At 56.3% G+C, this 135,525-nt stretch overlaps 8 protein-coding genes and 1 long non-coding RNA gene across 27 annotated transcripts in view; 5 read left to right on the top strand and 4 right to left on the bottom strand.

Moving 5' to 3' along the window:
* Window positions 1-16,670, top strand: part of RELB (RELB proto-oncogene, NF-kB subunit) — a 31,813-nt gene extending 15,143 nt beyond the window's left edge. For 3 of the 6 annotated variants that reach the window (XM_036439426.2, XM_036439425.2, XM_036439424.2), the window contains 8 exons: window positions 4,866-5,023; window positions 6,506-6,597; window positions 6,747-6,878; window positions 10,025-10,129; window positions 12,390-12,605; window positions 14,138-14,206; window positions 14,341-14,418; window positions 15,904-16,670. In XM_036439426.2, the coding sequence (XP_036295319.1) occupies window positions 4,866-5,023; window positions 6,506-6,597; window positions 6,747-6,878; window positions 10,025-10,129; window positions 12,390-12,605; window positions 14,138-14,206; window positions 14,341-14,418; window positions 15,904-16,289 (1,236 nt within the window). In that variant the 3' untranslated portion in view covers window positions 16,290-16,670. Of the gene's footprint in view, window positions 1-4,865; window positions 5,024-6,505; window positions 6,598-6,746; window positions 6,879-10,024; window positions 10,130-12,389; window positions 12,606-14,137; window positions 14,207-14,340; window positions 14,419-15,316; window positions 15,388-15,491; window positions 15,761-15,903 lie in introns of those variants that run through there. The other 3 variants (XM_036439427.2, XM_036439430.2, XM_036439429.2) reach the window with 3 other exon arrangements.
* A 665-nt stretch (window positions 16,671-17,335) lies between these two features.
* LOC118719698 (CLK4 associating serine/arginine rich protein) lies at window positions 17,336-40,563 on the top strand. Of its 6 annotated transcripts, none has more exons than XM_045582247.1 (21): window positions 17,336-17,416; window positions 18,354-18,481; window positions 25,147-25,244; window positions 25,755-25,856; window positions 26,084-26,163; window positions 27,737-27,821; window positions 29,002-29,150; window positions 29,945-30,041; window positions 31,472-31,550; window positions 31,633-31,706; window positions 32,802-32,843; window positions 34,099-34,314; window positions 34,438-34,719; window positions 36,511-36,786; window positions 37,095-37,134; window positions 37,469-37,529; window positions 37,716-37,774; window positions 37,848-37,894; window positions 39,309-39,411; window positions 40,162-40,186; window positions 40,420-40,563. In XM_045582247.1, exons 2-21 carry the CDS (start codon window positions 18,383-18,385, stop codon window positions 40,533-40,535), a joined length of 2,130 nt encoding a protein of 709 aa, XP_045438203.1. In that variant the 5' UTR covers window positions 17,336-17,416; window positions 18,354-18,382; the 3' UTR covers window positions 40,536-40,563. The 6 variants fall into 6 exon arrangements, with proteins under 6 accessions (XP_045438203.1, XP_036295312.1, XP_045438202.1 ...); XM_036439419.2 differs by having other exon boundaries at window positions 17,352-17,416; window positions 39,329-39,411; XM_045582246.1 differs by having other exon boundaries at window positions 17,356-17,416; window positions 18,321-18,481.
* Window positions 40,564-40,992: 429 nt separating this feature from the next.
* ZNF296 (zinc finger protein 296) lies at window positions 40,993-44,405 on the bottom strand. Its single transcript, XM_036439431.2, has 3 exons — window positions 44,020-44,405; window positions 43,639-43,788; window positions 40,993-42,065 (listed from the first exon to the last, which is right to left on the bottom strand). The coding sequence occupies exons 1-3, from the start codon at window positions 44,318-44,320 to the stop codon at window positions 41,095-41,097; spliced, it is 1,422 nt and encodes a 473-aa protein (XP_036295324.1). The 5' UTR covers window positions 44,321-44,405; the 3' UTR covers window positions 40,993-41,094.
* Window positions 44,406-46,903: 2,498 nt separating this feature from the next.
* On the top strand, window positions 46,904-62,494 carry GEMIN7 (gem nuclear organelle associated protein 7). 2 transcript variants are annotated; one of them, XM_036439436.2, is made up of 3 exons: window positions 46,904-47,033; window positions 49,960-50,067; window positions 61,672-62,494. In XM_036439436.2, exon 3 carries the CDS (start codon window positions 61,680-61,682, stop codon window positions 62,073-62,075), a length of 396 nt encoding a protein of 131 aa, XP_036295329.1. In that variant the 5' UTR covers window positions 46,904-47,033; window positions 49,960-50,067; window positions 61,672-61,679; the 3' UTR covers window positions 62,076-62,494. The 2 variants fall into 2 exon arrangements, with proteins under 2 accessions (XP_036295329.1, XP_036295331.1); XM_036439438.2 differs by having other exon boundaries at window positions 61,669-62,494.
* Window positions 62,495-64,135: 1,641 nt separating this feature from the next.
* PPP1R37 (protein phosphatase 1 regulatory subunit 37) lies at window positions 64,136-102,390 on the top strand. Of its 5 annotated transcripts, none has more exons than XM_036439410.2 (13): window positions 64,137-64,743; window positions 95,256-95,353; window positions 96,674-96,719; window positions 96,938-97,089; window positions 97,847-97,966; window positions 98,310-98,460; window positions 98,564-98,719; window positions 99,627-99,739; window positions 100,072-100,243; window positions 100,332-100,498; window positions 100,626-101,355; window positions 101,603-101,693; window positions 101,767-102,390. In XM_036439410.2, exons 1-12 carry the CDS (start codon window positions 64,539-64,541, stop codon window positions 101,683-101,685), a joined length of 2,193 nt encoding a protein of 730 aa, XP_036295303.1. In that variant the 5' UTR covers window positions 64,137-64,538; the 3' UTR covers window positions 101,686-101,693; window positions 101,767-102,390. The 5 variants fall into 5 exon arrangements, with proteins under 5 accessions (XP_045438201.1, XP_036295303.1, XP_036295305.1 ...); XM_036439412.2 differs by having other exon boundaries at window positions 64,139-64,743; window positions 96,938-97,038; XM_036439411.2 differs by having other exon boundaries at window positions 64,139-64,743; window positions 100,102-100,243.
* LOC118719704 lies at window positions 97,359-97,848 on the bottom strand. Its single transcript, XR_004988245.2, has 2 exons — window positions 97,533-97,848; window positions 97,359-97,468 (listed from the first exon to the last, which is right to left on the bottom strand). It is a non-coding gene; the product is annotated as an uncharacterized LOC118719704 (long non-coding RNA).
* Window positions 102,391-106,242: 3,852 nt separating the features above from the next.
* Window positions 106,243-114,053, bottom strand: NKPD1 (NTPase KAP family P-loop domain containing 1). 2 transcript variants are annotated; one of them, XM_036439408.2, is made up of 4 exons: window positions 113,921-114,053; window positions 112,814-113,221; window positions 109,981-110,112; window positions 106,243-108,335 (listed from the first exon to the last, which is right to left on the bottom strand). In XM_036439408.2, the coding sequence occupies exons 1-4, from the start codon at window positions 114,018-114,020 to the stop codon at window positions 106,513-106,515; spliced, it is 2,463 nt and encodes an 820-aa protein (XP_036295301.1). In that variant the 5' UTR covers window positions 114,021-114,053; the 3' UTR covers window positions 106,243-106,512. The 2 variants fall into 2 exon arrangements, with proteins under 2 accessions (XP_036295301.1, XP_036295302.1); XM_036439409.2 differs by lacking the exon at window positions 112,814-113,221.
* A 2,998-nt stretch (window positions 114,054-117,051) lies between these two features.
* TRAPPC6A (trafficking protein particle complex subunit 6A) lies at window positions 117,052-130,190 on the bottom strand. The gene is made up of 6 exons (XM_036439434.2): window positions 130,060-130,190; window positions 118,856-118,923; window positions 118,628-118,745; window positions 117,969-118,052; window positions 117,702-117,795; window positions 117,052-117,303 (listed from the first exon to the last, which is right to left on the bottom strand). Exons 1-6 carry the CDS (start codon window positions 130,147-130,149, stop codon window positions 117,272-117,274), a joined length of 486 nt encoding a protein of 161 aa, XP_036295327.1. The 5' UTR covers window positions 130,150-130,190; the 3' UTR covers window positions 117,052-117,271.
* A 262-nt stretch (window positions 130,191-130,452) lies between these two features.
* On the top strand, window positions 130,453-133,353 carry BLOC1S3 (biogenesis of lysosomal organelles complex 1 subunit 3). 3 transcript variants are annotated; one of them, XM_036439432.2, is made up of 3 exons: window positions 130,453-130,585; window positions 131,008-132,867; window positions 133,091-133,353. In XM_036439432.2, the coding sequence occupies exon 2, from the start codon at window positions 131,017-131,019 to the stop codon at window positions 131,629-131,631; it is 615 nt and encodes a 204-aa protein (XP_036295325.1). In that variant the 5' UTR covers window positions 130,453-130,585; window positions 131,008-131,016; the 3' UTR covers window positions 131,632-132,867; window positions 133,091-133,353. The 3 variants fall into 3 exon arrangements, with proteins under 3 accessions (XP_036295325.1, XP_036295326.1, XP_045438200.1); XM_036439433.2 differs by having other exon boundaries at window positions 130,547-130,625; XM_045582244.1 differs by lacking the exon at window positions 130,453-130,585 and having other exon boundaries at window positions 130,644-132,887; window positions 133,101-133,353.
* The last annotated feature ends 2,172 nt before the right edge of the window (window positions 133,354-135,525 follow it).

The following is a 135,525-nucleotide window of genomic DNA, read 5'->3' as shown; positions in this document are numbered from 1 at the left end:
GAGAGAGGAAAGGGGAAACATTGATGTGAGAGAGAAATATCGATCAGTTGCCTCCTGCATGTACCCAGGCCATAGTATGTGCCCTAACTGAGAACTGAACCTGCCACCTTTTGGTGTACAGGATGGTGCTCCCACCAACTGAGCCACCTGACCAGGCAACTGACCTCTCCTTATAAGGAGACCAGGGAAATTGGGTCAGGGCCTACCCCAACGGCTCTTTAACTGACCTCTTTAAACACTGTCTCCAAATACAGTCACTCTGAGGGAGTGGGGGTGGGGATTAAATATGAATCCAGGGGGACACAATTCAGCCCCTCACAGGTGGGGACTGCCAGCTCTCTCCTTTGTGAAGGTGCAGCTCTCCCTTCGTAATGATCCGTTATCTGCGGGATGCTGCTTGTGGGCTGTGTTTCCCCTGCCTTTTATCTCTCAGTCTTTCCAGGCAATGATGCTGGTTTTGATTCCAGAGAGTTAGAACAGTAAATGCCCAACAATAGGGGATGACCTGTTTCTGACTCTGGATTTAGGTTTGTGTTTTTTTTAATCCCCATTTTTCAGAAGAGGAAACGAGGCTCAGAGACGGTCAGTTACTTGCTCGGGAGCACACAGCACTTTTTCTCTAGTAATTACTGGCAGGTCCTAAGTGCTCCTGTGTGCCAGGTTCTGAATGATACCCACCTTACAGCTAAGGACAGTAAGGATAGAGCGTCCAGCGTGCAGCCGGCCAGTGGTAGAGCCTGTTTGGTACCAGGTCTGACTCTCTCAATCTTGTGTGGCATCTCAAAGATGAACAGCTTTCAGCCTTGCCATCTTCCTGAATCCTGAGACCAACTCTGACCTCTTCAGAATCTCCTAACGTTGTAGCAGGAAGCTTGTTAAATGAATGGTTTTAATCCTATCTGCCTTGATGAAATGGATTAATAATATTACTTACCTCTACTCATAATCCCGCTCAGAATCCACAATGCCCTAACCTTAGAAAGAAGGAGAAATAAGAGGAAACTAGTGGAGCATAGGTCAGCACATTTTGTTTCAGTATGTAAATTCTCGGGCACAGTCCCGGGGAAGCAGAATAAAGTTGCTTTTGACCTCATTAATGCAGTGGCCACGAATGCAGCCTGAACCAGCCTGGCAGACTTGGTGACTTAAAACAATTCAGTGTATTTCAAAATTAAGGGGAAAATGCAGTACTAGGTTCTGGGCTCTGATGATTTTTTAAAAAGATATATTTTTATTGATTTCAGAGAGAAAGGGAGAGGGAGAGAGAAATAGAAACATCGGTGATGAGAGAATCATTGATCAGCTGCCTCCTACATGCCCCCTATTGGGAATAGAGCCTGCAACCTGGGAATATATGCCCTTGGCCAGCTCCAAACCTGAGACCCTTCAGTCCACAGGCTGATGCTCTATCCACTGAGCCACACCGGTGAGGACTGGGCTCTGGTGATTTTAAACAGATATGAAATGGTGGTGGGAGGATCAGAAGTCTTGTAGGACTTGCGTGGTGGGCTGTGAAGCATCTCTGGCCCTGTCTACTGAGGGTGCCCATCAGGGTCAACCAAAATCACCCCAGGTCTCGAATGTCCGCTAGAGGGCAGTATTATCCCACTGAACCATACCGGTTTATTGTATTAGAAAAAAAAATTTTTTTTTTCTTGGTTTCAGCGAAGAAGGGAAAGGGAGAAGATAGAAACATCAATGATAGCCCTAGATGGTGTGGCTCAGTGGATAGAGTCAGCCTTCAGACTGAAGGGTCCCGGTTTCAATTCCAGTCAGGGCACACGCCTGGGTTGTGGGCTCGATCCCCAGGAGGAGGCGCTCAAGAGGCAGCCGATCAATGATTCTCTCACCATTGGTGTTTCCATCTCTCCCTCCCTCTCCCTTTCTCTCTGAAATCAATAAAAACATATTTTTTAAAAATTTAAAAGAAATAAACATCAATGATGAGAAAAAAATCACTAATCGGCTGCCTCTTGCACACCCCCCCTCTCCTCCCCCCACTGAGGATCAAGCCCTGACCTCCTGGTTCATAGGTCCACCCTCAACCACTGAGCAAGCCAGCGCGGCAGGCTTACTGTATTGTACAGGCACGGGCTTTGGTAGTTCAGACCAGGGTCCAGCTAGTCACCTAACAAAGCTTCGTCGGTCTGGCCCAGGGTTTAAAGGGTTTGTTTTTTTGTTTTTATTAATATATGTTTTTTAAAAATATATTTTATTGGTTTTTTTTCAGAGAGAGAAAGGGAGAGGGATAGACAGAAACATCGATGAGAGAGAATCATTGATCAGCTGCCTCCTGCAGACCCCCTACTGGGGATGTGCCTGCAACCAAGGTACATGCTCTTGACCCGAATCGAACCCGGGATCCTTCAGTCCCCAGGCCAACACTCTATCCACTGAGCCAAACTGGTTTCGGCTATATGGTGTTTTTTTTTAACGTGTTTTTTTAAGGAGAGGGAAAGAGAGAGAGAAAAATCAATGAGAAACATCAACTGGTTGCCTCTGCACGCCCCCAAGTGGGGATGGAGCATGCAGCTGGGTATGTGCCCTGACCAGGAATCAAATGGTTGAGGTCTTGGTGCGCAGGAGGGAGTTCAACCAACTGAGCCACACCGTCAGGACTAAAGGAGTAGCTTTTTAGCCTTTGGCTGCTGAGCAGAAATTCGGCCCATTTGCCAAAACTTCCTTTTTTAAAGAGAATCTGGCTCAGCCGGCATGGCTCAGTGGTTGAGCATCGACCCATGAACTTGGAGGTCACTGTTCCATTCCCCGTCAGGGCACAGGCCCAGGATGTGGACTCCATCCCCAGTGTGGATCGAGCTGCCTCCTGCACACCCCCTGCTGGGAATGGAGCCCATGACCCGGGCATGTACCCAGGCTGGAAATCAAACCATGACTTTCTGGTAGGTAGGTCAATGCTCAACTACTGAGCCACATCAGCTGGGCTAGTCTCTCCTTTTGAAAAAAATTGAGTTATATTTTAAGTTGTATATCTTACAATGTTAATTTAATAATTAAAATTTAAATGTAATTTCAAATATCTAATTAACAATTAGCTTAGTCAAATTAACCTGGAATATGAAGTTAATATTAAATGTAATATAATAAGCTTATAGATTATCATATTTTATCTTCACATATTTGTTAAGATCAACTCTGAAGTATATAGCTTGATAAATTTTTATTTATTTATCTTTATTGTTGAGGGTATAATGGATGTCCCCATTTTTCCTCCATTGCCCCTTCCATCAGTTCCCGTCCCACCCCAGGCATTCACCACGCTATTGTTTCTATCCATAGCTATGCATGGATGCATATAAATTACTTGGTTAATTTCTCCCTGCCCTTCCCCTTTCCCTTGAGATCCAGCAGTCTGTGCCATGATTCCATGCCTCTGAACCCAGTCTGTTTATTAGTTACTTATGTACACACTATGGAGCTACTCAAAATACACCTTTATTTTCCCATCTTTTTATTGTTGTTAATCCTCACCCAAGGATATTTTTCCCATTAATTTTTTTTATTTTTATTTTTTAAAATATATTTCATTGATTTTTTTTTTTTTTTACAGAGAGGAAGAGATAGAGATAGAGAGTTAGAAACATCGACGAGAATCATTGATCAGCTGCCTCTTGCACACCCCCTACCGGGGATGTGCCTGCAACCAAGGTACATGCCCTTGACCGGAATCGAACCTGGGACCTTTCAGTCTGCAGGCCGACGCTCTATCCACTGAGCCAAACCAGTTTCGGCTCCATTAATCTTTTAGAGACAGTGGAATGGAGAAAGGGAGGGAGAGAGACGTGGACTGGTTGCCTCCCGCCCATGCCCTGAAATGGAACCTGCAACCCAGGTACCTGTTCTTGACCAAGAATCAGTGCGTGGGCCAACACTCTAACCACTGAGCAACACCAGCTAGGGCAGCACCCATCTTTGTATCATCTTGCATGGCCCTGATATCTTTGATCCGGTGACCGGCCGTTGGGTTTGTCTGGTGCCTCCTCACACTTAGACTCAGGTGAGGCACTTCTGGGGGGGCTGCCACAGCCGTGAGGTGTGTGCTTCCCGGCCATCGGGCATGCCTGAGTCCTTTGGGCCCAGTCTCGGTGATGCTGACCTTGGTCACCTGGTTAAGGTGGTGGACACTGTGAAGGTGCCTTCCTGTCCTTATTACAAGGAAGTTGTCCGCGGGCAGTCCTGAGAGACCTGGCAGGCATCCAATTAAAAAAAAAAAGTATTTTATTGATTTTTTTACAGAGAGGAAGGGAGAAAGATAGAGAGTTAGAAACATCGATGAGAGAGAAACATCAATCGGCTGCCTCCTGCACACCCCCCACTGGGGATGTGCCTGCAACCAAGGTACATGCCCTTGACCGGAATCGAATCTGGGACCTTTCAGTCCATAGGCTGATGCTCTGTCCACGAGCCAAACCCGTCAGGGCACATCCAATTTGTAAAAGTCTGAGTGGCCAAAGGAAGCACACCTGAGGGACATGTCCCAAGGCCCTCCAAGCACCAGCTGGACGCCTCAGGTTGAGGAGCTCAGAGGGGTCTTAGGCAAACGCCCGTCCATCCAGGCGTCTTCAAACTACGGCCCGCGGGCCACATGCGGCCCGCAGAGGAGTCTGATCCGGCCCGCCAGGTTTTTTGGGCAGTGAGCGCAGCCGAGGTGTTACAGTAGGAATTAGTAGTTCATATAGTCCGGCCCTCCAGCTCTCTGAGGGACCGTGATCTGGCCCCCACTTTAAAAAGTTTGAGGACCCCTGAGTAGGCGGAGGGGGTGGGGGCCTACCCAGGGAGTCCCCAGGGCGTTTGGACAGATGCTGCTATCTACGCTGGGACCCCCAAAGAGCCCTGTCTTCCTGCAGCTCCGGGACTGTGGCGGGCTGCGGGAGGTGGAGGTGACCGCCTGCCTGGTGTGGAAGGACTGGCCTCACCGAGTGCACCCCCACAGCCTCGTGGGCAAAGACTGCACCGACGGCGTCTGCAGGGTGCGGCTCCGGCCTCACGTCAGCCCCCGGCACAGGTACCCGACCCTGACCCCAGCCCCTTCGCCCTTGGCCGTGGAGATCCCGAGGGGCTCGAGTCACCCAGGGAGACCTCGGGGCCAGGCCCCGCTCAGCCAGGCTCTCCCGATTGCATCTCCCAGCCGAGGGGCCCGAGGCCCGGCCAGTGGAGGGGTCTCCTGCGGCCTGGCACCCTGCCCCACCCGTCCCCGTCGTTCTGTCTATCTCCGTATCACAGAGGAGGAAACTGAGGCTCTGAGAGGCTGCAGGGCTCCAGAGAGCCAATGGCAGAGCTGGGATCTGACCCAGGACCTGGCTCACCTGCAGGCCCGTCCTTTCACTCTATAATTTATATGTTTTTAATAAATAAAAATTTAAAAGGTTCAGAAAGGGTGTGCAGTGAAAAATGAAGCTCCTTCCTTCTTTGGTCTTCCAGACACTAGTGTCCCTTCCTGGAGGCAATTAAACATGTGCTCTGCATAGGTGTATCTTTTCTCTCCTTATAAATAAGAGCAGACACTCGAACCTCATTTTGGTGTTCCAGTACATAGTGGAGATCAAGCCTTTCAGAACATTTAGAGCTGCCCTATCCTTTTTACTGGCTGTATAATATTCCAACGTGTGGCTGGCTGCACACCGTGACTTGATACCAATATGTATCATTGATATCAGATAGGAAGGGAGAGGGAGGAAGATAGAAACATCAGTGATGAGAGAGAATCATTGATCGGCTGCCTCCTGCATGCCCCCCAGCTGGGGATGGAGCCCACAATCCAGGCGTGTGCCCTGACCGGGAATCGGAACTGTGACCTCTTGGTTCCTAGGCTGATGCTCAACCACTGAGCCACACTGGCCTAGCAAGTCCTCTATTAACGGACACCTACAATGGTTTCAGCCCCTTGTGCTTCTGCGATAGACTGGGTTGCGGTGAATTGCTTGATGTATAGATCATTTCTTCTCTGGGGTAAATTCCTAGAAATGAGATTGCCAGCTCCACGTGGATACATGTATACTCTCAGTGGTCTGTACATTTAGGAGGAGCAGGGATTTTGTCTCTCTTGCTCCCTGCTCTATCCCCGGCACACGGTAGGTGCTCAGAAAATATAATATCTGAGGAATGAGTGAATACGGCCAGATGGTCCTCCAGGGTGTAATCGCTGGAGCCCTTTCCAGCCCCACAGCAGGGGAGAGCGTGGCGGCTTCTCCCCCGCCTTACCGGCAGAGGGCGCTAGCACACGCTTTGGTCGTTGCTGTTTGGATGAGTTCGTAAAAATGGGCATGGCGCTGGTGTTTCATTTGAGTTTTCTTATCAGTGAGGTTGGCCAGTGGTGACGCCCCTGGAGGGTTTGAACCCCAGACCGTTTCAAAGCTGGGACCGCTGGGCCCAGGTGCCTCAGCCTCTGAGACTGTGCGCCCCAAGGCAGGGAGCCTCTGCTGGAGTCCTCCTGGGGGTTAGAGCTACCCCGGACCTCCCTTCCCACCTGCCTCCTCCCTCCCCCCAGCTTTAACAACCTGGGCATCCAGTGTGTGAGGAAGAAGGAGATCGAGGCTGCCATCGAGCGGAAAATCCAGCTGGGCATCGACCCGTATAATGGTGAGCCCAGCCCCCCAGCCCTCCAGCCCTCTGCCCACGCCCCTCCCCTTGGCTTCTCTGGCCCCACCGTCTCCTCCGTCCTTCCCTCTCCCCCATCCCCCACCAGGCTGTCGACCCCCACCCTCAGCTTTCCCACGTCTCTCTCACAGCTGGGTCCCTGAAGAACCATCAGGAGGTGGACATGAACGTGGTGAGGATCTGCTTCCAGGCCTCTTACAGGGACCAGCAGGGGCAGATGCGCCAGATGGAGCCCGTGCTCTCTGAGCCCGTCTATGACAAGAGTGAGTGGAGGGTGCTGTGGCCGTAGGACTGCCTTTGGCTGCAGGTACCAAAAAGCCCCACAAAGGCACATGCCCCAAATAGTCCTGGGGACAGAGCCTGCAACCGAGGTACGTGCCCTTGACTGGAATCCAACCTAAGACCCTTCAGTCCTCAGGCTGACACGCTAACCACTGAGCAAAAGTGGCTAGGATGGGAGTTCTTTTTAAAAAAATATATATATTATTGATTAAAAAATATTTTATTGAGAGGAAGAGAGAGGGATAGAGTTAGAAACATCAATGAGAGAGAAACATCGATCAGCTGCCTCTTGCACACCCCCTACTGAGGATGTGCCCACAGCCAAGGTACATGCCTTTGACCAGAATCGAACCCAGGACCTTTCAGTCTCCAGGGCGACACTCTATCCACTGAGCCAAACCGGTTTTGGCTATTTTATTGATATTTTACAGAGAGGAAGAGAGAAGGATAGAGAGTTAGAAACATCGATGAGAGAGAAACATTGATCAGCTGCCTCCTGCACACTCCTCACTGGGGATGTGCCCGCAACCAAGGTACATGCCCCTGACCGGAACAGAACCTGGGACCTTTCAGTCCGTAGGCTAAGCCAAACCTGTTTCTGCTCATATATATATATATATATACACATATATATATGTATATATTTTTATATATATGTATATATATATGTATATATATATATATATTATTGATTTCAGAGAGGAAGGGAGAGAGGAATAGAAACATCAATGATGAGAGAGAATTATTGATTGGCTGCTTCCTGCACACCCCCCACTGGGGATTGAGCCCGCAACCCAGGCATGTGTCCCTGACCGGAATTGAACCCGGGAGCCTCAGTCCACAGGCCAATGCTCTATCCACTGAGCCAAACCAGCTAGGGCTAGGGTGGGCGTTCTTTATGTGTGTATGTCTCAGTTATGAAGTCCGGTCTGTGGGTTCAGCTGCTTAGCAGCATCGGGGAGCTGGTCAGCAGCTCTGTGATTCTCTTTGCTTTTCCCTCGTGGTCGTGAGCTGGCTGCTCCAGCTCCAGCCATCACGTCTGCATGCGAGGCGTGGTGGGCATTGTCCCCCTGTATGGCGAGCAAGCTGTCCACTGACAGTTCAGGGTCAGCGTTTCCTGTGTGGCCTAGGGAAGCGGGACCGCCTAGTGTTGCAGGATGTACAGCCTGTGCAACTGTCCTAGGCCATCCTAGGGAAGAGGCAGCATGAGGAAAAATATTTCTGTCTTTGACAGAGAAAATAACATATTTCCCAGAAACCCCTGCCTCCCTGGTTGACTTCTTTTAAAAAAAATATATTTTTTATTGCTTCTTTACAGAGAGGAAGAGAGAGGGATAGAGAGTTAAAAGCATCGATGAGAGAGAATCATCGATCAGCTGCCTCTTGCACACCCCCTACTGGGGATGTGCCCGCAACCAAGGTACATGCCCTCGACTGGAATCGAACCCGGGACCTTTTAGTCCGCAGGCCGATGCTCTATCCACCAGCCAAACCGGTTTCAGCTGACTTCTTTTTTTAAAAAGAAATTTTTTATTGATTTTTAGAAAGAGAAGTGAGAGGGATAGAGAGATAGAAACATCGGTGAAAGAGAAACATCATCATAGGCTGCCTCCTGCACTCCCCCTACCTGGGGATCCAGCCTGCATCCTGGGCAAGTGCCTTGACTGGGAATCATGGATCAGTGCTCAGCCACTCAGTCACATCAGCCGGGTTTCCCCTCCCCTTTTTTAATTGACTTCATTGAGATGACCTTGGCCAATAAAAATCACACAGACCTCAGGGATACAGTTTATAACACATCATCTGTATATTGTATTGTGTGTTCACCACCCGTTAGACGTCTGCTTATGTCCCATTGGCCAGGCGTGGTCCCTTGGTTGCAAGGGAGTCTGGGAAAGAAAGCATTTAGGTTTTCATCCTATATAGAGGGGTACAGGCATGGAAGAGGGGGTTGGGAATGGCTGCTAGGTTTTAGCCAGCTTACAGTGACTGCCATAGCCCTAACTGGTGTGGCTCAGTGGATAGAGCGTCAGCCTGTGGACTCAAGGGTTCCAGGTTCGATTCCGGTCAAGGGCATGTACCTTGGTTGTGTGCATATCTCCAGTAGACACAGCTGGTTGATGTATCTCTCTCATCAATGTTTCTAACTCTCTATCCCTCTCCTTTCCTCTCTGTAAAAAGTCAATAAAATATATATATATGTTTAGAATGGGGAAGGCTATTACTTCAATCAGGGCTTTTATGGATGCTAGTGATAGAACCTCAACTCAAATGGGCCAAAAGAGGAAAAAAAAAAAGAATTTGTTTCATTAACTAAAAAAAAACAACCTAGAGATAGTACAGTGTCAGGTCTGGCTGCTTCCAGGTCCTCAGAGATGTCAATAGGGGTCTGTGTCCTGTCTAGCCATGCTCCCTCCGTGTTAGAGTCATTCCTGGCAAAGCCGTCCCACCTGCGGGCAAGATAATTGTGTGCAGCCTTAGGCTTACCTCCTACCAGGTTGGCACCTCTCCCCCTCTCCCAATAGTCTTGCTCAAAGTCTCAGGGCTGTCTCTCATTGGCCTGAGATTGGTCACGTGTCCAACCTCTGACCAATCATCTGTGGCCAGGAGGAGGTGATGTTCTGATTGGCCAGGTCTGGGACGCCTGCTCACTGCTGAGCTAGGGAGTGGACTCAGCCTTACCCAACCCCCATGCCTGAGATGTGGGGTGGTTCCTCCAAAGAAAATGGGGTGGGGGTGGGGGACAGTTAGCAGAAGAAGGACCAGCACTGGTAGAAGTAAAATAACAGGTGCCCACTATAGGTCTCAGGACATTAACCCTCATCTAAGAATTGGCTCTGATGCCTGACCCTGCCAACTCTCCCTAAATTCTGAGGGTCTCTCCTTCAGCCAGACACCCACCCGACCTCAGCGTGGAGGACTTGTGATTATCCATCAGCCCCCTGTCGTCTGAGCGGCTTCTTTTCCCACCCCGACCCTGGGTTACAGGAGGGCCAGGTGCCCTGGAGACAGAGGATCCAGCCCAGGGTGGGCACCCCGGGGTACCTGGTAAGGATTTGGTGACTGAATCCCTGTTTTGTTTTGTTTTGTTTTCTCTCATGTACCTCTCCCTCGTGCTCCTTCCCAGAGTCCACAAACACGTCCGAGCTGCGCATCTGCCGGATCAACAAGGAGAGCGGGCAGTGCACGGGGGGCGAGGAGCTGTACCTGCTGTGTGACAAGGTGCAGAAAGGTGAGCGGCCGGGCGCCAGCAGGCCGGGGGCTGGCGGCTTGGGGGGTAGCCCGGCAGGAGCTGGAGCACCGGCTGTGCGGCGGAAGGATCCAGAACTCTGGTTTTGGAGTCAGACACAGCCGATTGGTTCATTCACAGAGTCCGTCACTCCTTCACTACAGAGAAGGAGGGCCTGCAGGCCGCGCCACACGAGCTCACTGTGTGTGTGTGGGGGGGGCTGATAGAAAAACCGTGGAGTTGCACAAATCAATGCTTTCTAGTGGTTGTGATAAGGGCTTTATAGTGGTTGTGATAAGGGCTTTATAGTGGTTGTGATAAGGGCTCTGGCTGGAGAAAACGGAGGACCACAGGGGATGGGAGGAGCATCTCGCATGTCACTCATGTCTGTTCACATGTCCCTCCTTAGTAGGTTTCTTCAGAAACCCTCCACTCTGTCTGTCTCTCTGTCGCTGCTTCTCCCTGTCTCTCTGTGTCCCTCTGCCTGTTTCCCTTTTTCTCCCTTTCTCTCTCTGATTCTCTGTCTCATCTCCTGCTGTTCCTGTCCCCCTTCCTTTGTTTCTCTCACACATACACATCCTGTCCCTTCTCTGTTCCTGGGCACCGCTGACTCACACACTCCTTTAAAAAAAAAAAAAAAAAAAAAAAAAGCCGTGGCTGGTTTGGCTCAGTGGATAGAGCATTGGCTTGTGGCCTGAAGGGTGCTGGGTTCGATTCCGGTCAAGGGCACATGCCCGGGGTTGTGGGGTGGATCCCCAGTAGGGGGTGTGCTGGAAGCAGCCCATCAATGATTCTTTTCTTTTTTTTTAATATATTTTATTGATTTTTTACAGAGAGGAAAGGAGAGGGATAGAGAGTTAGAAACATTGATGAGAGAGAGAGACATCGACCAGCTGCCTCTTGCACACTCCCCACCGGGGATGTGCCCGCAGCCAATGTACATGCCTTTCAGTCCGCAGACCGATTCTCTATCCACGGTTTTGGCTTTTTAAAAAAATATATATTTTATTGATTTTTTTTTTTAACAGAGAGGCAGGGAGAGGGATAGAAAGTTAGAAATATCGATGGTTAGAGCATCATCCCAATATGCCAAGGTGGTGGGTTCAATCCCCAGTCAGAGCCCATACAAGAATCAAGCAGTGAATGCCTGAGTGAGCAGGACAACAAATTGCTGTCTCTCTCTCTCTCCCTCTCCCTCTCTCTCTCTCTCTCTCTCTCTCTCTCTCTCTCTCTCTCCCTTCATTTCTCTCTAAAATCAATAAACAAAGATTAAAGTAAAATAAAATAAATTTTAGTCGAGGCTGGTTTGGCTCAGTGGTAGAGCGTCGGTCTGCGGACTGAAAGGTCCCAGGTTCGATTCCGGTCAGGGGCATGTACGTTGGTTGCGGGCACATCCCTGGTGGGGGGTGTGCAGGAGGCAGTTGGTCGATGTTTCTCTCTCATCATTGTTTCTAGCTCTCTATCCCTCTCTCTTCCTCTCCGTAAAAAAAATCAATAAAATATATTTTAAAAAAATAAATAAAATAAAATAAATTTTAAGTGGGTTGTGGAAGAATGAACATAGCAGACCTGAGACCGTTATCCTTTGAAAGACCTGCTGACAAGGTCGGCCCTCGTGTGTTTGGGAGTGCCCTCCCATCCCTGGGGGTAAGGGGGGCTCCCTGTGCCTGCACCGTGGTTTGTGGGGAGCATGGGCTTCGGGGTGTGCCAGGCACAGTACCCGCCTCATGGCATTTGGGGAGGCGGAGGGGACCAGCCCCAGGGAAAACCCTGGGCTCTGAGCGGCTAAGGAGCGTCCCTGATGGACAGCATCTCGTGTGTTCTCACTGTTCCGGGGGATTGCCACGTGGGTGCGACTCCGCCGGGAGAGGACTCCTGGAGCTTGTGCCGGTTGCCTCTGGACTCGCTCCGGGGCCCCCCTCTCCCTTCCCCAGGGCGCCTGGTAGCTCTTTGCTGTGACCCATCACAGCCGTGAGTCCCCTTCGTGAATCACTGAGCCTGACGGTGGTCTTGGGGACCCCTGACCTAGTGGGAATGTTGATTCTAGCTGCCGTTCGGGTTGCTAAAAGGATTAAATGAGATGCTATGTCATAATGGGTAGGGACTGTCCGTGTGTCACACTGTAGGTGCTGAACAGAAGGTGAGGGACCACAATGGCTCGTTTGGCTCTTAGGCATATTAATGTCGATTTGGGGGAGCCGGAGGGGGTTGGGGGCCCCGGGGGCCAGTGTCCTTGCTCAGCTGTTGTCCGGACTCTCCGCAGAGGATATATCCGTGGTGTTCAGCAGCGCCTCCTGGGAAGGCCGGGCTGACTTCTCCCAGGCCGACGTGCACCGCCAGATTGCCATCGTGTTCAAGACTCCGCCCTACGAGGACCTGGAGATCGTGGAGCCTGTGACCGTCAATGTCTTCCTGCAGCGGCTCACCGACGGGGTCTGCAGCGAGCCCCTGGCCTTCACCTACCTGCCCCGGGACCACGGTAACCACAGCAACTCAGGACGACCCCCCGACCCCGGAGACCAGGCCTTTGGCCTTGCTTGGGCAGCTCAGAGGGAAAGGGGAAGAGGCAGAAGTAGAATGCAGGCTCAGAGCTGGACAGACTGGGGTTTGAATCCCGGTTCTGCCACTTACTGGCTGTGTGACCTTGGCCTCTCAGCATCTCACTCTTCTTCTGTGCAAAATGGAGATAATAATAGTATCCACCTCATGGCATTTGGGGGAGGATTTTTAAAAAGTATTTTTTTTTTATTGATTTCAGAGAGGAAGGGAGAGATAGAAACATCAATGATGAGAGATTAATAAGCTGCCTCCTGCACGCCCCCCACTGGGGATTGAGCCCACAACCCAGGCATGTGCCCTTGACCGTACTCGAACCTGGGACCCTTCAGTTCACAGGCAAATGCTCTACCCACTGAGCCAAACCGGCCAGGGCTTGGGGGAGGATTTAATCATTGCTCTCCTCATCTCGCTGCTCCTGTCTGGCCCTGTGCTGAGGACATAGTGGTGACCAAATAGCCCCAGTCCTACCCTCATAATTCTCAGACTTACGGAGGGCAGACCCAGTCACATACAGTGACAACCAGAGTGGGCAGGACTGGGAAGGAATTGCTCAGAGGACTCAGATTGCCCAGAAGGGGTACCTGACCCAGACTTAGGGGTCAAGGAGGGCTTCCTGGAGGAGGGGGCAGCTGAGCTGAAGATGGGAGGATGAATAAGTAGTTCTCCAGGAAAGCAGTGGGAGTTGAGGAAGAGGGTTATTCTGTTTTCTTAATCCTCACCCAAGGATAGTTTTTCTATTTTTTTTTTTTTTAGAGAGAGAGAGAGTGGAACGGAGGGAAGGAGATAGGAGAGAGAGAGAGAGAGATGAGAGACACATCAGTTGGTTGCTTATCACATGTGCCAGGGATCAGGCAGGGGATAGAAATTCCAATCTAGGTACGTGCCCTTGACCAGGAATCAAACCCGAGACCCTTGGGTGCGTGGACTGACCCTCTAACCACTGAGCGACACTGGCCAGGGTGAGAAAGAGTGTTATAAGCAGCTAGAACAGCAAGTGCAAAGGCCCTGAGGCAGGACAGTGCCTGGGGTGTTCCAGGACCAGCAAAGACCGGCGTGGTTAGAAGTGGGTTTGTGTTTTACCCTGATTGAGATGTGGACGTCTATTTGCATGGGTTGGTCAAGAACTAGAACAGCTCAGCAACGTCCTAAATGGTCTCTAAAAAATGAATTCTTTTTTTTTTAAAATATATTTTATTGATTTTGTACAGAGAGGAAGGGAGAGAGATAGAGAGTTAGAAACATTGATGAGAGAGAGTCATCAATCAGCTGCTTCTTGCACACCCCCTACTGGGGATATGCCCACAACCAAGGTACATGCCCTTGACCGGAATCGAACCTGGGACCCTTCAGTCCCCAAGCCGACGCTCTATCCATTGAGCCAAACCAGTCCCGGCTAAAAAATGAATTCTTAATTGTTCTTATTGATGGATTACTCTGATATCTCCTGAACAGACAGCTACGGCGTGGACAAGAAGCGGAAACGGGGGATGCCCGACGTCCTTGGAGAGCTGAACAGCTCTGGTGTGTCCCCTTTGTCCCTTCCCACACCCCTCTCCAGCTCCCCGGGAGGGGGTGACTGGCCCCATGTCCTGCCTGCCCCGGGCTGGGGGGCAGGGGCTGTTGGGTCCAGGGGTCCTCACCTCGCCTTCCCGCAGACCCCCATGGCATCGAGAGCAAGCGACGGAGGAAAAAGCCAGTCTTCCTGGACCAGTTCCTGCCCAGCCATGGCTCAGGTGGGTCCCAGTTCCGTGCCAGGTGCCCATCCCTTCCCCCTCCGGGTGGGCTGAGGCTGAGCTGCAGTCTTGGCTTCTTCTGGTCCCCCCAAAGCTCCCACAAGGCCAGTGACACCTCACTCAGCCAGCAACATAGTGGGAAGAACAGCCATTCTGGACGCAGTCCGGAGGCTCTGATCCCCACTGGACCATCTGCTTGCTGTGTGACCTTCGCCAAGTTGCTCCCCCTCTCACAGCCTCAGGGGCGTGCCTGGAAAGTCTCACCACACACCTATCTCATTGGCCTTTTACACTTTAATGTATGTATTTTACAGGCACTCTGACAGGTGCATAAGTGCTTTGTGTGTCTTTTCTCACTTGATCTGCGCCATCGCCCTGCAAGGTGGCTGCTCTCATTCTCCCCAGCCCCCGTTTTGCTGAAGCTCAGAGAGGAAAAGTCTTTGGTCCAAGGTCACACAGTTAACCAGTGGTGGAGCAGGGCATCTGAGCACCAGTATAGCTTAGTGACCACGGGTGTAAACAGGCAGCAGGGAGTAGGAGGTGGGTGACTGGGGATGGCTGTCAGAGCCAGCCCATCTCAAGTTCAGAGCCCGTCTGGTCTGACCACCCTCTGGCTTCTCCCCCTGCCTTCACCTCAACTCCCATGCCAGTCTCCAGTCCCCATGAACTGTAGTCCCATCTGGCTGCCATCAGAGACCTCCCACCTGCTGACCACTAGCTCTGTCCCTGACACCCCGCTCGCTGCCCCAGGGCACCCAGCTCCAGGCCAGCCACCCACCACTCAATCAGCCCAGCCTGGACATTGCAAGACCATTTGTCCCTCCCCCCACAGCCACTGGTAACCAATGCCCAGCCTCTTCACCCTATTTGTTAAGATCATGTTTAATGGTATTCACAGCCAAACTCAACACAGCAGAGGTTTCGATAGGACAGAATGTGTCTGTCCTTTCACATAAACACCGTCCAAAGGTAGGTGGTCCAGGGGTGGTTTGATGGCCACATGGTCACCATAGTCCCAAGCTTCTGGCTTTTTCAACTCAGTCTCCATGTCATGGTCCAAATGTCTGCTGCAGCTCCAGCCATCATGCCCACATTCCAGCCAGCAGAATGCAGGCAGGGCCCATATCGAGCTGCAAGGGATGCTGGGAAATAAAATCTCAGCAGCCCTGTGTTTCTGTCTGAGATAAGCATAATCAGACTTCGCTGGGGAAGTGTGTCTTGTCTCAAAAACAGAGGCTCTCCTATAACGACGCTTGTCATTTTACCTTCCAGTTTGGGGACTTGCGGCTTTCTCATGGGGTGAATATTTCACTTTTTTGATTGTCTTTGTGTCTGGGGGGAGGGAGGGGCTGTTGAGCCTTGGGATTAGAAGAGGCCACACTGATCACACATTTTGCCGGGACTGGCCATTGGAGCTACAGCCTGGCCAGAAGTGGACTCTAAAGCCACCACCACGCTTCCTTCTCTCTCTTCTCATCCCTGCAGGCCCGTTCCTCCCACCGTCAGCCCTGCTGCCTGATTCCGACTTCTTCCCCAGCGCTGTGTCCCTCCCTGGCCTGGAGCCGCCTGGTGGGCCGGACCTCCTGGACGACGGTTTTCCCTATGAAACTACGAGCCCTGCGCTCTTCACCATGCTGGACATGCTGCCCCCTGCTCCGCCACTGGCCAGCGCTGTCTCGGGCAATGGGGTTGCAGGGGCCACCGTGGGGGAGCCATCGGGCCCTGAGCCAATGACACTGGACTCATACCAGGCTCCGGTCCCTGGGGATGGGGGCACTGCCAGCCTTGTGGGCAGCAACATGTTCCCCAACCAGTACCGCGAGGTGGGCTTTGGGGGTGGCCTCCTGTCCCCTGGGCCTGAGGCCACGTAACCACCTCAGTGCCAGAGGAGAGGCACTGGGTGGGGAGGGAGGTGGACGGGGCCATGGGAACCCCGCCAGGATGGGAAGTACCCCCTTTGGGCCACCCTTGGTTAGGTCTCCCCACCTCATCCTGCTGAATCGGACGTTGTCAGCATTGGTGAGAAGCTCTGCAGCACGGGGTTTCCCCTGAGCCCACTTTACAGATGAGAAAACTGAGTCCAGAGAGGAAAGGGACTTTGTTCCCATGCACTTAGTCCCCACAGTTGGGGACACCTTCTCCTGGATGATTCTGACGAGTGTACATACGGAGGTATTCCAGCCCGCCTTCCCCATGAAGATAGGGGACAGACAGGCTGTTGTCTTTCCAATAAAGATGAGTTTTGAGCCTTAGGGGTCTTGTCTCTTTTTTTGTTATTAGTTCCTCCTCAATCTGTTTCTTAGGATGCTTATCTGCGCGTTCAGTTTTTATTCTTTTTTGTTTTATGTATTTACTTTTTTCTTTTTTATTATATTTCCAGGATATATTTTTTTCTCATTTTTTTAAATTAAGGTATTATATGTGTACATACCTTACCAATCCCCACCCCCACCCCACTCCCATACACACCCTCCTTCCCCAGAGTTTTCCGTCCATTGGCTATGCTTATACGCATGCATACAAGTCCTTGGGTTGATCTCTTATCTCCCCCATATCTCCCTATCCTCCCCGCTGAAATTTGACTGTTTGTTTCTTTACTGTCTGTATTTACTTTTTATTGTTGACACCGCTACAGATGTCCTCAATTTCCCCGCTTTTACCCGCCTCCACCCAGCCCTCCCCCTCCCCCCTCATCTCTAACCCATCTTCCTTTCCCCTTTCCCACTCCCCCCACCTTTTCCCCGTCCCACACCCTCCCGCTCCCGCTCCCGCCTTCCCCACACGGTTGGGACCTCACGGACCACGGATTGGCCACCGCAGGGTCCCAGCCTGCAGCCTCCGCCCCGCCTCCCCAGGCCCCGCCCCCTCAAGGACCCGCCCCTGCCGTAGCGGAAGCGCGCTCTGCCAAGTCCCGCCTCCTTCCCTATGCGCGGCCTTCCACTTCCGCTTCCGGTGCGGGCCGCGCGCGAGCGCAGCTGAGGCAGGCGGCGACGAGCCGGTGAGTGCAGGCCCCCGTCCCGGCGTCTGAGCGACGTCAGCCCAGCTTCCCCCTCGCCTCCGCCCCTCCCCGGGCTTCTGTGAACTTCTGCTCGGCCCCGGCCCCGAGGGCCTCGCACCCCGCACCCTCTCCGGCCTGCGGGGCCTCAGGCCGCGCCGCCGCTTCTGCCGTGGGCCGGAACTCCCCGCGGCCGACCCCGCCGCGGGCCACAGGTCCCGCCCCCTTGTCAAAATAAGAAAAAAGCAGTCCGAGCCCTCAGGGACTAGATGGATAGATGGGGTCTTCGAGCCCTTTCCTAAGCGTCGGGTTCCGCCCCTGTCCGGGAGCCTTGCCCCTAAACTGAACCCACGCCTGCTCCGCCTCACTCAGCCTCTGCTCCCCCTTCCCCTTCATAGCCCCTCAGCCCTCAGCCCTGCTGTGAGGAAAGATAGCACTCCCCCATGTTCCTCCTCCTCCAAGCCTCGGCATCCCTCCGTGCCCTTCACCTGCCCTCGACCTCCACCTCCTTCCTAAAGTCCTTTTCTTCCACCTGCCTTCATTTTCATCCCCTCCAACTCCTCCCATCACGGCTGGCTTCTGGTGGGAGCCATTTCAGCTCTTCCCTTTCCCTTGAGCTCCAGTCCCAGCTGCTTGGTGTCTGTCTCCAGAGCTTGCTTCACACACTCGCTCTTTCCGTTCCAAAACCGTTCATCCTTGACTCCAGCCCCGAGGTGGACGCTCACTCCAGAATCCCCTGGGGGTTTTCCAGAACGTCCATGCTACCGGATCAGAGTTGTCAGGGATACGCCTGAGCATCCGGTACACGGTTCTGCAGCCTCGCTCGCTCTCCCGGAAGCTGGCATCTAGGATGAGCTCTGTCACCAACTTGTAGGTGACTTTGATTCTGCCCACATGTTTTCTGCAGCCCATCTGACTCCCTCGTCCCATCACCCCCCAGGTGAAGGCCTCAGGCCTGGCCTCTCCACCATGTGGCACGAGGCGCGCAAGCATGAGCGGAAGCTTCGAGGCATGATGGTGGATTACAAGAAGAGGGCGGAGCGGCGGAGGGAGTACTATGAAAAGATTGTGAGTAACTGACCTTTAATCTGGGGTGGGAACTCCCTGAGAGGGTGGGGTCCTGGTCATCCTGGTAAAATTTGGGCTCAGTTTTCTCAGAACATTCAGCCATTTCTTGGGCATCATCAATGCGAAAACCCTGTGGCATTCTGTTTGTTAGCGCATTCTGTGGTGTTTGGTGTGGCCTCAGAGCGCAGAGCTAGTGTTAGCAGGAAGAAGGAAGGTCTTTAGCCCGCGGAGCAGTCCAGATAGGAGACTGGCCACCTCCGGAATGTTGTTTGTCTTGCTTACTGCTGTACTCGCAGTGTCCAGGGCTCCGCCATTCTTGAGGTTGGCTTGGCATTCAGTATTCATTAAGTGAACTCTGACCACTTCCCTCTCCTGTTTGATGCCGTAATGCTTCACCTTTAGAGAGAAAACCAAACTCCATTCCATGACCTAAAAGGTCCTTCTGGTCTGTCCTCTACCGGTCTCTCAGCTTCAGATAGCTCCAAAGTCCTTTATTGCATCTCTGCTACCACACATTGTGCCTGTATTGCCTCCCCTCATCTATCTAATTCCTACTTGTCATTGAGACCCCAGTTTTAAAAGGCACTTATGTCCTAGGGTTCGTGTTCCAATTATATGATATTTATATGGACACTTCTAGTGCGACTGTGTTACCGCCCCAGCCCCCTCCCTAGTCTCCTGGCCTTTAGTCCTGCTCCATCCAGCCCACCCTCTTCAGAGGACTCAGAGAGGTCTTTCTAAAGCTCAGAGCTGATTCCGTCCCTCATTTGCTCAAAACTCCTTTGTTTTTTAAATATTTTATTGATTTTGTACAGAGAAAAAGGAAGAGAGATAGAGCTAGAAACATCGATGAGAGTCATCGATCAGCTGCCTCCTGCACACCCCCCACTGGGGATATGCCCGCAACCAAGGTACATGCCCTTGACCGGAATCGAACCCGGGTCCCTTCAGTCCCCAAGCCGACGCTCTATCCATTGAGCCAAACCAGTTTCGGCTCAAAACTCCTTTGTGGCTTCCTAGTGCCCTTGAGAGAAAATCTAGGCTTCTCATCACAGCGTTCAAGGCCCTGCTGGTCTGGCTTTTGCCTCCTTTCAGACTCACACCACCTGTTCTGCCTCAATCCTTTGCTCAAGCCATCTGGCCTCCTCACTACCTAGGTGACCATCTCTAATACAAAAGATACAAGAATATAAATTGCCCTAGCTGGTTTGGCTCAGTGAATAGATCGTCAGCCTGCAGATTGAAGGTTTGATTCCGGTCAAGGGCATGTATATTGGTTGCGGGCACATCCCCGGTGGGGGTTGTGCAGGAGGCAGCTGGTCAGTGTTTCTCTCATCGATGTTTCTAGCTCTCTATCCCTCTCCTTTCCTCTCTGTAAAAAATCAATACAATATATTAAAACGTGTGTGTGTGTGTGTGTGTGTGTGTATATATATATATATATATATATATATATATATATATATATATATTATTGATTTAGAGAGGAAAAGAGAAGAGAACAGATAGCCTGGTTGCCTCTTCTATATGTGAAGTGATGTAACATGTAGAGTCAGGTTTGGCTGTGAATAATAGAGACCTAAAACATCAGTGGCTTAAACAAAACAAAAAAATTATTTCCTTTTCCACATAGATGCACATTGGTACCCAGTTCTGTCTAGCTCTACATGACTTCTCTTCCCAGTATTGTGTCAGGGTCCAAGAGGGCTGCTCAAGCTCTGGCCATCATGTCTTCATTCCACCCTCTAGGGAGGGAGGAAGGAGGGAAAAGGGACCAAAATGCTCATGTCAGTGTTAAGAAAGTTTCTAGGTGTTTGCACATGACACTTCAACTTATGTGGCACTGGCCAGAAAGTAGTCCTGTGGTCAGGGAGGCTAAGACATATAAACGTTATTCTGGGCGGCCTTGCGCCAGGCATATCAGGAGTCCTATTCCTGCTGGAGAAGGGGGATGGGTCGTATGCCACTTCATGTACGTCACGAATGGTGGGGATGAGAGCAGTTCCCACACAGGGCCGCTGGAGTATTTGGTTAGATTGAGCACAGAGAGCCCTGAGCGTGGGCGTGCTCAGGGCAGCGTGCTCAGTCAGCGTTACCTCTTGTTGTTCCTGAACTTGTTATTACCAGGTAGAGCTGGAATTTGCATCCGGGTCGATGGTGTAGACCACATGTGTCAATCACAAGGCCCGCGGGCCAAATCCGTCCCGCCAGGCCTTGCAATGTGGCCCGCACCGCTCTGTCATCACTGCACTTCGCTGCGTTTCCATCACAATGACAGTTTATGACTGTTCAGTAAACCATTCGGCCGCGATTTAGGCTGGATTTTAGATTTTGGCCCCTTCTCTGATTGAGTTCGACACCCCTAGTGTAGAGTGTAGACGAAGGAGGGCTGGAGTTGGGTCACTCTGAAGGCCTGGGGCTCCAGGCTCCTTGTTAGCAGGGAGCTCCCTCAGCTTTATTTTCCCCTTGGGACAGTGGTGATGATCAGCCCCTCTCATAGGGTTAACTGGGAAAAGCATCAAGAACAAGAACAGTGACTGGTGCAGGCCTGTACAAGCTGTCATTGTCCCCATACATGAACGTGACCAGCATTCCAATCCAAACCACCAAGCTGTGGACAGTGGCAGCGGCTGGGCAGTTGCTGATGGCTGCTTTGAGGCGGGGATGGGCTGCTTGCACAGTCTTTTATATCATTCTTGGGCTGAGAGAGGTGGTTGTGGGCGAGTTTTGAAGAAGCTGAGGTATATTGTGGCAGGCCAGAGATGTGTCCAGATGAGGTGACTTCCCTGCCTCTGATTTGTCCTTGATGCATGAATCCTTTCTCTCCCTAGCAGACATTGGTTCTGTTATTGCTCCTGTCCTTGTCAACTCTCTTCTTTAATCAGTGCTTTGCATAAAGGAACAATTCCTTGAAGATATGATAGTTGGGGAAAACCAAATCTCAGCTCAAGTGTCTCCAGAAAGCCCCTGACTGAGTGAGGCACCCCCTTGGACTCCCCACTCCAGGTCATCACTGTTGCCCGGATCTATCCCCCACACTAGAATTGTGAGCTGTGACAGCAGCATAGGGTCTACACATAGTTGCCTGCTTAACAGCTTCATGAATGAATGAAAAACTTTATGGAATGAACTCTTCTGATCCTGGCAGCAAAATAATTGAGGGTTAATAATGGATTTTACGTAGGTATAGATATAGATATAGATATAGAGATATAGATATAGATATAGATATAGATATAGATATAGATATAGATATAGATATAGAGCAAGTGGGGGAGAGAGAGACCTCAGTATGAGAGCAACATCCATTAGTTGCCTCCATGCCCTAGCTGGTTTGGCTCAGTGAATAGAGTGTCATCCTGCAGACTGAAGGGTCCCGGGTTCTATTCCAGTCAAGGGCACATGCTCGAGTTGTGGGCTTGATCCCCAATAAGGGGCATGCAGGAGGCAGCCGATCATGATTCTTTCTTATCATTGATATTTCTCTCTCCCCCTCTCTGAAATCAGCAAAAATATTAAAAAAAAAAAAAAAAAATCAGTTACCTCCTGTATGTGCTCCAACCGGGAATCAAATCCACAACCTGGGTATGGTCCTGACTGAATCAGCCGCGCATCCTTTTGGTGTGTGGATGATGCTTCAATCCAGCCACCCAGCCAGGGCAGATGTTAGGTTTTGAAGAGATATTTGTATATCATGTTCATTGCAGTATTATTCACCATAGTCAAGATATGGAAATAACCTCAATGTCCATCTGCTGATGAATGGATAAAGAAAATGTATATAAGCACAATGAATATTATTCAGCCTTAAAAAGGAAGGAAGTCCTGTCACATGCTACAACATAGAGAAACCATGTGGACATATGCCTAGTGAAATCAGCCAGTCACAAAAAGACACATACTGCAAGATTCCACATACATGAGGTACCTAAAGTAGTCAAACCCTTAGAGAGAATAGAGTGCCAGGGCCTGGAGGGGACGGAAAGGAGAGAGACTCAGTGTCAGTTTTGCAGGATGAAAAGGTTGCGGAGGTCTATTGCACAACGAGGTGTGTATACTTAGTGCTGCTGTACTGTACGCTTGGAAGTGCTTAACACGGTAAATGTATGTCAAATCCATTTGGGTTCAAATCCTAGTTGCCTTATTACTAATGTGATCTTAAGCAAGTGGGTTTTACTGTCTGAGCCTCAGTTTCCTAACCTGGAACATGGGGCCAAGAGTAGTACATTTCTCCCATGGTTGAGAACTTTGAGTGAGAAACTGTACATAAAACACTTATTAATGCCTGGCTTTTGGTATGTCGTTGATTTTTCCAGAATCTCCCAACAGAGCCAGACTTGGGACTCAGGTTTTTACTCTCAGCCCAATGCTTTTTCCTTACTGTGGCGACTGCCCTGCCAGTGGTTTTCCTGCACCTGCCAAAGTCCATCCCGCAAACAATGTCCTATGAGTCCTGGCTGTGGGAACTGGGCCTTTGGCCTGGAGCAGCCTGAGGGGTGTGAGGATGTCTTGGCCTTAGACTTGGCCAGGGCCTGTCATGGGGCTGAGGAGCCTATGGCCTGAGAGGAGCAACTGAAGGAGGCAGGTGAGGGGCAAGTGAGGAGTTGAATTCTAGCAGCGCCACCACTGGCAGCTTCTGGGTGTGAAATGGGGACAATAGGGGCCCAGCACCTGGGCCTCAGCAGGTGTAGCTAGTGGCCCGATACCAGCTCTGGCCCCTCAGCTCTTTGTAGTGGAAGGTGCTCCTGTCCATCTGCTGGCTGGGGTTCGGGTGGGAGGTGGAGGCAGTGAGGAGGTGCAGAATCTTGGAAACTTGATGCTGATGGCTTTTCCTGGAGGGACTTCATCTCCTCTGTCAGTGAGCAATGTTCCTGAGCACCTGCAGTGGACCTGGCCTGTTATAGCCACTGAGTATATGACTGGACAACAGAGATCCCTGCCTGGGGGAAGTGATGTTTTAGTGCGAGAGACAGGTGATCAGTGAATGTGAGGTGCAAAATCAGGTGGTGGTAGGTTCTCTGAAGCAAACAATGGAGTCAAGGAGATAGAGGAAATGGGTTGTGAGGCAAGCTGTTTCGATAAAGTTGACGGGGAGGCTTCTAGAAGTGAAGGGGTGTTATGCACAAGAGCATGGCAGGTCGGGAGCAGAGCAAGCACTGAGGTCCTGAGTGGAGCATGGGCAAGCCTGGATGATGACGGAGTGGTGCAGGCCGGCTGCCTGGAGCAGAGCTGGGGAAGAGCATGCAAGGGCTCCAAGCAGAGAGATGAATAGGTTTTCCCAGAACCCCCTGGGCCACTGGAGAATGGACTGCAGAGGGTGAGCTGGCCACGGGGGGTCCTAGAGGAGGCCTCTACCTGGGCCCAGCGGGAGGCGATGCTGGCTGGAGCAGGGGAGGAATGCTGACGGAGTTGTGGGCAGGAGTTGGGTGCTTGGGAAGCTTGGCAGCCTTCCCCTGGCTCTCCTGGGTCCTGTGATGTGGCATCAGCCGAGCGCAGCCAGGGCCCATCACATGGGATGCTCAGTGGTGCAACTGCTGCTGCTAGACTTCCTCCTTTCCTGACAATTACAGTGCCTAGGAATGGTGATCCACACACAAGCACCTAGGGGCGTACGTAGTCTCAGGGATACTCACCTCTATCTTTGTAACTTTAAAAAAACCTAGCTTTTTGAAGATGTAATTCACATACCACACAATTCACTCATTTCAGGTGAGCATTTCAGTGGTTTACAGTATATTCACATGGTTGTGCAACTGTCACCACAATTAAGTCTAGAAAATTTCATGACCTTGAAAAGAACCTGTACCCATTAGTCACCCCCCTGCCCCAAACTTCCCAGTGCTGGGCAACCACTGAGCTGCTCTGTCTCTGGATTTGCCTGTTCTGGACGGTTCCATAAACGGGATCATCCTTTCGTGCCTGACTTCTTTCCCCTACCATAATGTGCTCAAGGTTCGCCCTTGTTTTAGTGTGGATTGCTGCCTTCTTCCTTGTTATTGCCAAACAGTATTCCATTGTCTGGATGTACCCCGTTGTATCTGTCATCTGTGGGCGGCAATTTGGGTTACCATTCACAATTCTGGCTATTGTGAATGGTGCCGTTATGAACATTTGTATACAAGTATTTGAGTATCTGTTTTAGGTTCTTTTGGCTGTTTACCTAGGAATGGAATGGTTGGGTCACACGGCCATTCTTTGTTTAACTGTTTGAAAAACCTAATTTCTCCACATTCTTGCCAGTACTTGTGTTTTCCGTCCTTTCCATTTTAGCCATCCTAGTAAGTGTGGAGTGGTACCTCATGGTTCTCAATAGTATTTCCCTGATGACTAATGACATTGAGCATCTTTCCATGTGCCTGGTGTGAGGCTGATCCGGGCCAAAGGGCTCTGAAAGCCCTGGGTGGGGTGAAGGGTTGGGAGTCATACTTTAGGGAGGGAGGTCTTGGTACTGACTGTGAAGAAGATTGGAGCTCAGAGCCTGTTGTCCCTACCTTGAGAGGAAACCCCTTGTTCCGTTGAGGTTGAGTGGCCCCTGTTGGTGCTGCCGCTCTGAGACAGGGCCTGCTTGACACAGAGGTGAGCTCGCTGCTGTCCGTGGTTGTGTGGAGGGGAGTGAGGTTTGGAGCTCAGTTGGGAGATAACCTCCATCCTGTCTGTCCCTGCAGAAGAAGGACCCAGCCCAGTTCCTGCAGGTGCATGGCAGAGCTTGCAAGGTACACCTGGATTCTGCAGTTGCCCTGGCCGCAGAGAGCCCCGTCAACATGTAAGACTGAGTTTGAGGGGCCAGATAATGTCTGTGACCGAGGGCTACGAGGGACCTGGGGTATGGGCAGACCTTTGGGGACTCAGGCAAGCAAGGCTTGACCTGCATGGGAAGGTGTTAGTCACCAGCTAAGGAGAGCCAGCGAGTTAGAATGGAGGCTCTAGGGTGTAGTGGTGGCTGTAGGGCTTAGAGGGGAATTGGTGGGACCAGGGCTAGGATCAGAGGCTGAGTTGAAGCAGGGAGTAGGTGGCCAGAGGAGGTGTTTCAGGTGACAGGCTTGGCACGTGGCCCCCAGGACCGGGTTCAGGTTCTTCACACTTACTTGGTTTTGAGGAAAAGAGCCCCGTTTCTATAGTGCTGTGCTCAGGCCCCTATTCAGGCAGGTTTGTACCAAAGGGACTGAGAGGAGAGGGGATTAGAGAAGATCGAGGGCCAGGCTCCAAGCTTCAGGTGCAGGGCATAGGTACGTTGTGCCTGGGCATTCCCTAAGCTCCCTGCTTCCCACTTCAGGATGCCCTGGCAGGGAGACACCAACAACATGATTGACCGCTTTGATGTTCGCGCCCACCTGGACCACATCCCTGACTACACCCCCCCACTGCTCACCACCATGTAAGCTGTCTCCCCAAGGGGTTGCCAGGCAGGGAGACCGACCCAGCAGCGACTCTTCTTTCCCACGCCCGTGCCCGCCTGCCACCTTCCTGGAAGGAAGGATGTGTGCAGCTGGGGAGCCCTCCCCAGGCCCCCAGCCTGAGCCAAGCCCTTCATACCCCCTCTTGCTGGCCTGGGGTGGGATCTGCCTTCTCTCTCTGATCTCAGAACCTTGACTTCTGCCAAAGCTCCCCAGAACAGGAATCGGACGAGCGGAAATGTAACTACGAGCGCTACCGTGGCCTGGTGCAGAACGACTTTGCTGGCAGTGAGTGATCTTGGGTGTGGGAGGTGGTGCGGGGGCCCTAGAGACTGGGAGACTTTGACACGTTTGGGAAGAAAAGTTTCCTCCCAGGGCTTTCTTCTGAAGGGCCCTAGTTTTGGTCTCAGCTTTGGTCTCAGCTCTGTCCCTCTCGGGCCTCCTCTTGACCCAGTATGGAGACGTCTGCCGAACTAGACGGTCCTGCCAAGGTCACTTTTACATCCCTGGCTCTCTGACTCCATGGTCTTCCTAAAAAAAAAAAAAAAAAAAAATGGAGAAAGCTGCAGTAACACATTGTTTTCCTCTGTGTATTTTCCCTACCTGCGTGGGTCAGAAAGTGAGCTCTGAGGAGGAAATGGCTCCTGTTTTGAACAATTATTAGGCTGAGTTTGCCAGTTTGCCAAGTGTTCATATATGTCCACTATTGTTCTCCACGCAATCACTGTTACCTTCCAGAGAAAATGGAGGCTCAGGGAGACTTCCCAGCTCTTGGCTTGCCTAGGGAGGTTTGGACCCTGGCCATCTTGGGCTTTTTAAAAATCTCATTACATCTGCATATCCACCCAGCAAGGCAGTGTGATGCCCCATTTTCCAAGCAAGGACAGGGTAGGTCAGGAGTTTTCACAGCCACAATGCTCCCCCAACCTGTACCCACCACTGCTTCCTGAGGGCCAGCTCCAAACTCTAGCCGGCCCCCCCGAGGGCTGTGAGGGTGAATGAGAGCCCTGGTGGCTCTAAACCATACTTTGTTTTTTTGTTTTGTTAATCCTCACTGGGGAGTATTTTTTCCATTGATTTTTGGAGGCGGGGCGGGGGTGGGGGAGAGAAAAAAACGATGTGAGAGAGACATCCATTGGTTGTCTCCTGCACGCAACCTAGTCAGGGCCAGGGATTGGACCTGCAACCCAGGTACAAACCCTTGATAGGAAATGGAACCTGTGACCCTTTGGTGCATGAGAAACTCTATCCATTGAGCAATACCATCCAGGCTAAACTTAACCCTTTGCACTCCGAACCTTTCTGGACATTGGCTACCAGCTACTCGACGCTACTTTGCAGCGAACACGTGCGTTGAATTAACTCAATTCCCCGTAATCACTAATTAACTGCAATGTCCCCCCTGAGAGGGGACATCCGAGTGATATGCTAGAATTCTGATGTCCCCTGAGAGTGGACAGCGGAGTGCAAAGGGTTAATTTAAATTGAACACAATGGAGAGGCCGTAGGGCCATGTGACGACCAGTATTCAGGATAAGTTTATAGTTCTGAAGGGTCCAGCCAGAGGCTTAGCAGTGTTAAAGTAGCAGTGCCCGAGTACCAAGCACTCACTCTGCCAGTGGTCCCATTTTACAGAAAAGGAAACGGAGGCACAGAGCCATGAAGTCCCTTGATTGGGGTCATGTGGTAAGTTAGTGGAATAGCCAGGGCCCCCTGCAATAGCTGCGTCCCCAGCGCACACAGTGTGTGATTATCTAGAAATCAGTGACTGTCCCTGCCCGTCTTCCCCTGACTGCATTCTGTGTTTGCTCCTGAAGTCCCAGTGTCCCCAATGACCTGCTTGCCTTTTGCCTCGTTGCAGTCTCAGAGGAGCAGTGCCTGTACCAGATCTACATTGACGAGTTGTATGGAGGCCTCCAGAGACCCAGTGAGGACGAGAAGAAGAAGTGAGTGGGGATTGGGGCACTGAGGGGTTGGGGGAGGCAGGGCATGGCCTCATCCATCCTCTTCTCCCCAGTGCCGGGTCCAGTGTTCGGCACGCAGTAGGCACTTGGTAAATGTTCAGAGAAAGAGAAGCAGCAGCTGGAGGGGAAAGGTTTTCTGTAAAACTTGTACAGTATGTTTTCAGCTTGTGGAGTAGTGGGAGGTGCAGTTAGGAGGGCAGGCCCTGTGGAGAGATTGGAATCCTGCGGGTGAGGACCTCCCTCTGGGGTCTGGAGGTGCTCCTCTCTAAGGTGGGCTAACAGGAGGCCCCTCTGCCGGGAGTGGCGAGGACTGCAGGGATGGAGCTTGGAATGTGCTTACCCAGTGCCTGCCGTGCGGAAAGCTTGCAGTCAGCAGTTGATTGTCACTCAGAGGGCTTTCTCACGGCTGTGTCCCTTGAGGAATTACAGTGCGGGGGGAGGGGGGGTCCTTACCCTGGAGCAGGGAGGTCCCCAGCTGCCATCTTGGGAGAGCAGCAGTCAGGCAGTCTCGCTTCTCTCTCCACCCTGGTCTGGCTGTGCTTGGTCTCCCTTTGCCTTTGCACACTGTTTCCTCCAGGGATGGCTGTCCCTCCTCCAGGGCCCCTGCAGTCCCACTTGCTCCACAGTGCTCCTGGATGGATCCCTGACTCCTTCCCTCCTGCCAAGGCCTCCCCTTTGTGAGCCTAAGGCTTGCTGCTTCCCTTCACCTGAAGTGCTTTCAGGGATGTGACTAATCCTATGCACGACCCCACTTTCAGGACGAGGCTGGCACTAGAAAGCGTCAGGGAATGTTGACTAAATTCAGCAGCACTAGGTAGACATACACTAGGCCCCGGTTCTGTTCTAGGCAAAGCTGGGCCACATTGTTACCCGAAATAACTCGGCCTTTCCCTTTAAGGCCTCCTAGTCTGGTGGAAGGAGACTGGTCTGTCACTGACCAGTGGACCCAACGTGGGCCAGGCAAGGGCTTGACCCCACCTGGGGAAGGACTTCCTGGAAAACGGAGTGTTAGAGCTGGGCCTGGAGGAGAGGGAGAAGCTGGTGGAGGTGGGTGCAGAGGGTTTCAGGCTGAGAGGCATACGTGAGGGCCTGTGTGCAGAGAGCTTGGTGTGCTGCGCCTCTCCCCTGGGTGCTGCCCTGGCTCACAGGCTCTCCGTTCCAGGCTGGCGGAGAAGAAGGCTTCCATTGGCTACACGTACGAGGACAGCACCGTGGCCGAGGTAGAGAAGGCGGCAGAGAAGCCAGAGGAGGAGGAGTCACCAGCTGAGGAGGAGAGCAACTCGGACGAAGATGAGGTCATCCCCGACATCGGTGGGGTCCCCTCTCTGCCCTCCCTCACCCCCCAGTCCCTGGGCATCGTTTTTTTGTGTGTGTGTCTCGTCCCTCTCCCTCTGTGGGGCACCTCGTGCTCACAAGCCCGTCTCTGCCAGCCCTGCTCCAGGGCACTCCAGCTTCCTGCCGCCTCGCTGTCTCCCTATGTGCTCTGTTCCCAGCTTCTCTCTCTGCCTCCCCTTTCTCAGTTTTAGGACACTGCTTTATGACACTCCCCACCTAGATTCTGGCTCCGTTCTCTTCTACTTGGGTCAGCCTCTGTCTCTCCCTCCCCTTTGTTTTCTCTCCTGGAAAACAAGTGGTCATCCAGTTACAGAGGCACCCGTCATGCCCCACCCTGCCGTTTCCCTACCTCTGCACCCATTGGTCCGCACCCAGCATCTTCCTCCTCTCATCCCAGCTCTCACTCAGCCAGCTACTGTGCACATGGAAAGTGTCCATCCCACTTCCACTTCTGTACCACCCACTGGCTCCTAATTGCCTGTGACCCACACCCATCTCCATCCACCCTCGGGCAGCCCCTAGTCACTCCTCTTTTCTCTATTCCCTTCATACGTCTTGCTCATCCTTCCCACTGCTCATGCTCCTGTGGGCTCCCACCATTACATCCCCTGCCCACCCCATGTACTGTGCCTGCTCTGGCCAAGCCCCGTGCCGGCCTGGGGACACTGAGATGACCTGACTCCCGCCCTCCCTGCAGAGGCCTTCAGTCTGGTGGGCTCCCCTGTCCTCTGTCTCGGCTTTGGCCCCTGACAGCCTTTCTCTTGGTGCAGACGTGGAGGTGGACGTGGATGAACTGAACCAGGAACAGGTGGCAGATCTCAACAAACAGGCTACAACCTATGGCATGGCTGATGGTGACTTCGTCAGGTGAGGCCTGATGGCTGACACCCTTCCTACTCTGGATGTGGTATTTCTCTTGTAATCCCGATACTAACAGCCACGCCATTACTGAGCACTTCATGTGCCTGGCCCTGCATTAAGGGCTTTACACACAGGTTCTGAGCTTGTGGGCTGGGTCCTTGTGACCCAGCTTTACCTGGGCAGAAATTAAGGCCAGATCCAATTCTATGAGACTGGTTATCAGGGCCCAGGGTTCCTGGGCCTGGTGGACAGCACCCTCTAGTGGACTGCCTTTGTTCACTGGGTCATTCTCTAGAGCGGGGCTGGTTGAGCCTCTGCCCTGTGCCACACCCCATGCAGGCTGCATAGAATGGCCCCGCTAACCAGGGCAGTGAGTTGGAATCTGAATAATTCAACACCACCTGCCCAGAACCCTCATGGCTCCCCCCTCACTCGGAGCAACCAGTGCTCTCACCACTGCCACAAGGTCTCACCTGTCTGGTCCTTTGGCCATCCACCCCATCCACCCACACACTCCAACCCTGCCACCTCCATGGCCTCCCTACGCCTCAAGTGCCAAGGCCACTCTGTGCAGTTGGCTCTGCTGGTATCTGTGCAGCTTACACCCTCCCCTCCAGGTTTCTCCTCAGCTCCCTTCCTTCCTTCCTTCCTTCCTTCCTTCCTTCCTTCCTTCCTTCCTTCCTTATTTCTCCTCAGCTTCTTGCTTGCTTTCTTTCTTTCTTTCTTTCTTTCTTTCTTTCTTTCTTTCTTTCTTTCTCTCTTCTCTCCCCCCCCCCCTCTCTCTCTCTCTCTCTCTCTCTCTCTTCCCTCCCTCCCTCCCTCCCTCCCTCCCTCCCTCCCTTCCTTCCTTCCTCCCTTCTTTTTTGTTGTTAATCCTCACCGGAAAACATTTTTCCATTGATTTTTAGAGTGGAAGGGAGGGGGAGAGACAGAAACATCAATGTGAGAGAGACACATCAATTGGTTGCCCCCTACACGCCCTGACCAGGGCCAGGGATTGAGCCTGAAACCAAGGTACGTGCTCTTGACCAGAAGTAAACCTGGGACCCTCAGTCTGTGGGCCGAATCTGTACCCACTGAGCCAAACTGGGAAGGCCCTCAGCTGTCACTTGCTGTGTGGCTTCCCTGATCCCCTGCGTCTGGCACTTTCTTTCCCCTTTCATGATTTATTTTCCCATCAAGGTTTTCACCATCTAACCTGTCATATGATTCGTTTCTGTGGGTCTTTTCCCCAGCATGTAAGCCCATGAAGATGAGATTTCTCTATTTTTCTTTTTTTAATACTGAATCCCTAACACCTGGCATTCAGTAAATGCTCAACAACAGTGCTGAATGAGTGAGAGGCCCAAGATGGCATTGAGTCCCCCTCCTCCTGCAGTGACTCTGCTTGTGGCCTTCCCCCTCCTCCTTGGTGACCCTCATCCCTCTCTGTGCAGGATGCTCCGAAAAGACAAGGAGGAGGCGGAGGCCATCAAACACGCCAAGGCCCTTGAGGAGGAGAAGGCCATGTACTCGGTGAGGGCTGGGCCGGGTGAGGGCAGGAGTGCGTCTCAGGGAGGGCACACCCCTCACCATCCTGGTACCCACCCTACTCCAGGGCCGTCGCTCCCGGCGCCAGCGGAGGGAGTTCCGGGAGAAGCGCCTGAGGGGCCGGAAGATCAGCCCTCCCAGGTAGGTTGGGTTCTTCCCGGTGCCTCCCACCCTGCCAGCGTCAGTGTTTCCAGGTTCTAGGGAGGGGACGGGTTCAGGGGGCAGGCATGTGGCTTGTGGAGGGAGAGTCCTCCTAGAGGGGCAGTGAATGGGGAGGGTTAGAAGTAGGAATGGCCTTGAGGGATATGTGGACACCCTGCCCTGCCAGCCGTTTTCCTCACTCTCAGGCCCCTGCCAGCATCTCGGGGCCAGTGGGAGGCGAGGAGGGGTGGCTGGAAAGGGCGAGGGCAGGGGCTGCTTCGTTGTTCCTCGCTGTCAGAGTTTGGGCAAGTGACTTCCTCTCACAACCTTAGTTTTCTTCTTTGGAACCGGACTGTGACCTCCCAGGAGAGGGGCTGTGCCAGTGCCCACATGGTGGTCTTGAGCACGTTTGGATAAGGCAGGCTGGCATGTGGAGAGTCACCCTGCCCCTGCCTCTTAGGCCTGGCAGCCCTTGGCAAGCCCATACCTCCTTTTGCCACATGTCCTGCATTCAGGGAGTGTGATTGAGGGTTGCCATGAGGCTTAAACAACCCGTTGTGGGCCCAGGGTTTGTTGTATGGTATGGAAAGTGTCTATTAAAGAGTCACACGGGTTCCCACCATCATTATCATCGCCGTGGGGCAGGCTTGGACCATATGGCCTGAGTTGGAATCCCAGCTTTCATTTATGAAATGTATGACTCTGGGCAAATGGCATTTAAGACATGTTAGTTCTTGTAATTTTATCACCTTCGTCATTAGTAAGCCAGGACCCACTTAGCAGAACCCAGGGCATGGAGTGGGAAGAGGGATACTTCCAGAATGGGTTCTGGAGCCCAAGCAGGCCTGGAGTCCTTGTTAGTTGGAGGTCAGGATGCATCTGGAACATTGGGGGGCAGGGTCAAAGGTAAGGCTTTAGAAGATCTAGGGAGGGGTAGACAAAGGGATCCAGGGCAGGCCCATAGCCTAGCCAGCAGCTTCCTTCTCACTGTGCCCAGTGTCTGGCCTTGGATGCCCAAGTTCAGGGGTTGGTCCAATTTTATGCCAGCTCAGATTCCAAAACCTCCTCTTGTTCCACTTTATTCTCTCTCTATAGCTATGCACGCCGAGACAGCCCCACCTACGACCCCTATAAACGGTGAGTTCCTGGGGACCCGGGGAACAGCAGCCAGCATACCCCGTAGTGGAGGGGTAGGGTGAGGAGGGGTACAGGGTGCTGTTAGGGTGCCCTGAGCTCACAGACAGGGTGATGTGTTCTTGGCGTCTTAGTACCTGATGTCAGCTGTGAGTCTGAATCTATTTTTATGTTATGTTATTGATTTATTTATTTTATATATGCCTATATTATTGATTTTAGAGAGGAAGGGAGAGGGAGAAAGATCAGTGATGAGAGGGAATCATCAATCAGTTGCCTCCTGCATGCCCCCTACTGGGGATCACTACCCAGGCCTGTTCCCTTTACCCAAATCCAACCTAGCACCTTTGAGTCCACAGGCTTACACTACCCACTGAGCCAAACTGGCTAGGGCTTTATTTTATTTATTGATTTGAGAGAGAGAAGGAACATAGATTTGTTGTTCCAATTATTTATGTTATGCATTCATTGGTTGCTCCTTGTAGGTGCCTTGACCAGGGATTAAACTCACAAACTTAATGTTTAGGTACAATGCTTCAACCAACTGAGCATCCTGGTCAGGGCTGAGGGCCCCACCCCCACTTTTCCAATTGTTTTCTTTATATATGAACCCTCTTTAATTTCCTGACTTACTCACAATGGAGTCTTGTGTTAAAGATGACAAGAAATGGCAGATAGGTGTAACTTAGAAATGGAAAGTGTCTTTAATTTGAACACCCAGAAATAAGCTGTGAGAACCGATAGGATGTGTGGCCTGTCTATTCCCATGTGTGTCTCTTGGATGTGGCACTGGTCGGGAAGGGGGTTTGAGGGTGGACAGACCTCGATCTGAGCTAATTCCCTCATGAGCAGGGGTGGTTGGTAGGGATCTGTTCAAGGGGCTGTCAGGAGGATATGTGAGGTGAGGCACCTTTTGGGGAGAGGTCTGGCATTGTACTACACTTTAATGTCTTAGAACACACATACACATACGCACTTAACATATATAGTGGGAAACCCTTCCATATTAAATGTATAGATCTGCTCCTCCCTTTTTCGTAGCCATGCACAATCAGCACAGTTCTCTGCCAGCCCTTTCCTGGCTCTTTGGGAAAGGCTGCCTGGTCAGGAATCAAATCCTGTACAGCCCTTGCAGCTATTCCTGGGTGCTGGGTGTTAGGTCCCACGCTGTTCTCATTGCTGTTGCTCTGCGGTGTGCATCCTTCGCTGGAGACGGGCTTGGGGAGCCTGATGACTGAGCACCTCCCCTCCTTCGTAGGTCGCCCTCGGAATCCACCTCCGAGTCTCGCTCCCGCTCCCGCTCCCCGACTCCGGGCCGCGAGGAGAAGATCACCTTCATCACCAGTTTTGGGGGCAGCGATGAGGAGGCAGCGGCAGCAGCAGCTGCTGCAGCCGCATCAGGGGCTGCCACAGGGAAGCCTCCCGCACCCCCCCAGCCTGGCGGCCCCGCCCCGGGACGTAATGCCAACGCCCGGTCGGTAACGCTCACGCTGCTCGCCCTACGCCCTGGCCACAGTCCTGGCCACCATGGGGGGACCTGGGGCAGGGGGCGCTGGGGCTCAGGCCAGTACTGACCTGCCCTCTGCCCTGCCTGCAGCCGCCGCTCCTCCTCCTCCTCCTCTTCCGCCTCGAGGACCTCCAGCTCCCGTTCCAGCTCTCGCTCCAGCTCCCGCTCCCGCCGTGGCGGGGGCTACTATCGCTCAGGCCGGCACGCCCGCTCCCGCTCCCGTTCCCGCTCCCGCTCCCGGTCCCGCTCCCGGCGGTATTCCCGGTCTCGCAGCCGTGGCCGGCGACACTCCGGTGGCGGCTCCCGGGACGGACACCGCTACTCCCATTCACCACCCCGACGCGGTGGGTATGGGCCCCGCCGCAGAAGCAGGTACGTGGGCCTGGCGGGCCTGGCGGGCCTGGCGGGCCTGGCGGGCCTGGGGGGCCTGGCGGGCCTGGGCCTGGCGGGCATGGGGGCGCGGGACCTGCTGGCGGCCTGGGCCCTGAGGTCATGAGACCAGGAAGCACTGGGTTTGTGGGCAGTCGGCCCACTCTGAGGCAGCTCCAACATGGTGACGGTGGGGCTCCACCACCTTGCTCAGGGATGCTGTGAGGACAGAGACCCAGCTGCTCTTCTCACAGGGAGTTCCTCAGCCGAGAGGTGGAGAGGTGCATGGGCACTCCCGGGGTCTTGTGGTTGTAGCAGAGTCTGGCCTTTAGAGCTGGGACAGCCCTTTGGGGGAAGGCAGGGTTTGAGGCGAGTGCTGCTGATGACTGGAAAAAAGCACCTAGAGACTGGGGTATCCCGCTCTCAGGTGACGTCAGGGCTGCTGTGGAAAGCGGGTCAGCTCCCTGGGTGAGAACATGGGCCTCGGAGCAATTGCCTGGCTGTAAATTCTGGCCCTGCTAGTGAACTTTGAGGGGGCCAGTTCTTTGTCTGTGAATTAGAGATAGTGTCCCCTGCACATGGTGAAAGTGTGACTTGTAAACCCATGTAACTGCTGAGTACATACACAGTAGCCTCGCAGTCGGGAAGGACGGTTACTCTTGTTAGCGCTGTCACCTGTGCTTTTCCTGTTTGCATCTCAATGTCAGCTATCTACGGGGTCTGGCAAGCAAAACAGAGCAGCAGGTGGAGCACATGTCCCATCCGAAGGGGTCATTGGCTGCTCAGTGATGGGCCTGGTGTTGACCAGTCGCCTGGTTTCTCAAGAAAAGTTGAGTCTGGATTTTTAAAGGGCAGCTTCTTGTTTTTTTTTTTAATATTGCCAACAAGTTAGAATTTTCTATCTTTTTTTTTAAGGTTTCTTTTAAAAATATATATATATGTTTTTTAAAATTTTTTAAATTGATTTCAGAGAGGAAGGGAGAGGGAGAGAGAGATAGAAACATCAATGATGACAGAGAATCATTGCCTCCTGATGGTCCCTACTGCGGATTGACTCTACAACCCAGGCATGTGCCCTTGACTAGAATTGAACCCAGGACCCTTCAGTCGACAGGCTGATGTTCTATTCACTGAGCCATACCAGCTAGGGTAAATTTGAATTTTCTAAAAACTCAGGACAGCCCCAATGGAATCAGTGTGGGGCCTAGATTTGGCTTCCAGGTCATTCCCTGGAGGCTGACCCAGGGTGATAGCAGAAGAAAGGCTGGGGGAGTGGGGACTGGTCACATGCCAGATGCCAGCTTCCCAATGAGCCCTACCTGAGGAGTCCAGTCCCAGACAGAGAGGATGGGGCTGCTCGCCCCCAAATTGGGTCTGGTAGGTGTGTGCTGCAGCCTTGCGGGAGTGGGGCTAGGGCCTGGGCCCCACTGGTGTGAGACCCTGGGTCTTGGCAAGGTGAGAATGTGGTTACTGTGTGCCCGGAGCTGGGCACAGTATGTAAAAGGGGTACTGACTAACCAGGTTCCATCTTCCCAGAGGTCACCTACCCAGGGAGGTGGTATCTAGTGATTTGGGGGTGGTTGTATCTAGATAGAAGGTTGTCTCTATTTAAGCTGAGTGAGGCCAGGGATCATCTAGGATTTCTGAGGGAAAGGAGCTGGAGAGAGGTGGTCACACCCGGACCAACCACTGGGCCTTACAGGAGGACTGTAGATTCAGAGCCTGTGGCTTGGGGGGCGGTGAACGAGGTCCCTGGAGCCTCATGGCCCCTCTCTTGCCCCATTGTGCTGTCAGGAGCCGCTCCCGCTCAGGGGACTGGTACAGGCGGGGCGGCCGGGGCCCCAGGCACCACAGCAGCAGCCGCAGCCGCAGCCGCAGCAGCTGGTCCCTCAGCCCATCCCGAAGTCGCAGTCTGACTCGGAGCCGCAGCCCCAGCCAGAGCCAGAGCCAGAGCCGCAGCCGCAGCCGCAGCTGTAGCCGAAGCCGTAGCCAGAGTCACTCATCTTCACCCCCGAGGGAGAAGCTGACCAGGCCGGCATCGTCCCCCGCGGTGGGCGAGAAGCTGAAAAAGTGAGCAGGTGCAGGGCTGTGGGAAGAAGATTGACAGCCTGAGATGGAGAATGAACTTGACCATTTTGGTTTTGAACTTGTCTCTGTCCTGGGAGGTGTGAGGGAGCATGGTCCTGACCTGGGAGGGTGGTTCTGAGGAGTCAGGGCCTTGCCTTGGATGGTGGGTCAGGGGGGTCCTATCCTGAGGGATCTGAGAGGGACAGGGTATCCCCTGGGGTCACCTGAGACCCATGGCCGTGACTCTGGTCTGAGGGCAGTGTTGAGGCTGTCTGGGGTCAGAGATGGCAGGTGTTCTTTCCTCCTCCCAGGACCGAACCTGCCGCTGGTAAAGAGACAGGAGCTGCCAAAGTCAGTAAGAATTTGGAACTCGCCCGTCTAACTCCCGCCAGCAGCAGTGCCCGAGTGCTGGGCCCGGTGGGCCTGCAGGGGGGCCCGGGTGGGCCGGGAGACCCAGCCCTGGGGATTGAGGGGGACTGGAAGGGTTCTGTCCCCATGAAATCCATGTCCCCTTCTCCTCACTCCTCACTGGGGCTCAGTCTCCCCTGGACCTCCAGACCTTCCTGGCAGGTGTCCATAGCTTGCTCTTCCCCACATGCCCCCAAAAGTTCCAGGCTCAATGAGGTGGGTTGTGGGAACTCCGGGACACCCACCCCCTCTCCCTCCTTTCTTCCCCCTCCCCCAGCCCAAGCTGACGCCACAGGAAAAGCTGAAGTTGAGGATGCAGAAGGCACTGAACAGACAGTGTATGTACCCCTCTGTCCCTCAAGTCTTCCTTGCTCCCCCTCCTCCCAGCCTGGCCTTTGGGAGAGGCACTCTGGGGAGGGGTGGGTATGCACACTGCTTTGCTGCCGTCATGCTAAGGGCCTTGGTAGGCTGGTTGACCGTCTGAACTTGAAGGCCTGCCAAGCCAGTGTCCCTCTCTCCCACAGTCAAGGCGGATAAGAAGGCCGCTCAGGAGAAGATGATACAACAGGAGCATGAACGGCAGGTGAGGGTGGAGTGAAAGGCGGGACGAGGGTGGGTGCCAGCTGGGCCAGCCCTCACTGCCATTTCTGCCTCAGGAGCGGGAAGATGAGCTTCGCGCCATGGCCCGGAAGATCCGTATGAAGTAAGACTTCTACTCCCTGTATCAGGGCCGCAGCCACCTTCTCCTGGGAAGCCCCCATTTCCTTTGTTCCCTGCCACCCCGCTCTGAGCTATAGCCCTGTGTCCTCCCTGCATCCCCAGCTTATCGCAGCCACTGGGACCCTGCTCCACCAGCTCCCAGCTCCCATTTCTGTTCCCCAGATCCTCACCTGGTTTCCTCCCTCCGTCCACTGGGGGGATCTTCTCCCTGACTATCCTGTCTAGAGTAGCACCCCCAAATGCTCCAAGCTCCAATCCTGCTGTGTGCTTCATAACACTAACCCTCACCTGCGTGCAGTCTGTTTGTGTGCTTGCTTATTATCCGTGTCCCCACTGAGATGCCAGGTCTGGCTGCTGTGTGTTCAGCCCCAGAACACGGAGGTGGTGCTCTTTGTGGCAGAGCTGAACTGCAGCCAGCCCCGTGGCTGGTCTGCCCAGTGCGGGAGACAGCTTCTCTCCTGTCCCCTCTGCTTCTCTTCTCGTTTTGTGTCTTCCACTGCAGAGCTGAGAGCCAGCTGTCTCTGTGTGGCCCTCACAGGCTGGCTCAGGGATTAGTGCCCACAAGGCCTCAGGCCCTGCCTCCCCACCCCACCCCCCAGCCACACTGGAGGCCGTAGTGCTCCGTATTAGCAAGGAGGGAAGTCAGTCAGTGGCAGGACCTTGTTGTCTGCTAGCAGTTCTGGTTCTACTCTGTACTTGCTGTGGTCCTTGGACAAATAACTTGACCCTCTGAGCTGGGACTCCTTCCTCTGAGACAGACGTACTAATGCCCCTATGAGGCTCCCAGTGTGGTGCCTGGCACATGGAAAGGCCCAATGCTGTTAGTGGTCATTGTTGACATCACTGTTTCACGCCCTTTGTGTGTTGGGTTTTCGAGGATGCTGTGTGCTTCCGTTAGGAGGCAGAATGCCAGAGGACTCGGTTTCATTCAGACCTGGGTTCTGATCCTGCCTGGTCCACCAGCTATGGGCCTTTCTCTTGTTTGAGTCTTAATTTGCTCAGCTACTTAAATAGGGAGGAAAAGTTGTCCCACCTCAGCCAGGAGAAGGTGCCCAGTAAATGTCGCCCTAAGGATTGCAAATCCCAGCCATTCTGTGGAACACCAATTAAGCACTTCGCATGTAAGTCCCTGTGTCTGTGACTGCGTGGAGTGGGACAGGACATGATTGAAGTAGGCAGCCCTCCTTTCTGTTTGTTCAGCGAACCTCTCAGAGCGAGGCTGACTAGGGTTGGAGTCCGGGCTCTGCCCAGCAAGCAAGCATCCCCTCTGAGCGCTCCTCGTTTTCCGTGCGGGGAAGCTGCTCTTCCACTGTGACTGGGATGTGAAGCACTTGCTCTGGGCAGGTGCCCCAGTGCCCCTGGGGTGGGTTCTGGGCAGCATGCTCACCCCTCCCTGGGTCGCCGCCCTGCCCTGCAGGGAACGGGAACGCCGGGAGAAGGAGCGAGAAGAGTGGGAGCGCCAGTACAGCCGGCAGAGCCGCTCTCCGTCCCCCCGTCACAGTGAGTGTCCCTGCCCCAGGCCCGGAGCTGTGGGGCAGGCTCGGGGCATTAAAAGAAGCGGGTTGTCTCAGCAGATAGAGCCTGGGGACCAAAGGGTCCCAGGTTCGATTCTGGTCATTGGCACGGTCACAGGCACGTTGCAGGCTCCTCCTTAGCCAGCCTGGTAGAGGCTCCTGCAGGAGGCAACCAGTTGATGTGTTTCTCTCACATCGATGTTTCTCTCTGCCTTTCCCTTCCTTTTCCACTCTCCCTAAAAATCAATGGGAAAATATCCTCAGATGAAGAGTAACAAAAACAAAAAGTGTCCTGACCTGAATGGCTGTTTTTTGAGTGTCAGCCTATGACCAGGAGGTCATGGTTGATTCCAGGTCAGGGCACATGCCTGGGTTGCAGGCTTGAGCCTCAGTGAGGGGTATACAGGGGGCAGCCAGTCAGTGATTCTCATCATTGATGTTTCTCCTTTTTCCTTCCTCTCTGAAATCAATACAAATACATTTTTAAAAAAGTGATGTCAAAACGGAATACAAAAAAACCGTGGTACATTCTCACGTTAGTCTTCTACGTTAAAACTCTTAAGATGCGTGCGTGCACACACGCAGGCATGCACACAGTGTTGCTTCAGTGGAGGGGTCTGCAGGACGGGAAGAAACGCTCGTTGGTGTAGGTGGGCGCACAGGGTGTAGTCCCAGCCCGGGGCCCATTCCTGGCCCTGGGCGTCTGCTTTGCCCTCACCTCCTCCTTCCTTCCTAGGTCGAGAGTACAGCTCTTCCCGAAGGTAAGCCAGACCAGCTGCCTGGGGGATCATAGTTGTCCTGTGCGGGAGGTCTGGCTGTGTTTGATCATCCATTCCCACCCTGCACCCTCCAGTGGTAGGGCTGCCTCCCTCCTTTGCAGCCACTGAAGCCCAAGTGGTCCCGAGTGTGCTGGTGCATGTGTGTACATGTACTCGCATGCACAGGGCTCCCCTGCTCTGCCTAGCCCTCACAGCCCCTCCCTTTCTCTTTCCAGGCGCTCAAGGTCCAGATCCCGCAGCCCCCATTATCGACATTAGGCAGAAGCGTGGGGGGGGGGAGGCTGGGATGGATAAGGGCTCAGGCTGTGATGCTGCTGGTTTTGTTCTCTAATGAAATAAATGTTATTTAATTCCCTTCACTTGGCCTCAGTGTCATCTGTGTGCTGGGTGCAGGCTCCCAAACTCCATTGTCCACCCGCCAGCGATGGGGGGGAGAGCTTCCTGGGAGTAGAGGGTCAGGTGCCGGGGTGCCTGTGTAGGAAGCCTGACTGCATCTGTGCCCGCGGCCCAGTGAGGGCAGGGGCTCCATGCAGCAGGAAAAGGCCCAGCACCCACATGTGGAGGATGGGCCAGGACTTTGCCCAGGGCCTCTGGTGACAGGTCCAGGCCTCTCCCTGCCCTCGCCCACATCGGGAACCGGGAGCACAGCTTTTTGTGCCAGTCCTGCCGAGCCACAGGCACTGGGGGCCGGTCTTTTCCCTCACCCCCTCATTCCAAACCGGTCTGTCCAGCCGTCCACCCCAAGGAGGGAAAGCCTGCCCCACCTCAGATGCCCCAAGAAAGCGAAGTCCACACGTGTATAACTACAGGGAGGGAGGGTTTATTCACAGCAGGACACGATCAACAGATACAGTGGCAGTGGCACCAGGGGGGAAGGGCATGCCTGCCACTCAGGCCTCCCCACCTGCTTGGGGGTGCTTCTGCCGCAGGTGTTTGTCCAGGGTGGCCCGCAGGCCGAAGGGCACAAGGCAGTGGGGGCACTCAAAGCGGGCACCGTCGGGCCCCATACCATGCATGCGGCGGTGGCGATTCAGCTTGCTGCTCTGGGCACAGGCGTAGGGGCAGAGGTCGCAGGTGTAGGGCCGCTCCCCGGTGTGTGAGCGCCGGTGCACAGTCAGGTTGCTGCTGTTGGTGAAATGTTTCCCACAGAACTCACATCTGCCCCCGGGCCCGTGGCTCTTGCCCACTGTCTTTGGAGTCTTCTTGGGTAACTTCTCTGGGACCTGGGCAGAGTTGATTCTCTCTTCGTTCGTGGCAGCTCCCCAGCTGTCCCCACCGGGACCAGCCTGAGCCCCACCACCCGGAGCCCCAGGTTCCTGCACACCTGCCGTGGCGGCGGCTCCAGCGCCTTCCCGGCTGCACAGGAGAGTCCTGGCTGGGGCAGCGGCATGGGCGGCCGGCTCCGGAGGGGCAGCTGAGGCCTGATCGGGACTGGCGTTGGCTGTGGGGGGGCTCTGAGACTGCAGCTGCTGGTGGGTCTTCTTGTGGCGGTTGAGCTTGCTGCTCTGGGCACAGGCGTAAGGACACTGGTCACAGGCATAGGGCCGCTCGCCTGTGTGTGAGCGCATGTGCACCTTGAGGTTGCTGAAGGAGCTGAGGGTCTTCATGCACACGGGGCAGGTGGGGGTCCGCCGGGGGAGGCTGTTTGCCCGGGAGCTTTTGGCCTCCGCTTCCTGCCCCACCACCGCTGACATGGCTGCGGCCACCTCTGCCAGGCCCAGCAGGGGAGTCTCTGGGGCCTCAGATTCTGTCTGGTAGATGGACAGTCCATGGTCCCACTGGGCATGGCGCAGCAGTTTCCAGGCCCTGGTGAACTGTCGGCCACAGCGGAGGCAAATCAAGGTCTTCAGGTTCTCGAGTTCTGCAGAGAAGGGCTGGGTGTCAGTGTGAGGGTAAAAGGCACGGCGGTGCGGGTCACAGCTTACCAGATGGACACATTCTGTGGGAAAGGCTATGTTCTAGGGCCCCAGAATGGCCAGAGGACAGGGAAGCCCCTGCCCTCAGGAAGCTGGTTTTCAGGGATGGGGGTAGATGGACAAGAAGCAAGGAAAATCTGGAGTGGACAATGAGTATGCAAGGGTTCCTTCTGTGCTTGAAAATCATCAAGATGCCCTCCCGGCCAGGTAGCTCAATTGGATAGAGCATCATCCCCATACACCCAAGGTTGTGGGTTCAGTCCCCAGTCAGAGCACATATAAAAAGCAACCAATGAATGCATAAGAAAGTGGTACAAACCAACTTTAAAAGAAGAAAGGAAACCTTTGTGAAAAAGTAAGTTAAAAACAAAAGTTAAAGAGTGAGGGCCGGGGAGTACTATTTCATATTAGGGGATCAAGAAGGCCTTGCTCAAAGTGACCAAAACCAGTGTGATAGCCCTAGCCGGTTTGCTCAGTGGATAGAGCATTGGCCTGCGAACCAAAGGGCCCCAAGTTCAATTCCAGTCAAAGGCATGTACCTGGAAGGGCACATGCAGGAGACAACCAATGTGTCTCTCACATGGATGTTTCTCTCCCCCTTCTCCCTTCCACACTAAAAATCCATGGAAAAATATCTTCAGGTGAAGATTAACAAAAAACACACAAAAAATTAAAACCAATAAAAATGTATTTTATAAGAACCTCTGAGCCTGTTTCCACAATTGCTAGAATATGGGGATCCTCTCCCTTTTAGGTTGCTGTGACCTCAAATGGGGAACCAATGAAAGTTTGGGTCCATGTAATCTCTGTGAACATTAGCTGGGCTGAGTCCACAATCCTCCCGGAGTCTCAGTGTCTTATTCCAATAATCCCATCAGCCCCTCCCTGCTCCCACTCAAATCACAGCTCTTCCTTTCACTTTAGGACCCTCCCTGTGGCCAGCCCTGGAGAAAATCTGTTTATAGGCTGGAAGCTGAAAATCACGGTAAGGGTTTAATTCCATCCCGAGAGAAGGAACCCAGGTGCCCCGGCAGGAGGACCCGGTTCAAACCAGGGGCTTCCCAGCAAGCAGGACTGGGAGATTCCAGGGGAGGGGGCCACACCAACTACCCTTCCAGCTGGCCTCAGGCCGCCCCTCCCCCAGACCACCGCCCTCCCCAGGGTCCCCCCTACTGCCACGCTGGTCCAGCCACCTGGCCAGTTATTTCTGGCCAAGGGGAAGGAGAAGTGAAACCAGATTGGGGGGGCGTGTGTGGCAAGTCCCCAGACCAGTCTTCTGGGGCTGGCCACACCCAGTGGGCCATCCTCCTTCCCTGCCCAGCCCTGCCCCCACCCCTCTCACCACCACTAGTCCCAGCCCTAGGACAGGGCAGGCCCTGGCCACGCCTAGGCTACACCCGACGGGGGAGCCAGAAAGGGGAAGTGCTGCTCACTGCCCCGCCTGTCCAGCTCAGCCCCTGCTCCCACAGGAAGCCGGGCGGTGAACCTGAGAAGGGGTTGCATCTCGACTTTACTCACCTGAGTCCGGGCAAGGGCTGGGGCCTCGGTAGGGCTGACAGCCCAGCTTCTTGTGGTCCATGAAGGCGGTGATGGCCTTCAGCGGGAAGGTCTGCAGGCAGAGGCCGCAGGTCAACGTGTCTGGGTGTTTGTCGGTCCAGGGCTGGCGGTCTGCAGGGAGGAAGCGGGTGGTGAGCATGGGGTGGGGCCAGCACAGGCCGGGGGTTCCGAGGGCGAGGGGAAACCCGGAGGTGAGAAGGGAGCCAGGACCGGGCCACGGAAACACAGCAGAGGCCGGGGGCGTGGAGCGGAGCCGGCGGAGGGCGTCCCACCGAGAGGGAAGGAAAGGCGAGGGCAGTGGGGTCCGGCACGGGGCGGGGGGGGGGGGGGGGGCCCTCTTACCGTGAGGACCAGGGACCGGAGAGGTCCACGGCGCCGCCAGGTTCCGCGAGCCGAGGGCGAGGAGGGTCCCGGCGGCGGGCAGCAGGCTGGGGCAGCAGCGGGGCTCGCCCCCGGGCCGGCCCGGCGCCGGCCCCTCCTTGGCGGCGCGCGGCTGCAGCCCCGCGGCCTGCGGGGACCACGAGCGGGGCTCGGGCTTCACGTCGATGACCAGCTCCCGCATCTCCGGCTCGTCGTCGGAGGCCGCGGCGGCGGGCTCCGGGTCAACTCGGCGGGGCGCGCAGCCGGCCTTGCGGCGGGACATGGGTCGCGGTCCGGGCGGGCGGGCGGGCGGCGGGCGGCGCGCGGCGTGTGCTCTCGGCGGAGACTCTCAGGTGAGTGGCGGCGGCGGCGACTGGCCGCGAACCTTTACACGTGCTGGCCCGGCCGTGGCTCCGCCCCCGGGGCGGGGCCTGCGAGGGGAGGGGGCGGCCCGCAGGGGCCCTGCCGGAGTCCCAACCGCCGTGCCCGCTGGAGTTGGCTTAATCTGACTACACCTAAGGACACCCAGTTCTCACGGCCGGCGCAGAGACGGCTGTTTCATTTTAAATATATATATATATATATATATATATATCTTATTGATTTTTCACAGAGAGAAAGGGAGAGGGATAGAGAGCTAGAAACATCAATAAGAGAGAGACACATCGACCAGCTGCCTCTTGCACCCCCTCCACTGGGGATGTGCCCGCAACCAAGGTACATATGCCTTTGACCGGAATCAAACCTGGGACCCCTCAGTCCACAGACCTACGCTCTATCCAGAGCCAAACCGGTTTCGGCGAGATGGCTATTTCACAGCCCGTTTCAGGGCGGGTGAAACTGAGGCCCCGAATCCCCACCAACACCCAGGAGAGGGAAAAGGGTAGGGGCCGTGTTTCTCACGATGCCCCTAACAGTCTCTTGGACTCTTTTCAGTAAATACACAATAAAAACTCACTGGGCAAACCTTTATTGAGGGCCTGTTGGGCACCAGGTACGGTATCCCCTAAGTACTTGGGGGTCCTGCGGCGAACCCAACAGACAATAATCCCTGGCCCCCCGAGTTTACTGGTTCAGGGAGACTACGCTGAACAAGGTAAGGATGTAAAATAGAGCGCCTTCCTGAGTGACCAATGTCACCTGGAGCCAAACAAAGCTAGGAAAGGTTATAAAGGGGCAGGGTGACATGGGGGGGGGGGGCGCCTCAATTTCCTCCCCACACCAGGGAAAGGTAGGGTGGAGTTGAGGCCTGAGGGAGGGGAGGGAGTCAGCTGGTCTCTGTTCAAGAACAAGGAGGGGGGACTCTTTTCCCCTCCCCACTTGGGAGTCTGTACTTGTACTTCAATAAGTTTCCACCTTTGCTGTACAAAATCAACGATATAATAATAATAAATAAATAAAAACAACACAGAGAGGGAGGAGACGGACAGGAGGGGGGTTTGAGCTCCGTGAGAAAATGGAGTCAGCTTCGAGAGGGTCTTCTGACCACTTGAAAGTGTCGGTGTTTGGAGAGGTGCGCCTTGGGAGCTTGAGCGAAGAGGATTGTGGTCGTGCACAGACCTACTCTGCTCCTGTACCTGGACTCGGCATGAAAGCCAACTAGCCATCTGTCCTAGCTCTCCCCGCACGGCCTCCTCGAACTTCCCTCCTCAAAGCAGCCCTTTCAGATCGCTGTTTGAAGTGGCATCAACACCCTGCCCCACCCTCCAACCCTTACAAGTTTTCTTTTCTTCCTGACACCAACCACATCACCATACAGAACGGTTTCTAGACTGTCCTCTCCCTTCCCCCACCCTACACGAGGCTTAAAGTCAGGGCCGGAGTGTGTCCTCCCCCGGGGCCCAGCACTCCCAAACCCAGTGGATTTCAGGTATTAACCTGGCCACCCCCCCCCCCCCCCTCCCCACCCCCTGTTCTGCTCCTGGCCCCTCAGGGTCAAGGTCCCTCACATTGTTATGTTATTCAGATCTCCCTCAGGGTGGCTGAATTGTCCTTCTGAGAGCCAAGGGCCACCTTTTCCGAGGTGCCAGCAGCCCCACCCTGCTTAAAGCCTTCTAATCACACTCCATGACCTCCATCTGCCCCTCTTCCCTCCTGGGCCTCATTTCCCCAGATGTTACCTGACTTGGTTTCTTCACGGCCAGCTTCTGACCACCCAATTAAAGCAGCTCACCAACCTGCCACCCACGGACCACTGCCTCTACTTTCTTCCTGTTACATCACCAGCAAGGCCCCATGCATTTGTTGAAGCCACTGCTCCTATATCTTATCTTATTCTGTCCCTCCCGGCCACCCTAGAATGCAGTTATGAGAAGGCAGGGGCCCAGTCCGTCTTGTTCATAAACAGAGCCCCTGTTCCTCAATACAAAACAGAATATCTATCCTTTCAATAGACATTGGTAGGGGGCCTCCCTGTGCCAGCCATTAAGCCTCGGGGCGCTAGCTAGTGGGAAGCAGAGGCTCACCAAGCCCCTGCCTCAGTGAAGCCGTGTGGAAGGGGGCTGTCTGGGCCCAGAGCAGCGAGGTTCCTGAGGTCAGCCTGCCAGGGCCTCGGTTTCCTCTGTGAAAAGGGACTGCAGGGACGGTTGCGGGACAAAAAGGCTGCCTCGCTTCTTCCAGCTGCTGCTCTCCAAGGCTTTTTATTGTATTTTTGGCTGCTTGAAGCCTAATCTCAAGGTTTCAAGCAGGGAAGGTGGGCTCGGGGCTGGAGGAAGAGGTTAGGCGTGTGCACGTGTAGGGGAAGTGGGGGATGGGGCAGGCACCCCGTCTTTGAACCTCAGAATCTTCTTCCACAAAACGGGCATCCCGGCCCCCCCACCTCGCAGACGGCGGACGAGCTCCGAGCGCCCGCCCCGCCGCCCGCGCCCCGGCCCGGAGCCGCCCGCCCGCGACCACGTGGGGCGGCGGCGGCGGAACGCAGGCTGGCGGCGCGCGGCCCGCCCGGGCCTCTGGCGCGGGGACGCCGGCGGAAGTGGGGCGCCGGCGCGCAGCGCTCGGTGAGTGCGGGCGTTGGTGGGGGAGCGCAGCTTCCCGCTCCCCGGTCCCGGCCCCGCGCCCACCCGCGGGCCGCCCGGCCGGAGGGGCGGGGGAGGCTGGTCCGCGGCGCGGGCTGCGCTGACGCCGCGGCCCCCGAACGGCCGCTCCGCGGAGTCGGGTTGGAACCCGCGTGCGGGATGTTCCCGCGCCGGGGTGAGGCGCGGAGAGGGGGGTGCGGCGGGGAGCGGGGGGTGCGGCGGGGAGCGTGGGGGTGAGGCGGGGAGCGGGGAGTGCGGCGGGGAGCGTGGGGGTGAGGCGGGGAGCGGGGGGTGCGGCGGGTCCGTGGGAGTGAGGGGGGAGCGTGGGGGTGCGGGGGTGTGAGGTGGGGAGCGGGGGGTGCGGCGGGGAGCGGGGGGATGCGGCGGGGAGCGGGGGGATGCGGCGGGGAGCGGGGGGGGTGCGGCGGGGACCGTGGGGGTGCGGGGGTGTGAGGTGGGGGTGCTGTGGGGAGCGTGGGGGTGTGGTGGGGAGCGTGGGGTGCGGCGGGGACCGTGTGGGTGCGGGGTGGAGCGTGGGGGTGAGGGTAAGGGCTACGCTGACGGTAATAGTCACAACAGCAGCAGTCAGACCCCCCACACACCACACCCCCACCCCCTCCCCGCTTCCAGGGCGGAACCGCCGGCCGAATCCGAGCGGGAGACGGGAAGCGTGTCCAGCCCTGGGCGGAGAGGAATGGGGAGTGGACGCCTGGGGGCCGGGAGGACCCACTTAGTATATGAATGGGAGAGCGATGGGTGGTCAGGGAGGAAATGAAAGGAAACTGACCGGCCCGGGGGGTGGAGGGGAGGGGAGGGGTCTCTCCCATTGAACTAATCTGCCTCCAGGTGGGCAGCCCGCGGGGCGTGTGGACAGACAGGTCATCTTGGTGAACTCGGTCTGGGGGCCTCGTTAAACTGGTAACTCAGCTGTTCCCCTCCCCGGCCATTGAAGAGTTTGGCTAGACATGTGTCCCAAGATCTGATCCATTGCCATTTCCTTTTCTTTTCTTTTTTAAAATATATTTTATTGATTATTTATTTATTTATTTATTTACAGAGAGGAATAGGGAGTTAGAAACATCAATGAGTGAGAAACATGGATCAGCTGCCTCCTGCACACTCCCTTCTGGGGATGTGCCCGCAACCAAGCCGCAACCAAGGTACTTGCCCTTGACCGGAATCCAACCTGGGACCTTGAGTCCGCAGGCCAACGCTCTATCCACTGAGCCAAACCGGTCAGGGCGCCATTTTCTTGGAAGTGAGTCTGAGGCCCCAAGGAGGGAGGTCTGTGCGTCTCTTGCCCCTGCCATTGACCTCAGTGATGAGATCTGGAGTCAGACGGATTCGCTTGTCAGGTAGTGGGGGATGGGTTTGGACTGGTCCCTGAAACCTGTCTGCAGGAAATCCTTGGCGGGGAGATCTGGTCACCTGGGAGAGTGGATTAAGGCCTGCTTTTGTCTTCTTGGGCACACCCTTTGGGACCTTTCTCATGCCCGTTTCCTCTCTTTTTGGCTCTCATTTATTTTCCTTTTTTAATTTTTTAAGAATATGTTTGTATTAATTTTTAGAAAGAGAAAAGAGAGGGATAGAGAGATGGAAACAACAATGAGAGAGAAACATTATTGATCCCCACTAGGGGATCGAGCCTGCAACCCAAGCATGTGCCCTGACCGGGAATCAAACCAGTGACTTCTTGGTTGCTGGGTCGATGCCCGTCACCTGAGCCACACCAGATGAACTAGTTTCCTTTTTTTCTTTATTCTTTTACATTTTTTAAATTAAATTATTATCTGTATACATATTTTAACATTGCCCCCCCTCCCATATATACCCTCCCTCCCCAGAGTTTTGTGTCCATTGGTTGTACTTATATGCATGTATACAAGTCCTTCGGTTGATCTATTATCTCCCCCAGATCACCCTACCCTCCCCGCTGTAATTTGACAGTCTGCTTGTTGCTTTACTGTCTCTATATCTATCTTCCTTTTTAAAAATGTAGGTTTAAAGTCATCCAACATACAGATGTAACTGTGGCTCCTTACATATTTTGTTCTATCTAAAGTTAGGTAGTTTAGCTCTAAGATGAAAAAAATGATCTCATTAAAATGACTAAATTTCTGGAAAATGGGATTTGTATTTAATTGACGGAAAATAAGCTCCCATTATCCCTCCCTCCCAAATCAAACAAACCAGAGCTGATCCAGGAAGACAGTTCACACCCATGGCTAACACATGGTGCCTATGCAGAGAGGGCCCTGAATTAAGCAATGTTGTTAAACTTTTTAAACAAGCAACTTCTGCCGAAACTGGTCCGGCTCAGTGCATAGAGCATCGGCCTGCGGACTGAAGGGTTCCAAGTTCGATTCCGGTCAAGGGCATGTGTGTTGGTTGTGGGCACATCCCCAGTGGGGGGGGGGTGCAAGAGGCAGCTGATCGATGATTCTCTCTCATCGATGTTTCTAACTCTCTATCCCTCTCTCTTCCTCTCTGTAAAAAAATCAATAAAATATATATTTTTAAAAATAAAAATAAATAAGCAACTTCTTTATTCAGAAAAGGAAGACTGAAGAAAAGCATTTTCCTTTTAGCCCGAGCGGCTATGAATAGTGAAAACCAACCAATTTAAAGTCCCTGGAATGCATGCAACTTAGAATCTCCCAACGCACACTGCTCTCAAGGTCACCAGCTGTTTGCTGTTCTGCGGAGGTTGTGAGTGGCTGCTGCTTTTGGCCTCTGGCTGCTCGGTTTCAGTTTTAGGATCTCCATTTCCAGCACTTTTCTTACCCTTGTCTGCTGCCACGGCATCTCTGATTCTGGCAGTGGCTGATCACTTCCATGGAGCTGGGCTGGAGTCATAAACCTGGACTTGACCTGGGACATCTCTTGCTTTCTGTTCCATTTTTTCCAGGACAGTCGGAACCTTCCTACCACCATCTCCCTGGCCTGGCAGACATCAGCTGGTCGTCCTTCAGGATCTGCCCAATCCAGAGCCGGTAGCTCGTTGGTCCATTATCAGGTACTTTTGTCCGTCTTCTTACCTTCAGAGTTATCCACAAGCCTGCTCCAGGATGGCTTCTACTCTCAGCACCCCTGGATATTAGGGGGTACCTCGGCCTCTCCTGGCTTTGGAGGTGTGGCTCCCACAGAGGCAGGGCTGGGGCTGCCCTCTCGTCTGCAGCCACATTCTCGGAGGGTCATCAGGTCAGAGGCCTCCCCTGTGCTGCAGGCCACTGGGTTGTGCTCCCTCTTCCTGCCACTCACTAGCGTGCACCCAGCAAATGATTTGACATCTCCCAGTTCCAGTTTTCTTTTGTGGAGAACGGGGATTGCACTCATAGGACCAAACCTGTTTGTTACCATCACCCCCCCACCACCACCCCCAAGAGAACAAGGCCCTGTGCTGACCCGCCCTGAATTTTGTTTTATCTGGAGATTTAATTTAACGGCCAAGTCCTTGGCCACTTGCTTAATTTCCCATGAAAAAATGCACTAATCCTGGTGACTAGTAATTTCTCTTAAGCCACTCAAGTGCTAATCTAGGTTGGGGGTAGCCCTGGGGGCTGATGACCTTTGACTAAGCTTGGCGTGCCCTGGACAAGTAGATTAGGGGATGTATTTGCCCATTAGTCCCATGTACTGTGGTCTTCCAGACCAGGCAAAACCTGGGGCCTTCCATGGCTCTGCGTTTTCTCTCAGTCCATCAGCAAATAGCGAGAGCCCTCAACTTTCAAAGCATGCCCTAATCTGACCACTTCTGGAACCCCCACTGTTACCACCCCGTCCCAGCACAGCTGTCCTCCAGCCGGACCGCTGTGTGCCTTCCCCACTGGGCTCCCAGCTCCTGCTCTGTCCCCCCTGTCCATTTTCTGTGCCGCAGGCAGGGGGATCCTGGGAAAGCCAGTCAGGTCCTGTCCCTCCTCCAGTCAGAGCCTCATGGCTCCTGTCTCTCCCAGAGTACAAGCCCGGACGTTCTGCCTCTGCCCCCACCTCGGCCTCCACCTCTCCCGCGCTGGCCGCCTTGCTAAGCCTCCGAGTCGCCGTTCCTTGGTCTTTGTGTTTGCTGTTCCCGCTGACCGGAAGGCTTCTACCGCGACCTCCACGTGGCTTGTTCCTATTTCATTGAGGTCTGTGCTCACAGGTGGCCTCGTCGGAGCGATCTCCCCTGAGTGCCCTGCTTTCTGGAAACCATCTCTTTTATTATTATTTTTTTAATTTTATTTATTTTTTACAGAGAGGAAGGGAGAGGGATAGAGAGTTAGAAACATCGATGAGAGAGGAACATCGATCAGCTGCCTCCTACACCCCCTCGCCCCCCCCCCTGGGGATGTGCCTGTTACATGCCCTTGACTGGAATCGATCCTGGGACCCTTGCGTCCGCAGGCCTACGCTCTATCCACTGAGCCTAACCGGTTTCGGCTGGAAAGCATCTCTTGCCCCGAGGCTGAGCCAGGTGTGTCCTCGGGGCTCTTGACGCCCTAGGGCTCCTTCATTCCAGCCCTGCCTGTTCTGGTCAACATTGTCCAGATTAGAGACAAGTCTGTGTCACTCACGAGGGCTGTTCCAGTCACCGCTGTGTCCTCCCTACCACACCGCACGGGCTGGGCGCAGAACAGGAACTAAGATAGTGTGGATGGGTGAATCTTTACATTCCATACGCGAATATTTACAGACTCCCCCTGGGGCAGGCCCCGAGAGGGGCTGGGGATGGAGTTGGTTAGTAATCCGACATGTCCCTTCTCTCAGAGGCTGTGTTCTGTGGCAGAGCAGACAGCACAGAGGAAAGCAAAGAAATGCGTTTTGTCAGGAGGTGACCGGGCTCAGAGAAAAGATACTGTGGGGTGAAAGGGCCATTATTTTTATTGTTTTTCTCCTAGTGAAGGAGGTGTTTGCACAATGACTGAGTGATGCGAGGGGGGAGGTGAACCATGACTGGAAATACACGTCTCCCACTTGGGAGAGGGTTCTAGGGGCAAGAATAGCACGTGGAAAGGGCCTGAGGCAGGAATGTGCTTGGCGAGTTCAAGGACCAACAGTGAGCAAAGGGTGGAGCGGGGGAGGAGGTCAGAGAGGCGATGGGTCCTCCTGTGTAGCCTTTATAAGAATGTCGGCTTTTGCTGCGGCTGAGGCAGGAGCAGATGAGAGCTTAGTAGAGGAGGGATGGCGATGAGTTCTAACAGGATCTCTGACAGCTGAGGGGGGAGAGACGGGGGTGAAGGTGGGGGCATGGTGCCCGAAGGAGAGAAGACGGACTGCAGTAGTCTAGGTGGAGGTCCTGGTGACGAATGAGGAGGGGGCAGAGTGGGGAATGAGAAATGACCAGATTCTGGATTTGTGGTGGTTTTTTTGTTTGTTTTGTGTGTGTGTGTGGGGGGGGTTGTTTTGTTCATCTTCATTTGAGGATTTTTTCCATTGGTTTTTTAATTTTTTATTTATTTTTATTTATTTATTTAATTTTTTTATTAAATTATTATCTGTACATATTTTAACATTGCCCCCCCCCCCATTGGTTTTTAAAGAGAGGGAAAGGGATGGAGGGAGGGAGAGAGGGGAGAGAGAGAGAGAGAGAGAGAGAGAGAGAGAGAGAGAGAGAGAGAGAGAGATTGATTGCTTCCCACACGCCTCCCACAAATATCCTATTTGGGGCCAGGAATTGCAACCCAGGTACTTGCCGTTGATTGGAACAGAACATTCTTCGACTCTTCTGTGCTCAGGTTGACACTAACCTCTGAGCCACACTGGCCAGGACCTGATGCATTTTTTAAGTGGAGCTGACAGACTTTACTGGCGGATTGGTTGAATGTGGGTAGCAGAGGAATTGAGGAGTCTGGACACTGGGGCGTCCTTTATCTGTGTGATCACCAACCTCCCCCCAGAGATTGGCCTTCTCCCGACACTCGGTCTTTTTTATGCTTCATTTCGCAGATGAGGAACTGGGACAGGAAGGCTGCCCGTAGAGTTGCAGTGACCTGCCCAGATCCCTGGTATGAATCTGGGCTTAAGACCCACTGGTCTCCCCCAGTTCACATCCTTATCCTTCCTCCCTGATGGAAAGCTGTGGCCCCACCCCCTTTCTTGCAAGACCAAGCTAAGAGCGGGTTTTACATTTTTAAGTGTTTTGGAAAACTTTTTTATTTTATTTTTTATTTTTTAAAAAAATATATTTTATTGATTTTGTACAGAGAGGAAGGGAGAGAGATAGAGAGTTAGAAACAAACGATGAGAGAGAGTCATCGATCAGCTGCCTCTTGCACACCCCCCACTGGGGATATGCCCGCAACCAAGGTACATGCCCTTGACTGGAATCGAACCCGGGTCCCTTCAGTCCCAAGCCGACGCTCTATCCACTGAGCCAAACCGGTTTCGGCTGGAAAACTTTTTTAAAAAGGCGTTTGTGCTGTGTGAAATTATATAAAATTCAAAATTCAGTGTCCCAGTAAGTAAGGTTTTATTGGAGCACTGAGGCCTGGCACATGAATTTGTGCCTCAGTGGGGTCCCTCAGCCTGGCTTGTGGGATCGGGCTGAAACTGGCTCTCTGACATCCCCCAAGGGGCCCCAGGTTGCTAGAGGGTGCAGGCCAGGCCGGGGGACCCCACTGTGCACCACTGAGGCCGGGAGGAGGTCAGGAGGGCTCCAGGGCATGTCTGGACTGCCTGGCTCAGTCCCAATCGGCTGGACCCCAGCAGCAAGCCAACCTGCTAGTTGGAGCATCTGCCCCCTGATGGTCAGTGCACATCATAGCTGCTGGTTGACCCGTCGACTGTCTGCCCCCTGGTGGTCAGTGCAGGTCTTGTTGAGTGACCTTAGCATATCATTAGCATATTATGCTTTGATTGGTTAAGTGGCTGACCAGACAACTGTATACTTACCGTGTTTCCCCAAAAATAAGACATCCCCTGAACATAAGACCTAGTGCAACTTTGGGAGAAAAAATTAATATAAGACACTGTCTTATTTTCGGGGAAACAGTGTAGTTAGTATATTAAGGCTTTTATTATATAGGATAGCCATGTTCTTAGTTTATGTTTTATTTATGGTTTTCCTGCTACTATGGCAGAGTTGAGTAGTGTGACGGAGACCCTATGACCCATGAAGCCTAAAATATTTACTATTGGGCCCTTTACAGAGCTGTTACTTAACTTCTGCTGATAAGGCACATATTGGGCTCCCAATAGGACTTGGCAGCTAGTTCCACAGGGGCTGGGAAAGGTCTGGGTCAGGGACAGAAAGGTTTGGGAGTGCGTGACTGTAAGGTTAGGAGAGGGCGTTCAGGTTTGGCTCAGTGGATAGAGCATCAGCCTGCAGACTGCACGGGCACATGCCCAGGTTGTGGGCTCAGTTCCTAGTAGGGGTAGTGCAGGAGGCAGCTGATCAATGTTTCTCTCTCCCTCCCTCTTCCTTCCTCTCTGAAATCAATGAAGACATATTTTAAAACACACACACACATCAGTGATTCATCATTGATGTTTCTCTCTCTCCCCCTCCCTTCCTCTCAGAAATCAATAAGATATATATATATATATATATATATCCCGGCCAGCCCATGGCTCAGTGGTTGAGCGTTAACCTCACTAAAAATATTTTTGTTATTTATTTTTTTTAATATTGATTTCAGAGAGGAAGGAAGAGGGAGAGAGAGATTAAAAACATCAATGATGGCTGAAACCGGTTTGGCTCAGTGGTAGAGCCTGCGGACTGAAGGGTCCCGGGTTCGATTCTGGTCAAGGGCATGTACCTTGGTTGCGGGCACATCCCCGGTAGGGGGTGTGCAAGAGGCAGCTGGTTGATGTTTCTCTCTCATCGACGTTTCTAGCTCTTTATCTCTCTCCCTTTCTGTAAAAAATCAATAAAATTTGTTAAAAAAACAAAACAAAACAAAAAAAACATCAATGATGAAAGAGACCTATTGACCAGCTGCCTCCTACATGCCCCCTATTGGAGATGGATCCCACAACCCAGTCATGTGTTCTGACTGGGAATGGAACTGTGACCTCCTGGTTCATAGGTTGATGCTCAACAACTGAGCCACACCGGCCATGTAAAGTATCTAACTTTGTTTTAAGGGACATGGAAGCATTACAATACATTCCTTTTTAAAATTAGTATTTAAAATTTATTTCAATAGGTTATTCAAATACAAAAAGGCAGACAACTCAGGGTCACCTGCCCAGCCTATCATGGCAGAAGCCGGAATGCCTGGCGTTTGCAGTTTCCTGGGTTCTGTCCAGGTGCCCTCTGGGAGGCTGTCCTAACTGACACTGGCCACAAGGGATTGAACAGGTTCCTCCGTGGCTGCACCGACTCAGAGCTGCATCAGCCCCTTTCATCTTCCCTGCTCCGGGAAGTGGGGTCCAGTAGCCTGGTAGCTTGAATTTGCATTTCTCAGGTTCACAGCGAGGCTATATGAATATGTCACATACTCAGTAGCAGTCTTTATCCCCCCCCTTTCCACCTGTTTGTCAGTGGTTCTCAACCAGAGGCAATTTTTTTTGTCCCCTAGAGACAGTTCGTATTGTTGCTTTTATTTTTATTTTATTTTATTTATATTGATTTTTTATAGAGAGAAAGGGAGAGGGATGGAGAGTTAGAAACATTGATGAGAGAGAAACATCCATCGGCTGCCTCCTGCACACCTCCTACTGGGGATGTGCTTGCAACCAAGGTACATGCCCTTGACTGGAATCGAACCTGGGACCCTTGAGTCTGCAGGCTGACGCTCTATCCACTGAGCCACACCGGTTTCGGCGTTTTGTTTTGTTTTAATGGCTTTACTGAATTGACATGCAATTCTCAGACCATGCCATTCCCCAATGGAGAGGAGTGTTGGTTGTCAAATCTCGGGGAGGCACCAGTGGATAGAAGCCATGGATGCTGCTAAACCCCTGCACTATGCACAGGACACCCCACAACACAACAAAGGGTGATCCAACTCAAGTCAGTAACAGGGAGGCTGAGAAACCCTGGCCCACAGCCCGGGCCCATTTCTCATCAGGGTCTTTTCGTGCAAGGAGCTCACATTTGAGCTGCAGAAACAGGAAGAGCCTCACAGATAAAGGACAGTCTCAATTGCTTCTGGACCATGAATGGCCCCAGGACAGGACACTGGGTGCCTAATATTTGTCAGTAGCTTCAATTAATCATTTTATTTTACGTTTGTTTAAATTTTTGCAATTATTTTTTAAAATTTAATGTTGAGAGTGTTATAGATGTCCCAATCCTCCCCCCTTTTAAGCCTCCCCCTCAATTCCCACCTCCTCTGCAGGTCTTCACTGCACTATTGTCTATGTCCATGGGTTGTACATATCTAGATATATAAAAGCCTAAGTGACTGAACGACCAAATGACCAAACAACTGGTCGACCGGTTGCTATGATGCACCCTGATGACCAGGGGGCAGATGCTCGACACGGGAGCTGCCCCCTTGTGGTCAGGGCGCCCCCATGGCTGAGCATTGCTCAGCTGACCATTGAGTGCTAGGTGCCAGGCTCAAGGCTGGCGAGACTCTTGCGCCTCAGCGGCAGTGTACCGAGCAGTAACAGCAGTGGCAGGTGTCCGGCCCCAGCCACCTGCTGCTTCCAGCACTACTACATCCTTCGAAACTGGCAGTCCAGCATCCTCCACGGGGTCCCGGATTGTGAGAGGATGCAAGCCAGGCTGGAGGACCCCACCAGGGCACAGATCCGTGCACCAGGCCTCTAGCATGACTATTAACCGTGCACCCGGTTAATCTCTTTCCTCACCCCCGTCCCCACCCCTACCTCCTTCCCTCTGAAATATGTCAGTCTGTTGCATGCTTCTGGATCTATTTTGTTTGCCTATGTCTCTGGATCTATTTTGTTTGCCAGTTTATTTTGTTCATTAGATTCCATATATGTGTGAGATCATGTGATACTTGTCTTTCTAACTGACTGATTTCATTTAGTATGATACTCTCCATGCTTTCTCAAAGGGTAGGAACCTTTTTTGCAGCTGCATAGTATGTCATAGTGTAAATGTTTTACAGTTTTTTTAATCCACTCATCTGCTGATGGGCACTTGGGCTGCTTCAATCACTTTGTGTTTTTTTATTTATTATTTTTAAAGTATATATATATATATATATATTTTTAATATTTTTTATTGATTTTTTACAGAGAGGAAGGGAGAGAGATAGAGAACTAGAAACATCAATGAGAGAGAAACACTGACCAGCTGCCCCCTGCACACTCCCCACTGGGGATGTGCCCACAACCAAGGTACATGCCCTTGACCGGAATCAAACCTGGGACCTTTCAGTCCGCAGACCGACCCTCTATCCACTGAGCCAATCCGGTTTCGGCTTAAGTATATTTTTATTATCGAGCCCTTTACAGAGGATATTACTTTTTGAAGAATAGCTTGCGGGATTGAGCTGAAACCGGCTTCTGCAAAGATTGTTCTGTGGTAGTCTTTTGATTTTAGAGAGGAAGGGAGAGGGAGAAAAAGAGAGAAACATCAATGATGAGAATCACTGACCAGCTTCCTCCTGCATACTCTCAACTGGGGATTGAGCTTGGAACCTGAGCATGTGCCCTGACCGGGAATTAACCTATGACCTCCTGGTTCATAGGTCAGTGCTCAGCCACTGAGCCATACTGGCCGGGCCGATCACTATTTTTTTTATAGTAAGTATGTTATTTGTATGCTGTTGCCTGTGTATATAAAATAAGTATCCTTGTGAAATAGAAATTCATGACCATTCATAGAAGTAGATGCTAAGGACTGACAAAAGCAGAAGTTTTAATAGCATGGCACCTGTTATAAGGATAAGATTTTTGTACTGCTTCAGCTCTATGAATATTCATTGGTTCGTGAAAAGTGGCTTAGAGCACCTTCAAAGATTCATTTCACTACAAAAAGGAACACACTTTCTGGGGTCTGAAGGGATTGGTACTTGAAGATGCTCCCGGCAGCAGGGGCTTACGTTGAGCATTCTGCAGACGAAGTTGTTTCAAATCGGCAACTGCCTGGCAAACCTTCTCCGGGCTGAGCCCTGCCTCCAGCCTGAGCTGTAGGACTGCTTTCTTCACAGCTGGGATGCTGAGGAACCTGACCTGATGCACTGAGAGGGGTACAGATTTGTAGGTAGGGGCTGGCTGTGTGTGAGGTCAGGGTGTGAAGGCAGGAGGATGTGTGTGTGTGGAGGTGGGGGTGGGCAGTGCGGAGTTGGCATCAACAGTCCAGGCAGGAAGTGGTGGAAGTGGTGGTGGTGGGTCCCCAGTTAGTCACTTTAGGGAGGAGGGGACTGAGCCACAGAGAGCGGAGCAGCTGCCTGAACCAAACGTAGGCCCCTCTCCCTTCCTCCTCCCACCCCCAAACCCAGCGTTTCCCCATATGCAGTCCACGTCAGAGCAGGTGATTGCTGTGTTCCGGGAGAATGGTAAACATCGTACATTTATTAGGTCACCCTGTCCCCATGACAACCTGGGAGGCAGGTCCTTTATCATCCCTATTTTACAGATGGGGGAAACCAAGGCACAGAGCAGTTAACAGTTCACCCCAGGTCAGACAACAACACTGATATCAACTGTAACTGTTACGGAGAACCCGCTGTATATCCAGCCCGTTCTGCAGAGCCTGTTGAATCCTGATAAACAGAGGTGGCAATGGGTGCTATTTCTTCCCACAATGAAGAGGAAACTGCCTCTTGCTTGAGGTCACCCAGGCCTGGGAGCTTAATCTCCACTCCTTTCATGGGACCGGAGCCTGGTCCCTGTGCCACTCAGTGTCCCAGGAGCTGAGGACACATGGGAGGAGGGGAAGCAAGGCTGCTGCCTATGGGACGGAGCCATCTTGCAGGGGAGACGGACCGTAAGCAGAACAATAAATACACATTACACTGGAGGCCCGATGCATGAAATTCGTGCAAGAGGCCGTCTTTCCCCAGGCTGCCTCCACCTGGGACCCGGGCTTCCCTTGCAGCCCCAGCTTGGAACTCTTATCTAATTAGCATATTACACTTTATTTATTCTAGATGCCTAGGAGGGGTCTGTGCTGCAAAGAATAATGAGCTGATAGAGGGATGAGGGGCAGAGAAAACGTAAAGATCTGCTGGTCAGGGAAGGGGAAAGGAGATAGAGTAGAGGGAACCCAGGTGCTCGGCCTGAGGGGATTGCAGGCATATTCAGGGGCCAGCAAAGAGGCCAGAGTGGCTGGCTGGATGGTGTGCCAAGAGGGGGAACAGAACATGAGGGCCTTGAGGGCAGTGATGAGGACCCGGGCGTTGAATTAAGCACCAGAAGGTTCTGCGTAGCCGAGAGATGCTATTTGACTCTGGTCCCTCTGGCTGTGTGTGAGGACCAGGATGGGGTGTGAAGGCGGAAGGGTGTGGTGTAGAGGGGAGCCAGTGAGGAGCTGAATTCAACAGTCCAGGCAGGAAGTGGTGGAAGTGATGGTGGCTGGACCAAGATCAGTTGTCAGATGAGAGAATAAGAAGTGGTAGTCTTTGAATATATTATATATGTATATACTAGTTCATATATATAATTTTTTTTAAGTTTTATTGATTTAATTTTTAAACATTTTTATTGATTTCAGAGAGGAAGGCAGAGGGAGGGAGAGAGAGATAGGAATATCAATGATGAGAATCATTGATCGGCTGCCTCTTGCACGCCCCCTACTGGGGATCGAGCCCACAAACCAGGCATGTGCCTTGATCAGAATGGAACCTGGGACCTTTCAGTCTGCAGGCTGATGCTCTATCAACTGAGCCAAACTGGCTAGGGCTATTTATCGATTTTAGAGAAAGAAGCATTGATTGGTTATTCACTTATTTATGCATTCATTGGTTGCTTCTTGTATGTGCCCTAACCAGGGATTGAACCTGAAACCTTGGCATATCGGGACAACGCTCTAACCAACTGAGCTACCTGGCCAGAGCTTTCCCTCAGCTTTTTTTTTTTTTTTTTTTTTTTTTTAATATATTTTATTGATTTTCCACAGAGAGGAAGGAAGAGGGATAGAGAGCCAGAAATGTTGATGAGAGAGAAACATCAACCAGCTGCCTCCTGCACACCCCCTCCCAGGGATGTCCCCACAACCAACGTACATGCCCTGACTGGAATCGAACCTAGGACCCTTCAGTCCGCAGACCGACGCTCTATCCACTGAGCCAAACTGGTTTCAGCTCAGCTTTTCTTTTATAATGATATTTTTGAAGAATCCAGGCTAATTTTTAATTTAAAAAAAAATTTTTTTTTTTTAAAGAAAAAGCTTTAACTGTGAAGTTGAATGGCAAGAGACAGGAGGCAGAGCTCAAATCTATCTCTCAGGCCCAGCCAATGTGGCTCAGTGGTTGAGCATTGACCTATGAACCAGGAGGTCATGGTTCAGTTCCCAGTCAGGACACATCCCCTGGTTGCAGGCTCCATCCTCAGCAGGGGGTGTGCAGGAAGCAGCCAGTCATTGATTTTTCTCTCATTGATGTTTCTATCTCTTCCTTTCCCTTTCTCTCCTTAATCAATAAAAAAAATTTTTTTTGCACCCTAACCAGTTTGGCTCAGTGGATATAGCATCAGCCTGCAGACTGAAAGGTCCTGGGTTTGATTCTGGTCAAAGGCATATACCTTGGTTGCAGGCACATCCCCAGTGGGAGGTATGCAGGAGGCAGCTGATGTTTCTCTCTCATCGATGTTTCTAACTCTCTATCCCTCTCCCTTCCTCTCTGTAAAAAAATCAATAAGATATATTTAACAAAAAAAATTTTGGGGGGGTCCCAGGTTCGATTCCAGTCAAGAGTGTGTGCGCATAAAGAGAGATTTTTTAAATTAAAATTGTTTTTTAAAAATCTGTCTCCCAGACTAGTTTTCTGGTGTAATGCTCTTCAAGTTGAGTAGATTGATCAGACACAATTGTCCCTCACGATTAGATTCAGGTAATCCACACACCTGTGTTCTGTCCTTCTTAATATATCACATCAGGAGGTCCATGGTGTCTGCTGTCTCATTACTGCACCTATTGGCTTTGATGCCTAAGTGATGGTGTCCGCCAGGTTTCTCCACCAGAAAGTTACTCTTTACAGTGAATCTCCTGGGAGGAGGCACTTTAAGACTATGTAGATAGCCTGGACCTCATCGATGTTCCTGGACAAGTTTTAGCCGTTCTAAGATAAGAAGGAAGTTTTCTTCTCCTTTGTGCGTTTTTAGTTAGCATGGACTCATGGATTTCTGTTTTATTCAGTGGTTATAATATGTAATTGTCATATTTAAATGTTTAACTCATTCCAGATTTGTCCAATGGGAGCCCTGCCAGGCTGGCGTCTGTGGGGCGGGATTTACTTGGCAGGTAGCATTTCCTGGTGGATCGGATGGGCCATGTGTGAGAGAGGAAAGGAGGACGGGTCTTTCAGCACATGTTTGTGGCCAGGAACGGAGTCAAGCTGTGATAACATCAGGCAGAAGTCCCCGCTCTGTGGCCCTCAGGAATGGTGTTGGCAGCTCCTGGGAATACGGGACTGGTGGAGGGATGGTGCAGATTTTAGAAGGGGGATCAGGAGGCTGGTTTTGGACAGGTTGGGCTGAGATGTGGCAGAAAAGCCTCTGCTTCCAGTTCTCCCTCTTATCTCACCTCCCTACGTAATGACCCCCTGCTCTTCTTTACCAACAGCCTGGACAATGCAGACTCCACTGAGCAGCCCTGTGCCTGTGCTCCGGCTCCCCCGCGGCCCCCAGGGCCTGAGCAGGGGCTTTGCGCCTGACGGACGGAGGGCTCCCCTGAAGCCAGAGGTTCCTGAAACCCCGGAGTCTCCTGCAGTTCACGAATGTCAGGAGTCCCAGGAACAGCGGGCCCGAGCCGTCCTCCGGGAGCGCTATCTCCGCAGCCTGCTGGCCATGGTGGGCCGCCAGGTCAGCTTCACCTTGCACGAGGGTGTGCACGTGACCGCCCACTTCGGAGCCACTGACGTGGACGTGGCCAACTTCTACGTGTTGCAGCTGCAGACGCCGATAGGTGTGCAGGCGGAGGCGCTGCTCCGGTGCAGTGACATTATTGCTTACACCTTCAAGCTATGAAGACATTATTGTGGCCACCTCCTGCCTTAGGCCTCGCCACAAATTCCCAGGCTTCCAGCAGTTCCAGGTCTCTGGGCCTCACAGAGTTCAGAATTCCCTTGGAGTTTTGAGCCAAGCTCCAAGCAACTGACTTCTTCAGATCTCCGGTGTCTAGTCAGTAAAATTCTGCAACCCCACAAGTTCTAGGTCCCATTGAAAGGAATGCTCTACCTCACAAAACTTTAAAGTCTACAGAAATGTGGGTCTTGGGACAGATCCTGAAGACTGGAGGTGGGTGGGGTTAGGGAGGGGGGCAGTGGGAATAAAGGAAGGCAAATTGCAGAGTGGGAAATTGTTTATTACAGAAGTTGCAAAGTTCAGTCACCCTGAAGAAATTTCCCCAATACTACTGTCCTGCCAAAGAACAATTATTATTACAGAAAAATCCGCCTCCTGTTTTTTTTCTTCTAGTATATTTTTATTGATTTCAGAAAGAAAGGTAGAGAAACATCAAAAGATGAGAGAATCATTGATCAGCTGCCTGCTGCACGCCCCCTACTGGGGATCCAGCCCACAACCGGGCATGTGCCCTTAACCAGAATGGAACCGGGACTCTCCAGTCCAAAGGCCCAACGCTCTGCCCACTGAACCACACCAACTAGGGCCCTTTTTGGTTTTTTTAATGTAAGTGTAGCCAAACAGGGATGAAGCAAGATTTAAGGGGCGGGAGGATAGCTACCCAAGGACTGAATCCCATGGACCTGGCCAAAAAGAAGGGCGCATCAGAAGGCTGGGAGAAACTTGGATAAAGATGCAGGGATTGAACTGCTCCTGGCTGTGGGGAACGGCTGGAGCGACCTGGATAACAGGCTTGGATGTTCTGGATTAAATTTATTGGGTGGGAGGAGATGTTCAGAGCAAGGGATGCGCTCCTGTGTGGCCTGGATGGTGAGACCACCAGATTCGCTTCCCCCACCGCACGTGAGGAAAGGTCGGATTCCGCGGCGCCATTGAGAAAATGGCTGAGGATTAGGGATTAGGGTGAAGCTTCACCTCTTCTCCATTTTGCCCCAGCTCTATGGCATGGCCGTCCATATCACTTGCTTTACTTAGCCCCGTCACTAGTAGTCGTTTGGCAGATTCGTTTTTAAAAAGTAATTCCTGCCCCCTTTTAATCCCATTAACTTGAAAATGTAGGTGGAGATTCCATTACAGGTACATGAGGTTTGCTTCGTTCCTCTTCCGTCACGAAAGTGTGGTGGCCAATGAAGTCGAAGACGAGTGTAAAGCCTCAGCTTCCACATGTCCATTCACAACGCCACCTCTGGCGAGTCCCTGGCCTCGCTCTCGAGTTGCCTTGGCAACGACGTCGCTCGTTTCTCCCCGAGTCCCCTATTTTGGGTTTTAGCTCCGCCTCTCGCCTCCCCCCGCCCCCCCATTGTTGCAATGGCTGGGGAAAGCACCGCGAAAGTGCGGAAGCGAATGTTAAGTGATTGAATGGACTCGGGGCGCGGGAGGGAAGGGGCGTGGAAAGGCGTGCGGGGGCGTGGCTTGAGCTCCTGCTGGTCTCTGCTCAATGCTCCATCGCTTGGTATTTTGGGCAGATTCCTCCTGCTTTTGGACTTCCTTCTTCGCCCACCCATCCCCTTTTAAAATCAAGGCTATGCTCATACTTATTTTAGTTCATAAACTATAATTGTATCTTATACAACGCTATTCAGCTACAGAAAATTGTTGATGAAACTGCAGTCTGCAAGTGAAAGGCTACAGACCAGCAAGGGGGCAGAAACTCCGTCTCCAGGTAGAGGATCCCTCCGTCAGCATCCTTTACCAATACTCATATTCAACAACTATCACCTTCCAAGTTCTCCACTCCGTCACCTCTCTCCTTATGAGTTGGTCTAGCCCGGTGCAGCAGTTGTTTCTTTTTATCTTTATCAACCCCCAGCCCTTAGGCGGGGTCTGAGCTAGTGACGAAAGTGTGCGAGCCTGAACCTCAGCTATGTGGCCGGAGGCGGGAAGGCGGGGTGAGGGCGGCTCGGGTTCGCGCGTGCGCGCTGCTCCGGGAGACGGCGTCCGCCTCGCCCCGCCCGCCGCGCTCTGCAGTTCCGGCTCTGCGGATTCCGTGCTCACGTTTCTTTCTCCCGAGGCTCCGGCTGCCTTTGGTTCTCCCGCTTCAGCAGCCCGCGAGGCAACTCTGATCGCAGACAGCTCACATAGATTTTTCTGCTTTCCTTGGCGCGCGGTGGGCTCACCGGCCTTTAACGAAAGTGCGGCTGCGGACAGGCAGGCGGGCGCGGAGCTCGGGGGAGGCGCGCTCGGGCTCCCGGTGGCGGCGACGACTACGACGACCAGGAAAGCGGACGGAGGCGGCGCTTGAAAGAGCGGCGGAGCCCATGCCCCGAGACGGCGGGCGGGCCCGGAGAGACAAGTCCGGGGCCCGGGGCATGTCCCCGGGGCCCCCGTGAGGACGCGGCGGCGGCGATGGAGAACCCGCCGCAGGAGGCGCCGCCCGGGCCCGGCGGGGACGGCGACGCCGCCGAAGAGGCGCCCGCCGAGGCCCAGTCTCCCAGCCCCGCATCGTCCCCGACCGATGGGCGCCTCAAGGCTGCGGCTAAGCGCGTCACGTTCCCCTCCGACGAGGATATTGTGTCCGGAGCGGTGGAGCCCAAAGACCCTTGGAGACACGGTAACTACAACCAAGGCGAGGGGGCGGCGCGTGGGGGTCTCGGGAGTCGGTGCAACGCCCGGCACGCAGGGGGTGCTCAGTACATGGCTCCTAATGATGACTTAAGGTGACAGCCTTCAGGTAGAGATGGGATAGCTATTGGGCTGGGAAGGTGAGATGTAGCTCCTTTATACCCACCCCCCACCTCCGCCTCGATCGTTTCAGGAATTAAAACGACGAGCAATTAAAAGAAAGTTTGGGAAATCGGAAGGACGTTAGCCTCTGAGTTCATAGTTCCCCCCAGAGAAGGATGGAGAGAGCTATCGGGAGGGAGAAGGTCAGCATGGGTGCTGAAAGCGCAGGTGGAGAAGTCTGATGGGCCATGGGGATGAAAGCGGTTAGGTTTCCTGGTCTACAAGCCCGGCGGGAAGAGGAAGGGAATACGTCGGGACTGTGGCTGTGGAGGAGGCGGTAAATCCCGGGGTCGGGAAAAGGGAGTCCAGGTAAACTCCCAGAAAAGGAGCAGAGGTGGTGGCCCATTTGGGGTGGGGGAGATAGTCAGAGGTGCTAGATCTTGGCATGAAGAAGGAGAAAAGTCACTCCGTAGTCGTTCAGGCGCAGGGGCCTGGTTATAGAAGGCTCTTCTTTTTTCCCAGCCGAGAAAGAATTGGGGAATCGGAGCTGCTGGTCAGTAGAAGGTGGGAACATTGGAGAAGGTGGGTGGCTTGAGGTGTGGGAGAGGAAGCAGACCTTTGGATTGTAGGCCCCTGGAGAAGGTCAGGTCAGCGTTGGCACTGAAAGCGGCTCGCCGGAGGAGTGCTTTTCGCACAGGCTGGGAAGGTGGAGGGCAGCGGTGAGGCTGAGTCCGTGTCTGCCGGTGAAGTCTGTCTTGCTGGGGCGGAGAGCCCGCAAAGAGCCCCCGGCTGTGCAGAAGTTGCTCTGTTGGCCCTGGGGACAGAGGAAGGGCTGTTGCTAGTCTGTGGCAAAGGAGGGATTGATGGTGTGATGAAATGTGGAAGCTGAACACACAGGGAGTCCACCATCAATGCCAGGGGGACTCTACTCTTAAAGAGGCAGGGGTTAATTTAAGATTCTTTTTAAAATATATATATTTTTTCTTGATTTCAGAGAGGGAGAGGGAGAGAGAGATGGAAACATCAACGATGAGAGAGATTCATTGATTGGCTTCCTCCTGCATGCCCCCTCCTGGGGATCAAGCCTGCAACCCGGGTTTGTGCCCTTGACCGGAATCGAACCTGGGACCCTTCAGTCTGCAGGTCTACACTCTTATTATTCACTGAGGCATCTGGGTAGGGCGTAATTTAAGGTTGTTGGCGTTGGAAGCCAGCCAAGTTCTTGGGTTCTGGGCCTCAGGGATAGGGGTCACTTTTGGGTTGGAGGAAGGGAAGAGTGAGAATGGGCCCCGGCTGGAGCATGGGATTCAGTCCGGAGAGCTCAGAGCAGGCAGGGGAAGGCCTGGGGGGACAGCAGGGTGGGGAAGAGCAGAGGCTCCAGTTCAAGTCCTGACTCTCCTTTACCCGCTTCGTGACCTCAGGCCTCAGGCTGGTAACCGAATTCCTCTGAGCCCCCGTTTCCTCATCCGTAAAGTGGGTGATAATACCCATGCCTTCTGGCTGGGGTGGCTTTGTCCTATGAACCAGGAGGTCATGGTTCGATTCCTGGTCAGGGCACATGCCCTAGTTGTGGTCTTGATCCCCAGTTAGGGATGTGCTGGAGGCAGCCAATCAATTATTCCCTCTCATCATTGATGTTTCTATCTCTCTTTCCCTTTCCCTTTCTCTCGGAAGTCAATAAAAATATATTTTTTTAAAAAACAACAACAACCTCTGTGCCACAGGGTTTAAGAGAGGAATAAATCAGATTGTGTGTGAAAAGTTATTGGCCAAGGTGAGCCTTCATGAAGCTGCAGTTGTTATTGGTCATTTTAGGGGCGAAGTCAGTTGATATTGGCCATTTTAAGAGTCAGGCTAGAGGAGTTGGTTCACAGGGTCGGGCCTGGATGTGTCTGCTTTGCAAGCGTCCAGGAGAGGGGCAGAGATGGGACTCGTGGGCCTGGGGGAAGATGGCCGTTGGTGGACCAGCGGGTTGTAGTTCACAGGGTCTTGGCTGGGGCTGCAGGGAGCAGTGGGTGGGTCTAGGAGGAGCGGGCGGAGATTTTTGGAGGTGATCCGTCAGCCGTGAGAAAGCAGGGGACCCAGTGGGAAGGGTGATGAGGAGTAATCCTGGGGCCTACTGTGCTGACGTGATTCCAGGGCCAAGCGTGAGGGAGGAGTTGCTGGGTCTGAACTGGGAGAGAGGTCATTCGGAGGCTGTTCCTCCATCCTAGATGGAGACGTTGCCGGGCCCGGAGGTGCAGAGCACCCCTGCCTGGGAGAAAGCAGCCGCGAGGAATCGGGGCCCAACACGGGTGCCTGCTCAGCAGAGCCTCGCCCTGCGGAGACGCTCTGGCCCCTGGCAGCCTCGGGCTGGGGTAGAGGAGGGCTGGGAGGGGGACCAGAGTGCTGGCCCCACTGGGTGGGAGTCCGGGAGGTGTCTGCCTGAGGGCAGGACCCATCAGGCTCTGCCAAAGCCGGGGCTTTCTGGAAGTGAGGTGCTGTGGAGGAGGGAGATGTTAGGGAGGTCCCAGGCCTCCCAGAGAACAGAGTCCTTCCCTGGCTCCCATCTCACGTGGTGTCCCCCCCACCCCCGTCCCGGGGCCTGCTTGTTTTCTCCCTCTACATGATACACCCATGTTTGTTTCACGTTAGTGGTCTCCCCCACCAGAATGGGAGAGCAGACGTGTCTGTCCTCGGTCCTTCGAAGAACATGCAGCGGTTACGGTTGAAGGAGAGCTAGTGGGCACGAGTGCAGCCGTTCTGAAAGGGGGAGGCCCGGCCAGACCAGTGGGCTTCCAGGCCTCCAGCAAGGCACTGGCTCCTGCTCAGCTTGTTTGTTTCCTCATCTGGGAAACAGCGGTCCCTGCCCTGCTGACCACCCAGGAGCCTGAGCCCAGGGATGAACTGGGGAGAAGGTGGGGTGGAAACTATGAGACCTGCCTCAGTGCTGCCAGGCTGGGCATGTGTACGCTCTGCTCTCCGCGGAGGGGGAGGGTGTGGAAGTGGGCACCAGAGAGGAGGGGCTCGCTGGCTGCACCCCACCCCACCCTATGATTCCAGCTCTTCTGAGGGCCGAGGCCAGACTTGCACCGGGAACCCTTCTAGATCAAACTGCAAGAATGACCCAAGGCTCAGCTGTCCCAGCTGCACGCTGTGCAGGGAGGCGTGGGGCTTGCACGGCATGTGACACTGGCCACACAGTCTGGGAGCTTGTCTTCTCTTCCCTCTCGTCCTACCAGTGACTCACGCACCACTCCCTGACCTCCAGCCCCGGAGAGTCAGTCCTGCAGTGTGGGAGGGGGTACTGCCACCGGGAAACTCCTGGTGTGGAGCGGAGGTGTCTGCAGGTTGAAGGGCCCAAAGGTGCAGCCACCTGAGCTTGGGAGGGGGCGGGGGAGGCGGTGGCCATGTTGTTCTTAAACGGGGATCAAAGAGAATGGAAGTGCCTTACTCTTTGTTCTTATTGAAACCTGGGCTGCAAATTTAGTCCTCGAAACTGGTTGGACAGGTAGAAATGACCTATTAGTGGTAGAGAGAGGCCCTTGGTTAAAATTCAGCTCATTTGTGCCGTGGCTGGGTGGCTCAGATGATTGGAGCGTTGTCTCGTACACCAAAAGGCTGCCAGTTCGATTCCCAGTCAGGGCACGTGCCTGGGTTGTGGGTTCTGTTCCTGGTTAGGGCATGTGCAGGAGGCAACCGATCAGTGTTTCTTTCTCTCTCCTTTCCTTTCTCTAAAAATCAATAAATTACAGCAGTAACATATTCAGCTGAGGATTAAAACATTGGTTCAGCTTGTTTGAACATAAGTGGCGTTGCTGGGGAGTGGGGAATGGGGCTGCGGGGGTGGCTTGGACGCCCGGCACTGGTACATTGGTACATTGACAAAGTCACATTGGCCATCAACAGTGTGACTTTGGGTGTGATTTTTCTGTCTGTAAAATGCAGCTGACAACAGTACCTCATAGGGTGATGGAAGGATTGAGTAAGATAACAGTCCTTGGGTGAGAAAGGTGAAGGGATTAAGCAAAGACAACAAAAAAACCTCGTAGACAACAGTATGGTGATTCCCAGAGGAAAGAAGGATGGGGGTTAGTTAAATGGAGACGTGGCTGGGGGTGGTGAACACACGATATAACATACAGATGACACATTATATGAAATCTATATAATTTTATGAGCCAATGTCACCCTAGTAAATTCAATTTTTTAAAAAAGATAAAGCCATAGTGAATGTTCAGCAGATGCCTCCTTTGCATCTCTTGTCATTGCCCCACCTAGAGTCTCTAACCCTCCTGCTGCTGTCCCTGACCTACTCCTGTGAGATGAGTGCCCCAGCCATCTTGACTGGGCATGGAAAGACATCCAGCCTGATCCTATCTGTTACAAGCTGGGTGACTGTGGGCAAGTTGCCCAACCTCTCTGAGCTGAAACTAAATTAGCATGCCTGTATCATCAGCCTGAGAGCGGCTTTAAGGGCACCAAGATTCTAATCTGGAAGTGTTAGCCCCAGCCTCTCCTGGTACCAGCTGATGACGAGTCTCAACTCCTCCCTGAACCTTAATCCCCTCTGTAGAATGTCCCCCGCCCCCACTCCAGCCACTGCCCTGTTGGGACATGACCTGGTTGAGGGTGCTGTGGTGAGTGCCTGCTCCGCCAGGCCAGCCAGGCCCTTTGCACACTCAAACTCAGGCAGGCTGCCCTCATTCCTTCCACCAACTCTCTATTTGTGTCCGCATCATATTTCCCTCTTCAAGGGCAAAGACTGTGTGAGAGTCACCTCTGTGACCTCAGTCTGGCCCACAGGAGGGCTCAGATGCTGGACGAATGGCAGAGGAATGAGGTTTGTCCTTCTATCCAGGGTGGTATTTGGGAGAAAGCTCATTGGTGTAGTTAATCCAGTCTGTGCCAGGACAGGTGCCCTTCTTTAGAGGTCTGCAGGCCGGCTTTGGCACCAGCAGGAGCCAAAAAGAGCATGCAGATCTGGCGCACAGTAGGCACTCAGCAGATAGTCATTGAGGGAGGAGTGTGTGCGTGTATGCATTCTGGAAGTGAGGCATTAGTCTTTCACTGTCATTAAAAAAAAATTTTTTTTATTAATTTTTTACAGAGAGGAAGGGAGAGGGATTGAGTTAGAAACATCGATGAGAGAGAATCATTGATCAACTGCCTCTTGCACACCCCCAACTGGGGATGTGCCCGCAACCAAGGTACATGCCCTTGGACCGGAATGGAACGCGGGACCTTTCAGTCTGCAGGCCGACACTCTATCCACTGAGCCAAACCGGTTTCGGCTCACAGTCATTTTTAAGAACCGTAGAGCCAGGTGTCTTGGCTGGACTGGCTATAAGAGGCAGTCTTGGGATTGGGGGCTGTTTCTGCTGCAAAGCTCCCCAGATTTGACCATCCTGTGCTCAGTGGTTCCTTATTCAGCTCATCTGGCCAACACTTGGTTCCAAGTGGGCCTTTTAGACCCCAGTTCAGGGGTGGCTGGGGTTAGCCTTACAGATGTGGGTTGGAGCAAATTGAAATGTCTGACTTGAGATAACCATAGAAATTGGAGTTGGGAAGGCAGCCTGGTGTGGTAGAGCGGAGAGGGTCCAGGTTGAAATCCCTGCCCTCTGCATGACCTTAATAGTCACCTCTCATTGCCTTCCAGTGCCTGCCACTGGACTAAGTGCTGTTCTTCCCAGTTAGTAGATGAGGGAATGGAGTACAGAGAGGCGGAGCGCTTACCTGAGGTCAGAGAGCCAGTAAGTGGGGGAGCTGGGATTCAAACCCAGGCTGGCTCCGGAGCCTGCACTCTTGGCCCCTGTGGACTGAAGCTCTGTGCTTTGGCTGCTGCATTCAGGCTGCGTATGGTGTGCTTTCTTCTTCTATAACCCAGCACCCTTTATAAAAAGGAGGTGACAATTCTGGCCTGGCAGGGATGAGAAACGGACCGAATCAAGGGTATGGCCCAGTAGGCACTCAGGAGGTTCACTGTGGTTCTTGGACAGGTGTCCTGCGAGGTTCCTACTGTGCTATTCCTGTGTCCTCAGCGCGGGGTTCTTGTTTGACCCTTGGCCTGAGTTCTTACTGTGCCGCACAGTGCCGGGTACGCGCTGGGTGTTCAGTACGCCCTGCTGACTGGGCAGTCTGGCCCTGCAACAGCCATTCATTTAGCGAGGTGAGGCCGTGCCAGGTGTGGGGCTGGGAAGACAGGCCGAGGCCCTGTTCCATGGAGTGAAGGAGATGCACAGTAAACAATTCCAATAAATCACAGCGCCCCGGACTCTGTTAGGAAGAGCTCACGGGTGTATGCAGGCGGGCAGGGCAGAGGTAGCTTCCTGGAGGAAGGGAATGGGGTCTGAAGAAACCACAGGAGTTAGCCAGGTGAGGAGCAGTGGAAGGGTGTGCACAGTGTTGGAGGCGGAGAGAGCTAGTGAGGTGAACAGAAAAAAGCCAGCCGCACCGGAGTGAGGGATCTGGAGGTGGAGGCAGGAGGGTCGGAGGTGAGGCTGGAGAAGGTGGAGGACCACCTGCCAGGTGGGACCTCCTGGCCTGAGGATGGGGGACAGCAGAGGGTTTTAAGAAAGGGCATACCTGGTGTTTTTAATAGAACCTTTGGGTGGGGGGTGGCAGAAGTGGGGTGAGACCGAGGCTGCGAGACCAGGGAGGTGGCCATGGGCCAAGAGCCTGTAGACTCTGGGCCGTGTGGCCCTGCGTTGGCTAGTAGCTAACATTTGACTTCATTGGTTTATTCATTAGGTTTAGCTGAATTCCTCCTCTCCTTTCCCCTCCTCTTCCCCCAGAAGGCTTTGCCATCACCAGTGTTTTCGATAACACTCTAAGGTGACAGTTTTCCCCATCCATTCTCCCCTCCCTTTCCCCCTGGTCGGTTTATCCTGCCCCCTCCCTCATGGGGTGGTGGGTAGCACGTGATGCACCACCTCCTCCCATGTGACCTCAGCTAGTGGCTTTGCCTGTGTCATCTCTTTAGATCCCATACTTCCCAGGCCCAGGAAGCAATAAAAAACAGTCCCAGACCCTGCTGGGGTCTTGGCATAATATTGTATATCTAATAGTTATCCTATTGCTCTTGTAAAACCCAGGGAATTCTGAATTTCAGAATATACCCGGCCCAGGGTTCTCCAGTAGGCAGTTCTTGAATCTGTGAGTTGGTAGAAATATGATAGGCAGCTGGGGGTTCCTGCTTTGGAATTTACTGGCCACTCAGCTTCACTGCCTCAGGGGCTTGTTTGTGAGGGATTGAGGATTATTCCCTGCGTGCAAAGCAGCTGGAACACTCACTAGCTATTGCAGGCACTCAGGAAGGCCTTGGTCAAGTTGAATGAGGACAGCCCCTGCTGTGAGCCCGCCCTGGCTCCCTCTAAAAGCATGGCAGCCTCACCTCCCTGCGCCGGATGGGACAGGAAAGCACTCCGCCCGGTGGGACCTCCTGGCCTGGCTGTGAATCATCTGCGTGAACGCGGGCATGTCCAGAACCTCCTGGCCACATGGTCCTTGTGTGAGGCCATTCGGACAGAGGAGACGTCTATTCCAAAGCTTTCTGACTCCTTGGGAGGAGCCTGGCCTTCGCAGCTGGGAGCACACCGGGACTCCAGCCTCAGGCAGGTCTGGTGGGGATGCCCCAGGTCCTGCCTGTCACTGCTCCCAGGCGGGCACCGCTGCTGCTCACCTGGCCTGACGCTGCCGGGCTGGTCATTGCCTTGAGGCAGCTGGAGGAGAGTGGGCAGCTCCCTCTGGCTGAGCCCAGTGGGGCCCGGGGGGAGCTGCACAGGAAGCTGGTCTGGTGTTTCATTAGTGAGGGAGAAGGGTTCAGAGGCATCACCACGCTTTGGTCCTTTCCCTGAATTTGGAAGGCCGTTCCATGAAGGCAGGCCATCACGGTTTAGCTCAGTGTCCCCAGAATCCCTCAGTGCCCCGCACTCCCCAGGCCCTCACAGCGGGTGGGGTGGTGGATGGAGGTACACAGAAGGCACTCTAAAGTTACCCTCTGTAGCTGGTTTGGAGCCAGTGCCTCAAGGTGGGGGTGCTGGTTTGGAAGTGTCTGCTGACAGCCACTTGGCTCTGCGACTTGCCTGCCTCCCTCTCCCTCTCCAGCAGAAGCCTGGGTTTGGAGCTCTGGTCGGGTGGGCGGCCTCTGTTGGAACCCTTTGGGATCAGACTCGTGTGCCACCTTCACACCCACTCTCCCATCTCCCCACAGTCTTCCTGTCACACCAGCTGCCATCACCATGTAGTGGGAGAGCTGGTGGCGTGTGCCCCTCCCCCCTGTGCAAAGCTAAGCACAACCGAACACACTGGGTTCCTCAGAGCAGCATGGCGGGCGGGCTGCCGGAAGGAAAAGGCACACAGGGGAGTGGCCCTGCGGAGGGTCCTGCCCCCAGTCCGAGGTGATGGTGGTGGCGGCAATGGCGGTGGTGGTGGAGCCATTGTTAGGAAGCTCTTACCAAACCCGGTCTCCTCACAAACATTCACTCATTTAATCTTCCAGCAGCCGGAGGGGACAAGCCAAGCCACGCTCAGGGTGCCTGGCCACACAGATAGTCAGGGGAGAGCCGTGGCCAAAGCAGACGGGATGGTTTTCATCCTGTTCTGGTCCTTCTTAACCACAGGAGAAAGTCCATACCCCAAGGCAGGTGGGAGCCCTCCCTTCCCACTCAGCTGTCCTTCCCCTCCCACTCCAGACCCATCGGTGATGGTTCCTGCTGCTCAGTGCGCCCTTTGCCAGTCCCCCTGCGTTTCCAGACCAGCTCCTGCTCATCCCCCTGCTGGCTCCTGGCACCTCCTCAGCGAGGCCCTCCGGAGGCCCGAGTGCTCCCACGACACCTTCCACGCTGCTGTTATTTGTTGGGTCCATCTCCCCCCACTGGACCCAGAAGCTCCGAGAGGGCCTGCATCTTGTCCATCCGGCTCCCGGAGGAGGCAAACCACTAACACGCCAGGCACCTGTGACACCCGGGCTTGTCCTCAGAAGGGTTGAGTGCCAGGAAGAGAGCAGGAGGATGTCATTCTTTGGGTTATTTGTTTACGTATCCATTTCTTCATCCATCCCTTACTGACACACCCCTGTTTGTCTGCTCTTCTCTGCTCTGCCTGTGACAGGTGGAGTGCTGACTGCTCTCCCTGCTTTGTGGTGCTCCTTCTGCGTTCTTGAAAAGGCAGACCTCCTCTCCTGATTCACATTACACTTTGTGCCCCACACCTAGTCCAGGGTCTCTGCCCCGGCTTTGGTGGCCCGACCCCTATGGTCCTCACTGACCACGGCCTGGTTGACAGCAAGTTAAAACGAGGCCCTGCCCTCCTGCAGCTCGGGTCCAGAAAAGGTGTGAAGGGGGAGGGGGACAACCAGTCTGCCTCTGCTGTCCCCTTGTCTGGGCTCCCAGCCCAGACAAGGGGACAGCAGAGCTAGTCAGCCTGGTAGGTAGGTGGTAGGAGTGTCGGACTGGGGCACAGACCTGTCTTTGCTCTTGACTTGCTGTGGGTTGTAGGCCAAGGCACTGCCCTTTCTGTGCAGCAAGGTGGTGTCTGAGGCCCTGGCCAGGAGGTCAGGTGGAACATCATGATACACCCAGGTAGCCGGTTCAGTCCCTGGTCAGGCGCACGCAAGAAACAACCAATGAATGCATGAATAGGTGGAACAACAACTTGATGTTTCTCGCAAATCAATAAGTAAAATAAAGATGGCGTCTGAGGTCCTTTCACACTGTGTGTGTTTCCCCATCTCTGCATAGGTCACACCCACAAGTTACGGGATTGAATGGGTCCTAGGACCTCCTCCCCTTCATGGGGTGGGGCTGAGAGAGCCTCGGTTCTGATTACTGATCGGCCTTCCTACTTTTGTGACAGGTGACCTAATTCCCTGTCCCCCCAACAGCAAGGTGTATCACAGGAGGAGGTGGAAGATGTCAGTGGTGTCCAGCCTCCCAGCTCAGGCCTCCCTCCTCTCTCCTCTTCCTCCGTCTCATTCCTTGACCTGTACCTGCCTTCTTCCCCAGGCTTTGATCCTGGCTTCCTATCCTATCTCTCCCCACTGTGATCAAAATGGCCAGAAAGTGTTGTGTTTCCCTGGGGAGCCTCCTTCCTTGCTAGGCCTGGGCCCAGCCCTCAGATTTGCAGTGCAGAGCTTTTCTGGGCTCCCCAGTCCTGGCCCTGGGAGGGCAGGGCTGGAACTGTCTTGACACAGGGCATGTGCTCAGTGAGTGTCCTTCCATTAGGTTGGAGGTGGGGGGTGGGTAAGGGTAGACCCCTTTGTGAACCCTTCCTTGACTTCCCCTTTCTGGCAGCACCTGACCCTGACTGGTCCTGGGGAAGACGTCCTAGGCAGGTTGGCCCAGCGGGTGGAGCAGGCCCAAATGCCCGTGCTCCCTGACCGCCCAGCCCAGAGATTCTGGTTCTGGCAGGGCCCTTCCCATCTCCGGAGCCTGGGTCCCCGGGAGAGGAGGGCAACCTCCTTGTTTTACCGTTGAGGCCAGGGAGGAACGGCCTGGCACTCAGACAGGCCTCCTGCCGATCTCCGCAGCCACCTCTGGAGCTGTGAGGGGCAGGTGAGAGACCTGCCTGGTCCTGGCTTTGTGATGCTGTTATTGGTAGAAAGGTTTGGACTCTGGGGAAATGGACATTCCACTTCCACTCGGCACAGAGCGGAGGGAGTCTCCCTCCTCACCCCCTCCCGGAGCTGAGGAGGCAGCTGGGGGGGCAGCTGGAAGCCCTTGATGGTTGGGACTAAGGGAAGGATCACTGCCTTGATTCTTTTCTGACCATAAAGGTAAGGTCTGTTCTTTTGAAAAAAAGAAAAAAAATTGGGAAGTCTAAAGAAGAAAATAAAAATTGCTTGCAATCTCACCCAGTTCCCCCCGCCCCCAAATCCAGCTCTATTGAGATGTAATTCATATACATTTCATCCTTTCAAAGTGTGCAAATCTTTGGTTTTCAGTGTTGCAGAGTTGTACTTCTAACATCACAATTTTAGAACATTTCCATTGCCCCCAAAAGAAATCTTGAACTTCATTATCTGTAAGTCTTGCCCCTTCTCAGCGGTCACATTCTTTAGCTTCTGGACATTTCATCATGGAATCATGTGATAGGTGGCCTTTCGTGTCTGGCTTCTTTCATTTAGCGTGATGTTTTCAAAGTTCATGCACTTATCTGTCCGCCATTCCTTGTTATTGCTGAACATATGTTCTGTTATACAGATGCCCCACATTTATCTATTCATCCGATGCATATTTGGGTTGTTTCCACCGGTATTATGAATAATGATGCTGTGGGTATTAATGTACAAGTTTTTGTGTGGATGTGTATTTTTTTTCTCTAGGAGTGGAAGTGCTGGGTCATATGGTGACTGACTATTTGAGTGATTGATTGTCAGCCGTTTCCCAAACTACTTCCTCACTTGACATTTTCCTTCACATCCTTGTTGCTGTCTGTCCCTTTGCTTCTCGCCACCCTAGAGGGTATGAAGTGGGATCTCATTGTGGCTGTGATTTGCTCTTTCCTGACGACTGACGGCATTGGGCACCTGTATGTCTTTGGAGAAGGGTCTATTCATATCATTTGCCCATTTAAAACTTGGATTGTCTGCCTTTTTATTATTGAGTTGTGAGAGTTCTATATATATATATATATATATAGTCTGGATGCAGGCTTTTATCAGAGAAATGATTTGCACCACCTGGAATGTTTTCAACGTCAAATGCCAGAGCATTTCCTTCCCATCTCTTTTCTATGGCTAGATACCCCGCCGCAGACAGATAAAAATAAAACTGGGAGGATACTTTGTTGAGTATCCTGTGTTTTCTCTCCATTTTCGCATTTTGTACAAAGTACGATTAAAATATATCACTGGGCCATTGTAATTTGTTCTCACCATTTCCGCATTGCTGAGCATTGAGGTCCTTTTCAGTTTCCAGTTGCATAAATAATGCAGTGACGTTCATCCTTGTCCATAAATCTTCATGTTTATCACTGGAGCTTTCTCTGAAGAAATTCCTAGAAGGTGGCTTTACCAGGTCAGAGGTTAGGAAGGAAACTTTGAAGCCTCAGATTCCATCTGTGCCTGCCTAGGACCATGAGCATTGAGTCTGAGTCATGTCGCTCTTTAAAAATGTTTTTATTATTGCTATATGCCAACAAGGTGATTTTAAGGACTGTGGTTATCTTTTAAAGAAGACACACACATATAATAGGATTGAATGTATATGGTGACAATTACCCCCAATGTGTCGGGTTGGGGTGGAGTAAGAGTTACAAATAAGTCTTATGCTGGTAAGTCATTGGAAGTTTTAAAAGAGCACATTTGTCTAAAAGAACTGGAATAGAACCAGGGACCTCTCCGTGTATGGGAAGAGGCTCAACAAACTCAGCCACACCAGCTATGACTTGATTAAAAATAAATGAGTGAATTGCTCGGCCGGCATGGCTCAGTGGTTGAGTGTTGACCTATGAACCAGGAAGTCACGGTTTGATTCCCGGTCAGGGCACATGCCTAGTTGTGGGCTTGATCCCCAGTGGGGGTCGTACAGGAGGCAGCTGATTAATCATTCTCATCATTGATGTTTCTCTCTCTCTCTGTCTCTCCTCTCTGAAATCAGTAAAAATATATTTAAATAAATAAATGAGAGAATGATATTTGCATTTGGGTATCTTGATGCCAAGATGGTGTCATGTAATGAGCACTCCTTTGATTGGCTGTTAACCTGTTTATTGTTATCACATTATAATTTGGAGAGTTTTTTTCATATCTTTTGCTTAATTTTGTTTTGGGATCTCTAATAAGGACTCCTTTTAAAACACTGATTCTTGGAATTTTGTTGTACAGATAGAATTCCCTCATTTATCATTTGCCGTGCTGGAAAGGTGCGGGAAGGGAAGCAAGACACCTCTTTCCTTCTTGCAAAAGTCACTTTCTCCTTTGCTCTTTTACTGGGTCTCCATAGCAGGTCCCGGACCCAGCCTGAGCAGCTGGGGTGGGGGTGGCGGAGCTCGGTGGCCGCGCCTCTGCCGGGGCCTTGGTGGCAGTGCTGTGCAGGGGGAGGGCATGTTAGTGGTGGCCAGTCCCAGGCAAAGCGACAGCAGATTACAGAGAGGGTCCCCTGTGAATGCAGCTGCAGCCACTGTGTGCTGAGCACCAGGCTGAGCAAGCTGGTGAAGCTGGCGGGACCCTCATTTTGTGACTCAGAGCCATCAATCACTTGTGCAGAATGTGGCCGAAGCCAGGCAGTTCTGTCCAAGTCCCTGGACACATCACTCTTATCATGCCCCCCCAAAAGCTCCCTGATCCCTGTTATCTGCCCTGAAGGCTGTGGCCTTACTGTGGGCTCCTGCCTCATCTCAGGGGTCCCCTCAACCTCTTGATTTTGCTCCAGGAGCCACATGCCAGGCCTGTTTCCTGTGCCTGGGAAGGTTTCCCCAACTTTTGTGTAGCTGATTGTTCACATTAACTTCCTGTCTTGTGCCTTGTCCCCTCAATGTAAGCAGCTTGGGAGCAGATTGTGGGCTATTGGGTTCAGTGCTGTAGGCCTGGCACTATAGAAATTTTGGAATGAATGAGTGAATGAATGAATTTCTGATTCTTATTAACCTTTAAGGTCTCCACCTAAATGCTCTTCCCTAACTACTGCTCCCAACCTAAATTCACATGCTTACCTTTTCCATAAGAGTGTTTTTCTTTAATTTAACATTTGTTTTATTTTTATTCTTACCTGAGGATATGCTTTTATTGATCTTTCGGGGGGGGGGGTGTACAGAAACATGGATGTGAGTAACATCAATTAGTTGCCTCCCACATGTGCCTCAACTGGGAATCGAACCCACAGCCTTTTGGTGTACTGGATGACGCTCCAACCAACTCAGCCACCCAGCCAGGGCTGATTTGACATTTGTATTTGTGTACTTATTTGTCTGTCTTCCTAGCAGTTACTCCCCAGGTCTGTTTTGTTTTCCATTGTTTGCCCAGCCCAGGTTGTTCAGTAAAGAAAGACTACAGCCGAAACCGGTTTGGCTCAGTGGATAGAGTGTCAGCCTTCGGACTGAGGGGTCCCAGGTTCGATTCCGGTTGGGGCATGTACCTTGGTTGTGGGCACATCCCCAGTGGGGCATGTGCAGGAGGCAGCTGGTGGATGTTTCTCTCTCATTGATGTTTCTAGCTCTCTATTTCCCTCCTTTCCTCTCTATAAAAAAATCAATAAAATATATATTTTTGAAAAAGAATGAATACATGTATCCTTTAGTTCCCAAACAGACCTTCTGAGGGTAAGTGAGGCTGGGCAGTGGGAAGTTCCAGGCACCAGGTTTCCATCCCTGGGGCCTTGGATGGACCAGTAACTTGATTTTCAAATTCCAAACTGGAGCTCCCCCAATGCCCCCAAGTGCAGCTGGCCATCTGGTCCCCCTGACCGGATGCCTGAGGCGGGCAGCCTGAAATAGCCTGCCTGCTTCTGGCAAAGCTGGTTGTCCCCTGAGGGGCACCGACTTTCTCAGAGACCACCTTCCCTGGGCTTGGCCCGTTGCCTCCTGGAACTTTGGTGGGTGGCAGTGATGGGGTGCAATGAGCACTGAATGACTTACAGACCTTTTTCAAGCACCTTGGTGCCCCGACCCTGTGCTGGGTGGGTCTCTACCTGTTTGCTTCATTTGACCCTGACAGTGACCTTCAGTTTCCCAGAGGCACTGTCAGCTCTCGCTGAGCCTTTGAGCACACATTCCTTCTGCTGCCACAGTCCCTCCCTCCCTCTGCTTTTCACATTATCGTTATTAGATTCTTCTCTCGGCGTGTGAACTCTGGAAGTCACATACATGTAAGTTAAAGGGTAATGTAATGAGGACCTGTGAGCTTACCTCCCAAATGAGGGAGGGGTAAGAACATTGCCACTAACTCACCCCTCTGTGGCGGGCGGCACTGGCGCTCCTGCCTGCCGAACTGAGTGCTGTGATTGGCATGCCGGGCGGTGGTGGTGTGTGTGCTTTTTTAGGTTTATAACCTGCGTGTGTATGCTGAAAAGTATGGTGTTTAGTTTTGCTTGTTTTTGAGTTTTTATAAGAATGTCACTGTGCTCCCAGCTTCATCCATGTAAGTGCTCCAGAGCACTCCATTACACGGCCAGGCCTTAGATGGCCCATTGTGCTGCTAGTGGGTGTTCGGGCCGCTTCCAGCTTTCATGGTTACAAACTGGTGCAGCTGTGAACCTTCTGGTACGTGTCACCTGCAGCGTGAGCAAGACTTTCTCCGAGCGCAGCCCCGGAGTGGGGTTGCTGCTGATGGTTGGTGAGTCTGTGCAGCTTTAATGGTCATGTCAGTCTCTCACTTGGCTCTCCCCTCCTTTACTTGGCTAACTCCTGCTCGTCCTCTTAGGCTCACCTGTCCTCCTTTTTGCCTTCAAAGGTATCTATGGAACACCTACCATACGTCAGGTGCAGTTATTTTTTGGGGAGCAAAGGTAAATGAGGTGCACAGCCCTCTGCTCACAGGGCCAAGTGGTATTAGGTACCACTCCCCCGGGAAGCCCTCCCCGGCCCCCCGGCCCCGGCCCCGCCTCCTCTGTGTCATCGCTGTGTAGCAACGGTCTGTCTCCCTCACTGGACAGGTGCCATGTTGTATTCAGTGAGTGATCAGAGCTGTTTTGAATGCTGTATCCCCAGCAAGTCCACACGAGATGATGGGTTCAGTGAAGGGTTTGTGGTGACTAAGAAGCTCACACTTGAGGCAGGTGGGATTAAGAAGAAATGGAACCCAGTATTTAGTATTTGCTGGAGTTCAACCTGGGCCCCAGGCCCATCTGGCCCAAGCCCAGCACTTCCTCAAATGGCTGAGCCCACAGACGCCTGGCCTGTGACAGATGGAGGAGACCCGCCGCTGCCCCGGCAGTTCGGAGCGGGGACGCTGCCCAGCTGCTCCCTCCCCCGCAGTGCGCGGGGCTGGGGCGGTGGGCGGGGCAAGTGGGAGGCCCCCCAGCCCTCTGGGAGCTGAGGGGTCAGGGTGGGTGTTCTGAAGAGGGCAAGACCAGGAGGCTGTGGACACCCTTGCAAAAAGTGGGTGAGGTGAGAGTTGTGGGGTCCCTGGGGATGTGCAGGGCCATTGTGGGCTGCAGGTCAGTGACGACAGAAACCATAAAAACTGGTGTTTGCGGGGTATCCACTGTGCCAGACTGGGCGCTGAGCTGGTTCTGTCTGCGCTGTAGCCCACGCGGTAGCTGGAACTGTTGAAGGAGGACCCTGAGACTCAGAGGATGGAGCCCAGCTCACCTGGCTAATTGATCACCCCCAGGAGCCCTGCCCGCATGGCAGGCCTGCCAGGAGCCTTCCTCCTGCACATGTGCCTGCACAGCAGGCTGGGAGCCGGAGCCGCGCTCCCCTTTGGAGATGGCAGACTGAGGACAGTGCATGGCCCCCGGAGCCACAGCTGTGTGTGGAGGCCGGCAGCCGGCGGGCTCCTTCGTCCTGAGCCGCGCTCCAACCACAAAAGCCCCTCGAGGGCTCTTCTCTCCTCTGCTGTTGGTGCTCGTTTGTCCGCGAGTCTTCCCTCTGCGCCCTCAGCCTGTGTCAATATTTGTCTGGGTGAACAGGAGCGCGTGTGACAGCATTTCCGAGCCGGTGGCAGGACAGGTGGAGGCAGCAGGCGCCAGGTGAGCCTCCCGCTGGAGCCCATTGCTCTGAGACCTTTGCTCATCCAGCGGCCACTCTAGGGCGTTGCTGAGGCGTCTGGCCTGGCCCAGTGATAACACTAGTTACCGTTGACCAGGAACCAGCTTGTGCCAGGTGCTTTACCCGCGTGAGCTCAGTGCCTGCTTCTCTGCGTGTCTCCGCCTCATAAGCCCCATTTCCCAGATGAGAAGACCCAGCCAAAGAGAGATTAGGGCCCTCTCCCCTGACAGCTGGGGTCTGTGTAAGTGGTCAGGGCCGGAAGCCACGGGGGCTGCGTGAGGTAAATAAGTGTTCCTTGGGAGGGCACAGGGCCAATTCCAGGGTGGGGAGGTCCTGAGTGCCAGCAGGAACCCGATCGGTGCCAGCTCTGCAGGCCACATGCACTCACTTGTGTTTTGTTCTTTCCGTCTGGTCTTGAGCCAGGCAAACCTAGCCATCCTGGTGGCCAGGACTTCTCAGTCGAAGTTCTACTCCTTTCTCTGCCAAACCTGCTCGCCTTGTGGATGGTGGGGGCAGTTCTCAGAGAAGGGGGTCTGGCTCTCAGACACCCCAAATAGGCACCCTAGAGGCCACCCCTCAACCACTAGGCCACACCATTCCTGTGCTGAAAAGGTGGATTCCTGTCACCAGGCGGAAAGCCACCATCGTCCTCGGATGCACACACCCCCTTGGGGCCTCTTCCAGCTGGGACTCGGGGAGACCACAGAGGACTCCCCTCGCCGCCGCCAGGCCCTTCCCGGCAGGAAGCCCTCGGTTAGCGGCACAGCCTTGTGTTCTGTGAGTGCCACTAGTCTCTGCGCACGGCAGGACTGCGTGCTTCTGGCAGTCAGAGAGCCGGTAAATACTGAGCTCTGTGCAGTCCTGTGCTGGAGACTTGGCAGTGGCCACGGCAAACCTGGTCCCACCTCACAGGCCCATTGTCCAAAGGGGAGGTGAGAGAGACAGCCAGCCAGCAGCCAGCAGGGCCGTTGCAGACGATACCGGGGTGTGGGAGGAAACGAGCCAAGGGCTGGGATAAATAGTACAGTGGCCAGGCGGCGGGTCGTGCTTGGCTTAGATAATTGAATAGTGAACGCTATAAATTGCTCCACAGGGCAGGGCCACCCCACCCCCACCTGATGAATTGCGTTTTGAAGGAAGCCAGGCCTGCCTCACTCTCCTCTCTGTCCTAGCTGGGTGTCCTCAGCAATGCCCCACCTCCCTGCGCCTCCGTTTCCTCCTCTGGAAACAGTGGGGGAGAGTGGTTGTGAACAGAAAGATTGTCAAGTGTGATTAAGAGCAAGGACTGTGCCCCTAGCCGGGGTGGCTGTCCCATGCACCGAAAAGTTGCTGGTTCTATTCCCTGTCAGGGCACATGCACTGTTTGCGGGCTCAGTCCCCAGTAGGGGCATGAAGGAAAACATCTCATGGATGGATGTTTCTCTCTCTCCCTCTTCTTTCCTTTCTCTCTAAAAATCAATAAAACATACATTTTTTTTTTTAAAAAAAGATGAAGGACTGTGCAGCCAGACCGGGCTAGAATTACCCAGCTCTGCCCTTTTCTGGCTCTTTGACCTTGGGCAGACTCCTTAATTCACCTTGCCTCAGTTTCCCTATTTGAAGAATGGGAATAAGAAAGCAGTAAATGAGGTAATATACCTAAAATGCTATGTAAGTGTTGGCTACTCTTAGTAATAATAATAATTTAGAATTAAAAGTTGCTGTTAACACAGCCTGGCCAGGTGGTTCAGTTGGTTGGAGTGTCGTCTTGTAAACCAATGCCGGTTCCATTCCCGGTTGGGGCACATGCAGGTTAGATCCCCCGTCAGGGGCACATACGGGAGGCAACTCACCAGTGTTTCTCACTCACATCCATGTATTTCTTTCTCTCTCTCTCTGACTTTCTCCGTCTCTCTTCCTCCTTTCCTTCTTCCCTCCCTTCCAATATTTCTCTCTAAAAAAAAAGCTGTGCCTAAACAGGTTTGGCTCAGTAGATAGAGCGTCGGCCTTCGGACTGAAAGGTCCCAGGTTCAATTCCGGTCAGGGGCATGTACCTTGGTTGCGGGCACATCCCCAGTGGGGGGGTGTGCAGGAGGCAGCTGATCGGTGTTTCTCTCTCATCCTCTCTGTGTTTCTAACTCTCTATCCCTCTCTCTTCCTCTCTGTAAAAAATCAAAATATATTTTAAAAAAATAAAAGTTGCCTGTTACACAGCTGGGACTCTGGTGCTCAGTGCGCCCTGTGTGACCAGGGACTGGGGATTAAGGCCCTGACCTTCCCCTTTATCCAAGAGCACCACTGGCCTGTCAGGCGCCTCCGGTGGTAAGTGGTGTGTGGTCGGCTTCATTCCTTCTGCCTGAAGAGACTTGGAAACCTTAGATGTCTTCTGACCGCACGTGTTTCCGTAACAGGATCTTCAGTTGGGCAAACTTGGAAGGTCAGGGTGGGGGGAGGGGGGGACCGGAATAGGCCCCTGGCATTTGCCATCTATGCCCTTCACTGACGTGAGCAGTCCTTCCTCATTCCCGCCTGGGGCCCCTGATCGAGGCAGGATTCCTGGCTGGTTGCGTGAGCCCAGCCCACCCCTGCAGCTGGCCATCCTTCCTGAGTCCTGATACTCCCCTCAGGAGGAGGCAGGAGAATCTCCTCTCGCCCAGGAAGCTGCTGGCATCAGCAGGCCTGGGGAGGGGCACCGAAGCCTGCGAGGAAAGGGCAGCCTCTCCTGTGGGGTCTCCCACCCAGGCTCCAGGGCCCAGCCTGTTCTCTCCCGCCCTCCGCCATGCGGCTCCCTGGGAGACAGAAGGAAGACTGTTTAGTTCACAGAGTCAGTCATCTCACTCATTTATTCACAGCCATTTACTTGAGATCCTGCAGTGACACCCCTAGACCAGGGAGCCCTGGTGTAGGACAGAGTGAACAAGTAAACATACAGATTGGGTGCGTGCTGTGAGGGACAGACACGTGGGGAGTAACGGGGGCGTGTGTGAGCTGCTTAAGAGGGGCCGGGAAGCTTCTCAGAGGAGATGACACTGAGCTGAGACCAGAATCACAAGTGGGGAGCTGGGAGGGAAGGGGTACAGATACTAGTTGCAGACCTGGAGGCAGGAACGAGGCCAGGGGTGGGTGGGGGGAGCTGGAAGTTGGATGAGCAGAGGGTGAAGTGCGCTCAGACCCCATTACCATTGGGGAGGCCTGTTCCTAGTGAGGAGGTCTCAGCGTCAGTGCAGGCTCAGAGCCCAGCTGTTCCTCCACCTGCCAGCATACCCTTAGAACGCACCTGCCTGCCTCTGAGGGCAGGGGTTGTGAAGGGGCGCGTTTTCCTTTCCTGGGGGATTTGCTCGGACTCTCCCTGCACATCCTCATCAGGCTCCTGGGAGAGCGCTCCCTGAGCTGGAACCCAGAGGTGCCATCTGGGTCTCCTCAGCCCCCCTACTCTGGGCAGGGACAGGCCGAGGGGTCACCCAAGCAGAGGCTCAGAGCGTCTTACAGCCCCGACTGGCTGGAGGGAGGGGTGACCCTGCTTCCCGCTGAGGAGCTGTTTCTCCGGCACCCGCATTGGTGAGCTCAGGAGCAGACTGCCCGCATCGCCTTGGCAGCATTGGGGCAGCTGGCTGGGCCACTCTGCTGGGGGTCTGTGCCCTCCTCATCCCTGGGTTACTGGAAGGCTGATGCGGCTGGAGGAAGCCTGAGTGGTGGGAAGAATAACTCATGACCAGGGTCCCTTCATTTTCCCTAAAGGGCCATAGGCAGAGCTTTCTCTGACCATGCCGAGCGGTAGAAATCCCTGCCTGGGCCTCCACCTCCTGGCCGAGGCAGCTGCTCTCCTGCCCTCTGTCTGGGCTGTGTCACTGCCCTCATTCTGTGACCTGGCTCCCTGGCACCCAGCCGCTGCCCCAGAGCCCTATGGGAATACTGCTCTGTGCTGGGCCCCTGGGCGAGCTCGCAGCCTGGGGGGAGGGTCTTACCGAGGAGCCGAGCTGGGAGGCTCAGGGCCTCATGTTGTGACTGATGTGGGTGGGTGTCTGAGGTGAGGACTCCAGAACTGACCTCCAGTCTCAGTTAGGAGGTCACATCTAATGGCCACAGGGGCTCAGCAGGGAAAGAGGAAGCCCCCATGTGGTCACCAGGCAGTGCCCTTGCTTTGTCTTAGGCTGAGGGTCCAGGCGTGTTCCCTTCCCAGGGGTACTGAGGGCTCAGTGAGCTCAGAACACAGGGGCCACCGAGGTGATCGCTCAGTAATGGGAGCTGTCAGTGGGGTCCCTACAGAACAGGGGACACTTGCCATCACAGGCTTGTGGTGGGAGCCCCGATTCTTGCCCCCCTCGCTATGTGCCTCAGAATTCTCCTTCGATAACCCCCTTCTAACTGTCCTATCCCTTGGAGTGCGGGCAGAAAGCCCATGTTCCCCGCCCCTTCCCTCCCCCCCTCCTCCCTCCCTCCGTCCCTACTCAGTTTTGCTGAGCACCCGCTGGGCCAGACGGAGGGAGCCACCCAGGCTGGGCTTGGCTTTGTGCTTAGGTTGTCATTGAAGGCCAGCCTCGGCCGAAACCCAAGCTGACAGCCCCAGCGTGAGCCGGCTTTCCCTCCCAGCCCACATGTGGCCTCTGTGCCCCTTGTGAGCCACCCGCTCTGAGCAGCTGCTTTTTTCCATTTCACTTTTTGTGGACATTTTCAGACATTTAAAAAGTTGAGTATAATGAACTGAAGAACCCACTTCCCAGCTTCCATCATAATCAGTATTTGGCCAGTTGTCACCCTCCATGCGGCCCCACCCCACTCTTTTGCAGCTCGTCCTAGGTGTCTGTCATTTCGCCTGTGCAATGTTCTGCGTTGCTTCTGAAACAGTGGGGACACACAGCCCCAAGCCAGACACCTGTCCTCTGCTGTCATCCCCCAGGCCGAGGACGAGACCCCCGGGAGGTGGCCAGGCTGGGGCTGTGCTCTCCGCGTCCCTGCACGCGGTGGTGGGCTGTGTGCTGTGCCTGGAAAAGCACGGCCGCTCCCTGGCGCCCGCCCTGGCAGGTGGCTTCGGGCTGCCAGGAGGCCCAGCAAGGCGCCCGGGGTCCTCTGTCCCTGACTCCCCAGCTCTGCTGTGTGTTAGTTCGCTGTTTAACAAGCACAGGATTTTCTTTCCCCTTTATTTCATAGCAGGTGGCCCTCCCGAGCACACTGCTCTGCACTTGCCTTTTCCATGTAATGTATCGGCTTTTGGTCCCTGTTGGCCCAGGGAGAGTGTCCTCATTCTCCGGCCGCACGGAGATCCAGCGCCAGGGAACTGGGCTTCCTGGCTGCTCCCCTCCGTGAGTGGGGGCAGTGGGGTATGAGGTAGAAGGGCATTCTGGACGGAAGGGTGCGGGCCCCGGGGCTTTGTGAGCAGACAAGGATTGACTCACAGACGCTGAGCCAGGTCTGCCCTCACGCCTGCACCTCTGGGATGGCGTGCCCCATCCTGGCGTCCTTCCCCTCAGCCACCTGCTGGCCCCCTCCTCTAACACCCCTGAACCCTCCCGATCGCGCGCTCACAGTCTTCACTCCTATACTTCGTGCAAGAAGTTCCCTCTTTGCTGTCTCACTCTTCTACCACTCGAGTCTCTCCCTTCCCAGCAGAAAACCCCAGCCCGCCCGCCCGCCCCCCTCCTTGTCTCCGCTGTGGCCTTGCGGTGCCTCTGCCACAGCTGCTGGGTTTTCTCCCTGGCCACACGGAGGCTCCGGTCAGGGCCAGGGGGTAGGTGGCTACTTACTGACGGGCTTTGGACTTGGGGAGAGGCTGTTCTCCAACAGCCCCTCTCACTTGCACTCGGGGTCCCGGTCCTGTGGCTGTCCTCTGGAGGGCGGCTGCCGAGGGGCAGCACCGGCTCCCAGCTCCCCAGACCCCAAGAGAAAGATGAGTCCCTGTCCTGATAGTAGAGCAGGCTGTGCTTCTCGGCTCCACACCTGGCTGTCCAGCCTGAAGCCAAGGGCCTGCGGACCTGGGGGGGGGGGGGGCGGGGAGACAGTCTTGGCATTGACCCCCCCTCCCTTCCAGCTGCATGACTTTGGAGATAGTGTCAAGAGACTTCCCCTCTGCACAAGGGGTAGCGGGCTGGGAGCTCTGCTCTGCAGGATTCTGAGGAGGATTCAAGACTCGGCAACAGCCTGGCTCTGGTGGCTCAATGGATTGAGCGTTGTCCCATGGACCAAGAGGTCCCGGGTTCGATTCCTAGTCAGGGAATATCCCTGATAGGGGGCGTGCAGGGGGCAGCCAGTCAGTGATTCTCTCTCATCATTGATGCTTCTCTCCCCCCATCTCTTCCTCTCTGAAGTCAATAAAATGAATTTTAAAAAAAATAGAGTCTCAGCAGCGAAGTGCCTGGCAGAATGCCTGGCAGGGAATCAGGGTGAATACAGAGCAGCTTTGTACAGGGAGCGCCCTGAATGTCAGCTCGTGTTTCACAAAATGAGTCGTTTCTGGCAGGGTCTGCGCCCCGAATCCCTCTCACCTCCCTCCAGGCTTCCTCTCCCAGCTGGAACCCAGACTCCCGCCTCCTTTCCCCCACCCTGCCCCATCCCTGTCCTAACGGGCCAAGTCCTGCGCCTGGAGCCTCTGGAATCGGAGCCTCCTCTGTTGGCGCCCCCACCACGCGGTCGGGCTTTGAGGTCAGGGAGACCCGGGCAGAGAAGGGTAGGGTTTGGGGAAGTTGATTTTTCTTAACTAAATATGAATTTTTAGAAATATGTTTTCATTGATTTCAGAAAGAGGAAGGGAGAGGGGAAGGGAGAGAGACAAGAACATCAATGATGAGAGAATAATAGATCGGCTGCCTCATGCACGCCCCACACTGGGGATGAGCCCACAACCTGGGCGTGTCACCTGATCAGGAATCAAGCTGTGACCTCCTGGTTCATGGGTCAACACTCAGGCATGGTGGTCTGGCTCCCAGCCTGTGCGCAGGGCCTTTCTGTGCTCTGCCTCAGGGTGTCACCAGGATGGAAGGGCACTTACACGGACACCGCACTTGTCACTTGTGCTGTGCTAATCCAACGGCTCCCTGAGGGAACACAGTGGACTCCCCGCCCGCCCCGCCCCCCAGTCTCCAGAGGAGCCCCATTCCTGTAGAATACAACCCTTCCAGACCTCCTGTCGCTGCCCAGTGCCCAGCCCATTGGCCCCTGTCTCACCCAGAGGCCCACTGTGTCCCCCTCACTCCATCGCACCCATCACCGCTCCTCCCTCCCAGGGCCCTGCCCACTGCTGTGATTGTTCCTGTCTCATCTGTGTCCCCACTAGCCATTGTAGCAGGCGGTGAGAGCTGGCCCCCTTCCCTCTCTGTTCCCCTCCCTCCACCCCCCCTGCTGTTGCTTCCTGGGTCTGACTCCCACTGGGATGGATGACTGTCTGTCCCCACAGCTCCGGGCTGTCAGGGGTGGCCTGCGTCATCGCCGCCCCCTGGCGTCCAACCTGCCCTTGCATTTCGTGGGCGCCTTTGCACCTGTGTGCCAGCGAGACAAACTGCTCTCTGCCTGTCACCTGATGCTCGCAGGCATCCGGTTTCTCTGTTCCTTTGTGAGGGCCTCAGCAGGGGGAGGGGAGGCAGGCTGTTTACTCCACAGCCTCTCCTGGGAAACCGGTGCCAGCTGCTGGGGCAGAGGCTCCCCCTGCGAGGCCCTGCCTGCCAGCTGCCCCACCGCACGGCCCTCCCCGGAGCTCCGCCTTCCCCCCCCGGGGGCCTGCTCAGAGTCCAGGAGTCCCCTCAGCCGCCTCTGCCCCACCCCTGTCTCCCTCATGCCGGTTAAGATAGTGTGAGGATAAAGCCGTGCACTGGGGTGTTCCAGGCCCCCACGCCTGGCTCTGTCCTCTCTGAGCTTGGCCCCCCAATATCATAGGACCGAGCATGGAAAGTTCTAGCATTGTGACCTACCCAGAGTTCAGTCTCCTGCTCAGCACTGTTCTGCCGAGGCCAGCTTCTTGGTGTCCCCATGTCCTTATCTCAGAGACCCTGCAGGTCCCTTTCAGCGGGGGAGCAGCTCGCAGCCTCACCAGGACTGGGTTGGCCTGCGGGTCTTCTTACCTCCTCACATCCCGTCCCTCCCCCTCTCCCTCACACACTGCCGCCCCCTCTGACCACAGCGCCAGCCGCTGCTTAAGTGGAATCCTCAGAGCCCAGGACTTGGGGCGTCGAGCCAACACCTTTGAACCCGAGACACAAATGAATGTCCACCTCACACACCCATGTGTCTGCCTGGCCTCACCAGGCGGTCCCCCTGGATGGGTGCTTCTGCGGCCTGTCCAAGCCCCTGCCTTCCGTGGGGGAGGAACTCGCAGTGATGGCTGCCAAACCCTGTCCTGAGGGACAGACCGCCTGAGGTGCACTCACCGCCATTTTAGGGAGAGGGCGACTGAGGCCCAGAGGTTAAGTCTGTTCTCTGTGTTTTGTAGAGAAACATCCATGTGAGAGAGACACGTTGATTGGTTGCCTCCCACATGCAGGAATCGGACCTGCAACCCAGGTCCATGTCCTTAACCAGGAATTGAACCCACGACCCTCTGGTGCGCAAGCTGATGCTTATTACTGAGCCACGCCCTCCAGGGCCACAGCCTGTCCTCTTAACCACTTTTCGAGACTCCGTGCCCAGGTGTGGGGCTTGAGAGGCCCTGTCCGAGGTCGCAGTGCAGGAGGGAGGCAGTGAGGATTCAGGCCCCAGTCACGCTGTGCGTTACCGCTGCAGCCCGCCCAGCCTGGCCCTGGCGCTCCAACCTGGGCCTCCACCCCTCGCCCAGGCCTCTGCACTGCTGGTTGTCCCCTGCTTACTGCCCCAATACAGACCTTCCCCGGGTTTCCCGGTGCCCACTGCATCACATCACAGAGCAGCAAGTGTGTGCGGGGCCGCCTGGCACAGCGCGAGTGCTGCCAAGATGCTGCGTGTTACTTCTCTGAAAGCTGCACTGCTGCTTTCTTACCGTTTCTTCTTAAATTGTTTATTTTAAAATATTTTATCTCATTCCCAAAGGATAACGTGTAGAATGCTGGTTTTGCTATGGTAGTTCATTTTTCTTAATACATGAATGGAACACACACATCACGATTACTACATTCCAACCCTCGTATGCCCCCGCTGGTGACAGGCAAGCTTGGGACGGGCTCCTGATGCTGTTGGGGATGTCGAGACAGGGCGGGGTGCACCCGGGCTGCCATCCCATTCTGCAGTAGACTGACTGAGCCCACTTCTGTCCCTTTAGTGTCTGTTCCCAGCCCTGCCCCCACCTCCAAATGTGCCTCAGGTCTCCAAGGAAAGCGAAAAGATGCAGTTCTCATTCTTGTCAGCAGGGGGCACCAAGACCCTTCTCTGAGTGTCTACCCCTCCTACCACTGCCCTCCTTCTGAAGAAGTGAGGGGCAGGGCTAGTCTCCTGAGTTCTGGCTGTAACTTTTTGGGAGGCTGTGCCTCCATCCAAACCCGGTAGATGGCTGAAGAGATGGTCGATGGCAGCCGTGGGTGGTGTGGAGGCAGCCAGGTTGGAGACTGGGTCTTTAGCTCACCAAGAGGCTCTTTGAGGACTTTGGGCGGCAGAGGGGAAACTTGGCTCAGTCTGGGAAGTCAGGGAGGACTTCATGGAAGAAGGGATATCAGAGCAAAGCACCTCCAGGACCAGTCGCAGTTTGAGGGGTTGACTAGGCAGCGCTTGTTCCCTGCAGACTGTCTGGGATGCTGAGACCTGCTAGTAATGGCCCTCCAAATGCCCGGCCCCTACTTTGGGATCCCTTCTTAGAGTGATGATTTTCAAAGGCAAAAAAAATAAAAGTATTGCAGAGGATACCAGTTAAAATTCAGTTAGCTAAGTTTTTTAAAATTTCAATTTGGTATTTATGTTCTTCCTTATTGACCCATGAAATAGCAAGTGATGAACATTCTACAGTTGCAGTAATATGTGGAAATATTGGTCATGTGTATTGATGACAGTCACAGGGTCTATCGCAATAAGGAAATGCTAACTTTCACGTTAGTGCAGTTATTGAAAGCAAAGAGACCGTTTTCCCCACTCAAGGTCATAGACGCCCTGAGGGTCATGGACCCTGCTTGGCTGGGTCCCATGCAGCTGCTCGAGTCCCAAGGGCTGCCTTCCAGTAGGGCCAGCTCCTGTTTTCCAGAGCTGGGCGCCGAGTACCTGGCAGAGAGCGCCCTCCCCTGGTCTGCGGGAGGACAGCTGGCACCCCGAGGCGGAAGTGAGGGGCAGAGGACAGGCTGGGTATCTGCTGACTTTCTACTCCAGCACAGTAGTTGCAGCCCCCCACCCAATAGAGAGTTCTGGAACCTCTGTTCCCCTCTGTCCTGCCCGCTGCCCGCCGGTGGGGAGGAGCTTTCCTCTCCTGGACCTCGGCTTCCTGCCCTAGGAACCCGGTAGTGATCAGCGAGCGCACTGCCTGGAGGAGAGGCCGCTTTCCTGGAACCCCTGCCGGGCTCCCGCTGGCCCAGTGCCTGGCCGGGGTGAGGGAACCTGGAAGGGCTGCGGAGGCCCACATCCTGTCTCCCCCCCCGCCACACACACACACACCCGCTCCATTCTGCTGGCCCCAGGAGCTCTTTCCTTTAAAAAAAAAAAAAGTTTTTATTGATTTTAGAGAGAGAGAAACATTAATCAGCTGCCTCCTATGCACACTCACCCCTCCCCCCCAAGGGGGATTGAGCCTGCAACTCAGCCATGTGCCCTGACCAGGAATCGAATCAGTGACCTCTTGGTGCATGGGACGACACTCAACCAACTGAGCCACACCAGCCGGCGACCTCAAGAGCCTTATACACCAGCCTGACCCTTTCCCTCCCCAGCTCAGAGCCTTAACTTCCTGTCTTTCTGGTCACCTGGGGCAAAATCCAAGATTAATAGCCTAACATGGAAAACAACACAGATGTCTCACTACCTGGTGAAAGGACATCAGACAGTTACTTTATCTCTATATGTAAAAGGCTAATGTGCTAAGTGTCCATCTGGGTAAGGCATCACATAGCAATGCCCAGCTTCCTCTCTCTAGTTGTGGAGGTGTTTTGTTTTTGTTTTTTTTCCGAGTCCAGCATGGAAAAGGAAGGGATCTGGTTGCTGATTAAGAAATTAAAGAGAGAGAGCAAGACGCAGAAATAGATTTATAAAACCAGGAGCCAGGTGGGATGCCATCCTCTCTGATGGGGAGGCAGCAACGGTGCCAACTAAGCCCACACAGCACGTTTATTTTTTTTATTTTTATTTTTAAAATATATTTTATTGATTTTTTTAGAGAGGAAGAGAGAGGGATAGAGAGTTAGAAACATCGATGAGAGAGAATCATCAATCAGCTGCCTCTTGCACCACCCCCTACTGGGGATGTGTCCACAACCAAGGTACATGCCCTTGACCGGAATCGAACCCGGGACCTTTCAGTCCTCAGGCCAACGCTCTATCCACTGAGCCAAACCAGTTTCGGCCACATTTATTTTATATCCCAAATACCAGGAAGTATCACCACAACTTAGGATCAAAGGAGCTTATTTGCATTCTTAAGTAGGCCCTAGCATTACTGGATTTATATACCTAGACCCGCCCCTGCCAGCACCTGGACAAAGGTAAGAAGTCAGAACTGATAACACCCCTGGTTCGACCAGTTGCCTCGGGCTCAGCTGACAACAATTTAAAGAATGTCCATGTGCCTTCCCAGGCGGCCCTCTATACCTAGTCACAGGACATCTCTAAATATAAAAGGCTGATATGCTAAGTGTCCAGGTAAGACGTCACATAGCAACGCCCAGCTTCTCCCTAGCAACCAGCCTCCTTAGAGTTTCTTCAGTCCAGGAACACGACTTGCTTTAAAGTCAGGTGGAAACATTTCACACTGTAACCAAATGTCTGTGAAGCTTTTTTCCGTGCCTCATCTCATTTGATCCTCACAGAAGTCCTGGAGTAGGTAGATAGGAGACTCGGTGGAATCCTATTTTATTTTCATTAGCCAGAAAATGTAGACTTAGAAAGCTTAGAAACTTGACCCCACTGAAAATAAGTAAGAAATGGTGGATCTTGAAAATGACTTCAGGCTTTCTCACTGTACAGAATATAGTCAAACACTGCTGCAGTTACATATTTTACCCTTTGTTCTCCCTGCGTGATCTACAATAATAATCTGCTTCATGTTGATATTTATAGCTGTGCTGCTGACAATTACCTGAAAGAGAAGTTGGGGTGCTTCACTGGGCTGGAAAAGGTTTAGCTACGTCAGAAAGCAGGTCTAATTAAGCAAGTTTGTTCTATATCTATAAAAGGCTAAGTTGACTCGCACGTGTGTGTGTGTGTGTGTTTAATGTTTTTATTTTAAATTTATTTTTACAGAGTGGAAGGGGAAGGGATAGAGAGTTAGAAATATCGATGAGAGAGAAACATTGATCAGCTGCCTCCTGCATACCTCCTACTGGAGATGTGCCTGCACCTAGGTACATGTCCTTGACTAGAATTGAACCTGGGACCCTCCAATCTGCAGGCCAATGCTCTATCAACTAAGCAACACCAGCCAGGGTTTATTTTTATTGATTTCAGAGAGAAAGGGAGACTGAGAGTTAGAAACATCGAGGTTGAGAGAGAATCATTGATCAACTACCCGCTGCATGCCCCCCACTGGGGATCAAGCCCACAACCCGGGCATGTGCCCTTGACTGGAATCGAATCAGGACCCTTTAGTCTGCAGGCTGAAGCTCTATCCACTGAGCCAAACCATCTAGGATGCACGCATATGTTTCCATCTGTCATTGTTGATCGTGAATTTAGTTGACGCTTCTATTATAGAGAAAGGGCGAATAGCAATTTTTTTTTTTAATTCCAAATTTCAATTGGTTTTCTCACTCATGTAACTTTATTTTTTTAATATATTTTATTGATTTTTCTTACAGAGAGGAAGGGAGAGAGATAAGAGAGCTAGAAACGTCAATGAGAGAGAAACATGGACCAGCTGCCTCTTGCACACCCCCTACCGGGGATGTGCCCGCAACCAATGTTCATGCTCCTGACCGGAATCGAACGTGGGACCTTTCAGTCCGCAGACCGACGCTCTACCGCTGAGCCAAACCGGCTTCCGCGTGAATAGCGATATTAAAATACTTCTAATTAATTTCCTTTCAGTGTGCACGAATTTGTGCACAGGCCATTAGTTATACCATAAAGGGGCCCAAACTCAAAATTCGTGTAAAAGAAGCCAGAAAGGTCATTCTCCCTTCCCTGTGGTGGTGGGCTCTGGGCTGTGCAGGGGCAGGGTTTGAGAGCTGTGGGGGAAGGTTTTAGTGGTGAAGGTGTTTCAGGACCAGGGATTCTCAGAGGCCACAGCCTCGCCGCAGGAGCTGAGTTTGAAGCTCTGCCCTGTCGCCCACCAGCTGTGACCTTGGGCGAGGTGCCTCCGCTCTGAGCTCGGCTTCTTTGCAGGCTGGAGGACCGATCCATTGTCATGCAGAAAACAAACCATCACACACCTGCTCTAGGCCTGGCCCTGGGCTGGACAAGTTGGGCCAGACCTGTCCTTGTGGGGCTCCAAGTTAGGTGGGGGGGCAGCTGACAAGTAGAACATGGAGAGATATTAGATGTGTACTGTTTGTGTGGAATTGCTCAGGGAGCCCTGGGGAAGTGTGGACGGTGGGGTGACTTGGTTTGGGGGCACCTTTCTAGGACAGCAGGGGCCCTCGGCGGGGCAACAGAGCTCAGTGGGCTGTTGGGAGGGGAAGGGGGCCGGCAGAGGCCTGGGGCCAGTGGGAAAGGGGTGTGAGAGACCCCAGAACATGGAGAGTCACAGTCTGGGGTCCTCTGTGCTCGCAGCCCAGAACGTAACCGTGGACGAGGTCATCAGCGCTTACAAGCAGGCCTGCCAGAAGCTGAACTGCAGACAGATCCCCAAGCTCCTGCGGCAGCTCCAGGTATGCAGGCAGGGGAGGGGCCCCCCCTCCTAGCAGCCTCTGGGCTCTGTTGTCTGCCCCGGCGGAGAGGCCGCACTGGGCACCCGCACTGCCCGCTCACCCAGCACGGCCCTCTGCTCAGAGCGGGCCGCTGCGCTCCCCGAGGCCTCGGGAAGTCCCCGTCAGCTGTGAATGCACTCAGGCTCCTCGTGAGTGCTTGCTCGGTGGGGAATTACGTAAAGTAAGAATTTCAAGTATCTGTCACTCCGCAGAAAAGGTCTGTTCCCCAGGCAGAAAGCCAGACATACAATATTTATTCTTAAAAGCCTGAATTACAAAAGTAACATAAAAAGCAAAATTCACTTCTTCTTGTCCAAGTCCCATTCCCAGGAGTCCCTGCTGCTACAGCTTGGGCTTTGTCCTCTGGCCTCTCCTGGGCGTTTGTAGGACGGCGGTCACTCCGGGCGGGGGGACAGTCTGACTCCTATGGCGAGGGTGTCGCTGTGCCTGGGACATGCGCCCCTCCCCCAGCCTCTCCTGCCGGGCCTCCCATGGCCGCCGGCCGGGCTGAGGTCCGGCCCTGCCATGGCACCCTCCGGAATGCTCCCACGTTTGTGTCTAGGGTTGTTGCTCCCTCAGACAGCGCGGCTGTGAGCAGTCATGCTGGCCCCCGTCCCTGCACACCCGTGTTAGGGGTTCTGTGGAGGATTCCAGAAGGTCTTACTCTCAGGTCCAGGGGAAGATGGCCACTCAGTGTGGCAGCCAGGAATGTGGGCCCTGGAGCCTGGTTCAGGCCAAACCGGCCCTCACCCCCTCGGCAAGGCTGGGCTCAGCCTCTGCCTGCCCCCGGGTCCATCACGGCTCCTCCCTCGGAGCTGATGTGAGTGGAGCCCAGGGAATAGGGCTGGCACCTGTGGGTGGGGCTGGAGCCCAGCCAGGAGCCAGCAAGACGTCCGTGCAGTGCCTGATCCCCTTCCTGAGCTCCCTGCGAGCCAGGCCTGGTGCCTGCCTTCCCCCGGCCTCTTGGGCCTGACCTGTCAGCGATTGCCTCCGGGCCTGCCCCACAGCCTTCGCGCTGGCTGTTCCTCTCCCTGAGAACCTGTCCCAGAGACGCCCAGGGCCCACTCCCTCCCTCCATTCAGCTGGCGTAGGGGGGGCTGCATCCGACCTGCCTCGCTCCAGGTCCGGGTGGGGGCGGCGGGTAAGGAGCTGCCACCTTCTCCGAGCCGCTGTGCCCTCCACACCCACCCCAAGCACTGCCTCGCCTCAGAAAGAGCAGAGCCAGACGAGCTACAAAAGTAAGGTGCTTCCTGCTTAACCCCGTCCGTTCTGCTTTCCCAGGAGTTCACGGACCTCGGGCACCGCATTGACTGTCTGGACCTGAAAGGTGTGTGTCTGGGCGGAGGCGGGAGCCCTCAGGGGTGGCAGGGCCAGCCTTCCCTAGAGGTGGACCGAGGGCAGGGTGAGGTCCTGGGCTGCTTGGGGTCAGAGGGCCCTTCCTCCCTCCCTTGGCCTGGAGCCCCCGTTTGCACACACACCCACACACACACACACACACACAGCAGTGAGCTCACGCATGCACGCCCGGCGCCCATGCCCTCCCAGGTGAAAAGCTGGACTACAAGGCCTGCGAGGCCCTGGAAGAGGTCTTCAAGAGGCTGCAGTTCAAGGTCCTGGACCTGGAGCAGACCAACCTGGACGAAGATGTGAGCATCTGCCACCGCCCTTTCCTGCTTCCGAGCTCCCTGCTCCCAGAGGTTGGGGGCTGGGCTCCGCAGGAGGAGGGGCCCCTTGGACAAGGGCTGGCGGGGCCTCTCGAGGGAAATCCGGTGTGAGCAGAGCGAATGTTGGGGCTCCGGGCAGGGCCAGACCCCCCGAAAGGCAGGGCCTTTGTAAGGAAAGGGAGCCTTGGGGAGCCAGGCCGGAGGGGGGCTGTGGCCACCTGGAGCCTTTCCAGGCGCGTCCTGCCGCCCCCACCCCGTCATAGTGTCTGCAGCGGAAGGAGTTTGAGAAACTTTTTTAAGAAATTGATTTCTATGGAAGGGGGAGGGGAAAGAGAAAGGAACATCAGTGTGAGAGAGATACATTGATCGGTTACCTCTCACATGCACCTTGACCCAGGATCGAACCCACGACCTTCCAGTGCATGGGATGACGCCCTGCCCAGGTATATGTCCTGCCCAGGAATCAAACCCATGACCTTCCGGTACACGGGATGGTGCTCCAACCTACTGAGCCATACCAGCCAGGGCAGGTTTGAGAAACGTCTGGAAGCAGCTTCCCCGACTAGGCCTAGGCATCCTCTCCTCCCCTTGGAGACTTGGGGGTCACCAGGGGCCGGGAGCTGGGCCCCAGGTGTAGAGGACATGGGAGAGCCAGGGGCCGGGGCCAGAGAACTGCGGCAGCCGGGGGCACGTAAGGGCTCTTCGGGGAAATGGAAGGGCCGTGTCAGGAGCAGCGCCTGCCTCCGGACTCCGAGGCTCCCCCTGAGGCTGAGCCCCCGTCTCCCCCCAGGGCGCCTCCGCCCTCTTCGACATGATCGAGTACTACGAGTCAGCCACCCACCTCAACATCTCCTTCAACAAGCACATCGGCACCCGGGGCTGGCAGGCCGCTGCCCACATGATGCGCAAGGTGGGTGCTTCCTGCCCCCTCGCCAGGTCTCCGGGTGGGGGGCTCAGGCATGGAGGGTCCAGGTGCTTTGTCAGGGCACCAGCTCTTTAGGGGTGGTGGCCCCTTCTCTCCTCTCCTTACCCCAATGGAGCCCGTGGAGGCATCCGTGGTCGCCACCCCATGTTACTCGCAGGGAGTCAGCTCCACCCCCGCCTCGCTCGCCCGCGGGACCGCAGGCCAGGCCTGCCGGCACCAGCCCCGGCTGGGAAAGCGGGCGGCCTTGCTGCTCACTGGGACTTGGGGTGGGAGGTCCCCCGGGCAGTGAGGGCGGGCCAGCCTGACCAGCGCTGCTCCTGCCCGTCAGACGAGCTGCCTGCAGTACCTGGATGCCCGCAACACGCCCCTGCTGGACCACTCGGCGCCCTTCGTGGCCCGGGCCCTGCGGATCCGCAGCAGCCTGGCCGTGCTGCACCTGGAGAACGCCAGCCTGTCGGGGCGGCCCCTCGTGCTGCTGGGTGAGCCGGGCCCGGGGCCGGGCGGGGAGTGCGGCCCACTCGGCGGCTGGGGCGGTTGGCCGGGTCCCTGGGCCCGGCCAGTCACCGCCCTCCTCTCCCCCAGCCACAGCCCTGAAGATGAACATGAACCTCCGCGAGCTGTACCTGGCCGACAACAAGCTCAACGGCCTGCAGGACTCCGCCCAGCTGGGCAACCTGCTCAAGTTCAACTGCTCCCTGCAGATCCTGGACCTCCGCAACAACCACGTGCTGGACTCAGGTGTGTGAGCGGCCCCGCCCGCACCCACTGCCCCGCAGGCGCTCCGTGCTGCGGGGCAGCCAGCTCTGCTCTCCTGGGGTCAGAGGTCACAGTGAACCCAGACCACCGCAGGCAGTGAGCGTCAGACTGGGCGGGGGCTACCCCCGGAGGCAGGGGCAGCTCGAGAGGCACTGAACAGACAGTGAAGATAATTACCATCTGGGGAAAGTGCCCCAAAGGAAAGGAATCGAGGTTGTTGGGAGGAAAGGTCAGGCGGGCTCTTCCAGTCGCAGGGAGGGGACCTCTAGGTGGCCCTGGGGGCTGAGAGCACAGCCCGCTGGTGTGCACGCTGGGAGGGTCCCGGCAGAGGGCAGCTGGTTCGAGGCCAGAGCTGTGGTGAGCAGGACGTGGAGGGGAAGGAAGAAGAGGTGTCTGCGAGAGGAATTCAGTCCCCTGGGGGGGGCTGCGTCAGGTTCGCTGTTGGGCAGGGTCCCTGGCCTCAGGGTGAGGAAAGGGGAGGGGCGGGCAGAGTGGGACAGAGGCCAGTGCCTTCCCCCAGGGCAGCCAGGCGCAGACCCATTCACTGACCACCTACCCGGACCAGGCCTGGCGCCTGGCTGGCTCCCAGCCCAGAGGCCTCTGCCCTCGGGAAGCACAGCCCCGGTGGATGGGTGGGGAGCTGAGTGTCCGATGGGAGACGGCTCTGGAAGAAGGAAGTGTGGTGTGGGCTCTGCGGCTGGCCAGAGGCTGCGGGAGGGGTATTCGAGCAGAGCTCAGGAGATAGGGAGGCGTGTTCCTGGCCCAGGGGTCGGAGCTGGGGGTGTGCCTGCCCTGGCAGGGGTGTCGCAGCAGGAGGTGGCAGGCCGAGCAGACCCGGGGGCGGGTGGAGCCCGCACCACCGACCGCACTCACCCGGGGCCTCCGCCAGGTCTGGCCTACATCTGCGAGGGCCTCAAGGAGCAGAGGAAGGGACTGGTGACCCTGGTGCTGTGGAACAACCAGCTCACACACACGGGCATGGCTTTCCTGGGCATGACGCTGGTGAGTCCCCAGGGTGCCCTCCCCGCCCCGCCCAGCACTGTCAGCGTGTCTGTGGGCTCATTCCCGCTCCTCAGCCCCCCTCGCGGTGCCAGCACGATAGCCCATCACAGAGCTCTGCACAAGGTGAAAGGTTTGTTAATGTCTCTGGAAGCCTTCAAACCTCACCGTTACCGAGTTTAAAGCAGGCCCCGGTACAGAGGTCACCCGGTGAGGAACGCTCACTGCGCGGGAGCGGGCAGGCAGAGGCGCAGGGGGCTTCCCGGCCTCCGCAGGAATGTGCTGGCCGCACTGCTGAGGGGGGAGCGGGCAGCCTCTTTCCCGCTGGCCTGAGGGCCTCCTCTCCGTCTGTCCGCACCCCGCAGCCGCACACACAGAGCCTGGAGACGCTGAACCTGGGCCACAACCCCATCGGGAACGAGGGCGTGCGCAACCTCAAGAACGGCCTCATCGGCAACCGCAGCGTGCTGCGCCTCGGCCTGGCCTCCACCAAGCTCACCTGCGAGGGTAGGGCGCGGGGCGGCGGGCCGGGCTGCGGGCGGTGGGCGGCCGGCCGGGCGTGGGCCCATGGCCAGCCCTGCGGTCCCCCTCCCAGGCGCGGTGGCGGTGGCGGAGTTCATCGCCGAGAGCCCCCGCCTCCTGAGACTGGACCTTCGGGAGAACGAGATCAAGACGGGCGGGCTCATGGCACTGTCCTTGGCCCTCAAGGTGAACCACTCCCTGCTGCGCCTGGACCTCGACCGAGAGCCCAAGAAGGAGGCGGTGAGCGGGCCTCCTCTGGGCCTGGCTGTGGCGGGTGAGGGCGGGCTTGGCCGGAGTGACCACAGGACACGCTGCAGGGACAGCCCCCCCCCACCCCGAGCCCTAGCCAGGCCTGCTCTGCCCGCAGGTGAAGAGCTTCATCGAGACGCAGAAGGCGCTGCTCGCCGAGATCCAGAATGGCTGCAAGCGCAACTTCGTGCAGGCGCGGGAGCGGGAGGAGAAGGAGCAGCGGCTGCAGCTGTCGGCCTCCATGCCCGAGATCACCGTCACCGAGCCCCAGCCTGACGAGGAGCCCGGGGACGCGGAGCCCGGCGACGAGCCTGACGCCCAGGCGCAGGAGAACGGGGACCCGGCCCCCGGGCCCGGCCTGGACTCGGACTCAGACTCAGACTCCGAGGGGGAGGAGGAGGATGGGGAGAGGGCTGCAGCCCCTTGCCCCACCCCACTGCCCCCCACGGACTCCCTGGGCCCTGGGGACAGGAGCCCCCCAGGCAGCCCTTCCTCCCCCACCGAGCAGCGCATCTCCATCTCCGTGTCCAGCCCAGGCCGAGGCCACAAAGTGTTCGTGGTGACTCGCGTGGAGAGCCCCCCGGAGAGAGCAGAGCCCCCTGTGCCGCCCTCTCCTCGTCCCCCCTCCCCACCTGCCCTGCCTTCCCCGCCCCCCTCACCTGCCCTGCCACCAGCTGAGGCCGTCAGCACTCGGGACCCGGGGCCATCGGAGCCGGAGCCTCACCCAGAGCCGCTGCAGGCAGGGCCACCCCTGCCCAACGGCCTGAAGCCCGAGTTTGCCCTCGCACTGCCCCCGGAGCCGCCCCCGGGGCCCGAGGCCAAGGCGGGCAGCTGCGGCCTGGAACACGGTGAGAGGGCTCAGGGGCAGGCAGCCCGGGGCCCGCGTGCTGTGTGCCCCCTGCCCGCTAGGGGGCCTCAGCCCTGAAACGGCCCCGGGAGGGACGGCCCCACCTCGCTCCCCAGGCCCGGGGCTCTCCCTGGATCTGATCTCGGGGCCCTGGCTTGGGCTGCCCCGAGGGTCTGGCCTGGGCAGGGCTGGTGGGTCAGGCTGCCATCCCCCACCCGCCTGACGAGGCCGCCCGTTCTCCCCGCCAGAACTGAGCTGCTCCAAGAACGAGAAGGAGCTCGAGGAGCTGCTTCTGGAAGCCAGTCAGGAGTCGGGGCAGGAGACACTGTGACACTTTAGGTGAGACGAGGGCCAGGGGCCTGGGAGCCAGTGTGGGAGGCCCTGGCTCTGACGGGCCCCGATCTCTCCCCAGTTCCTTTTTCCAGCCGGTCTTCTGTGAGCTGAGGCCAGAGCCATGAGAACCTGCTCCCCCTCACCCCAGCCTTCCTGAGGCCCGGACGCCAGGGGTGGGGGCGCCTTTCTGGGGACCCCTACCCCCCACAGAACACTACACGGGTGCAGGAGCTACGGGGTGGCCCTCTCCGTCCTGACTTGAGCACTCCTGTTGGCGCCCAGCCCTCAGCCTCTGGGCCAGAGGAGGGGTCTCCGAGGTCACCAGCCCCAAAGCCGCGGCTTTCCTGGAAGGGCCGGGGGGCCTGAGGCCTGGGCGGCGGTGGGATGCCCCGCCCCCCCCGTGGCACCGGGCACGGGCGGGCGGGCGGGCGGGCGGGCGTGGTGCGACGGTGAGCGTGCTGGTGGTGGTGGACTTGGCAGAGCAGCCCCGGGCGGTGCGGCCGGGCGGGTGGGGACGGGCGCAGAGGATCAGAGCTTTCTTCTGAAGTGCAATAACCTATCAGGGAGCTGCGGGCCAGGGCGCTGGAAGCGGCGCCCGAAGAGGCACTACAACCGGGAGCGGGCGGAAGGGCAGGGGGCGGGGCCCTCCTGTCGGTGCACCTCTGTCCACACCTTTTCTAATAAACCAGAGCGGGGTCCACCTCGTGCCTGTCTGCGCGCTCGTCCCGGCGGGAGTGGACGCGGGGGGCGGGCGGGGCAGACGGCTCCGTCCGGAGCTCCCGCGGGCTGAGTGCCCTGCGCGGTGTCTACTCTGTCCAGCCGCCCTCACGGCCAGGCCGCTCTGCTGGCCTTTCTTCAGAGGGAAAACCCCAAGTATCCTCCAGCTCTAGGCCCAGGGATCGGGGTGATGTGCTCCGTCACCAGCTGTCTGTGCTGGCCCTCGCGGGGGGGGGGGGGGGGGGTGGCGCACAGGCCAGAGCAGCCTGCTCCCGCGGCCGGGCGCGGTGAGGGGCGCCCGGGGCTGGGAGGCCATCCGGGAAATCTGAACTCCACCTTCAGAAAACGAGAGGCGCACTCGGGGGGAGACCTTTGCACCTGCCCCTTTCCTCCCCGCCTGGGATGCTGACGGTGGTGGGTGGAGGCGGTGGGAAACCACAGAATCCCAGTGTCTCCGGCTGGGAGCCCAGGCCGGGCCTCTCCCCGGGGGCTGCTGTCTGTCTTTTCGGCCGTGGGCAGCGGTGTGTGCCCACGGACAGCTGGGGAGAGACCTGCACGGGCCCTGGTTCTGAGCTGCGGGCAGCATCGGCCTCCCGCTGGGCCCCTGTGCTGGGTGTGCGGTGCCTCGGCCCCCTCGGCGAGACGGGCGTGTGCCGTTTGCCCCAAGAGGCTGAGGGCCCACAGGTTGGGTCTGTCAGTGCACACACACACACACCCACACCCCAGTGCAGTGGACTGGGGTCAGTTCTAGCTGTTGCTCAGGAACCAACTCCCACGGGAGCTTTCAGCCCTCAGCAGCCTGGTGGGTGCTCTTCCATCCCCTTTGTGACCTCTGACCTCTCTCCACTCCCAGGCTGGTGACCAACAGGCTGGGCTGCAGTGGGGGTTAGGGGGCTCCGCTCACCTGTCTCAGGTGATGCCTGTGAGGGGCGCCCACGGCCTTGTCCCTGCTCTTTGCTTCCGCTAAGTCAGCTCAGAGTGAGGAACTCGGTCTTTCCAGCCGTCCCAGCCTCCCTCCACACAAAAACATGGGAGGTCCTAACCCTTAGGCGCTCAGAGCGGGACTTTTGGAGACAGAGGCAATCGTTGAAAATGAGGTCACAGGTAAGGCCCTGATCCAAAGTGCCGGGACGCGTAAGGGGAAATTGGGACCAGATGTGCCCGCAGGAAGAGGGTGTGGAGATGGAGGCCCGGAGGATGGCGGCCACAGCCTGGGGGACCTCAGGTCGCCCATGAAGTGCTCGGAGCTGGGAGAGGCCAGGAGGGGCCCCTGCCCTGGCTCTGCTGGCCCCTTGATTTCGCACTTCAGGCCTCAACTGGGAGAGAATGAGCTTCTGTCCTGAGCACCCAGTGGGTGGGCTTGGTGACACGCCCCAGGAGACTAGCAGACCAGCTCCTCGGGGCTCCTGGTTTCCCGGCTTTGGAGTCCTGGGGCACCCCAGCATCGCCATTGCGCGTGAAGGCAGGAGTCTCATGCTGGCTAGACACCATCCAGTCTTAAAGGTACCAGTGCCCTGACCCAGTGTTTGAGGACGGAGGCAGCTCTTCACAAAGTGACAGTGTGGACCCAGGCCCTCTCCGTGGCTCTGCTCCCCCCGGGCCTCAGGGTTCCTGCTCCAGCGGGAGGGGGGGGGGATGAAGGCAAACTGCGGCCTCTTGTTGCCACAGCAGGGAAGGGACACACATCACTTCCACTCCTGGTGTTCTGAGAACTAGCCCCTGGCCTCGCCTGGGAGCAAGCTGCAGCAAAAGCCCCGCACTGTAAAGGGGCGCGGATCCTGGCCGACAGCGGGCCGTCCCTGGCTCACCCACCATCCTATCCTATCGTCTCCCAAACTCCAGCTTGGGCAGGCCCATGGTCAGCGTCTAAGATAAACAGGTACCAGTGTGGCCACTGCCCGGAACCACACAACAGGTCCTCAGTCCCACTCCCAGCCAAGCCTCGTCCTGCCTCCTGCAGCGCCTCACTCCTGATCCCAGTCTGTTCGCTGCCGGGACCCTAGGTCTGGCCAAAGAGCCCACATATGGCTCTTTGGCTCCTTGAGTGTGGCTCTTCCACAAAATACCACAGCCTGGGCGAGTCTGTTTTGAAGAAGTGGCGTTGGGAGAAGTTTAAGTTTAAAAAATTTGGCTCTCCAGCCGGGACCCGTTTGGCTCAATGGATAGAGCGTTGGCTTGTGGACTGAAAGGTCCCGGGTTCGATTCCGGTCAAGGGCATGTACCTTGGTTGCGGGCATATCCCCATTGGGGGGTGTGCAAGAGGCAGCTGATCGATGACTCTCATCGATGTTTCTAACTATCTCCCTTTCTCTCTGTACAAAATCAATAAAATATATTTTTAAAAAATTGGCTCTCCAAAGAAATTTCAGCCAAAACTGGTTTGGCTCAGTGGTAGAGCATAGGTCTGCTGACTAAAAGGTCCCAGGTTCGATTCTGGCAAAGGGCATGTACATTGGTTGCAGGCACATCCCTGATGGGAGGTATGCAGGAGGCAACTGGTCGATGTTTCTCGTTGACATTTCTAGCTCTCTATCCTTCTCCCTTCTTCTCTGTGGAAAATCAATAAAATATACATATTAAAAAAATAAATTTCAATTATTGTACTGTTGATATTTGGCTCTGTTGACTAATGAGTTTGCCGACCACTGCCCTAGGCGGGAAGAAATAGAAGCCCAATCATATTGGCTTAAGGGAGATGGAAGGGTCGGATGCCCTGACCAGTGTGGCTTTGTCCCAGGCACTGAGAGGTCACCAATTCAATTCCGGGTCAAGGCACATGCCCAGGTTGCTGGCTGTTGCAGAAGGTACCTGATTGATGTTTCTCTCATTAATGGTTCTCTCTTCTCCCTTCCCCTTCCTCTCTCTAAAATCAATTTTTACAAAAAAATTTTTAAGAAAGGGAAGGGACATAGAGTGGCTCTGCTCAATATCAAGTCACAGCGACACGGACCTAATGGTGTCACAGGCCCCGTGTTTCTCTCCAGAGGCCTTCGGGGCTGGCTCCCCCTGCCATTGGAAAACCTCCCAGCGGGCCAGGGTGATCCAGGCCAGGACTGCACCAAAGTCCGGCATCGCCTGTGGAGGCACAGGCTGGCTCTGCCCTACGTCCGCTTTGGCACAGTCATTGGCTGGGGCACTGGGGTGTCGTCCCCAGCCTTGGAGATAAGGAACAGCATCAGTACCCGCACCAGGCCGCATGCCCTGGGGGTGGTGCTTTGAAACTTCTAGGCTCCTCCTGGCACTGTCTGCTCAGGGCCCCGGCTTAGAAGTCACACCTGTGGTCCATCCTCCCGACCCCGGACTGGGCGCTGGCTATGTGACCAATGAGGAGAAGGAAACGCGCCATCCTACGTCTCCCACTGGCAGGAGGGGAACGTGCCGGCCAGGCAGAGTCCAGCCCTGAGATAACCCTCCTCTTGACCCGGCTCCGGCTCTCTGTCCTACACACGCCCCAGCTTCGCTCCTCTTCCCTGACCTCATGGACAGTTATTTGTCCGGGGAGGCTGAGCTGCCAGCGATACCTAATGAACTGCGGGGGCCGGAGCCACACTGCAAGTGGAGCAGCCCCCTGAGGTCACCTCAGACACTGCCCTGCCCACCGAGGTGCAGGCTTGGGGCTGGGGACTAGGACCCGGATCCCCGAGGCCTGGGTGTTCTCCATCAGTCACCGTGGCACATCATCCTTCATCTCCCCGCCTGGGTCTCGCCCGCGACCCCCTCAGCCCCTCCTGCCCCCGGGATGCCAGCCATGCGGCTGACGCCCTGGGGGAAACGGGCTTGGCAGAACAGGGCAGGCTGGTCCCTAGTTCTTGCTGAGTGAGGGAGACAGGGCCTAAAGACAAATCAAGGGCTTTTGCGCCTTCATTTATTGCACTTGAACTGAGTCTTCAGTGGTCCTCCTGCGCTCTGGGATACTGGCACTGCCGTCAGCTACTCTCCCTGGCTCATCCGCGTGGGGAATGTGGCCACCACAGGCCTCATTCCCAGCACGGACCCTGGGTCCCTACACGTGTCCGGGCAGAGGGGCGCTGTTGCCCTTGTGCCCCAGAGTCCTCCATTCAAGGCACCGCCCCTGAGTGAAGGCTGGGTTCCCTGCAGCGCAGGACGCTCAAGCCACGGGTCTGGGCTTGTTCCTTTGCGTCATGCGGGGGTGCGTGTCCTCGCCGGCCTGGTTGGCTCTGGCGGCAGCGCGGGCAGCCCGGGGGTCGTGGTTGGCGGTGCAGGCCGCCGGAGAAGGGGGGTGGTTGGCCCCGTTCGCAGCGTGGGGGGCGTCGCCGCCGGCCGGCGACTTGGGCGGGCTGGGCGGCTTGAGCGCTCGCACCGCCCGCAGAAGGCCCATGCGGCGGCGGATGGAGTGGTCCAGGTTGACGGTGCAGCGCAGCAGGTTCTGCGCCTCGGCCACGGTGAAGGGGAAGTCGGCGCTCAGGAAGCGCTGGAAGAGCTCGGGGTCGCCGTCCAGGTCCAGCACGTTGTGCAGCTCCTTGGTCAGCGAGTGCAGCTCCCGGCTGTTGTCGTAGAACACGTCCCAGAGGCGCGCGCGGGCCTCGGGCGCGCCCCCGGCCTGCTGCCGGTCCTCCAGGCACTGCAGCGCCCAGCTCAGGCGGCAGGGCCACTGGTTGGCGAGCACCACCCAGGCCACGGCCTGGCGCGGGGTGGGGCCCACGAGGTCCTGCCGCTGCTGCTGCTGCAGGAGGCGCAGGGTGATGGGCACGGTGTTGACGATGCGCCGCATGAACACCAGGTTGTCGGGCACGTACTCGTACAGGCAGTCGCGCTCGTCGTGCAGGCAGAAGAGCGCCTCGTGGATGCGGCGCGCCGCCTCGGCGTCGATGTGGCTCTGCGAGCGCTCGGCCCCCGCCTGCATCTCCACGGCCAGCAGCTGCGCGCCCTCGTCGCCGCCGGGGCTCAGCGGCTGCAGCTGGCGCGTCATCTCGCGGTACAGCAGGTCGTCGCGGCTCTGCACGGCGTCGTGCAGGAACTGCAGCTTCGTGCGGTGGCCCATGACGGGCACGGAGAAGGGCAGCGTGACGGTGCGGTTGAGGAAGAGGTAGCCGTTGTCGGCCGTGCCCTTCATGGAGCCGGCGCTCTCGAGGCACGCGGCCAGGATGCTGGGGTCCACCACCAGGATGAAGATGAAGGGCGCGTGGCTGTCGGACAGCAGCGTGTTGATGGCGTTGAGCACGCCCACCACGTGGTCCGAGTAGCACGTGTCCAGCCCCGTGACCTCCAGCACGATGCGCAGCCGGCAGCGCTGGTAGATCTCCAGGAAGCACAGGAAGTCGGTGAGCAGCTCCACCTCCTTCTTCACCTCGCACATGAAGCCCAGCTGGCTGCCGAACTTCTCCTGCGACACCAGCCGCTCGATCTTTTTGCGCTGGCTCACGAACAGGTGCTTGCCCACCGAGTACACGGCCATGAGCAGGCCCGAGCCCGACAGCGTGGTGGCCGCGCCGCCGAACACGCGCATGGCGCTGCTGTGCGCGCCCGGCACCAGCGCGTGCGAGCCCAGCGACAGGTAGAGCAGGGCCACGCCGAGGCCCAGCGCCGCCAGCAGCGCCGCCAGCGCCAGGCACACGCGGCGCCGGCAGTGCCACTCGCGCTGGCCGAAGCCCTGCGAGGTGGCCGGCTTGTTGCCCAGCACGGAGTACACGCTGAAGGGCAGCGGGCCGTAGTGGTGGCGGATGCCCTCGCACAGCGTGGTCACCAGGCCGGCCCACAGCTTGTCGGAGCCCTCGTACTGCCAGGCGCTGAAGCGGATGAACAGGAACTTGACGTTCTTGCGCCGCAGGTGCACCTCGGTGATGACGGGCTGCAGGAACACCAGGTACCACAGCAGCCGCGGCAGGCTCCAGCCGCTCACCGACCGCGGCCGCCACTGCACCCGCTGCAGGAACTCGGCCTCCAGCTGCCGCGCCTCCTGCTCCATCAGCGCTGCGGGGAGGAGGGCGCGGGTGGGTCAGCGGGAGCGGCCGCGGCCACGCTCGGGCGGAGCCGGGCGGGACCACCTGGGCGGGGCTCGGACAGGGGCGGGGCTCTGGCGGGGCGGGGCCCCGGCATGGGCGGGGCCACCTGGGCAGGGCTCGGACAGGGGCGGGGCTCGGGCGGGGCGGGGGCCCGGCATGGGCGGGGCCACCTGGGCGGGGCTCGGGGCGGGGCGGGGCGGGGCCTGGGCATTAGACTGGGCCGGGCGGGAAAAGCACGGGCGGATGCAGGAAATGCGGAGGGAAAGACTTGGAGCCGGCTTGGACCGGGAAAGGTCGGAGGGCGAGGCCCAGGAGGGTCAGGGATGGACAGGACCGGAGCCCCCAGAGGAAGAGGGAGGGAGGGGGGAGGGAAGGGTTTAAGGAGTGAAAGGAAGGATATGAGGTTCTGGTGAAGAGAAGTGTTGGGCAGCAAGGGTACCACCTTGATCTGATTTTCCTGCTCCTCTTCCTGCAGCTCTCATGAGGCTCAGCTGCCTCCTCCTCCAGGAAGCCCTCCCTGACTTCCACACTGAATTAGACGCCCCCTGGCTCTCCCCGCCCCACCTCCCTCCCTCGTCTCACCCACTTTGAGGTGTCCCGGGGGACGGGTGTGTCTCCCGCTCTGGACTGTGAGCCCTTGAAGGGCAGGGCCCTGGTTGCCTTGGTCACCAAGGGAGTGTTGGGGGAGCGTTTGAAGGATGGGTCATGAGAGGCGGGCGTCTGCCTGCTGTGACGTGGTGAATGAATGAATGAATGAATGGGGATGTCAGCCACCCAGCACAGAGGAGGTGCTCCAAATGCCATTCCATTCTCCCTGTAATCAAACCTCTTCTCTTCTCAGGACAACGCGGGCAGCCGCGGGCTGGTTTACTGGGTGCTCACCAGCCCTCTGGCCGCCGCTGGGGCTGGGGCTGAGCTCCCGCAGGGCTTGAACCGGGTCCAAGCTGCTGCAGATGCTGCCCCGGTCTCAGCTCATGTCTTCATTGACACCTATCGGTTAGGGCTCTCGTGGGCTCCAGGCCTGAGCTGAGGAGAGGTGGGCCCTACAGCCTCAGGGAGGGACTTGGGCTTTCTCCGAGGGCGCTCGGGAGCCAGAGAAGGCGTCTGAGCCGGGGCCCGCCAGGGACGGATTTGTGTTTTAGAAAGTTCCTTGGAGTGGATTTGGCAGGGGAGGGGGCTGAGACTGGAGGCCAGGAGGTCAGAGAGGAAACTGGAGCAAGGACGGGGGGGGGGGTAATGAGAGAGAAGGGGGCAGGGATGGGGGCAGAGGTGGGGGAGTGATAGGGGTCAGGGATGGGGGTCAAGGATGGGGGTAAGGGTGGGGCAGGGTGGGGAAGGGATAAGGGATAGGGATAGGGGAGGGATAGGGCAGATGTGGGGGGAGTGACAGGGGTCAGGGATGGGGACAAGGGTGGGAGCGGGGTGAGGCAGGGGTGGGGGAGAGATTCGGGGCAGAGGCCGGGGCCTGTGAAGGAACCTGGTTAAAGTAAGCTATGGCCACTGGACCGGGGCAGGCTGGCCTCAGGGGCGAGTGGATCTTGGGGGAGTGGGGCCGGGCAGGGACCAGCGGGCCCATCTCCTGCATCCTCGCCCCCGCACACACAGATCCTCACCCGTGATCTTGTCCAGCATCAGGTGCAGGCGGCAGCCGAAGGGGGCGTAGAAGCCCACGGTGACGGGCACAGGCACGTGGCAGAGGGTCTTGGCCAGGCAGCTGCAGTAGACATCGTCCTCGGTCAGGATATCTGGGGACCGGGGTCGGGGACGGGGTAGAGGTGGAGAAACTGAGTCAGTGAGGCTGGCCGGGCACCCCCTCCTCTCCCCTCCCGCTCAGAGCCCGCCCTCAGCCCCTCCCTGCAGCAGCACCCGCCCCAGAGGAGACTCGGCGGGAACCTCATCAGCCTCCCGGCCCCGCGAGGCCCGTGCTCATGTGGCCGCCCGGGCCCGGGCCCCGTCCACGGTCCCTGGGCCAGTCCAGGGTCTTTTCCTGGGACTCCAGGCCCTCGGGTGCTCAGGACGCCGCTCGCCATGCTCCACGTGCCCGCTCCCGCCGCCCTGCCGGCCTGGCTTCAGTGGGCCGGGTCCCTGTGGCCACAGGCCCCTCAGCGACCTGTCCACCCCCGGCCCTGACCTCTGACCCTCTCCGTGACCCCTGCCCAGTCACTCATGCTGCCCGGGCCCAGGCCGACCTGCCTTCGGTCCGGCCCGCCACCTCCCTCTGGGTGCCCGGAGCAGGTGCCTCTGGGAGCGGGTGGCAGAGACACGGGGCCTGGGCACCAAAGGGTCCGGTCAGGGACAGGCCCTCAGCCGGCGCCGGGGTCTGGACGGCCGTGCAGGCGCCCTTGGGGTGAGTCCTGACCCCTGTGAAAGCCCCTGGAGTTGGGGCGCCAGAAAGGCGGAGGGAGTGGCAGGCCGGCCTTTCAGAGGCCTCCCCCCATTCGTCCTCACTGCCCCGCGGCCCAGAGGCTCCCGCCATAAGGCTGCTCCTGACCCGGGGCCCAGGCCCTGCCCCGCTGTCTGTGTTCTCACCCCAGCTGGAAACCAGCTTCCTGTCCCCTCCTGCCTCCCATGTTAGGCCCCAGCGCCTCCGCCTGGCCTCCTGCGTCCGCTCCCCGTAAGATTCTGCCAGCCACCCATTGGCCCTCTCCCCGCTCCCCCTCCCCCCTCCCCCGCGCTGCACCACACTGGCTCCCCGCTGTCCCCCTGCCCCCCCCCCCCCCCCCCCCCGCCAGTCCGGCCTCTCAGATCCTGCTGCCTCAAGAGAACGGCTGTCTTCGCTCGGCTGTGCTCAGTGATGACTGTTTGACCGAAAAGCCCTGCGCCCCTCCCTCCTCTCCCGGCTGTGTTCTCTGTGTGGTGCTGGGCTTTAAACTTTCCTGTTTCTCACCTCCTGTCCCCCGCCCCGCCCCCGCCCCCGCCCCAGAATGTGAGCTCCAGGAGGGCGGTCTGTCTGCCCGGCTCCCTTTGCCCCAGAACAGAGCCTCACACCCGCTGCAGCATTTACTACTGGTCAGCGGATGGGTGGATGGATGAGTGAATGGATGGATGGATGGATGGATGGATGGATGGATGAGTGAATGGATGGATGGATGGATGGATGGATGGATGGATGAGTGAATGGATGGATGGATGGATGGATGGATGGATGGATGAGTGAATGTATGGATGGATGAGTGAATGGATGGATGGATGGATGGATGGATGGATGGATGAGTGAATGGATGGATGGATGGATGGATGGATGGATGAGTGAATGGATGGATGGGTGAATGGATGGATGGATGGATGGATGGATGGATGGATGGATGAGTGGATGGATGGATGAGTGAATGGATGGATGGATGGATGGATGAGTGGATGGATGGATGGATGAGTGAATGGATGGATGGGTGAATGGATGGATGGGTGAATGGATGGATGGATGAGTGAATGGATGGATGGATGGATGGATGGATGGATGGATGAGTGAATGGATGGATGGGTGAATGGATGGATGGATGGATGGATGGATGGATGGATGAGTGGATGGATGGATGAGTGAATGGATGGATGGATGGATGGATGAGTGAATGGATGGATGGATGGGTGGATGGATGAGTGAATGGATGGATGGATGGATGGATGAGTGAATGGATGGATGGATGGATGGATGGATGAGTGAATGGATGGATGAGTGAATGGATGGATGAGTGAATGGATGGATGAGTGAATGAATGGGTGGGTGGATGGATGGATGGATGGATGGATGAGTGAATGGATGGATGAGTGAATGGATGGATGGATGGATGGATGGATGAGTGAATGGATGGATGGATGGATGGATGGATGGATGAGTGAATGGATGGATGAGTGAATGGATGGATGGATGGATGGATGGATGAGTGAATGGATGGATGGATGGATGGATGGATGGATGGATGAGTGAATGGATGGATGAGTGAATGGATGGATGAGTGAATGGATGGATGGATGAGTGGATGGATGGATGAGTGGATGGATGGATGAGTGAATGGATGGGTGGATGGATGGATGGACCCTCCCATCGCTGCACTGCTCTCTCCACCCCTCTCCCTACCTCTTGCTGCAGCTGCCCGTTGACCACCTCCCCGCACAGAGCTGGCCAGCGAGGTGCTCACCACCTGCCACACATCCCCGTGGCCTGTTGGGCCGGCGGAGGGAGGGCCAGTGAGACAGAAAGCAGAGCCCGGGAGTCAGCGAGGGAGTCAGCCCAGGCCCCTGGCAGCCCGGGATGGGGCACCAGGGACAGGCCCTGCCCGGAAGCCTTGATCCCAGCAGTTGCAGCAGAGTGGCCGCCGAGGCCAGCGTCAGGGACCAGCACCCTCAGACGGGACCAGAGGGAGGGAGGGGGGCAGCCCAGGCCCAGGCGGGGGGAAGGGAGGCAGCAGGGGCAGCCCTCGGGGGACGGGGTGAGCACGGGGTGAGCACCGGAGCTGTAGGAGGTGAAGGGGCCGCAGGCTGCGGGGGGCGGCAGGGCCCCGGCGTCGGTGCTGGCTGCGGAGGGCAGGCCGGGGCCGCTGCTGGCCACGGCGGGTGCAGGGGGCAGCTGGGGGGCGCAGGCCGGTCCCAGGGGGGCCGTGGTTGTAGGTGATCCCTTCTGGGCACCAGGAACGGGGCAGAGGCGCTGCCGCAGGGGGCTAGCAGGTGCGGGCGGGGGCTGCCGCTGCCGCTGCTGCTGCTGCTGCTGCAGGACAGGGGGCTGGGGGCCCCGGCGACAGCCCCCGACGCCCCCCGGGTGGCTGCGGTAGACGAGCTGCCACTGCACCTGGGGGGACAGCTGGCAGGGCCTGAGGGCTGGAGGGGCCGCTGGTTCCTGGCACCACTGCCGGCAGCATCCTGGAAGGGAGGAAGTGGGGGTGACTGGGCCTGGGGCCCGACTCCCGGGGCCATGGCAGGAGCCGGGCGGGGTTTCAGACGGAGGCTGGGGCTGATTCTCAGCTCCTGCCCGGACTCTGAGGGACGGGGAGGGGTGGGCCCTGTGCCCCCAGGAGTGGGGGGCGAGGTGCAGGGCCTGGGCTCTGACTGGGCGAGGGGCTGGAGAGGGGATGACACCCGGAGTCCCCGCCACCCCACATTGCTTGGTCCCTGGGGCCCCCCGTGGGGTGACAGAGGAATCCATGGGGAACGGGCCTGGCTGGTCCAGAGGCCAGCGTGATGGAGGCGGCCGTGGAGAGGGGACAGGGCAGGATGGGGGTGGAGGGGGCCGGGCGTCACCCAGGCTCCAACCGGGGCTGGCGGGAAGGGGCCCCCACCTGGTTCATACACTCTGCCGGATAACCTCAGTCAGTGGGGCCGCTCCCCCAGGTTAGGGCCCGTCCCCACAGCCTGGAGCTGCTCCCACCGGGGAAGGGGCAGGCCAGTGGGGCTCCCAGCTTTGGCCACCGGGTCTGTGGTTGCTCCCCGCCCCCCACGGCCCCAGCCCTCGATGGCCCATATCCGAGGGGTTCTGGTGGCTTCCCTTCTGGGGCCTGAGCGTCTGCCCCGCCATCCACTCGGCAGCCCCCACTCCCAGGACTCCCCACATGGTACCCCTACCTTTTTGGTGCCCCAGCTCCGGGTCCAGGAAGCTGCTGTCGGCGGGGGGCCGGGGGGGCCGGGCGCCCTTGGCGGAGTGGACGGTGTAGTGCTGGTGCATGGCGGCCGGGCTGCTCGCCGGGGACGGCCTCGGGGCCCAGCCCCCGTGGCAGCGGCAGGAGCCCACCTCCAGGACCGCGCCTGGGACCTGGGACGGAGACCCCAGCCTGGTGTTGGCTCCCAGAGTAAAAGTGAGGTCAGGCCCCGGGAGGGATGGCCAGCCACGGGGGGAGGTGCGGGGGCTGAGGGGGCTGAGGGGGCGTGGGGCTGATGTGGGTGGGTGAGATCCTCAGGGGCCCAGGGATCGGTGGGAGTTCTCAAGAGCCCAGGACGATGGGGTGCTGAGGTGTGGGCTGGGGGAGCGGGGCTGGGGGTGGTGATAAAACCAGGGGAACGGGGCATCGGGGGATGCGCTGTGGAAGCCAGGCTGGCGCTGTCTGAAGGGCACAGTGGGCCCAGGGCACTGGGGGCGGGGGCCACGGGGCATCCGATGGCTGAATCTCAGGGCTGGTCCATTTGGAGCCTGAATGGGCAGCTGGAGGGAGGGGAATTCTGGGGGAGCAGATGAAAGTAGGGGTTCCATTGGGAGAGAGGCTCAGCAAACAGGGTGACGGGCTGCCTGGGTTTAACACATTAGGCACCAAAGACAGGAGGAAGGGAGGGAGGGATGAGGGTGGGGGAGAGGGGGGAGGACAGGTGAAGTGGTAAGAAATCGGGGTGGTGGGAGTTGGGGCTCAGTGAGGGCTGGGGGCCAGGCATGTGGCCCCTGCCCACTGCCCCCCAGCCCGGGGTCCCCGTACCTGGTTGCTGCCTTGGTCCTGAGGCCCCGGCTCCCCCGCCGCCAGCACAGGCCCAACTGGTGAGGCCCGGGTGCCGAGCTGAGCTGCCTGACCGACCGGTTTGCCCGCCCAGTCCCCTCCCCGTCTCCCCAGCTTGCCAGGCGCCCTCTGCTCTCCAGGACTGGGGGGCCTGCCCTGCACCCTACCTGAGCTCAGGACAGGTGACCGGCGCGGTGCCGCCCGGGTGGGACCTGACGGGGTCTGTGACGGCCGGGCCCCAGCACTTCTCCCGTGGGAGGGGGGGAGGCGGGGCAGGGCCGGGCCGGGCCGGCCGGGACGCAATCCTGGGTTCCAATCCCGGCTCGGATGCCAGTCCCTGGGGGCCCAGCTGTGTGACCTGGGCCGCTGACTTCCTCATTGCTGACGGGCCGTCCTGCCACTCGGCGTGTTGTCAGGGAGCCCCGGAGCCGGGCGTGGGATGAGCAGCGCCAGCAGCGAACATGCGGGGACTGCCTGACCCAGTTACCAGCTGCTCCGAATGCTTCTCATATAATGACGACACGCCGCGGCCGACCAGGGGCCCTGGCGGGCATGCTTGTCATACACCAGCCGTGCTTCCTCATCGGCCCCGAGGGGGGTGCTCTGTGGTCCCCTGTGGGAGGGTGGGGCTGTGAAAGCGGGATCAGTGGTTTGTGGTCAGGATCTGCCTCCTGACAGGTGGGGTCCCTTTAAGATAGGGGTGTCGAACTCAGAGAAGGGGCCAAAATCTAAAATCCAGCCTAAATCGCGGGCCGAATGGTTTACTGAACAGTCATAAACTGTCATTGTGATGGAAACGCAGCGGAGTGCAGTGATGACAGCGCGGTGCGGGCCACATTGCAAGGCCTGGTGGGACGGATTTGGCCCGCGGGCCTTGTGTTTGACACATGTGCTTTAAGACATCCTTCCTGAGGTGAGGGCGGGGCCGGGGCCCGACCAGAGGGGCCGATACCATGGGTGCCCTCTGCCCCCCACACGCCAAACAGGGGCTGCCTGGGGAGATGGGTGGTCTGATGGGGCGGGGCAGGCAGCCACAGCAGCACCCAGGAGGGCAGAGGGGTGTTCAGGACAGAGGATGCCTGTGCCTGGCTCTCCCCCCCCCCCACCGCCCTCCACGCTGCTTCTCCGGGGAGGGCGTTCGGGGAGGGCTTCCTCCCTGTCCTCCGCCAGCTCTGGACTCGGTCCCGATAGGGGTGGGTGTGTGTGGGAGCTCCAGGGTGGCCCCTGAGCTTAGAGGCAGGGCTGGGCCAGTCCCTGTCCCGGGCCCGCACACAGGGCTTAGCTGAGTAATTGTGATTCACGCAGGAGCATCTGCCGGCTCTGAGCTGGGCAGGGCCCCGGGCGGGCGGAGGGCCCGGGAACAGGTAAACACGGGACTCTGCCAGGAGGGGCAGGGCGGCAGCTCCAAGCGGCTGGGTGACTGTGGAGACTCAGAGGGACAGGAGCTGGCAGAGGGCAGGGCAGCCGGGCAGGGAATGGCATGTGCAGGGCAGAGGCAGGCCAGGCAATGCCGCCCTCACACAGCGTGTGGCCTGGGGAGGGCCGGCCACGCAGGGCCAGTGCCTGGACTGAACCTGCAGGGCGGAGGGGCCTGCTTTTGTTTTGTTTTACATATATTTTATTGATTTTTCTACAGAGAGGAAGGGAGATGGTTAGATCAGCCGCCTCCTGCATATCCCCTACTGGGGATGTGCCTGCAACCAAGGTGCATGCCCTTGACCCGAATCGAACCCGGGACCTGCCGATGGTCTATCCACTGAGCCAAACCGGTTCGGCAGGGGCCTGGTTTTAAACCACCTGGTCTCACCCCGGCCATGGTGGGCAGCTCTGAGGTGGAGGGACTTACACTCTGGGCAGCAGGTGGCAGTGCCCGAGGAAGCCAGGAGCCTGATGCTGCAGACGTTATGGGTGTGAGTGGGAGAGGGGTGGGCAGGGGGCACTGTCCTGGGTATGACTCGTGTCTGCCAGGCATGTGAAGTGTGTACAGTGTGTGTGTGTGGGGGGAGGGGGTTTGGGGGGCGGGATAAGGGTGTCTGGCCCGTCCCCACCTGCATCCACCCTCCCTCGGCCACCTGCCCTCAGGGCACCCCCGGCCCCGCACCCCAGGGAGAGGCCCATGCTGTGGGCCACCCCCCCAGAACAGGTGCGAAGGCTCCAGGACTCAGGCCCAGAGGATGGGGCCCCAGAAAGACAGGTGCTCTGCCCCCTCCTGCCCAGGCCCCGTGACAGTCCCTTTACAGACCCCACCCCCCGAGCTCAGAGTGCCCCCGTCATCCACGCGAACTTGTCTGCACACCGGGGCCTTTATTGAGCGCCTGCAGAGTGAGCGTCCGGCGGATCCCACCACACCAGGCCTGAGGGCGGCCGGGACCACGCTGCCCGGGGCGCCCCACCTCCTGTGACCTCCATTTTGGGGGGCAGGTGTGACACCCTGAAGTGGCTGGGCCCTGCCATGCTCATGGCCCCGAGTCCGGGATTCCTGGGCCGGGCGGGCTCAGGATCGCTCGATCACCACCTGGAACTTGCCTGGGAGAGAAGGGCTGGCGTTAGCAGGACCTGAGGGCGAGGCAGAAGCATCCGAACCGCCAGCCGAGTGGGCGGCCTCGCTCCGCCCCCGGCCTGCCTCCCGGGCGGGTGCCTGGCACGGAGGTCAGGTGCAGGGAAGGGCCCGGCAGGCTTTCGAGGCATGCACTGCTCAGGCGCTAACCACCTGGGCCCCGGGCCCCCGCGGATGGGCCCGGGAGCCTGGCAGAGGGAAGCACCTCGGGGAGGGAGGGCAGGGAGGGTGCTGGCACGTGCGTAAGCTCTTGGGGTCTCAAATGCCCTAAACGGGGCTCAGTGGCCTGGGCTCGGGAGCGGGGACAGGGAGCTCTGGAGCCCCCGCCACCCCAGGGAGGGCAGGTCCCCCCACCCCCACGACTCACAGGCGGGCAGGGCTGCCACGGAGGCGGAGACCAGGCTCTTGATGCCCAGGGTGCTGAGGGTGCCGCGCAGGAGGCCGCAGGTGAAGGCCAGGAACTGGGGGCGGGGGCACAGGTCAGGGTGGGAAAGGGGAGGCCGACACCCAGGACCGGGCCGGGACGGGCCTCGGGCTTCACCGTGGGGTCAGCCCCTCGGCTGGGAGAGGCCCCCTGGGGGAGGGGAGGGTAAGTCGGAGAGGCGAACCGGGGCGTGTCCCAGCACCCCCTTACCTTGGGTGCTTCCTCCAGGTACTGCAGGCCTGAGCCCACGTGGACGAGCAGGGGGAAGCTGCTGTCCTGGAGGATGTAGGTGCCCTGCGGACAGAGAGGCTGAGGGCTCAGGCGGGGCCTGGGCTTTCGCAGTGGGGGGCGGGGAGCCAGGACTCGGGCAGGATGCCCTCCTCAACACCACGTAGCCCTGGCCAGTGTTGCTCAATGGTTGGCGTCGCCCCCTGCACCGAAAGGTCAATTCAGGGCACATACCTAAACCCCAGCCCCGAGCTAATTGGGGCCCATGCAGGAGGCAACTGATTGATGCTTCTCTCTCTCCCTCCCCCTCTGTAACAACCAATGGCAGTGTCCTCGGGTGAGACCGGAAATATAAACAACATGGCGGTCACAGCCCTTCCCTCAGGCTGCAGGGGAGCCCCCAGGCGCGGGCCCTGCCCTTTGGCCCGGTCTGAGGAGTGGCCGGCAGGTGGAGGATGGGGACGCGGACCAGGCTGACAGCAGCGTCCCGCGAGGCAGCCCCGAGGCCCTGCCAGCTCGGGGCCGTCCTGGAGGCTCCCGCCCGAGGCGGCCTCCCCCGGAGGGGGCTGCCCAGGGGCGAGCCGGCCCCCGCCCCCTGCACAGGTCCCTCGGGAGCCGGCAGCCGGGCCTGGGCGGCGCACCTGGTGGTTGGTGCGGAGGCTGTCCATCTGCTTCTGGAACACGGCCCCCCACAGGTCTTTGCACAGGAACTTGAGGACGTCCAGCTCCTCCCTGAAGGCCAGCATCTCCCGGGGCAGCCTGGGGCGGCGGCAGAGACCGAGTCGGGCGTGTGTGGGGGCGGGGTTCCTGCGGGGAGCAGGGCACCCCGGCCCCGGGTCCCGCAGGGGGAGCGCAGGAGGCCCTCTCACCTCTCGCCCAGGGCCTGGCCCACGCGGAAGCCCACGCCCTCCAGGACCTGCAGGCTCGTCCTCTGGCCCTGGAAGACCAAGCAAGAGGCTCAGGGCGCGGCCCCCTCCGATGGAGCCACCCTGAGGCCCTGCCAGGGCCCCGCCATCTCTCCAGCTCGGCACTGCGGGGCCAGGGCGGCTCTGGCCTGGGGAGGGCAGGCTGGCTTTGCCCCTCTGCAGACCCCATCACCCACAGGGCCAGCTCCCCCTGCTCCCCAAAAAGTGGGGTGTTCCCCACTCAGCTCTACCCTGCTGGTAGCCCTGAGAGCTCCTGTCCCTGTGAGCACAGCTCCTGATCACCCAGGAAGGTGGCAGCAAGGCCAGGCCCGGCCAGCAGGGGGCGCAAGCGTCTCCAAACCTCTGCCCAGAACCCGGGAGGCCGCACGAGCTGGGAGGGAGCTGTTCCCTTGAGCGCCAGGGGGGGGCAGTGCAGCCGGTGGTGCTGTGGAGGACAGGCCAGGGTCTCCCAGGGGGAGAGGCAGAGGCACAGGGAGGGGAACAGCGTGGCCGGAGAGCCCGTTTGCCCTTTTCATTTGGGGTGACCTGGAGGGAGCTGAGGGTGCTGTCGACATAAAAACCGTCCAAACCTGTAGTGATTTTTTATGTGTTTGTTTGAGCCAAACTGCTCATTGCCAGGAAGCAAAATCTCAACAAACGGAGAAAATGCCCCGAGAATGACAGTTCGAGGCTTACCCCCCCAGAGGAGGAGCCTGAGGGTGGCAGGAAACGATCCGTGCGAGGAGGTTTGGGGGCAGAGGAAACGGGGGGGGGGGGGGACCCCTGGGATAGGGTGAACAGTAAAACGGACACATCCTCTGGCACAGTCAGGGCACAGGACACGAGCATTCAGAGCACACACAGGCGGCATGCCGGAGCGGTGACTGAGGGCCCGGGGTCTGGGGGGGGGGGGGTAAGCACCCGGAAGGGTGTGAAAAGGAGATTTCTCTGACATTTCGAAGGTATGTTATCTCAGATGCAAAAAGACAATAGACAGGCTCACTTAGGTAACTCTGTCAAGGACTCCAGGCCCGGGATGTGACCACAGCTGTGACTCCCTTTAGTTGGGAAGTTGTATGTTCAGACCATCTCCCTGAGCGTCCCAGCGCTAGTATGTGCCCCGTTTCTGTCCAGAGGGAGGTCCAGGTTGGGGCATCAGCGATACCGTCAGCCTACGGGGGGAGGCTGAGGTGAGAACCCGGGGGCGGCAGCGCCAGACCTGAGCCGCCCCCCCCCCCCCCCGCACTATCACGGAGCCCCCTGCGTGGCGAGATGACGTCCGGCCTTCCGGGACCAGCCATGCCCCTGCCACCTCCACCCCACAACACTCCCACTCCGTTCCCTCTGCCCGACTCCTGCAGGCCCTCTGGTGGCTCTCCCAGGGCAGGTGTGCCACCCGCCGTCCCTCTGCGCCGTCACTGAGGGGGCTGAACAGGGAGGAGGGGCGGGGCTGGTGCGTATACCGGGTGCAGGTCCTTTGTACAAACGTCCCGCTTAATGTTAACAGCCCCGTAAGGAGGCTGTTTCACACCCCAAAACAGGCTCAGAGGGGACGCTGAACCCTGCCACGATCTTTCAAACCTGAGCAATCTGTCTCCCAAGCCCAGGGGGCCAGACGGCTGGGCGGCCGGGACACCACAGCCGTCCTGGGCCCGGGGTGGTGACAGGAGCCAAGCAGAGGCCACCGAGTTTCGCAGCCAGACGCCCTCTCCTGGGCCAGGCCACGGGCACCCAGGCCCTTCTCTGCTCCGCCCGCCCGTGGGAACGGGCCTGGTGAACACAGCTTCCTGCCGGGCTGTGGGAGGGGTCTGATGACCAATGGAGATAAGCCGGGCCTGAGAGACCCTGAGGGGTGAGGGGACAGTACCGCGGAGGGACTGGGCGGTGGCTAACTGCCCTGAGCCTGGGCTTCGTCTGTGAGAGGAGGACAGCGTTAACAGCTTCCCGGTCCTTCTGGGATCCAAGGAGCTGGAAACGGAGCACTGCACGCTGGGCTCAGGAAGTGCTGCGCCTCTGTCAGCCACTGGCCCCGTGCCTGTCCACTTGGGGGGCCCTAGCTGCTGGGGGGGAGGGCCTGGCTGCAGGAAAGCCCCACGGACGGGCTCTGTCCTGGGGGTGACGTGCCCAGCACCCAGCCGCGGGCCTCTCCCCTCTGGAGTGAGCTCCTGGAGGCCGGGCTGGGCTCCCGCTGACCGAGCGCGGATGTGCCCGAGGACTCCCCAGCGGGACAGGGGAGAGCCCAGACTGCCTGGTTTGGAGGGTATGTGCAAAGGCAAGGAAAAGCAAGGAGAATGTAGCTTAGGCCACTGTTTGTGTGTATATATATATCTACAATAATAAGAGCATCATATGCTAACTAGACCGGACAGCAAATGACCTTCCAGACATCATTCCAACATCCTTCCGGACAAAGCTGCTGTGGCAGGGGCCGAGGCAGAGGGGGTTAGGGGCGATCAGGCGGGCAGGTGAGCGGTTAGGGGCGATCAGGCAGGCAGGTGAGCGGTTAGGGGCGATCAGGCGGGCAGGTGAGGGTTAGGGGCGATCAGGCGGGCAGGTGAGGGTTAGGGGTAATCAGGTGGGTAGGTGAGCGGTTAGGGGCAATCAGGTGGGCAGTTGAGCGGTTAGGGGCAATCAGGCAGGCAGGTGAGTGGTTAGGGGTGATCAGGAAGGCAAGCAGGTGAGCAGTTAGGAACCAGAGGTCCTGGATTTCGAGATGGGTAGGCCAGGCTGAGGGGACCTCCCCCTCCTCGCACGAATTTCATGCACTGGGCTTCTAGTGTGTGTGTGTGTGTGTGTGTGTGTGTATATATATATATATATATATATTATATATTTTTTTTTTATTTATTTATTTTTTTTCATTCAGAGAGAAAAGGAGAGGGAGAGGGAGAAGGACAGAGAGAGCCTCAATGATGAGAGAGAATCATTGATCAGCTGCCTCTCGCACGCCCACTACTGGGGATCTGAGCTGCAGCCCAGGCCTGTGCCCGGGAATCGAACCGTGACCTCCTGGCTCACAGGTGGAGGACCCACCACTGAGCCACACCAGCTGGGCTCACACCACTATTAACAGGGACAGTGATGGGAGGTGGGGGAGGGGCCCCTGGGGGCCAGGGTGAGGGCGCGTTTTTCTGTGTGTGACAAATGGTCCCGGAATGGTCTGATGCAGGGCAGATGGGGGTGACGGAGCTGCGCCCCAGCGGAGCATGCAGGAGCTTCTACAGGCACCGCGTGGCCTTGGCGGGACAGGGCTGGGGAGCCGTGCCTGCCGGAGCCCGAGATTTGAAGGAAGAGTAAAACGGGAGGGAGCGGGAGGGACGGCCGGGGTCAGCAGGGTCCTCAGCCAGGCTGGGGGCATCGGAAAGGTTTTCTCGAGTTTGTTTCCCTTCAGTGAGCTTGGGCAAGCTATCTCAGGGCCCCTGCCTCAGTTCCCCCAGGGAAGGGGGCTGATGGCAGTCCCTATGCACAGCAGTGTTCTTTCTTTCTTTCTTTCTCTTTTTTTAAAATATATTTTATTGATTTTTTACAGAGAGGAAAGGAGAGAGATAGTTCGAAACATTGATGGGAGTCATCAATCAGCTGCCTCTTGCACACCCTCCACCGGGGATGTGCCCGCAACCAAGGTATTAATACATGCCCTTGACTGGAATCCAACCCGGGACCCTTCAGTCCACAGGCCGACGCTCTATCCACTGAGCCAAACCGGTTTCAGCCACCGCAGTGTCTGACAGCTCTATCCCTGGCTGCTGTTATTGTTGGCCTTGGGCCCATGGAGGGTGCCTGCTAAATGGGAGGCCTGGGCTTGTTGGGACCTGGGGGATAATGAGAGAGGGAGGGGGAGCAGTGAGAGAGGGAGGGGGGCGGTGAGAGAGGGAGGGGGGGCGGTGAGAGAGGGAGGGGGGCGGTGAGAGAGGGAGGGGGGCGGGGAGAGGGGGGGGGGTGAGAGGGAGGGGGGGGGGGGGAGAGGGGGGGGGGGGGCGGTGAGAGAGGGAGGGGGGGGGGGGCGGTGAGAGAGGGAGGGGGGCGGTGAGAGAGGGAGGGGGGCGGTGAGAGAGGGAGGGGGGCGGTGAGAGAGGGAGGGGGGCGGTGAGAGAGGGAGGGGGGGCGGTGAGAGAGGGAGGGGGGGCGGGGGGGGAGGGGGTGAGAGAGGGGGGGGGGGGGGGGGGGGGGAGGGGGGGCGGGGGAGAGGGAGGGGGGGCGGTGAGAGAGGGAGGGGGGCGGTGAGAGAGGGAGGGGGGCGGTGAGAGAGGGGGGGGGGCGGTGAGAGAGGGAGGGGGGGCGGTGAGAGAGGGAGGGGGGTGGGCCGGTGAGAGGGAGGGGGGGCGGTGAAAGTGAGAGAGGAGGGGGGCGGTTGAGAGAGGGAGGGGGGGCGGTTGATGAGAGGGAGGGGGGCGGTGAGAGAGGGAGGGGTCGGTGAGAGAGGGAGGGGGCGGTGAGAGAGGGAGGGGGGCGGTGAGAGAGGGAGGGGGGGCGGTGAGAGGGGGGGGGGAGAGTGGGGAGGACGGGCTGAGGAGGAGCAGGCGGCAGGGGGAGAGGGGGTGGAGGTAGAGGGAAGCAGAAGTCACAGGTTCACCTGCTTCTATCCCAGCCTGTCCCAGACTGTCTGGCCCTGTCCCTGCACAGGCTCTGAGACAGGGTTTTACCATACTCCCAGGGAGGACGAGGCAGACTCGCCCGCCCACTCAGCAGCCTCCTGGGACCCACCCAGAGCCGTGCGTGTCTGGGCTCCCACGCCGGCTCGGCTGAGTGCACACAAAGGCCCCGGAGAGGAAGTGGGGTGATCAGGCGCAGAGGGAACCCTCAGCCCGGCCTTATCAGTGGCGCACTAACACACAGCACGGGCGCTAGGCGGAAGGCACAATCAGACAAAGGGAAGTTCTTGGAAATGAGGAAGGCAGCAGCCAAAATAAACATCTGCTAGCACAGGAGCTAAAAAATGACAAATTTGTGGGGCAGATAAAGCCACCCGATTGTCCAGAAAAAGCCCGAGGCAGGAAACAGGGGCAGGGCTGCAGGACACATGGAAGAGAGCCAGAAAGTCCGAAGTTCCCCCGACTGGCAAAGAGACATGGCGGAGCGACGTGGGAGAAGTAGCCACAGAGAGCCCATCCGGCCCCGTCGGCTGGAGCATCATCCCACACACCAAAAGGTGCAGGTTCGATTCCCAGTCAGGGCGTGTGAGGGAGGCAACCAGTCAATGTATCTCTCACGTCGATATTTGTCTCTTTCCATTACTCTCTTAAAAAAAAATCCTCCTGCCGAAACCGGTTTGGCTCAGTGGTAGAGCGTCGGTCTGCAGACTGAAAGGTCCCGGGTTCGATTCCGGTCAAGGGCATGTACGTTGGCTGTGGGCACACTCCCAATAGGGGTTGTGCAGGAGGCAGCTGGTCGATGTTTCTCGCTCATCGACGTTTCTGGCTCTCTATCTCTCTCCCTTCCTCTCTGTAAAAAATCAATAAAATATATTTAAAAAAAAAAAAATCCTCCTAGCCAAAACCGGTTTGGCTCAGTGGATAGAGCGTCTGCTTGCACACTGAAAAGTCCCGGGTTCGATTCCGGTCAGGGGCATGTACCTTGGTTGCCAGCACATCCCCAGTAGGGGGTGTGCAGGAGGCAGCTGATGGATGTTTCTAACTATCCCTCTCTCTTCCTCTCTGTAAAAAATCAATAATATATATATATATATATATATATATATATATATATATATATATATATATTTCTTTTTAAATATATTTTACTGATTTTTTACAAAGAGGAAAAGAGAGGGAGAGTCAGAAACATCCATGAGAGAGAATCATCCATCAGCTGCCTCTTGCACATCGTAGGGGATGTGCCCGCAACTAAGGTACATGCCCTTGACTGGAATCGAACCTGGGACCTTTCAGTCCGCAGGCCGACGCTCTATCCACTGAGCCAAACCGGTTTCGGCTAAAATATATTTTTTAAAAAAATCCTCGGTGAGGATTAAGAACAAGAAAGAAAGAAAGGAATCAAAAAACAGAAGAGAAAGATGTGTCCTAACTGGTTTGGCTCAGTGGATAGAGAGTCGGCTGACGGACTCAAAGGTCCCAGGTTCGATTCTGGTCAAGGGCATACACCTTGGTTGCAGGCAGTAGGAGATATACAGGAGGCAGATGATCGATGCTTCTCTTCCATCGATGTTTCTGACTCTCTTTCCCTCTCCCTTCCCCTCTGTAAAAAATAAATAAATAAATAAAACATATTAAAAAAGAAAAGAGAGCCAAAACTGGTTTGGCTCAGTGGATAGAGTGTTGGGCTGCGGACTGGAGGGTCCCAGGTTCGATTCCGGTCAAGGGCATGTACCTTGGTTGCGGGCACATCCCCAGTGTGGGCTGTGCAGGAGGCAGCTGATCAGTGATTCTCTCTCATTGATGTTTCTAATTCTCTGTCCCTCTCTCTTCCTCTCTGTAAAAAAATTAATAAAAAAAAAAAAAAAAAGAGAAAGATGTGCTGAGCTGAAGGAAGATACAACGGTTCACTGAGAAGGGCCACGGAGCTCCAAGCGGCACACACAGAAGACAGCGAAGCAGCCCCCTCCCAGCCCATCCTGAGCGCTGACTTGGAGGACAGCCAGGAGGGCATTCGGATTGAAGCGGGGGGGGGTGGGGGGGGGGCTCTGCGCCTGGCCGCTTCCTGTGTCCTCACCCGCCAGGCCCCCTCATTTGTGAGGTCCGGCCCCCAGCTGCGGAGCCCCCGTGTGCAGCCCAGGCAGAGGCCAGGGGAGAGCAGCCGGGCTCCCGTCTTAACAAAAGCACAGGGAGAACGGACAAGCTCTCAGCCTCGTCAAGGCGGCGCCCCAGAAGTATGGAGTAGACGAGGGAGTAAGAATGAGTGAGGGCGAGAGCACACCGTCCACCGGTTACCCTGGGCCCTCCCGCTCTCCATCCCGCCATCTCCCCACTACACTCCCCGAGCTCACCCTGCCTCTGGCCGGCCGGCCCTCCCTCCGCTCTGGCTCCTGCAGCAGCCCCTCCTGCCCGGCTCTCCAATCTCACTCCTGTGGCCAGGGAGGTCGTCCTAAAACAGCCTGAGCCCAGCACACTCTGCGCAAACTTTCCCTGGCTCCTGCTCCCAGGACAGCCCAGTCCCCACAGAGACCCCGCAGCTGGCGGCCATCGCAGATGCACTCCCTCCCTGAAGGGCAGCCAGCTGGCTCTCCAGGCTGTGGCCGGACAGGGAGAAGGGGCCGGCAGGGGCCCACTGGGCCGGGCGGATGAAGGCCTGGCACGCAGGGCTGCCCGGCGGCCCGGCCTGCCAGCCTCACAGTGGCAGGTGAGTACCCAGGAGTGCCTTCTCTGCCCAGGGCCCCCTTATCTTCAAAGCTTCTGCGGTGGAGAAACCGCAGCCGCAGCCTCCTCCCCGAGTCCTCCCCCGCCCCCGTGAGAAACAGGCCCTTGGCCTGGGTCCTCTGGCCAGTCTTCCCCGCTACCTGCAGCCAGGCAGGAGGCGCCATTCAACGGCAACAAACCACCAGGCGGCTGTGGTGATCGGGGCCTGTGCTGGGGGCACGGACGGGCGAACGAGCCACCGGCCCTGTCCTCAAGCTGGTGAGCGGGCGGGCCAGACGCCACAGACAATTTTGGAGCCAGATGCTGGAGCCCTGGTTTTGCCCCTGGTCATGGCCGTGTGTCCTAGAGCAGTGTTTCCCAAAGTGCGGTCCGCGTCCCCCCAGGGGGACGGGGAGAGTTGGGTGGGGGTACGCGTCGCACCGGAGTTCGGTGGGGATGTGCACTGCACCGGGCTTAGCTGCGCCTAATTCTACGCTCTCATGAGGACGAGGGGTGCTCCGCGTTACGGAAATTCTAGAAGGGGCACACACATGTCAGAAGTTTGGGAAACACTGTCCTAGGGAAAGGCCCTCCTCCTTAAAGCGGGATGAGAATGTCCACTGGAGGCCTGCCCTTGGCTCAGACGGGACCCCTGAGGACCCAGAAGGAAGGAACGAGAAGGGGGGGGCCAGGGGTGAAAGGGGACGGAGAAAGCTGAGCACCTTCCCACGACGGGCCCCTGAGACGGGGCTGAGGTGGCAGGGCTGTGGGGACGCTCCGCCTCTGGGGTCTGTCTGTGTGGACCGGCACTGGAATTCCAGGGGCAGCGGGCGGAGGACCACTGGCTTCGGGCGCTCGGAAAGCCCTGCGGGGAGCAAACCTGAGCACCCGAGAGTCCCACACTCGCCTGACCACTTCTAGAAACCCTTAGCTCTGCAAGGAGCGTGTAGGGAGGACACACCAGGACGTGCAGACCAGGGCTTACAGCTCAGTCTCTGGAGGCGGGAGGCCTGGTTCCGATCCGGCTCTGCCAGGGGGAGCAGGACCCTGGCCCTGCCCGCCTCGGGGCGCTGTTAGGAGGATCATGTGCAAACACTGGCAGGGGCTCACACTGCCCAGCGAGTCCCAGTCCCCGCCCGCCCTCCTCGGCACTGGGCCGTCTCCAGGTCCTCACCTCGCCCACCCAGAGGCCCTACTGTGTGGTGAGCCACACAGACCTGGTTCCAGCCCACACCACATGCTCTGGGGCAGGAGACGGATGTGACCCAGAGGGTCACAGAGACACATCATTCACACATAAACTGACGGAGGAGGGGGGCTGCCCCAGAGAGACTGGGGCAGGGGCGGCGAGAACCTAACGAGGACACCGGACTTCCGGGGACTCCGGTGGCTCCTCGGAGGAGGGGCCGTGTGGGCTCAGACTGGAAGGACTGACAGGTGTGAACCCGGAGAAGCTCTGACAGGTGACATGAGCTGGGAGAGGAAGGCGAAGGCTGGGACAAGCAGGAAGAGGGGACCGGGATTAAAGGAGAGGGGACGATGTGACACAGTGAGACAACAGAACGGGCAGGCCTGGTTGGCTGAAGGTGATGGAGAAACGGCACATGGCAGGGACCACTGAGTTTCTGGCTTGAAAGTCAGGATGAGCCCTAGCTGGTCTGGCTCAATGGATAGAGCATTGACCTGCGGACTGAAAGGTCCCAGGTTCGATTCCGGCCAAGGGCACATGCCTGGGTTGTGGGCTCAATCCCCAGTAAGGGGTGTGTAGGAGGCAGCTGACCAATGATTATCATCGTTGATGTTTCTATCTCTCTCTCCCTCCCCGAAGTCAATAAAATATATGAAAAAACAAAAACAAAAAAACACACAAAAGTCAGGATGGATGGGGCTGCTGAGACAGTGCAATGCCCCCGCCCCCTCCATCCCCAACACACAGGCCAATGCAGACCCTTCCCTGCTTTCCGTTCCGCACAGCATCTTCCCCACGTACCACACACGTGACTCACTTTTCTCATTTGTCTGTCTCCCACACTGCAACAGCTCAGGAGGGCACTGAGTTACCCCGGAGCCGCATCACGGCCTGGCACCCGCAGGTTTCAGTTGTTTGATGAATGAACGAGCCCTGAAAAAACTAGGTTGACATCATATCTAACACCCTCCTTAGGGCTTCTAAATTGGGAAGAAAACCTAGGCCACTAAAAATATCTTATAGCCCTAGCCGGTTTGGCTCAGTGGATAGAGCGTCAGCCTGTGGATCAAAAGGTCCCGGGTTCAATTCTGGTCAAGGGCACATACCTTGGTTGCAGGCTCCTCCCTGGCCCCAGGCCCTGGTCAGGGCACACGTGTACAGGAGGCAGCCAATCAACGTGTTTCTCTCACATCAGAATTTCTCTCTGTCTTTCCCTCTCTCTTCCACTCTCTCTGAAAATCAATGGGAAAAGATATCCTCAAGTGAGGATTTAAAAAAAAAAGTCTTACTTATACAAGATGATCATAATAAGAATATTAATGAAAAAAGTGAGCCCAGCCCCCATTTAGTATGCACACACTCTCTCCTCCACCCTTTCTTCTTAGTAACAGACTTTGCAGCAATAACTCCCATCCTTTGAGGGCTGATTATGTACTTTTTAAAAATATATATTTTATTGTTTTTTTACAGAAAGGAAGGGAGAAGGAGAGTTAGAAACATCAGTAAGAGAGGAACATCGTTCAGCTGCCTCCTGCACACTCCCTACTGGGTAATGTGCCTGCAACCAAGGTACATGCCCTTGACCGGAATCGAACCTGGGACCCTTGAGTTCGCCGGCCCACGCTCTATCCACTGAGCCAAACCGGTTAGACCTGATTATGTTTCAGACATTGCACTAAGAGCTTTAAAGTTTGAGCTTGCCTGTAATTTATAACGACCAACTTCCAAAATGCTGAGCATGCTCCTACCTCAGGGCTTCCACCTGTTCCAGACATGCTTTCCCCCCATGTATCCCTGGGCCTTGCTTCCTCCCTCCTCTTCCTCAGAAACGCTCTCCTCTAGAATCTACCACGCCACGCCTTTTCTTTCCCTGACTTTACTTAGGTTTTCCCTATGGAAATTTTCACTAGTTCTCCACAGGACTTTTATCGTCCGTTTGACAACCCTACTAAAATGTAAGCTTCATAACAAAACTAAAAAGTGTATAAAAAACATACAAGCTTCGCAAGGACACTGAAACAGTACCATGAACATTAAGACATTCATTAAGTGTTGTTAAATTAATAAATGTCCCACTCTGAGACTTAGGTGGCTTCGATGCCCATTTTATAAAGGAAGAAACTGAGGCACAATGATTCTCACACCTAATGAGTGTCACAGGGATTCAACCCAGAAGTCCTCAGAACACCTCCAATATAGTAATTATTATAATTACTGCCCACTTATTCAGTGCCAGGATTTGAGCTCAGAGCTTTAACCCGAGCTGTCTCGCTCAATCCTACAAGCAACCCGTGAGGCCTTCCCAGATGGGACCCCCAGAATAGTTGTCGGCAAACTTATTATAGTCAAGAGAGCCAAATATCAACAGTACGATTGAAATTTCTTTTGAGAGCCAAATTTTTTTAACTTAAACTATACAGGTAGGTACATTGTTATTAACTTAATTAGGGTACTCTTAAGCTGGCCTTTGCTAAAAACTCAAGGGGCCAAAGAGCTGAATGTGCCTCGCGAGCCGCGGTTTGCCGACCACTGCCCCAGAGTCCAGAGGTCGGAAGCCAGAGCCCCAGGTCGCCCGGCGGGGCGGGGCGGGGGCGGGGCCAGAATTCGACCCGGGCCGCCGCCACGCCCTCGCGCGCCCCCGCCCCCCGGGACCTCTATCCCACTCTCCCGCCGCGACCTGCGCTCACCCCGGGGCCGGGGTCGAGGTCGGAGTCGGGCGCCCACAGCTCCGCCACCATCTCCGTGTGTAGAAGCTCGAACAGAACCGCGTCCACCATTCGTCGGCCTCGCGCGCTCCCTACCGCCCGGCGCTTCGTGCTCCCATTGGCCCGGCTGAGCTAGCCCCGCCTCCCGCTGCGGGCCGCGAGCCCGCCTACTCACGCTCCCACGGTGTTCCCGGGGAGCTTCGCCCTCCCCCTCCTCACACGCGGTGCGCGCGTGAACTTGGGGGACCGCCTTCTCCGCCTATTTGTCCACTCGTCTCGCAGCACAACGCGGAAGCGCAGCTAAAGCGCTTCTCTATTGGTGAGACTTTTATATACCCGCCCACAACGTAGGTCCTCGGGGCGGCTTGCTGCCTGGTAGGCCCACGTGATTGGTCAACGCCCGCCCAACCTGATGTCCTATTGGTTGGGGCTGCCACGCCTCCCTCCGTACCGGCGCTGCACTTCCGCTGGGTAGCGCGTTCCGCAGGCTCCGAGCTTCCTCTACCCGGTAAGGTCCTTAGTGATGGCGCAGCCCGCCGCCCCCGCTAGTCAGTGCTCCCTTCTGAGTGCGGCGGGGCTGTCGGTCACTCTATGACCCCGGCACAGGCCCCTGAGCAGATCCTGGAGCCCCTGAGCTTCCGGATGTGGCCTCTGCTAGGAGGCAAAGTCGGAAAGAGCCCGTTGTGGGACCCTGAGAGCTGCGGCCTCGGTTTCCCTGTCAGTGCACGGAAGAGGGTGGTGGGGTCCAGGAGCCCGGACATCGCTGGCGGGGATGCTGAGTCCCTGAAGTGGGAAATGAGGTCCAGGCCAGGGACGTGATGGCCCCAAATCGCTAGGATAGTGGAGGGGCTGGGGACCCAGAAGGTGCACCTTTCAGCCGCCCCGGGCGCCCGCCTCTCACGCCGGCCCTGCGCTCCTCTTCCTCCCTAGCTCGGCGCCATGGCGTCTCGGGGTCCTCGGAGGAGGCCGCCGCGAAGGCCCGGGACGCTGGTGCGGGGAGAGGCGGCGGAGACCGACTCGGAGCTCTCGGCGTCCTCGTCGGAGGAGGAGGAGCTCTACCTCGGACCCTCGGGCCCGACGCGCGGCCGCCCCACCGGGCTGCGGGTGGCCGGGGAGGCCGCGGAGACGGACTCGGACCCGGAGCCGGAACCGACGGCCGCGCCGAGGGACCTGCCCCCGCTCGTGGTGCAGCGGGAGACGGCCGGGGCGGCGGCCGGGGAGGCCTGGGGGGCGGAGGAGGCCCCGGCGCCCGCCCCGGCGCGCTCGCTGCTGCAGCTCCGACTGGCCGAGAGCCAGGCGCGCCTGGACCACGACGTGGCGGCCGCCGTGAGCGGCGTGTACCGCCGCGCGGGCCGCGACGTGGCCGCCCTGGCCGGCAGGCTGGCGGCCGCCCAGGCGGCTGGGTTGGCGGCCGCCCACAGCGTGCGCCTGGCGCGGGGAGACCTCTGCGCGCTGGCCGAGCGCCTGGACATCGTGGCCAGCTGCTGCCTGCTGCCTGACATCCGCGGCGTGCCCGGGACCGAGCCCGAGCAAGACCCAGGACCGCGGGCCTAGCCTTGACCCCAACCCCCGCCTGCCTCTGCGTCCTGGGGGAGGAAGGGGGGCCTGTGACCTGGCTCATACCCTATATAGCCCCCCTCCCGTCTTGCTGTCATCCTCAGGGCCCGCCCCCCCCCCCCCCCTGGATATGTGTGTGTGTGTGGAGGGGTTGGGGGGAGGTAATGGTGCTTAGTCCCACCATTTGCATCTGGTTCCTCCCAGTGGTCCTGGCCCTTCTCCTGATGCCTAGCCTGTATGTGAGGCTGGGCTCCAGCCCCTGGATAACCAGCTGCTCCATCTTAGGGGCTCACTGTCCGTCCGTGTGTGTGTGTGTCCCTTCCTTGCACTCTGCCTTTCTAAGTTTGGATTTTGCCCTCGGGAGCTTGATGCTGCTGCTTCCCAGAGGAGCCCCAGCATCTATGGATAAGGGCTGCCAATCTCTACAGACACCCACTTCCTCTGCGTTAAGCATCCTGCAGACTCCCAGCTTCCTGGCACTTTCCTTCACCCTCCTGGCTCTGCCTCCATTCTAGCTACACTTCTGGAAGTTTGTCCCCCAGGGCTGGACCCTTTTTCTGTTCCCCAGGGCTGGCCCTGGCTCCCTCCTAGGTTAGCCCTTGCTCTGCCATCTCCCAGCTGCTTCTCCTGGGGCTTAGCTCCGCCCCTTTGGCCTGTTCCATCACCTGGGTCCGGTTTAACCTTAGGATTGGTTTTGCTTCATTTTTGCGTTTCCCATCCTGCTTACACCCCCTGCCTGGTCCCGGGCTCTGGAAACCCTATGGTTTGTCATCAGTCCCAAGATAGGCCCCTCCTCCCCACTCTGCAGACTCAAGATGGCGTCTCATCCAGACCCAGAAGTAGGTGGGTCCCCCGCACTTTGTGCCTGAGCGTGAGATACAAAACGGGCTTCCTTCCAGGCGGACAGTGGCCCCTCAGGCACCTGGGGTCCAATACAGACTGCCTGGTCCCTTGGGCGCAGTATGATACCACTTTGCAGATAAGGACCACACACCTGGTATTAGTTTACTGTTCTGTTCCTTCTTCTGGCCCCAGCCCTAGTCCCTCAGCCCCACTCACATGTATGCTCCTCCCCACTCTTTTATCCCAGCCTAAAACTGAGATCTGAGTCCCAGGATGGAGAAGTGTGGGAGATTAATGAATCTATGGCAGATGCATTAAAAGGCAAAACATTGACTGAAATGGTCAGTTCCTCTTCCCTCCCCACTTAGGCTGGGGGTGGGTTGATTAGAAGTTTCTCTGAGCCGAAACCAGTTTGGCTCAATGGATAGAGCGTCGGCTTGGGGACTGAAGGGTCCGGGGTTCGATTCCAGTCAAGGGCATGTACATTGGTTGCGGGCATATCCCCAGTAGGGGGTGTGCAGGAGGCAGCTGATCGATGACTCTCATCGATGTTTCTAACTATCTCCCTTCCTCTCTGTACAAAATCAATAAAATATATTAAAAAAAAAAAAAGTTTCTCTGAGAATGGGGGTTCTGAGAGATCCTTCCTGGCTGGCCTAATGAAGGTGAAGCTGCATCTGAAAATGAGGGCCCCTCATTTGCCTGTTTCTTGCCTGGTTCTGCATTTATTTGTATTTTGTTAACTTGTATTTACTGGCCACCTGCCTGTTCTGTGTCTGGTCTGTGCTGGGCACGGGTGCAACCAGTTCAGACTCTCAACTGAGCTCACAGCCCACTGGGAGAGACGGACATTAATAAAATATTCTTGTAAACAGATGGGTAGTTTTAATAATTATGATTTACAGCTTAGATTTCACTGTTCTGGCACTGTGATTTGTGTCGTAAAGAGGTACAGGAGTTTTGCGAGGGTGTAACAGATCTGGCCGACCTTGTTTGGGGAGACAGACGGGGAGGTCAGCTGGCTTTGCCGGGGAAGCAATGAGTGAGTCTGAGTTGAACCCTGAAGCTATAAGTAGGAGGAAGAGTGGGGTGGAGAAACCCTGAGTCAGAAGGGAGCATGACCCATTTAAGTAACAGAAGGTGGCGACCAAGGGCCAGGAAATGGCTCTGAGTGGGAAGAGGGCACATAAGGTTTACAAGGCACAAAAAACAGGAACCCACTCTTGGCAGTGGCCAGCGCCCTGGGTGTTGACATTGCTGCTTTTGTGGTGGCAGCTGTGCTCACCACTGCCCCCAAGGCTTTTGAGAGGGAGCGACAGAATGGACTGGAGGTGTCTCGGCGAATGTTAGAGTGCCCTGAGGTATTTCATGTCCCAAGTAGGTGGCAGTGGTTTGCACCCACTGAAGATTAGATCTGGAGGCTTTCCCGCCTCGTTCAGCCAGTGCCTTAAGGATTAAGGAGAACGAGGAGTCTATGAAGTCACCCTGCCCAATCTGGTTACAGAGTAAGAGGGCATGGAAACCCTGAACAAGGTGAAGGCCACAAAGCCTGCACCTTAGGAACTTGGGAAAGCGTCGGCCTGTGGACTGAAGGGTCCCGGGTTCGATTCCGGTCCAGGGCATGTACCTTGGTTGCAGGCACATCCCCAGTGGGGAGTGTGCAGGAGGCAGCTGATTGATGTTTCTCATCGATGTTTCTCATCAAATGTTTCTAACTATCAATAAAATATACATTTTTTTAAAAAACTTGGGAAATACTGAGGGAGACTAGCAATGTCGCTGAGGCACAGGAGTCCATGTTGCCTCCCTCTAAACAAAGCAAAGAGAAGTCACCAATCAGGATGCAACGGGATGGAAAAGAAAGCTGAGCAGAAGCAATGACTATAAACGGTCTGTGTCAGCAGGAATTGCTGTGAGCGCGGACTGAGTGTGACCAGGAATTACAAAAGGGCTTACATTGTGCAAGTAGAAGATTTGATTCTCTTCTGAATCAAACTTGCCTTCTGTTCCAAGTAGGATTGAAGTGCTGCCGGGTGAGGACTTGCTGCGGAGGAGGCTTACAGGTTTGATGCCTTGTTACCTAGAGGATGAATGAGATTAGAAATGAACTAGAATTGGGCTACAGGTGAGAGAGGGTCTATTCCTTTTCCAGACACTGCGCAAGTTCTGCACTCAGTAATGCAGCCCCGTTTGCATATGAGCCCCAAAGACTAATCAGAACATATCTTAAGGTTCACTCCTCTTCAGATTAATTTGTATCCAGAAAATAGGAAGTTCGAGGTTTGATCTGAGGGCAGGGATATAAAAAACATCTTGGGCTGAAACCAGTTTGCTCAGTGGTTAGAGCGTCTGCCTGTAGATTGAAGGGTCCCAGGTTCAATTCTGGTCAAGGGCATGTACTTTGGTTGCGGGCACATCCCCAGTAGGGGGTGTGCAAGAGGCAGCTGATTGATGATTCTCTCATCAATGTTTCTAGCTCTCTATCCCTTTCTCTTCCTCTCTGTAAAAAATCAAAATATATATTCACACACACACACACACACAAAACATAGTTTTAAAAAAAAATCTTGGTGGTGTTTTTATGACTAGAGGCGGGTGCACGAAATTCATGCAGGAGGGTCCCTCAGCCCAACCTGCACCCTCCAGTCCAGGAGCTCTCAGGGGATGTCCTACTGATGGCTCAGGCCCACTCCCCGTGGTTCTCTGTGGGTCGAGAGGTTTTGCTGCTGCCATGGAGATGACGGCCCCATGCCCTGCCCTCTGCTCTCTGCCTGCCTCCGCCATGCGCCATGCGCCATGCCAAGGAAGGCACAATGCCCTGCACTGTGCTCTGTCGCCAGGCCTGGGGCTTCGCTGACCTGACACACTGAGGAGGTCCCCATGCCCTGCTGTTTGGGCTCTGACTGCTTGTCTGGGGGCAGGGCAAGACTCCATGCTTGGTCCCCCTAGAACCTGGGCGGGGCTAACAGGCCCACACACTCAGCAGTGGTGGAGCGGGGAGGCAGATCCAGCCTCACTGCTCCTGCAGACAGGCCGACTCTCCAGCAG

Source organism: Pipistrellus kuhlii, unplaced genomic scaffold (genome assembly GCF_014108245.1).
Source record: "Pipistrellus kuhlii isolate mPipKuh1 unplaced genomic scaffold, mPipKuh1.p scaffold_m20_p_152, whole genome shotgun sequence".
NCBI classification, from domain to species: domain Eukaryota; kingdom Metazoa; phylum Chordata; class Mammalia; order Chiroptera; family Vespertilionidae; genus Pipistrellus; species Pipistrellus kuhlii.
This window is presented reverse-complemented; position numbering and strand designations above follow the sequence as displayed.

Bases quoted from the DNA above. Each gene is read 5' to 3' on its own strand.
- LOC118719698 (XM_045582247.1), top strand. From the start codon at position 18,383: ATGTGGCACGAGGCGCGCAAGCATGAGCGGAAGCTTCGAGGCATGATG. The intron at 25,245-25,754 runs GTAAGACTGAGT...TTCCCACTTCAG, and splicing joins GCAGAGAGCCCCGTCAACAT to GATGCCCTGGCAGGGAGACA. The intron at 25,857-26,083 runs GTAAGCTGTCTC...CTTCTGCCAAAG, and splicing joins CCCCCACTGCTCACCACCAT to CTCCCCAGAACAGGAATCGG.
- ZNF296 (XM_036439431.2), bottom strand. From the start codon at position 44,320: ATGTCCCGCCGCAAGGCCGGCTGCGCGCCCCGCCGAGTTGACCCGGAG. The intron at 43,789-44,019 runs GTAAGAGGGCCC...TCCTCCCTGCAG, and splicing joins TCCGGTCCCTGGTCCTCACG to ACCGCCAGCCCTGGACCGAC. The intron at 42,066-43,638 runs GTGAGTAAAGTC...CCTTCTCTGCAG, and splicing joins CAGCCCTTGCCCGGACTCAG to AACTCGAGAACCTGAAGACC.
- GEMIN7 (XM_036439436.2), top strand. From the start codon at position 61,680: ATGCAGACTCCACTGAGCAGCCCTGTGCCTGTGCTCCGGCTCCCCCGC.
- PPP1R37 (XM_036439410.2), top strand. From the start codon at position 64,539: ATGGAGAACCCGCCGCAGGAGGCGCCGCCCGGGCCCGGCGGGGACGGC. The intron at 64,744-95,255 runs GTAACTACAACC...CTGTGCTCGCAG, and splicing joins CAAAGACCCTTGGAGACACG to CCCAGAACGTAACCGTGGAC. The intron at 100,244-100,331 runs GTAGGGCGCGGG...TCCCCCTCCCAG, and splicing joins CACCAAGCTCACCTGCGAGG to GCGCGGTGGCGGTGGCGGAG.
- NKPD1 (XM_036439408.2), bottom strand. From the start codon at position 114,020: ATGCACCAGCACTACACCGTCCACTCCGCCAAGGGCGCCCGGCCCCCC. The intron at 110,113-112,813 runs GTGCTCACCCCG...CCCGGTCCCCAG, and splicing joins CTTCACCTCCTACAGCTCCG to ATATCCTGACCGAGGACGAT. The intron at 108,336-109,980 runs GTGAGGATCTGT...TCCTCCCCGCAG, and splicing joins GATGCTGGACAAGATCACGG to CGCTGATGGAGCAGGAGGCG.
- TRAPPC6A (XM_036439434.2), bottom strand. From the start codon at position 130,149: ATGGTGGACGCGGTTCTGTTCGAGCTTCTACACACGGAGATGGTGGCG. The intron at 118,924-130,059 runs GTGAGCGCAGGT...TTGGTCTTCCAG, and splicing joins ACCTCGACCCCGGCCCCGGG to GGCCAGAGGACGAGCCTGCA. The intron at 117,304-117,701 runs GTGAGTCGTGGG...CTTCTCTCCCAG, and splicing joins CGTGGCAGCCCTGCCCGCCT to GCAAGTTCCAGGTGGTGATC.
- BLOC1S3 (XM_036439432.2), top strand. From the start codon at position 131,017: ATGGCGTCTCGGGGTCCTCGGAGGAGGCCGCCGCGAAGGCCCGGGACG.